Genomic DNA, 121896 nt, shown 5'->3' with positions numbered 1-121896 from the left:
GCTGTGCTTCCTCTGCAAAGGATTTATTCCCATACCTGCTGTAACCATGTGGAGACCCCGGACAGGCAGGGCTGCTGAGAGCTGGTGTGGCCTGGAGGAATCCTTTCTTCAGGCATTCTGGCAGGGATGAACTGGTTAAAAATCTCTACACTGGTTTTGTATGGATTGGTACATGGAGGCCCAGAGCACTCTTCTGGCTCGCTCGCCCCATAACGTGTACCATCTTCTCCCCTCCATACTCCTATCTGTCCCCTCTCATTGGTCTAGTTCATGGGCTTCCATGATGATTTCACAAAGTAAGAGGCTCCATCTGTCTCTGTCTTGCTCTGTTTTCGTTTCACGTTCTCTCCTCCTCCACTCCCCAACACCCACACCCCTCCCAGGCCGTATGTCATCTTGAGACAAGACACCAACTGGTTCTGCTAAGGTTCTACCCCAACCCACCAACCACTGTGCCCAGTGGAATGGAGTATTCTGATGGGCCTAGGGCATGCCCAACCCCATGAGAAGTACAGCAGCATACCATGATGGACAGTCTCACTGATTCCATGTGCATTTGGGGGTGAGGGAAGCAGTCCCCAAAAGAAAGTGTTCTACCACACACAAGTAAGAAACAGACTCCACCTCAACTATTGGAACCACTGTAAGAATCAAGATTTGCTGTTTTAGGTGATTTTCTCTGATCTCAGTTTTCTGATTCAGTTGACACCCATAAAGCCAGTTGAAATAAGTCCCATCCTCATCCAAAGCACGTTGTTCAAACTCATTCGCGTGCACCTCGGCTTCAAAATGTAGACGTGGTGCTGAGCCACGGTGCAGTGAAGCTGGCCTGTACTGCAAGGAAATGGAAGCATCAACACGGGGAAGATTCTCTTCCCTTGGAATTTGGCTGACGTGGTATATTAGCCATTTCTGGTGCAAACGTTATCAAATAAAGATTTACTGGGCACCTCTTACATACCAGGCATTATGGGGGCATATTGGTGAATTTTTAAAAATATTTCCTGCCTTTAGAACATTCACAGCTTTCAGGGGAACACAGAAAAGCAAATAGCTAACTACAACACAGAGTGATTAATGCTATGGGGATGGTATAATGAAGTGTTACAGGAGCAAAGGGGAAGAGGTGATTCATTTTTCTGGGGATGGAGGGAATGAGCAGTAATCAGGGAAGTGGGGAGAAAGGGATGTCAGTTGAGGTTTTCCCAGGGGGAGGTGACCTCTGACCTGAAGAATGAGAGGGAGTGTGATAGCTTAGAAGGGGGAGAACACCATTTTAGGCAGAGGAAACAATGACAGGAGGGAGAGGGAAATCAATCGGACATCTCTTTAATAGTTGCTGGCCAAGTTCCCATGGCTAGCGCAAGGGATAGAATTGAAGCAATTATTGAGAAAACTGTCTCAATCTTTCCTTTTCTCGAGGCTGCAGAAATTTGGCATTGTCGCATTTTTGTAAGAAAAAGAGCCTTGATTCCAGAGACCACACAATGTTAAGTGATGGAAGAATTATTTTTTCAAGAGCATAGAGAAAAACCAGAGCACCTGAATTCAACTGGGAAAAACCAGACTTCCTAAGGAAGGAAAACAAAACCCTTTCTTCTCTGTCTCTCTGTCCCCCTCCTCTTCCCTCTTCCTTTTTCTTTGGTGGGGAGGGCGGTGGGTGGGGGAGGGCTTTACTTCAAAGAGCAAATCCTTTGAGCAAAAACCATGTGTTCGCAGCATTTGATGCCTTGTGAGAGCTTAATAGATAGTTGTAGTAGGATGACGGTAATTATTCAAATAATTTTTCAAGACTTTCCTAACATCAAAATTAAAATAAAGTGCAACTCCAGGAACTGATTCCCACGCCCTCCCCTCCCTTATCCCATCTCCCCAAATGCCTGGGTAGCTTGTTAGCATTCAACACATCCTTTGAAGATTAAATAGCATTAAATTTTTGCCTTGCAAGAGAAGAGATTATGAATTTATGTGAAAACAAGTCTTTGGGAGAAATGTATGCAGAAATCTAAACAGGGATGCAATTTTGGCTTAAAGTCCACAAAATGCATCACAAATGAGCGGAAACTGACCGAACAGACCACAGTTCAAGATTCAGCGCCACCATTTATTAACTGCGTAACTCTGGACACACGTCTTAATCTCTCTAGACCTCAGTTTTAAAGGGGGAATAATGGCAGTATCTACAGCATAGAGTTATTCTGAGCACAAAAGGGGATAATTCATGCAAAAATGCTTTCCACAGTGCCTGGTACATAGGGTTATCTTGAAATCAACAGAGCAATGAATTACAAAATATTGCCTCCACAGTTCCTATTAACCACAGAAGTAGATATTATATCAAGATTGTAATCTGTTTGTCCCTGTATTGAAGTGTTTTATTAACAAGATTTGCAGACTGTCCTTAGGACATTAATCTGTGTTGGATATCACCAGAGGACCTAGGGATGATCTTTAGTGCTGTTTACCCTCCCTGAAAAGCTTTCTGCTTGAGAAAAGCATTGAATTCTCTTCTTTGAAAACCACGGTCATTTGGCACTATATGAGTTTGGTTGAGGAGGAGGGGGAGATCTTAATGTGATAGTCACATTGAACTCCAAAGGCCATGACACAAAGCCCCTGTCCCATGGCAGAACATCCTCCTGTTCTCTGAAAATACATTTCAGAAACACCATGTCATTCTATTAAGTCTTGCAGTTTGCTAGTGTTTAACGTTTAAGCTTGAGCTACATATTCTTTTTAAAAAACAGGGATAGCATACATAAGCTTCTAACTGAAGGGTAGTGTGGGTAGCAGACAAATTGTCCATAGCTCAAAAGTGAGTATGAACATTCTCTTTATGTTACACATAAGAAGTAGGAACATAATTCAGTGCTGCATGTCTTTAGCCCAATAAACAAACAAACAAACAAACAAATAAATAAATAAATAATATATTTGCTTGTTGGACTCTTGACTTGGAATTGGTCTCTTACAAAGGAGCTAAAATATCAATTTGTGTGGAAACAGAAGTCATGACAAAATTTTCACTTGGCTGCGTTGTAAATTAGACCTTTCTATACCTCTCTTTTATAGTTAACTGCTTCAAACATTATAATTCATCTTATTTAATATGCAAGGACAAAAGTATGACTGATTACAGATACCAAATTGAAAATAAATAGGTGGAAGACAGTGCTTAGGGTTATCCACTTTGTGGACAGACTTTCCCATGACTTTTTTCACAAAACTGTCATTTAAATTCATTTTTAGCTGGATTCGTACACCAAAGGGATGTGTCGACTGTTTGTGATTTATTGAAACAGCTGAACTGTTGCAAGATATAGCTCCTTGTGGTCATCTATCGTTCCGAATGATGATTAAGTATAAAAGGAAGATACAATTTAGAAAAAGAGCTACATGAAGTTGGGATAACAGGAATGGCCCACACTGTGGTTGTATTCATAATAAAATCTGAGAAAAAAAGATTTAATGGGAAAATCACAATAGATATGTTAGATTTTGCAAAATCAAACAAGCATGACTTTGCGGAATGGGTAAAAACCACGATTCCTATTCATAATTAAATACTGGTTTCTTAGGTCAATTTTTCAAGTGACATTATAATGGTCATTGGTTGTGAATGCAATGACTTCTCACCTTTCTGTAACACATGTGAGGTTGAGAGAATTTTTTAATGGAGAAAAAAGCTCAGTTCAGAAAAAGTCAACCAAAAGTGGGGCCTTTTGAGTCTAGAAGCAGTTCTCTTTTTTTTTAAAGATTATATTTATTTATTTGAGAGAGAGAGAGAGAGAGAGAGAGCGTAGGCACGAGTGGGGGAGGGGCAGAGGGAGAAAGAGACTCCCCCCTTCCCCCTCACCACTAAGCGCAGAGCTCTAGGCCTGGCTCCATCCCATAACCCTGAGATCGTGACCTGAGCGGAAGGCAGACGCTTAACCAACTAAGCAACGCAGGCGCCCCACATGATTAGTATCTTAAAATCAATTAATTTAAAGAGAATTATAGCTCTTATTTCTGCTACAGTGCTTACATGTAGTCTTGTCTGGGAGCAGGGTGACATAAGACATTTCCAAAGGTAGCTGTTGTCTTGAAAGTAAGACAGTACTGTGCTATTTGTTTTATAATCTTATTTTTATTCTCAGGCTAAGGAGACATAAGGACATATTGACACACTTAGAGGTCTATGGGAATTAATGTGCATAGATGAGCCCACTTACGCATTTGTAAAAATGAACATGTGTGTACGCGTGTTTGTGCCCATGTATTATTAGCCTAATAGCTAATTCTGGAATTCTGGGACCTGGTGGCTTAAATTTGAATCCTACTTACTTGCTTGTAACCTTGACAAGTAACTTAATCTCAGTCTTGCTATGTCTCAGTTTCTTACCTGAAAAAGAAAAAAGTACGGGTATGTTCATACAGATTAAATGAGTTTATACCCAAAGTACTGAGAATGGTGTCTCTACATGTCCTAAGTCCCTAATAAATGTTCATTATTTTTATTATCATGAAGACCTATATTTTAAGCAAAATTATTACTGGTGATTTACTTTGTTCAAAACATACACTCATGCCCTGTCTCTCTGGTGACCAATAGTTCATCAGAATGCTAGCACAGACCAAAATCTCAACTTTTGGAAATCCTTGCAAAAGAAAGCTGAGTGGCCTGTGGACAAGGCCTGGTAGCTACCTAAACAGAAATCCATACCAGGCTTTGAACCACAAATTGTATTTTGTAGAACATCATTGACCCTACCATGGTGAAGTACATTTCATGAAAAAAGGGTCATGGACAAATATGTTTGAGAACGCTGTGTTCAACTCTACATATCAGGTTTCTTCATTGCGGGATGTCTCAGAACCTTTAATAAACTAATGGCGCATCCTGAGTCTCCAGGTGACTACAGAATGCAATTTCTCAACCTATTTTCATACAGAATCATTGTTTTTGTCTTTTTTTTAAAGGAAAGCCTATAAAACCATGAGGAAGATTAGGAATTCCTTAAAACACAGCTTGGAAAATGCTTCTTTAAGTAATTTTTCTCAAATTCAGGTATTTTAGGCTGGTAAAGAACGCAAAGTACTCAACAAAATGTTCTATTGATGACGGGGAAGGTTCTGTGGAATCTCCCACTGGAAGGTCTTGGGGTTGGGGTTGTCATTGTTGATAATGAGTTAATAATGGCTTGTCAGTGATTTAAAAAGAACATCTCCCAAACCCTAGAGATTGCTGTGGAACACAGAACAACATATACCATGAACACTAGACTCAAGTGTGATGTTTTGTACATTTGTACAAAGAATCCATTTGTACAATTTGGAGATGATGAGAATTTCTTTTTTATGGGTTAAAACAAAATTGTTAACTGCAGAGCAGAAGTTGGGTCAGACAGATATACTGCTCTCAAGAATGTGCTGATGATGATTTGTATTTTATGGTAGCTGCAGAGTTTGAGCTGCTTGTTAATGAGATCAAGCACCATTACATATATTACTGGCATCCTCAAAAGCTGCAGATCTACTTTGAAATATCTTTCTGCTACATTTGTTCAAACCATTGTCTTTCTGTTAAAAGAATTCACCTGCACATTAAATTTTCTCTATAATATACTACTGATGGCTTAAAGAAATATTTCTGTGTATCTCTTTGTCTGAATTTGGAAGCTATTTATTTTCTTTGGGTTCCATTTCTTCTGAAAACTAGTTGTTGACAAATACGACTGTCACAATGATTGTAGGACTGAATTACCCTGTTGATTTCCTAATTCGTTGCTTGAATTGTAATGACTCAAAATAAAAGCAGTCTCTCTAAAATATTTTGTCATCTTACATGGTTTGAAAGATAAATGGTCTTAAACAAAATAGTTGCTGAAATTCTTTGCGAGGATGGAAGTGTTAGCATCAAGGTCTATATCAAGAGAATGTAGGTGGCAGGGATTGCTCTTTTGGGGGTAGGTTTTTCTAATCCAAGCACGGGAATTCTGTAGAGTCAAGTCTAAAGTAAAGAAAAGAAGATGAAAGGAGATGGATTTCCAAGTCAAAAAGAGAGCTGGAATGTGTATTAAAAAGAGTACAGGGTTTAAATCTAGATCTGAAGCCTTGGGTAAATCAGGTAGCTGATCATGGGTCAATTTCCCTATTTATGAAATGAAAGGAAAGAACATCAGTAATCTGGAAAATACAAAACTTTTCTTTGGAAAGTTGGTATGGAAGGAGAGGAAAATAAGGAAAAATATGGAGTTTAGCAACTTACTATAGAATTCTTTCCATGTGTTAAGCATGGGGGAAAAGTCATGCTATTAGGCCTCATGATTATGTATTCTTTGGTTACTGTTTCACACGTAGATTAGCAATGGCTTTGCTTTGGGGATCACAGCATTTCCAAACTCGACTCAATTTTCTGCCTAGAATTTTCTATGTTGCTGTTGTATGCCTAGAATGTTTTTCCCCCCTCTTCTCATTTGAAAGCCTTTCACTTACTATGCCTATAAGCTATGATATTAAGGTTCAATGCCAGCAAAGTTTCAGGGAAAAGAGTGAGAAAATTATTTAAAAGGACTACTTTTTGATAATGGCAGTGTTTTGACAGTTTTTGACAGGCAATTTGGAATAATGCAACCTCCTGGATTACAGCCAACCTCTGAAATGGGCTGTAATTTAGAATGATGGCAGCTTCTATGACCTTTATAGTGGAGAGTCACTGGAATTAAAAAAAAAAAAATCTCCAAACAGTTTAGGTTCATATTTGAAAAATCTGGCTTAAATGTTGTGACATCTAGCCATTTTATTTAATGAAAAGATTTTCTTCTCTTATGCAGAGCTCCAAATACTGATCCTAAAGCTGGGGAAAGATTTTTCTGCCTTTTGCCTTTTTGTGTGTGGTAAAACTCTTCTTCTCAGATTCCACTCTCAACCAGATCGTGAACATTCTAATGAGCTGGTTGTGGGCACGTGTGCCCCTTTCCCCACAGCCTGAAATCAGATTCACACAGGCATGGGTAATTGTATGATGCTGTCATCCTATAGTGAAGGAAGTCCTGGGCTCTTCCAGCTTCCAGCTTCTGCATTTAACAAAAAATGTGTTGTCTCGGGTTCTAAGTCTGGTCCTCAAGGCCCCTTTGAAAAATAGATTCTGTTACTTCCTTAATTCCAAGAGTTAAATGCTTTTTAAAGAGTTGTATAAGTTAAATATGAGCTGGGTGTGCAGTGTCGGATTTGTAACAGAACCGCAATTCTCCAAACATACCAATATATTCCAAAATTGCCAGTTGCAGGCCATAAAATATTTACATTACGGAGTAAATAATGTATGTTTAGTAAGAAATGATGAAATATTTACAGTTTTTCTAAAGATACTGCATGGGTTTTTTCCTCTACCACAGCCATTTTTCTTGAAGCAGGCAAAATAGGCAACTTTCGGAGCTCTGAGAACCACATGGAAGCATCTAAGAAGGAAGAGAAAAAGTCTCTGCAAGGAAAAACAGCTGATCCCAGATATCAAGATACATATTTCATATGGTTAAAGGTCTAGGGAGTCATTAACAAACAATTTGGGTATTTTTACCATGAAACTGAGGAGTTGCTGGGCCCAGTTCACGTGACACCATCTTTTGCCAGAGCCATTGTGCAGGAGTATCCTGAACCTCAGAGGATGGTATGACCTTCCAAGCTTCCAAACAAATACATTTTTAAAACCTCTCCCGTACACTCATTGACCCTGAGCAAGATCCAGAAAACCCAATCACAGTGTTATAAATCCTCACTCCATGTGCTTGAGAAAGAACCTAAAGACGCCCTTCACAGGAGTTTTCAACAGAAAACAGAGCGTCTCACAAAGAGAATTTTTCAGGCCTCTGCCCACCCTGAGAAATTCTGATAGGATCACCCTCGGGCAGGTAGATCAAAAATCTTTATTTTTGAAAAGCTTCCCAGGTAATTCTGATGACCATCTGGGTTTGGGAACTGCAGTAGAAAGCATATTGGCCCCCGAAAATATCCACATCCTCATTCCTGGGACCTGTGGGTAGTTAAATTAAGATTCGTGAGATGGGGAGATTATCCTAGGTTATATGACAGGCTGTAAATGTAATCACAAGTCTCGTTTTAAGAGGGAGTCAGAAGGAGATTTGACAACAGAAAAAGGCAAAGTGAGAATGGAAGCGAGATGGTAGGCTGCTGGCTTTGAAGATGGAGGGAGGGGCCAGGAGCCAAGGAATGTAGGTGGGCCCCGGCAGTGAGAAAAAGCAGGGAAAGATCCTCTCCTAGAGCCTCCAGAAGGAACCAGCCCTGCTGACCTCTTTTTTTATTTTTTTTTTAGATATTTATTTAAGATTTTATTTATTTGAGAGGGAGAGAACACATAAGAGAGAGCATGAGCAAGGGGAGGGGCAGAGGGAGAAGCAGACTCCCCACTGAGCAGGGAGCCCAACGTGGGGCTCGATCCCAGGACCCTGAGATCATGACCTGAGCCCAAGGCAGATGCTGAACTGACTGAGCCACCCAGGCGCCCCTGCTGACATCTTCCTAGCCCAGCGAAACAGATTTTGGACATTTGACCTTCAGAATTGTAAAATAATAAATTTGTGTTGTTTTGAGACACTATTTACAGTCATTTTTCCAGTAGCAGTAGGAAACTAGTACATGAACCATTGTTCTAAACCCCCTCAATTTTAGGATTTAACCCGTTTCCCAGCATAAATGCAGCCTCGCGTCCAGAAAACACCACCACTCCCCTTCCCATCTGTCGTGGGCACTTCCCTCAGAGTCATATGCCCTTGAGGGCGCCATAGCTACCCCAAAAGAGAAAAGGCATCAGTGTGGGACTGTGGCCAAGAACTGCATCCCTCAAGTTTGGACATCAAGCCACAAGAATTCATCATACCCCGCCTGCGTACTCAGCGTTCTGTAGCTCCTGTGGGCACTTCAGAGGACCGGGAGAGATCACTCCCTACTCTCGTGCTGAGTACACACATTGCAGAGTGATTGTGAACACTTAGGTTGCATTTTTCCAGGAATGTCAGCACTGAGGCTTCCCTGGCTACAAAGGCTATTGTCTCATTTTGGGATAAGAGAAATGCGTCATTGCCGTTTAGGGGAAGAAGATGATATCAAAGCATGGGCTTCCCAGTTTTATATACTCCAATTAGAAGACCTGGAAATCAAGTCATTTTTCCATAGATTTAGGCTCTCCATTAGCTGAGGGACACATTAACAAATTGTCTATTCAGCACTGGAAATGTAGCTCTATTTTCCAAGGAGTGGGGAGAATCTCTATATTTCATCAGTATTTGCTCCTATCAGAACTCCTCCCAGTGAAAGGGAAAAAAAAGATGGCAGCTGCATGGAGCTGGGATAGCATCTTGTTTCTATGACAACAGTGTCTGCAAGGCTCTCAAGTTCCATCTGGTATTTTCAGGCCTAACAGCCAGGTAGCATCTAAATGCCTAATGGGAAAAAAAAAAGTATCGATAGAGATTCTTCAGATCAGGCACAAATGAATACAGCAACACCATGTCCTTTCTGAGAAAAACAGCGAATTACTTCACCAGCAACAGGGCATTGTGAAGACAAACCACTTAGTCCGTGGAACACGCTCACCTCTATATTAGGGACTAAGCAAGCACAACGTGCACATAAAATAAAGTGCTATTGGGGCAGACGGGAACTTTTTCCTAAAGGCAATCTAATGAGGCTCGCATGGGATGATTCTCTCCTTCCCCTCAGGCTCTCTTCCCTGTCCTGCTCTGTGGAGCTGTGTGCTTTAGGTAATATGGATGCAGCAGCTCTTACCTGCCTCACTGACCTTCCCTTCAGATTTTATCCTTGTTGATTACTCTTCCCTGGTAGCTCTGCAGAATTTATGAGAAGCTGAATTTCCCCCTCCATGGGCACTCGCTCACAGAAAAGCATGCTCTTAAAACAGCACAACATGACACAGCCGGTTTTTACCTTCCCCTACCCTCATATTGAACATAATCTAGTGAAAGCACCTCCTTTTTCTTTCTTTATAGTACCATCATTAAAAAGACAACATTTTTGCAAAGTCATAATTTATCTGAAATATGATACAACATGGCTCTGTAGCTAGGTTGTCATGCAATACCTGGGACGCTTATACTAAAAAATTACTCATTGTTTATCTGACATTCAAATTTAACCGGGCATCCTGTATTTTTATTTGCTAAATCTGGCAACCCTATTTATAGGCAGGAATACAGGCCTTTGCAATTCACCTGATCACTTAAGCTTTGATACAGTATATCACAATGTTAGCACATTAAACTGAGTATTGGTTTCCAGCATTTCCTGGTTATTACATCAAACATTTAAATGTTCCTTGTTTACACCGAAAAGTTTATTTACACCAAAGTTTTGCAGACATTCATTTTTCTCCTTTATTTATTCAATGCGGAGTTCCTGGGCATGGGAACTAGCCTGGCACCATTCCGGGAGCTGGGAATTGATGGTGCACAAAACAAACGGGTGCTTCCTCGTGAAGCCAACATTCTATTGTGGCTCCTGGCTTTCCTTTCAGGACGTTTACTCCCATTGCATACCAGGTACTCTGATATACAAAGACCCATCACATGCGGCTCCGTCTCCAAAAGCAGATAAACTATATTAGATTCGTTGTCCCTTGCTCATCTTAAAATTTCCCCCAGCCTCATCAAGTCAATCCCAAGTGGTTCCATGAGCATTCAGTTACAGAAGAAATTGAAACTGTCATTTTTCACTTCCTTTGTCCCTCAGTATCCCAGATTGGGAGACAGTTGACCCTGGAAGAGGGGAATATTACCTAGTGCCACCCTACCATCCATTTCTAAAATCCTCTCTCGTCCTCCCTGGGATCCACCCACTCGAAGGTCCTTGCTCTGCCCTTTTCCTCTCCTGAGCCCCCACAGGAGATTCAGACAGATGAGTGGCATGTGCATTCTTCCTCTGTCTTCCTCACTCCTTCTTTGTGTACTTCCTCAACTCTTTCCTCCTTTTAACTATTTCATCCATTTGATACTGGTCACTACTAAACCAGAAAGGAAAATTAAAGATTTGTCGTATTCTAGAAACTTCTTGAGATATGGACCTAGCGTAATTTTTTTTTTTTCTATATGAGTCAGATTCTTTTCCCTGCATCTCACATTTTGACTGTGATGCCCTTGGCTTTATTTTATGAGGAGTCTGGGTAGGGTATTATATACACTCAGGTATGATATTTAAAATGTATAACCACCATGGTAGACAAAATAACGGCCCCCAAAGATATTTGCATCCTAATCCCTGAAACCTGTGAGTATGTCGCCTTATGTGGCAAAAGGGACTTTCAAGATGTGATCAAGTTAAGGATCTTGAGGTGGTGAGAGCATCTTGACTTATAAGCATCCTTATAAGAGAGTGGCAAGAATGTCAGAGAAGGAGAGATTTTAGGGGACTACCGTGCTGGCTTAAAGATGGAGGAAGGGGCAGGAGCCAAGGGATGCAGATAACTTCTATAAGCCGGAAAAGGCAAGGAAACAAATTAGCCTCTAGAGCTTCCAGAAGGACCGTGGATCCTTTGATTTTTGCCCAGTAAAACCCATTTTGGACCTATAACCTCCAGAGCTGTAAGACAACAAATTTGTATTGTTTTAAGCCCCTAAAGTTGTGGTGATTTGTTATAGCATCAAGAAGACAATACACAGATAGACCCCGGCACTGCGAAATCAGAACTGATCCTGAGCAGGCTCCTTGAGGCTCTTTGTTAAGCTGAGTGTTACCTCTTTGTTGCCAGGCTGTAGGAGATCTGGATGGTCATGGAATTGGGACTGCCCGGTGGTGGGAGTTGGCCGTGGAAGGCTGGGGTGGTGGTTATTTACCAACCACTATGGGAGTATTTCAATATTTTTACAGTCACAATGGATGTACTAATGGATTTCTGCTCGCACACACTTATGCACAACTGAATCTGATGGATGTAGAGTGGATTCTGGCATGACTCTTGAATTTTTCTTCCTTAAGGCCCTGATATTAACCCTTAAAGTGCCCAAGGCGATGATTCTAATAGAATTCTATACTCATTTCTATGTGTCCTACACTGGGATTTTCCAGGGTGTGGATTGGGATGACTCCTTCTTGCTCAGGAGCTTTTAAAAAATGAAATTCTTAGTTGTTTGTTTGATTGTTTTCCCAACTTACTCTCTGAACTTTCCATCTCTAAGTATTGAGAGGGTTCCCCCCCCCGCTTTCATCTCTCTTATTTCCTCCTTTCTTTAACCCTGCCTCTCCTCTCCCCGTTTGAAAACAAGTGAAATCAGGGGAAAAGAGAGTCAGTGACTTGCTCAAAGTCATCTAGCTAGGTATCAGTCACCCTGAGCATTGGACCTGCGTCAACACCCCATCCAGTGATGTGAAGTCACACCTCCACAAGGGAACAGTGCTTGAGGGTCACCCTGTTATTCTTAAATTGCATTCAGTCTCCTACAGATCTGCCTATGGCCTCCGCCTGCATTCTGAATACAATCTGAACTGCTTCCGTTTCTTTCAGGGTCCTGCATGATGCAGCCCTGACCTCTTAACCAACCTGGTTTGTGCAGTGATCCCACTGGGCCTCTCCATTCTCAGACACCAGTTCTGTCCTGACATAAGGGCTTCGTGAGAGCAGGAATGTGTTGTCCATACTGTCCCTAGCAGGTGCCTGCCCCGCAGTTATAGTTTACACTTACACTTACTCTGTGTGCCTTGAGTTAATGAATGTGTGTACTTTGTTGCTTGTTGCCCTGTAGGCTCCATGCATGCAGAAAGCTCATTCGTCTTGTTCACCGTTGTAGCAGAGCCCAGTACACAGTAGTTCTGCAATGAACACTTTGTGGATCATGTTTGCGGTCATTTCTCATGGCCACACCCTAAAGTCATCTCACCACTCTCAAGGCACGGAATTCCTGGGTTATCTTGTGAACCACCGACACAGGCCGCCAACCAGATGCAGGGGGCTGAATAAAAGGAAACACAAGGTGTCTGATCATTTATGTAAAATATCATAGCTGGCACTTAAAGGAAGTGGAAACTAGCTTTCTGACCTCTGCAGTAATCAGCTTACAACGTGAAGCAGGAGATTTGAATCCCCCTATCTACTTCTAGATGAGAATATTATGTCTCATTTACAGTTACAGCCTTCTGGACTGAAATATCATATTTTATGAGTAATAGCATCTGTAAGTAAGATAAAAGACATCACAAAAGAAAATGAAAGCATTTAAAATACAACAATTACCGAAATAAAATCATCTTTAGGACATTCTTCTGACAAGTTCTCTTAGGGTTTATTAATTTCTTCTAAGAATATCACCATGAATCTTTTTTACGAGTGTTTGGATCCTGTGTGCACAATCTTTGCATTTATTCACTTGAGGCACAATAGAGTGCAGGATCTCAGCCTTTTCCTGCTTTTCTCTGTGTTAACATCTTGAAAAAGGAAATTGTAAAGGTAGATTATCAAAAGGTTTAAGAAACCTATTCATGTACATGTTTCATAAGTAGAATAATGAGATAGAGCAGGAATGGAATTACAAGACCATCAAGTTTCAAATGATGATGTATATTACAACTTTAGTAATTCTAACATTTGCAATATTTCCTTACTTGTTTTCAGATATTTAAATTTCTTTCACTCTGTATGCATTCCCTTTAATTCTATTCCACAACTGCTTACTATTACCCATGAAATAATCAGCTTATTTCTGTTTAAAACGTTTCTTACTGAGCTCTTTTATTTCAATGCTAATTAATTGTTTCCTTTAACCATCTTACAAAGTTTCCATATTCTTATGAGCCATGTAAACTATGATAAAACATTTTGAACTGTCTATGGCATCGTGAAGGGAAAATAATGGCAGTGTCTGACTTTTATAAGGTAATACTATTCTACAAAGGCCACTAAGTCATTTCAAACATTGGAAGCATAAAGTAATTTCATCCTGATAAATGAGCAGTTTAGCAAATTGTTTTAAGAAGAAAAAGGATTTGGGCGCCTGGGTGGCTCAGTTGGTTGAGCGACTGCCTTCGGCCCAGGTCATGATCCTGGAGTCCTGGGATCGAGTCCCGCATCGGGCTCCCTGCTCAGCGGGGAGTCTGCTTCTCCCTCCAACCCTCCCCCCTCTCATGCTCTCTATCTCTCATTCTCTCTCTCTCGAATAAATAAATAAAATCTTTAAAAAAAAAAAGAAGAAAAAGGATTTATGACTCATCTACCTATATGTATATATGAGCATTACATTTTTTCAAACTTTCCAAAGAGTCACTGTGAATAATTCATAGAAAGTAATAGAAATATTAAAATGTATCCCAAATTTCCAAATAGTCACTATGACTAATTCCCTGAAATTAATAGAAATCTTCATAGAAATTGTAATAACAGAATGTGTTAATTGTTGGCTTAAATTTGAACATATTCAACAACTAGAGTCATTTATTTGCTGAATAACCATGTACTTATTAGGAAGGCAAAGACAATGTTAATGATGAAAACAAATAACTGGTAAGAAAAAAAAAAAGCCTTAAATTTCTCTTTTAATTCTTTCTGTGTAATCCCAAACTACTTAAATTTATTGTCATGAAAACTACAACTTGATACAACCAGATTTTAAGGCCCTTGTTTATTCATCTTTGTAAGTGAAAATTCTTATTTGCCTTACATACAGTGTCCACCCAATAAATATTTATTAAATAAACAAATAAATTATACAAAGTGAAGAAGAGTGGTTTCCAGGTTCTGTTTTGTTTTTGTTTTCTGGAGCTGACAGGCTAACCTCCTGGGTCAGGGCACCTGGGGCAGCCTTCCTGGACCCTGTGCTGGGCTCCTGACTCTGACAGGGTGAAAATCCAAGTTCACCAGTTTCACTACAGCTTTTTAATTCCAAAGAGTTTGCTGTTTCATGACTCCTAATGTGCTATTGGAATTTCTTCATGCAATACATTTCACAACCAAAACAAGTTTGATTTTCTCAATCAATAATTAAGAACTGACAGTTTACTTTCATTTCTATTATAGAAGTGTAAGACTGAAAATAAAATTGATACTTTTAAGTATTTATGCTTATATATATGACTGTATCATATATATGTGTGTATTTATATATATATGCATATGTATGTATGCATGTGTGTTTTCTCTATATATACCTATATTTATCTACCTCTCTTTTTTTCTCTTTATCTGTCCATCTATCTATCTATCTATCTATCTATCTATCTATCTATCTATCTATCTATCTAATCTCTTTAATGGGGAAGGGCTCCTGTAGTAGGTGAATTGCCCCAGGCCATCTCTGAACCCTAGCTGTTACAGCCTTTCTTCAAACTCTTGCTAGAAAGTTCAATACAGAAAAAAGATAAAAGAGGAGTTCTTTTAACTGAAGTAGTTGAAAGCCACTGGTGAACAAAAAAGATCTTTCATTGGAGCAGAAGGAATTAAGAAGGAGTTCTAAACCTAGCTCTGACGTTAATTGCCTGTGCCATGTTGGGGAAATCCATCAACCTCCATGGCCTCCGTGCTAACATCTATAAAATAAAAGGATTGTGCAAGATGTTTTCTAAAGTCTAAAATAAACACTAAACACTAAAATACATTGATTGTAATAGAAATAAATCAACCACTTAAGTTTTTTTAAAAAATCATAACCAGTTCCTGTAACTTAACTTTTAAGGTCTGTTATATGCACTGAATTTGTGTCCCCCCAAAAATACATTAAAATCCTAAATCTCTGGTAGCTCAGAATGTGACTTTATTTGGAAATTGGGTTATCAGAGACGTTAATTATTTAAGATGAGGTCAAAATTACCGGCCAGGACCAGCAGCTAGGAAGACGTAAAGACCAGATTGTCCCTCAGAGGGCCCAGAAGGAACCAACCCTGCCAACATCTTAATTTCAGACTTCTGGCCTCCAGAACTGTGAGAGAATAAACTTTTGTTGTTCTAAATCACTGAGCTGTGATATTTTTGTTACAGCAGCTCTAGGAAACTAATATAAATGTTAGGAATTGAATATAATACTTTGTATACAAATTTCATTTTTAGTTTTACATGTTAGATATAGAGCTGGTTAAATAAGCATTTACAATGCATGATCCATTCTCTATTATTTTTCCTTAAATCACATTTGATTTTAATTGGTTAAACATAGATTGTGTTACTAATCCAAATTCTGGAAGTCAAAAAATGTCTTCTGAAAAGATATTAACTTGTTAATGATAAACATTTTTTTTTTTTTTAAGGAAATGTATCTGCTTTGAAATGAAACACAGCTGCTGAAACAGTCTTATTTTCTCCAGCCTCTAGTTTTTGGAGGCAGGAAATGAAGTAGTTAAGGATCTGCTTTAAGATTGTATCAGGGTTTAAATCCTGATTCTGCTGCCATAGGTGACCATGGACAAGTTACTTAGTTCTCTCTGCCTCACTTCTCCAACTGTAATGTGGAAAAAAGTAAAAGCATTGAACTTACAAGTTTACTGGGTTGGTTAAGAGAATTAAGATGTGTCAAGGTCTCAGATGGTGGATGGCATGTAGTTAGTTATTAATACATGTTAGCTATTATTCTCTTCCTTTCTAGTGCTTCAAACCCACTGCCACAAATTGACTACAGGAGCAACTCTGACGGACCTCTCACCTGCTGGAAAACATGACATGGTCCCCCATCACATACATGAAATTGTTAAAGACCGTCTAGATGTTGGCTTCATCTAACTTTCTGCTTTTTTTATCCCTTACTCGCTATCTATTGAAGTCACACCCTCCTTGAAAAGGTAGCTCATATTCTATCCCCTACTGGTAAGTCTCCCTGATCACCTACGTCAGACTTACTCTTTCTGCCTCTGCCATATTCCGCTAGCACAAGGGTGAAGCTCTCATATACAGTCTGCTTAGGAGTATTTGTGCATGCTACATCCCATTTGATAGATGATGACCTCCAGGAGGACAGGGCTTGTATCTTTCAATTTTGTATCCTCCCTAGTACCTAGCAGAGATATCTTTATACTTAGTAGATACTCAATAAATGGTTGTTAAACTTGGTTGAACCTACGTTTTGTTTTTCTTTTTGGCAGATGCCCTAAGAAAAACATAAAATAAACGAATTACTTGTCTTCTTTTCATTGCAATATATATGCCCTGGGCTAGTGGGTATTTGCAAGTCTGGTTTAGAACCTAGGAAATTCATCAATCTAAGACTGGAGAGGAAATGCATTTTAAATCACAAGAGCAATATAGCCTTATGTAAGGCCTTCTAGCAAAGCAATTATCAATGGCTCAATAACCCAGGTGCTGGAGTTATTATGAACAAAAGTCTGAGGTTGAGAGACAATGAGTGATCTTAACTTTTATATTCCATAGGTATGCAATTCAATGAAACATGCACAGATGGAAAGTTTAGATCTGAGAATCATATGTGGGTATCATAATGCAAATAATTGGCCTTCTTTCTGAAGAACATCTGTTGAAACATCTGAAAGCAGTTGTTTATACTGATGCCAAAATGCTGAAAAATATAATAATTCTCCAATGAGGTTAGAAATATCCGGGGGAAGAAAAATAGTTTTTATGTAGTTCTGTTTTTATTAAATCCTTTTGTTGCTTCTCTAATATGGCACATAGGAGATGCTCAATAATATTTGTTGAATGACTGTTGAATGAATAGCAGAGACTCATTAAACAGTTGTTGAATGAATCATTTTTTCAGACTTATAAGGTACCATTTTCCAAAAGTGGTATGCCCTAGTTTTACCATGCCGTATACCATTTTTATTTGGCATAAATTGAAGTAATGCTACTCTTGCTCTGAATATTAGAGAATGTAATCAGCATGTATATCTATAAGAATAAATATCTTACTGAAGAAAATATATGAATATAGCTAGTATATGATAATAATATTTTAATATCCTAACATGTTACTTTTGCTCATTATTATAAAACACTTAAAATTTGGGGCGCCTGGGTGGCTCAGTTGATTAAGCATCTGCCTTCAGCTCAGGTCATGATCCTGGGGTCCTGGAATGGAGCCCCACTGCGGGCTCCCTGCTCAGAGGGGAGCCCCCGCTCCTGCTCCCTCTCAAATAAAACAAAATCTAAAACAAAACAACCACTTAAAATTTGAATTGTGGGGTGCCTGGGTGGCTCAGTTGGTTGGGCGACTGCCTTCGGCTCAAGTCATGATCCTGGAGTCCCGGGATCGAGTCCTGCATTGGGCTCCCTGCTCGGCAGGGAGTCTGCTTCTCCCTCTGACCCTCTTCCCTCTCGTGCTCTCTATCTCTCATTCTCTTTCTCAAATAAATAAATAAAATCTTTAAAAAAAATTTGAATTGTGAGCTTGCAAAATCATGTTCATTTCAACAAATAAAAGAAAAGGAAAAACCCTGCTAATGTCTATAGTGGCGGTGCCTCTAAGAAGAATTGAACTTGGGATTTAAAAGCACCAAAATATTCTGTGATATGAAGACTGCAGAAGATGAAGAAGCCATTTCTCCCCATAACCCCATTCCAGAATTTCCAGCAGTTCTCTCTCGCATACGCCTGTGTGAGTGAGGCGGCTGGGCTCCCGAAAGGCTGCCTGAATTCCACTCTGCCAAGTTTCCAGTACAGAAAGAACATGTTAAATAATAAATGTGAGTTTCAGTGTAACTAATAAAATTGGAATGTTAAAGAGCAGCATGCTTTTGAAAAGAGCCTCCTTGTGAGGATGCCCCCTGTGCAAGTCCACGGGAAATAATTCTGAAGGGAGTGATATTAATTAGTAATATAATTTATCTTCTGGAAGCCCTTTCCTTTTGATAGCGCCGTGGCACAGTTCATAAGCTTCCAAACAAATGCTCAAAGAAAATGGTTCACACCACAATTTCAGTTTTGTTTTCCATCCTCGAACGGAAAAAAGAGTCAAATTTATTTCAGTATATCTAAGTTTTACACATGCATCACATGATGGAGGATTATGACGATATAAAAGTATATTCATGAAGAGTTTCCAATGAAATGGTAAAATGCTTATGATGTAATCAAAGGAAGACAGAGCAGTATCCAAAATTAAATTCATGGCCTCTGATCTCAGATTTCTTGGTTTCAGCTCTAGCTCTGCCGTATACAAGGTATATGTATACAAGGTATGCAGCCTTGGCAAGATACTTAACTTTCCTGCTCTCAGTTTTCTCATCTAACACTATAAAGGTAATAGTAAAAATCATTGTGTTTGGAATAGTGCCCAGCAGATACTTAATAAATAATATTAATCAAATTATTATTATCCACAATATTGTCAAGCTTATAAAAGAAAAATGCAAGGTGAGAAGGATTAGCGGGAAGAAGGAGCCAAAATGTTATTAATACTTGCTTCTGAATGGTATGTTTATGGGTAATTCTTTTCTACAGCATTACACTTTTCTGTATGTGTTGTTTTGTAATACAGTTTAAATACAGTTTAAAAATTAAGTTTTATGCATACATGGCTTGATGGAAATTGAGGTGGAAATTTGGAATAGGTTAAAACTTACAGCCCAATATACTACAGCATTAATGAAATATTAATTAAGACTCATACAGATGATGTGACAGACAGAAATCACATTTACTTTCCTTCAATTCTAATACAATCTAACTAAAAATTATCTTTAGGGGCACCTGAGTGGCTCAGACGGTTAAGCGTCTGCCTTCGGCTCAGGTCATGATTCCAGGGTCCTGGGATCGAGCCCCACGTCGGGATTCCTGCTCAGTGGGGAGCCTGCTTCTCCCTCTCCCTCTGTCTGCCACTCTCTCTCTGTCAAATAAATAAATAAAATCTAAAAAAAAAAAAAATTATTTTTTAAAGTTTAGCCAATGTCAATTCTACATTCAGAAAAAAAGTCAAATGTTTATTATAATCTTACAATTTTGGCCTACTAAAACTAAAAATGCTTGATTTTTTAATTTAAAAATCCCGTGCAAAAGTCCCAAAGGTGCCTTTCACGTTTAAGCTTTATTAATTAGCAACCGCTTTGGTCTCTGACACACATTGTGCAGATATTGAAGTGTTAATATTACTGAAGCTTGATTACAGAAGGCCATGATTAATTTTAAAGCAGACTAAAAAGATATGCCCTGATTACAAAGGAATGATTAAGGCGGAATGTCAGGCATTGCACATTTATAGCAGTCTCTGCCGCAGTCAAAGGAGAAGACGTTGCAGTTTATATTTAGAATCATGAGTGCTTAGTTCTTTAGGATGCGGGGTGTTTGCGCCTCAGGGAAAGATCACCACAAGTCCAAGTAAGGCCTTAAGACCTTTGGGGCCTTGCGGCCAAAGCAAAGCCCCTGAACGCAGACTGGGCGCAACGAGACGCCGTAGTTCAGTCCCCACCAGGCGAGGCCACCCAGAGGCGCCTGCCACAGCCGGCGGGGAGATCTCCTGCCCACGGTATTGTTGGCAAGTACGCATTTTGCTGTGGGACAGAGCATTATGAGAACCTTCTCCCCAAAAATAGAGCAGGTGGAGAGGAAAAGGCCAGCCACACACTGGGGTGCTGCCCAGGCCGGCGCCGACGCCACGGCTCGCGGCCTCCATTTTTATTTGCCACCAGCCCAGAAGGGAACCCCGAGAGGGCCTGGGTCCTCGAATGAGGGGAGCTGCGTTCAGCCAGGGAACCAAAGCAGAGTTTTTGTCCCAGGCAGAGAGAGGGTGCGAGGGGGATAAACGGTTGTCTGGTTGTCTGTTGTTAGGGAAGCGGGGAAACCAAGGCCGGGAGCCGGGCTGGCGGCCCATCCGGGGCTGGCCCCGAGCAGTCCTCCGTCCTCCCTGTGCTTTCCAGGGGCCTCGGACTCCGCTAGCAGATACTGAAGGGCGTCAGCGGATCCGCAGGAGCCCGGGCCTGAGATGAGTTTAGAGTCCTTGTTTCAGCACATCATCTTCTCGGAGCATCAGGCCGAGGAGAGTCGCCGCGTGATCCGAGGAGGTGGGTGCTTCTGTCGCCTTCTGCAGCCTCGGTCTCCTCGAGGTGGGGGCTTAGGGCGAAGGGCAGCCCCCAAGGCGTGGTCAGAGCAGGGAGGGGCTCTGCTGTCCAGGTGCACAGACGTGGGGACTTTAGAAAGATAGAGATGTTTAAGGATTTCGTTTGTATTCCAGTAAGGTCGGAGATAAACAGATGTCGTGAAGATATGAAGAAAGCAACCGAGGAGCTGAATGAAGAGAAAACCAAGTTGGAATCTAAGGTAGCTTGACGCCTAGAGCATGCTCATTCTCTCATTCTCACTTGAAAAAAAAAAAAAAATCTATTTGAACTTGGCTTTTTGAAGGTATTTTACTATTGTAAATAGTTGTCCTTCAAGTAGGAGGCACACTGCCGGGCTGGTTAGTGCAGTGCCATATTGCTGGGTAATATTTCAAACTCCAAATCCAGGGACACTCGTTCTAATAGGCACTTGTCCTAAAGAAACCAGTTTAAGTAATAGTGAATTGATTGTCCATGTTGTGGGATGGTTAACTTTTTAAAAGAGCCTGATGTCACTGGAAAAAATAATTGTTCAATAAGTAGTTGGTGCAGGGTATACGTTTTGAATAGTAAATAATTCAAGGAAGTGTGCTGCCTGATGTAACAATTGGAATGTAACTTTCCAGCCAGTCTCTGCCTTTCGTTTTTTTTTTTTTCAATTCTCTCCCACATTTTGGACATTTCTTTCATCCCAAAGTAGAATTTTTTCACTAGCATCTTTCTTTCCTGCATCATTTGAAAAGTTATGTTATTTTAAGTAGCAGCAAGGAAATCCAATGGCTTCTTGAAGGAGGATTTTGGACACAAGGTAGAATTCTGGAAAGGCAGAAGTAAGTAATAGGAGAAAAGCATTTGGGGCAGAGAGGGGATATGAACAAAAGGGAAATATGCCCAAGGCATATTGGGAGAGAAATCTAGTCAGAGAAGAGAGCTGATTTCTGGGAATAGGAGGAAACCATTCCAGGCTTTTGATCAGGGAGTGGTGTGATAAAAGTGGTTTTAGGAAGATTTCTCTGAGCCCTGGGAGGAAGGGATCTAAGAACATTATCCAAGTATGCCCTAATGAAGGCCTTGCCTAAGGAGGGAGGGGGGGACGGGGGACGACAGTCATTCAAAAATATTTGTTCAACACCTAGAGATAAACTAAGCAAGCTGTGTGCAATGGGAAATCTGTTTGAGGATGTCTGCTTAAAAAAATGTCTATTTTAACTTCCTAGTGTGAGGAATTTCTAGTTTTCTTTGTGAACAAAAGTAATCATAGATCTCTTCTCTACCTGGTGAGTTTCTGCTCTTCTTTCAAGTCTTACTCAAATGTCACCTGTGAAGCCCACCCTTGGACAGCTTGGAGAATTTTTTTTTTTTTATAGTTCGGGGTACCATGTTACAATTAAACAAGAGTACTTACTTGGATTTGTGTTTGTATCCCTCACTGTTTTGGGGGCAACACATCTGGAATTTTTTTCTTAACCATCTTTTGTTTCCACAGGTTGTAGCCCTTGCCTAGCACCTAGTTTACTTTGGTGTTTGAATGAATTAAAGTGTACTAATAGTAAGATAATAGGGAGAGTGCTGTCTTTTAAGATAGAATTTTGGACTGTTACTCAATGAGACCCTAGGTCCTGTTTTGCTTGTGAGTAGCAGATAAAGTAGCTGCTAACACTATAAGCTGATGGGAAGGGCAGAGCATTAAGAACGTCATGATGTAGCTTTTTTTTCTTTAAAAAGAATTGAGATACTTTAAGGATTGGTAACTGGAAGCTAATAGAAGTAATAGGCAAAACATACAATTAGGTAATGCTTAGCTGACACTTACTGTATGCTGGGCACTATTCTAAATAGCTTCACCCATATTAAGTCCTTTAACCCTGCCAGGAATCCTGTGATGAGGCACCATTATGAATCTCCCTTTATGGGTGAGGAAACACAGAGGTTAAATGACTTGCCCATGATATATAATTAAAAACAATTAGGCTACCATAATGAAAGTAACAATTGAGTAATGACAGCATATTTTATTAAAACATTTCTTGAGCTCGTCTTAGATTTTTTTCTTCAAGAAATCCACATATAATAATGTATCTGAAGCTTTTGCAGTTAGTTTAGGGCAGTTTTTAAAAGGTCACTTATGTAAGTTTTTATACAAAATGTATTTTTCCCAGATTGGTGAAGATATTGACCTGACAGATAACAAATGTTAAAAAAAAACTTGTTCTTTATATGTCTTCTTTGACAAAAAATAGGTTTACTCTTTGTACTGTTTTCTTTTTTAGCAGCCTGTTTTGTTGGAAGTGGAAGTGTAATTTGTTACTAAATACACATACATAAAAAATGTTGACTCAAATATTTATACTTGAGAAAAGACAGAGCAAGTCCTTAACATTGTTTAGAAACATCTGCTGAAATTACTAATTAATATAGGCTCTTAAATGTGCATTGTTTTTTGATCAGCTCATATACATGGGTAATAGTATGATTGTATCTTACTAATAAAATTAACATCAAGTTCACAGTTCATACAATACTAATTTGTCATTGAAATAATTTGATTTATAATATAGTCAAAATGGTGTGTGTGTGTGTGTGTGTGTGTGTGTGTGTGTGTATGGATAAAGATTTTAAAAGGGGGACCGCAATTATAATGTAAATGACTAATGGGAAGAACTGAAGAAGTAATCATAAATTGATTTCTTGTGTCTTTCATTCTCAGAGTTAATTATATGTCTGCCAATAACAATGAAAATATATTTACTTGAATATTTGACTTGGCATTTATTGACCAATTTATCAAGTGGAAGCAGCATCGGGAGAAACTAGAACATAATTTGAATAGGCCAGTGCTTGAGCTATTTGTACAGTGATACATTCAGACAATATTTGGGGCATTTATTTTGGAAGTCGCTTGTGGTAAAAAAATGTTTTTAGGAAGTACAGTACTCATTTTTTTTCTGTTCTGTAAAACCCAGGTAGCATGTAATTAGAACTTGAATGATAGCATTTGCCTTTCAGGGCTCGATGAGTCCTTTAAAATATATGGTTACAAAAGTCTCAGATTATATAGTATGAGTACTTTGTGCATTGGAGAGCTACAGTATGGCTGGGTAGGTTTGGTAATATGAAAACAGAAAGACAAGAACATGCCCTGGATTTGCATTTTAATGCTTACCAAAATACCCAAAGCTTCTGATAGTCAAGGAAAGACTTTATAGTATTGATGACAGAGCAAATCCAAAATTAAGAACTCACAGAACATTTGTAGTTTCTTCTAAGCATCTAAAAGTTTTTTTTCTTTTCTGCTTTAAAAATAGTATATAGTTAAAATTTGGGCATTTAATCCGTAAAAACATATAAAACCTAACATAATATCATACTGTCTCAAAAGAAAGTAAATGGAAGAAAGCTATTTTGTATAATTTTTCTTCTCCCAATTTTACCTTATTATGTAAACATTATAACAATAATAAAATATGGCATGAATTTTTTAAAAAAATTCATCATACTGAAATAAACAAGTAACTTAAGGTGGCTTCTTTTACTTCAAAATGTGCACATTCCTTTTTTTTTTTTTTTTAGTTGAAAAAAACCCTCCCAGTTAGGAACCCTCCTAGTTAGGAACCCTCCCAGACCAGCAGACAAAGTCATATGTGTTGTACTCTATTACCTAATTAGGGAAAGAACAAAATCACAAATTGTTATCATGTATAATATTGAAATGGAGTTTTGTTATGGAGATTTTTCTTTTTGTAAAAGTTGCACCAACAAAAATTTATATCCATCTTTAATTTTATTAATTAAAAGTTAAAGTTACTTAAAAACATAAATAAAAGGACATTATTAATTCACTCTAACATTGTTTAAATAGCAGTACATGTGAATTATTTAATCCCAATTTTAGAAAATAACATGGAAATTCTGTTTATCACAATTTAACACATTCCTATATATAGGTTAATTAATTGTGACCAGGACACTTTTGGGGGTAGTTACACTTAGTTGCTTGCACTGTCTCTGACTTTTCCACATGAAAGTCTTTTAAGCAAAATCCCTCCTATCCTAAACATGTAGAGCTGATTTTTAAAAAATTGTGTAGAATTTTGGTATATTGTCTCTTTTACATTCACTTTGGTCATATGTACACTTCCATAGCCAATCATATTATTGAGTCTGGAGTCCATTCTACAGAGGACTTTTCTTTTATTTATTTTTTAAGATTTTATTTATTTATTTGACAGAGAGAGACATAGCAAGAGAGGGAACACAAGCGGGGAGCGGGAGAGGGAGAAGCAGGCTTCCTGCTGAGCAAGGAGCCCCATGTGGGGCTTGATCCCAGGACCCCGGGATCATGACCTGAGCCAAAGGCAGACACCTAACAGCTGAGCCACCCAGGCGCCCCAGAGGACTTTTCTTTTATACTCAAAGTACTTCCTAGAAGTTTGGTGGATGTTTTCTTCACTCCCCAATGCTACTTCCAAAACATTTTTCTCCCTCCTTATGGTAGCTCATGCTATGTTCTGCCATCTTTTCCCTGCTTCTCTTTTCTGTTATCCTACTAATTCACTGGGTACTCTCCCTTGCTCTTAAAATTGGTACCTGGTCCCAGATCCCACTGTTCTCTTACTTCATCTGGACCTTGAGTCCATTTCTGTCTTTCTCCACTATTACTTGCCTGTGTGTTCATTTCCCTCTTTATTCTTAGATTTCATCGTTGGCCATTCCACTCTTCCTCCTGACTCCTCTCTCCTTTTTTTTTCCCTTCCCTGGCAAGACTCCAACTCCAGGTGAACAAATTACCTGCTACAATGTCAGCACTCAGGCAATTCCAGGGGAGATTGGATCCGGTATTCACGAATGTGAGCCTCAGCTTCAACTGAGACTTCTACATTGCCTGGAAACACTACTACATTCCTTACTCTCTGTAATGACTATTTCAACCTTCACTCTTCTACATTTTATCCTCTCTTCTGAACTACTTAACTCTCAGGAGGTAATTTTGCCTTTTGTTTCAGAGAAAATAGAAAACATCCACCAGGAAATTTTTTATTTTCCCACCTGCCGATCTTCAAACCTGCCTGTGTGAAGACCCATCTCCCCTTTCTTCCTGTTATCTTGAATGAGATGCCCTTCCTCCTGAAGAAGGATAGTTCTAGCTATGCTTCATATCCCATCATCTCCTGTATCATCATTATCATTATCATCATCAATGTTATGCATGTTAGTGGGAAGGGGCCTATAGAGAGAGGTTGAAGACAAAGACTAGAGAGAAAATATAATCAAGAGTTAAAAGTCCCTGAGGAGGTGGAAGGAGGATGGGTGGGGTCCAGAGCCTAAGGTAAGAACTAGCCTTTGACAGGAGGAGAGATACCTCTTCTGTTGTAAAAACTGAGAGTAGGGGGCACCTGGGTGGCTGAGTCAGTTAAGCGTCTGCCTTTGGCTCAGGTCATGATCCCAGGGTCCTGGGATCCAGCCCTGCATTGGGCTCCCTGCTCGGCAGGGAGTCTGCTTGTCCCTCTCCTTCTGCCCCTCCCCCTGCTTATGCTCTCTCCCTTGATCTCCCAAATAAATAAATAAAATCTTAAAAAAAAACCAAAACCTTAAAAGTAATAGGTAGTATTGAGCAAATCATTACTATATATCAGGCTGTATGCTAAGCATTTTACAAACCTTAGCTCAATTAACTCTTGCAAGAGCCCTGTGAGATTGGTAGAATTACTCCCCCATTATTCATTTGAGAAAATTGAGACTCAGAGAAATTAAGTACCTTGCACGAAGTCACATTAAGTGGCAAGTAATAGATGGAAGATTTGAACGTATATGGGGTTAACTAGAGAGTCTCACTCTTTTTTTTTAAGATTTTATTTATTTATTTGAGAGAGAGAGAGAACACGAGCAGGGAGAGGGACAGTGGGAGAAGCAGACTCCCTACTGAGCAGAGAGCTTGACTCCGGGCTGGATCCCAGGACCCTGAGATCATGACCTGAGCTGACAGCAGACACTTAACCGACTGAGCCACCCAGGCGCCCCGAGAGCCCTCACTCTTCACTGCTGCAGCGTAGTGTAAGGAACAGGATAAGGAAGGGATGAGGGTACAGGAAAGTTTGGAGACAGTGACAGGAAACGAAAGGCATGGTTCACTAAAAGCCACCTAGCTTTGTTAGTTCAACAATTTTTTTTTTTTAAGATTTTATTTATTTATTTGACAGAGAGAGATCACAAGCAGGGGGAGTGGGAGAGGGAGAAGCAGGCTTCCCGCGGACTGGGGAGCCTGACGCGGGGCTCCATCCCAGGACCCTGGGACCATGACCTGAGCCGAAGGCAGACGCTTAACGACTGAGCCACCCAGGCATCCCAGTTCAACAATTTTGATGAGTATGTGTCTTATGTGCTTAATGAAATTATTAATAAGAATGTTTTATTTCTTTGTTCCTCTGCTTTTACAGTTGGGTGGTCTTATGCAAGCAAGGTAACACCGTGAGTTTACGGAAGCTTCCCTGTAATCATAGGGGCTACTCATTGGTACAGATCTATTTTAGTCAGGTAGCAGGTTAGCCGCTGAGGGTTGAGACCAGTCAGAAGTACCACCCCTTCCTTAGAAGGCTCTATCAGTTTAGGGTGCTTTTGGTTGCAAATAATAGAAATTCAGTTCAAAATGACTTAAACGTATTAAGAAACAATTGACTTATATGTTTGAAAACCCAACCTTTGATTCAACAGTTATATCAGTTGGAATTGCATCAGGTTGCTTATAACAAAAATGTAACCATAGTGGCTTTACCAAATAAGGGGTTATTTTTTTCTATGTAACAGAAAGTCTGGAGGTAGGAAATCCACAGCCATTTATTTAAAATTGCTCAAGGAGATCGTGAAAGACCCCCAGTACATTCTTTCTATTCCACTATCCTTAGCTTGTGGCTTTCATCCTTATAGTCACAGTACTGCTCCATCTGAGGGCATCATATTTGAATTCCAGCTGGAAGAAGAGGAGAGCATGAAAATCAAAAGACTTCCCATGTGGCTTTATCATTGTTTTGGTGGAAGGGAAGTCCTCTCTAAGGACTTAATCCTGCATCTTAAGGATTAGAATTTTTCACATGGTCAACCTTGGAAAATGGAGCCTGGGAACTTTTTAACTGGTTGCATTACTGCTCTGAATAAAATTGGGATTTTATTAATAAAGAAGAATGGCCGAATGCCGGTTGACCTTGAGTTCCCCTAAAAGTAAGTAACAACTCCCCAAAAAGTAAGTAACAACAACTGCTTTCTCCTTCTAAATCAGGGAGAGAGAGAGAAGGAAGTTTGTAGAAGCTTTCTCTGAAAAGCAAGGAAATTATCCTCATCGGATACCTTCTTCCATCTCATATCCACAAATTTTAACATGTGACTATCCCTGAACCAATAACTGTGGTCAAAGGTAGTAAATTCTTCCAAATTCAGTGAGCTGTCTAGGGATGGTACAAGTTTCCAAAAACTAATAGTTAACCAAAGAAAGGAGGAATACATGTTTGGGAGGCAACCACAGTGTCTACAACAAATATTTTAGTGGTTAATCCAGAATGACCATGTAGAGAGTCCCTGTCATTGGTTGAAGTATGTAAGGTTAATTATGTTTATCATTTAATCTTAGTATGATTTATCATATATGAAAGAATATAATGCAAGTTTTCCCTTGTAAGTTACCCCTCAGTCAACCAAGAGTTGTTTTATGTTAGAGTCCTTAAGAGCCTTTATGTTATTACATGCACTTAAAATTCCTTTATTTTGAACAAGAGCTTGATGATAGTTTGAGATGCTTGAAGGAATCACCTGATTGAATTGATTTTTAAAAAGTAGACAAAGACATTTAACAGATTGCTAAATCTGGGAGTATGACCTCAGAATTCTAAGTGGTAAATGTCATTGTGAAAAAGCCACTTAATAATAACCCCCCCAAAAAATCCACAAATCTCTAAAACATAGTATTGTGATAAAAAAGTAACCTATAGAAGGTACATAAGTATATACCATTTAAAAACACACAAAACATCTATGAGGGATTATAAATATATAGTGAACTATAATGACATGCATGGAATGATAAGTAGCAACATCAAGTAGTGATTATCCCTGATAGGGGGTGGAAGATAAATATAATCAGGGAAGGGTATACAGGTCACTTTAGCTATACACATAATGTTTAATTTCTTAAGCTGGGGGTGGGAACATAGCTGTTATGTGACTTTTAAAAATAAAGATACATTTTGAAAGTTACAAAGCAGTGTTTTTCAGTCTATGCAAAAAGTTAGGCAGCCATCACTAATTACAGACCATCTTCATCACCCCAGAAAGAAACCCTATGCCCATAGCAGTTCCCCTCCATCCCCCTCAAACTCCACCAGCCCAAAGTCACCACTAACCTACTTCTGTCTCCAGACATTGCATTTAAGTGGAATTTTATGATGGCCTTTTCTGACTGGCTTCTCTCACTGAGCATGTTTTCAAGTTTCATCCATATTGTAGCATGTATCACTACTTCATTCCTTTCTATGGCTGAATAATATTCCATTGTACAGATATACCTAATTTGTTTATGCATTCAACAGTTAATAGACATTGGGCTGTTTCCACATTTTAGCTATTATGAATAATGTCACTGTGAATATTTATCTACAAGTTTTTGTATGAGCATACATTTTCAATTCTCCTGGGTATTTCATCCAGGAGTGGAATTTCTGGGGCATATGGTACGGATAGGTTTAACTCTTTGAGGAAAATGCCAGACTGCGTAGCAGCCACATCATCGTACCTGTCACCAGCAGTATCCCAGGGCTCCAATTTCTCTATAGCCTCACTAACACTAGTTATTTTCTGTTATTTTAATTTGTTTTGCTTTTGTGTTATAGCCATTTTAGTGGGTGTGAGACAGTATTTGGTTTATACTTTGGTTTTGGTTTATATTTCAAGTTCCTTAATGACATTAATGCTGAACATCTTTTCAGGTGCTTATTGGCCATTTGGCACATCTATTCTTAAGATGAGCTGTTAGATTAATGGTCGTGTCCATGGTTCCACTTCTTTTATTGGGGAGCACTGGTCTCTGAGAAGTAGTGATCGCTCTTCATATTGATAGAACTGAAATGATTACATTTCTAAATGAAGTAAAAAATATTATATATAGTATCTATTGAACTCCTTTTTCTCAACTTTGTTTTCATGATCTTAAGAAAATCCAAAGAATATTTCATGTTAATAGCAGTTTAGAGCAAACTCTCTAACAGTATGCCAGATAGCCTTTCTATTTACAAGTGCTTATAAATCACAAAAGTTGCACACTTCCTGGCTTGGGTCCACAAAGTGGAAAATCTGCTGCACTGTTTCTTATTGTATAAAATCTACGCCAGTGTGCCTATTTCTTCTCTTCTCTTCTCTTTTTTCTCTCTTTCCTTTTGTTTTCTCTTTAAAGAGCTACTCTAATTGTTTAGCCTGAAATGTTAGAAATGTTCTCAACAGAAAAAAAAAAAAAAGGCTTCCTTTCCAGGAACTGAGAGAAGGGTTCTCTAATTATTTTTTTAAGACTTATTATTTTTATTTATTTATTATTATTTATTATTTATTTTTTTAAAGATTTTATTTATTTATTCATGAGAGACAGAGAGAGAGAGGCAGAGGGAGCAGGGAGCCCGATGCAGGACTCAGTCCCAGGACTCTGGGATCATGACCTGAGCTGAAGGCAGATGCTTAACCATCTGAGCCACCCAGGCACCCAGGGTTCTCTAATTAAAGAACAGAAACTTTGTGGCTTAGTGTGCAGAAAGCATGAGATTACATTTAGTTTGCTAACCTCCTAAGACTATACAGCACAAGATTGCCCTTTCAAAAGTTTGCCTTTTGATTTCTTTTTTTTTAAATTTTTTATTGTTATGTTAATCACCATACATTACATCATTAGTTCTTGATGTAGTGTTCCATGATTCATTGTTTGTGCATAACACCCAGTGCTCCATGCAGAATGTGCCCTCTTTAATACCCATCACCAGACTAACCCATCCCCCCACCCTCCTCCCCTCTAGAACCCTGTTTGTTTTTCAGAGTCCATCGTCTCTCATGGTTCGTCTCCCCCTCTGACTTACTCCCCTTCATCCTTCCCCTCCTGCTATCTTCTTCTTTTTCTTTTTTCTTAACATATGTTGCATTATTTGTTTCAGAAGTACAGATCTGTGATTCAACAGTCTTGCACAATTCACAGCGCTCACCATAGCACATACCCTCCCCAATGTCTATCACCCAGCCAACCCATCCCTTCCACCCCCCACCACTCCAGCAACTCTCAGTTTCCTGAGATTAAGAATTCCTCATATCAGTGAGGTCATATGATACATGTCTTTCTCTGATTGATTTATTTCACTCAGCATAAGACCCTCCAGTTCCATCCACGTCGTTGCAAATGGCAAGATCTCATTCCTTTGGATGGCTGCATAATATTCCATTGTGTATATATACCACTTCTTTACCCATTCATCTGTCGATGGACATCTTGGCTCTTTCCACAGTTTGGCTATTGTGGACATTGCTGCTGAAAACATTGGGGTGCACGTACCCCTTCAAGTCCCTACGTTTGTATCTTTGTGGTAAATACCCAGTAGTGCAATTGCTGGATCGTATGGTAGCTCTATTTTCAACTGTTTGAGTAAGCTGCGTACTGTTTTCCAGAGGGGTTGCACCAGCTTGCATTCCCACCAACAGTGTAGGAGGGTTCCCCTTTCTCCGCATCCCTGCCAACATCTGTCATTTCCCAACTTGTTAATTTTAGCCATTCTGACTGGTGTGAGGTGGTATCTCATTGAGGTTTTGATTTCGATTTCCCTGATGCCGAGCGATGTTGAGCACTTTTTCATGTGTCTGTTGGCCATTTGGACGTCTTCTTTGGAAAAATGTCTGTTCATGTCTTCTGCCCATTTCTTGATTGGATTATTTGTTCTTTGGGTGTTGAGTTTGATAAGTTCTTTATAGATTTTGGATACTAGCCCTTTATCTGATATGTCATTTGCAAATATTTTCTCCCATTCTGTCGGTTGTCTTTTGGTTTTGTGGACTGTTTCTTTTGCTGTGCAAAAGCTTTTTATCTTCATGAAATCCCAATAGTTCATTTTTGCCCTCGCTTCCCTTGCCTTTGGCGATGTTTCTAGGAAGAAGTTGCTGCAGCTGAGGTCGAAGAGGTTGCTGCCTGTGTTCTCCTTTAGGAATTTGATGGACTCCTGTCTCACGTTTAGGTCTTTCAACCATTTGGAGTCTATTTTGGTGTGTGGTGTAAGGAAATGGTCCAGTTTCATTCTTCTGCATGTGGCTGTCCAGTTTTCCCAACACCATTTGTTGAAGAGACTGTCTTTTTGCCATTGGACATTCTTTCCTGCTTTGTCGAAGATTAGTTGACCATAGAGTTGAGGGTCCATTTCTGGGCTCTCGATTCTGTTCCATTGATCTATGTGTCTGTTTTTGTGCCAGTACCATACTGTCTTGATGATGACAGCTTTGTAATAGAGCTGGAAGTCCGGAATTATGATGCCGCCAGCTTTGCTTTTCTTTTTCAAGATTCCTCTGGCTATTCGGGGGTCTCTTCTGGTTCCATACAAATTTTAGGATTATTTGTTCCATTTCTTTGAAAAAAGTGGATGGTATTTTGATGGGGATTGCATTGAATGTGTAGATTGCTCTAGGTAGCATTGACATCTTCACAATGTTGGTTCTCCCAATCCATGAGCATGGAATGTTTTTCCATTTCTTTGTGTCTTCTTCAATTTCTTTCCTGAGTATTTTATAGTTTTCTGAGTACAGATCCTTTGCCTCTTTGGTTAAATTTATTCCGAAGTATCTTATGGTTTTGGGTGCAATTGTGAATGGGATCGACTCCTTGATTTGTCTCTCTTCTGTCTTGTTGTTGGTGTATAGGAATGCCACTGATTTCTGTGCATTGATTTTATATCCTGCTACTTTACTGAATTCCTGTATGAGTTCTGGCAGTTCTGGGGTGGAGTCTTTTGGGTTTTCCACATACGGTATCATATCATCTGCAAAGAGTGAGAGTTTGACTTCCTCCGTGCCAATTTGGATGCCCTTGATTTCTTTTTGTTGTCTTGATTGCTGTGGCTAGGACTTCTAATACTATGTTGAATAGCGGTGGTGATAGTGGACATCCCTGCCACGTTCCTGACCTTAGGGGAAAAGCTCTCAGCTTTTCCCCATTGAGAATGATATTCGCTGTAGGTTTTTCATAGATGGCTTTTATGATGTTGAGGTATGTACCCTCTATCCCTATACTCTGAAGAGTTTTGATCAAGAAAGGATGCTGTACTTTGTCAAATGCTTTTTCTGCATCTATTGAGAGGATCATATGATTCTTGTTCTTTCTTTTGTTAATGTATTGTATCACATTGATTGATTTGCGGATGTTGAACCAGCCTTGCAACCCAGGGATAAATCCCACATGGTCATGGTGAATAATCCTTTTAATGTACTATTGGATCCTATTTGCTAGTATTTTGGTGAGAATTTTTGCATCCATGTTCATCAAGGATATTGGTCTGTAATTCTCCTTTTTGATGGGGTCTTTGTCTGGTTTGGGGATCAAGGTAATGGTGGCCTCCTAAAATGAGTTTGGAAGTTTTCCTTCCATTTTATTTTTTGGAACAGTTTCAGGAGAATAGGTATTAATTCTTCTTGAAATGTCTGATAGAATTCCCCTGGGAAGCCATCTGGCCCTGGGCTTTTGTTTGTTGGGAGATTTTTGATGACTGCTTCAATTTCCTTAGTTGTTATAGGTCTCTTCAGGTGTTCTGTTTCTTCCTTGTTCAATTTTGGTAGTTGATACATGTCTAGGAATGCACCCATTTCTTCCAGGTTATCTAATTTGCTGGCATAGAGTTACTCATAATATGTTCTTATAATTGTTTGTATTTCTCTGGTGTTGGTTGTGATCTCTCCTCTTTCATTCATGATTTTGTTGATTTGGGCCATTTCTCTTTTCTTTTTGATCACTCTGGCCAGGGGTTTATCAATCTCGTTAATTCTTTCAAAGAACCAGCTTCTAGTTCCGTTGATCTGTTCTAGTGTTCTTTTGGTTTCTGTTTTATTGATTTCTGCTCTGATCTTTATTATTTCTCTTCTCCTGCTGGGTTTAGGCTTTATTTGCTGTTCTTTCTCCAGCTCCTTTATGTGTAGGGTTTGGTTGTGTATTTGAGACCTTTCTTGTTTCTTGAGAAAGGCTTGTATTGCTATATACTTTCCTCCCAGGACTGCCTTCGCTGTATCCCAAAGATTTTGAACAGTTGTTTTCATTTTCATTGGTTTCCATGAATTTTTTTAATTCTTCTTTAATTTCCTGGTTGACCCATTCATTCTTTAGTAGGATGCTCTTTAGCCTCCATGTATCTGAGTTCTTTCTGACTACCCTCTTGTGATTGAGTTCTAGTTTCAAAGCATTGTGGTCTGAAAATATGCAGGGAATAATCCCAATCTTTTGGTACTGGTTGAGACCTGATTTGTGACCTAGGATGTGATCTATTCTGGAGAATGTTCCATGGGCACTAGAGAAGAATGTGTATTCCGTTGCTTTGGGATGGAATGTTCTGAATACGTCTGTGAAGTCCATTTGGTCCAGTGTGTCATTTAAAGTCTTTATTTCCTCGTTGATCTTTTGCTTAGATGATCTGTCCATTTCAGTCAGGGGGGTGTTAAAGTCCCCTACTATTATTGTATTGTTGTCCATGTGTTTCTTCGCTTTTGTTATTAATTGCCTTATATAATTGGCTGCTCCCATGTTCGGGGCATAGATATTTACAATTGTTAGATCTTCTTGTTGGATAGACCCTTTAAGTAGGATATAGTGTCCTTCCTCATCTCTTATGACAGTCTTTGTTTTAAAATCTAATTTGTCTGATAGAAGGATTGCCACCCCAGCTTTCTTTCAGAGTCCACTAGCATGGTAAATTGTTTTCCACCCGCTCACTTTCAATGTGGGGGTGTCTTTGGGTCTCAAATGAGTCTCTTGCAGACAGCATATTGATGGGTCTTGTTTTTTAATCCAATATGATAGCCTGTGTCTTTTGATTAGGGCATTTAGCCCATTTACATTCAGGGTAACTCTTGAAAGGTATGAATTTAGTGCCATTGTATTGCCTGTATGGTGACTGTTACTGTATATTGTCTCTGTTCCTTTCTGATCTATGCTGCTTTTAGGCTCTCTCTTTGCTTAGAGGACCCCTTTCAATATTTCTTGGAGGGCTGGTTTCGTGTTTGCAAATTCCTTTAGTTTTTGTTTGTCCTGGAAGCTTTTTATCTCTTCTTCAATTTTCAATGAGAGCCTAGCTGGATAGAGTATTCTTGGCTGCGTATTTTTCTCGTTTAGTGCTCTGAAGATATCATGCCAGTCCTTTCTGGCCTGCCAGGTCTCTGTGGATAGGTCTGTTGCCAATCTAATATTTTTACCATTGTAGGTTACATATCTCTTCTCCCGAGCTGCTTTCAGGATTTTCTCTTTGTCTCTGAGACTCGTAAGTTTTACTAATATATTAGATGTCGGGGTGTTGACCTATTTTCATTGATTTTGAGAGGGGTTCTCTGTGCCTCCTGGATTTTGATGCCTGTTTCCTTCCTCATATTAGGGAAGTTCTCTGCTATTATTTGCTCCAATATACCTTCTGCCCCTCTCTTTCTTCTTCTTCTGGGATCCCAATTATTCTACTGTTGTTTCGTCTAATCGTATCGCTTATCTCTCGAATTCTGCCATCATGATCCTGTAGTTGTTTCTCTCTCTTTTTCTCAGCTTCTTTATTTTCCATCATTTGGTCTTCTATATCGCTGATTCTCTCTTCTGCCTCATTTATCCTACCAGTTAGTGCCCCCATTTTTTATTGCGTCTCAATAGCCTTTTTGATTTCGACTTGGTTAGATTTTAGTTCTTTTATTTCTCCAGAAAGGGTTTCTCTAATAACTTCCACGCTTTTTTCAAGCCCAGCTCGTATCTTTAAAGTCATGATTCTGAACTCTAGGTCCGACATCGTACTAATGTCCGTATTGAGTAGGTCCCTGGCTGACGGTACTATCTCTTGTTCTTTTTGCTGAGGAGATTTTTTTCATCTTGTCATTTTGTCCAGAGGAGAACAGATGAATGAGAGAACAAAATGCTAACAGGTTAACAACGTCCCCAGCAAATATACTCTATACAAATCAGAAAAGACCTGAAACCAGGGGAAAAGAAAGGGAAAGAAAGTAAAGAGAAAAGAAAGAAAAGAAAAGAAAGAAAAAGATAAATACCAAAATAGAACAATACGAAAAAAACCGAATATGATCAAATATGATCAGGCTAGTGCATAGATCAGTGCCACACACTAGATTTTGGGCATATTTTGGTCTGTTAGATAAAAGTGCCTCCTAAAATTTTAAAGGAAGAAAGACTTATATATGTACAACATAAGGGTTGATACAATGAAGGGTTGGAAGATGACTGTAAAGATGAAAATTATAAAAGATTTTATAAAAGGAATTGATACGATAAAAAGTTTGAAAAAAGAAAGAAGATTTAAAAAAAAAAAAGAAAGAAAAAATAAAAAAGGGAGAGAATGTGATCAGGCAGGAGACTAGAACAAAGCCATACACTAGTGATTTAGGGTATATTTTGATCTGTTAGAAGAAACTGTATCTCAAAATTTTAAAGAGAGAACAACTTATATATATATATATATATGCCAAAAATAAGGGTAACTACTATGAAGGGATAAAATATGACTCTAAAAATGAAAAATAAAAAATGTTTTTTTTTAAAAAAGGGATTGAGAAGATGTTGGTTGAAAAAGGGAAAAAGAAAAATTTTAAAAAAACCGTTTAAAAAAATTAACTTTGAAAAACGAATGAATCATGGTAAAAAAAATCCATGAATTCTATGTGCAGTATTCCCCTAGTGCTGGATTTCTCCCGTTCTCCTTGATCGGTAAACTTGGTCTTGGCTTGCTGGCTGTTCGTGCTGATCTTCTGGGGGAGGGGCCTGTTGCCGTGGTTGCCAAATGTCTTTGCCGGAGGCGGAATTGCCCCGCCCTTGTTGGTCTGGGCTAAGCAAGCTGCTCGGGTTTGCTCTCAGGAGCTTTTGTTCCGTGCAAGCTCTCGCTGGAGCTTTGGAGGACCAGGGTGAAAATGGTGGCCTCCCAATCTCCGCCCGGAGGAGCTGAGAATTCGGGGCCCCGCTCCTCAGTGCGCCCCCAGAGAAAAGCAGTCACTCCCGTCTCCCTGGTGTCCGGCTGCACTGCGTGCTAACCCGGCCTGTGACCCAGCGTTTGTATCTCTGGCACCCGACCCCGTGTGGAGTCTCCAAACCCAGCAGATCCCTGCAGTGCGCTCCCACGCCGCTCCTCCCGGGGGAGGAAGGGGAGTCTCCCCGGATCTGCCGCTTGTTGGGTCCCTGCTGCAGGAGCAGTGGCCCGACTGGGCCGCGGATCACAGTTTATGGCAACCCCGAGCTGAGAGCCCGCGCCTCGGCTCCATCTCTGCAGCCGGCTCCCCCGCTCCGAAAACAGGGAGCTCTGCTGCACTCAGGCACCCCCGGTCTTTCTGTGACCCCGAGGGTCCTGAGTCCACACTGTACCGCGAGGTTTCCACTCCCCGCTTAGCCACTGCAGCGACGTCCTTCAGCGGAGCCGGCTTCGAAAAGTTCCGATTTTGTGCTCTGCGGCTCTATCACTTGCCAGAAGCAGCCGGTGGAGGCCCCCTCTCCCGCAGTCTATCCTCCCAAATATCGCCTCGGGTTCATTTCTCTGCACATCCTACCTTCCAGTAAGTGGTCGCTTCTCTGTTCAGAGAGTTGTTGCTACTCTCTTCTTCCGTCTGCTGTTGAGTTCGTAGGTGTTCAGAATGGTTTGATCCCCATTCAGCTGAATTCCTGAAATCCAGGTCTCCTACTCCTCCGCCATCTTGCTCCGCCCCCTGCCTTTTGTGATTTCTTAGAATGTCAATTAACTGTGTTCCTCATTTCTAAATATCTCCAATCACACATTGGATAATTATTCATTCAACAAACATTCATTAAGCAACTTCTACATTGCACTGTGAATAATTGAAAATAAATTACATAATGACTTTCTACCTTAATTTGAGAGTTGGCATCAAACAGCTTCAAGTGTATAAACTTAACTGTAAACTCAAAATTCTCAATGTTCTCCTTTCTAAAAAAAAGTTTGTAATATCTTTTGATGTTTTCTCTGCAGTTCTGTAAAGAAAAACTTTTCATATTTGTCACAAGTAATTAAAGCATAAAAATAGATGAGGGCACCAGATGTCCTTAGAGTACAGTACTGGGCATTTTTGTGGGGGTGGGCTATTTTTCTAAGGGTGTTTGCCTTTGCAGTGGGTTCTGTTGTTCTTGAATATGCCAACTATTCTTTGACTTTGGGGCTTTTGCACTTGCTGTCTCCTCTGCCTGAAATGCTTCTTCCCTCAGCTAGGGGTGTTTTGTGTACGCTCGTTTCTTTTAGGTCTCTTTCCGCAGGGTGGCCAGCCATTCCACTGGAATGTGAGCCTTTACGTCAAGACGTGCAAATCTTGGTGGTTGGTTACCTGACGTTGCAGTTGCCACTTGAGAGCTATGGTTTTTAAAGAGTGATCTGCAACCATAGGCATCCCCAAGACTCTTTCAGGAGGTCTGTGAACTATTTTCTTAATGATGCAAAGGCATTATTCACTATTTTCACTGTGCTTGCCTGCACATTGATGTTAGTAGAGGCGATGATGAGTAAAACTTTTGGTGCCTTAGCACAAGTCAAGGCAGTAGCATCCAGCTGTACTGGTAGTCATTGCATTCTTCACTGCCATAAACTTAGAGTAAAAAACAAAACCCACCAGTTTCACCAAATGCCTTGGTTGTTTTGAAGTTGACCATTATGTATATGAGTTTTTAATACTGCATGTGATGAAATGGGAAGTTCACATAAAGTACTTCTGTGTTCCAAAGTACAATGATTGTCTCAAGGGAGAGTACTTATGTGATTGAGTTACAAAATGAGCTAGCTCTTTTTTTTTTTTTCCAGGAACACCATTTTTACTTGAACAACTGACAGGCTGTAGTTATTTAAACTTGAGTACTTGGCAAAATTTTCATCAAAAATGAAGTTGACCCTGATATTTAAAGGCAAACAACTGATAGTAGTAGTAATATTTTGCCAATAATAATATTCAACCTTTCAAACAAAAGTTAGAATTTTGGAAGACTCATATCTGTCACTATAAACTTGACAGTATTTTTCCCAATACTTAAAGATTTTTCTGATGAATTTGTTGATGATATTAATGAATGTTATTTTTTAGTATTATATTGTGAAATGTATTAACGTTTGGAGGATCTGAATAGTTCAGTGAAGCAATAGTTCCCAAATGACCAGCACATAATGTTACGAAACCACGCCTGGATAAAAGATCCTCTGAAAGCACCATAGACCAATAGGTTTTATTGTAACAGAAGGTGAAAAGTTCACTGAAATAGTTTCAGATTCCACATTGCAACTAACCTTTAAGGAACTATCACTGGTTTAGTTTGGGTGCAGTATCAAGCATACCCACAGTCATTTGAAAAGGGTATTAAAATATATTGTGTGAGGCCAGATTTTCTGCATATACTTCAACCAAAAAACGTATTGAAAAAGATTGAGTAAAGAAGCAGATGTGAGAATCCAGTTGTCTTCTATTAAGCCAGGCATTAAAAAGATTTGCAAAAAAATGTAAATGCAACTCTTCTATTTTTTGTGGGGGTGGAGTACTACTTTTTCATAAATATATATTTTTAAACATGCAATAAATTTACTGTTATTCTTAATGAATTAAATGTTTCTTAAAATTTCTGTTTTAATATTTGATACAGAAAATATTGATAGGTCTAGCTTACAAAAACAATCAAAAATGTCTTCAATAATTTTTTAAGACTGTAAAGTCCTAAAGATGGAAAAGTCATGAGACCAAAAAGTTTAGTAATGGCTCCTGGAGAAGATCGTCCCTGACCTCCAGTATATAAAAAAGTATCACCCCTTCCCATTCCTTTCTATTCACGATCCTTTATTTTGTAACATGTACTGCCTCTTGACATATTTTGTATCTATCTGTTATTACTTGTCTCCCCCCAATGTAATGTAAGCTCCCCAAGAAATACAAATTTGTCTAGTTTGTTCACTACTGTTATTCCCATTATCTAGAACAGTGCTTGAATTGTAGTGGGTGTTAAATAAATAATATTGAGTGAATAAATTAAAACTTTTCTCATAGGATTCTGTTTTCTGTTCTCCTGTGAATTCTGCTTGTTTCATCTGATGGCTTTCTTATGTAATGGTGTGTTTTCTTATGAGCTTTAAATTTTTCTATTGTGAACTTACCTTTAGTGGGGCTTGTGTTTCCTTGGGGTACCACATATTCCCTTAATAAAAAAGATGTCCCTATGGAGCAGTTTCACCCCTGCTGCCAGGGCCTTACAAATTTCACTTGTTCAGAACCAGTTTTTATGTTAATTTCTGAGCTTAGGATTTCTGCAGTACATGAATGAGAGATAGAGAAATCTCATATCCATGAACCGTTCAAGCTTGGGGTTGGAGCTTCTTGGGGATGACTCCTTCCACTCGTGGCTCAATGGTGGCAGCTCATTTATATGCTGCTTCTCTAAACCAATGAATGGAGTTTTGTTATTCCTCTTGCACAGCTGGCATAGACACTTCTCAATTCCTGACTTTATCCAGTGAGCCCAGTTCCAGCTCCCTCTGGTCTTGACTTTTGGTCTGATGTGGGCATTTAAAACCCTAGCCCCTAACACCTGTACCCAATCTCAAGGACATCGCTTGGGCTTAAAATCTAGCACGCCATTTTTACCCTGAGTTACCTCTTTGTTTTTGGCATGACAATTTCCCATTCTTACTTTCAGGTTGGCTATGTAAATGATATCTTATTTTAAAGGTAGTTCTATTTTATATAGCATTTCTCTGTATTTGAGTAGAAAGTGGGTCCTTCCCACATTTGCTTAGACTGCCATGTTAAACAGAATTCTTAACTTTTAATTTTTTAACTTTAAAATTTTTTAATGCTTCAACTTCCTCATTCTTGGGTTCTTATTTCTTTTTTATCTTTTGGTCAATCTGTATAATTGTTCAAGTAAATTTTCAGGGAAAATATGTGCATGATGGATTTTCTAAGCCATTAAGATCTTAAATTTCTTTCTGTTGTTTTCACACTTGAATGAAAAGTTGTCTGTATACAGAATTCTTGGCTCACACCTGTTTTTAAAAAATTATGTAGATCTAACACTACTGATTTTTTAAAAATTTTTATTAAATTCCAGTTAGTTAACATATAGTGTAATATTAGCTTCAGGTATACAGTTTAGTGATTCAGTACTTATATACAGCACCCAGTGATTGTCACAATAAGTGGCACTACTGATTTTTGAACTTTATTAATGCAGAAGAGAAATATTGAAATCAGCCTGGTTTTTATTTTTTATTTTTAAAGATTTTATTTATTTATTTGAGATAGAGCACGCACGTGTGCACACAAGCGGGGGTTGGGGAGAGGTGGGAGAGGCAGATGGAGAGGGAGAAGCAGACTCCCCAACTGAACAGGGAGCCCGATGTGGGGCTTGATCCCAGGACCCTGGGATCATGACCTGAGCCAAAGGAAGATGCTTCACTGACTGAGCCACCCAGGTACCCCTCAGTCTGCTTTTTAAAAATCCTTTTTAGGTAGCCTGTTTTCATTTTTCTTCCCTGGTTGGTTGTGCAGATTTTTTCATTCTTATAATTACAGATCTGTTCACAGATGTACCTATTAGTTTTGTTTAGACCATGGGTGAGCCTCCCATTCTAACCTCAACTATTACTTGTGGTTTATTTTCTGAGTACCCCTATTCCTTATAAGAGTAGATCTTTGTTCTTTGTTCTCTGAACCCGTGATTTTCTCAGCAGCCTTGGAGAACTCTTTATACTTTGCATTACTGATTCCATCTTTTGCATTGTTGGTGCTGTTATTTAATACTCTGTAAATTTAAAAGCTGTGTTGGGCTCTTATTTTTCTTTTTTATATTTCTTTCATTTCCTGTCTTCCTTTTTAGCTCAGCTTTTTTTTTTTTTTTTTATCTTACTCTTTATGTCCTGACTTGCTCTTGTTTTTTGGGGGACATACCTTTGCACTCTTTTGACGACATCACATAATTGATAAGCAAAATTTATCTCTTTGCACCCTGTAGCTGTAATATATTACAGAGATTTATAGTACTCTTTCTCCGTAAGCTTTTGGGTAATTATTTTTTTTTATCTTCCATTGCAGTATTTTTGGGGGGGTGGGGTTTATGCTGTTGTTATGTGAGAACTGTCCAAACTTACAGCTTGCCAACAGATACAGTATATACATTGTTCTTTGTCCCATTCTTGTTTGCTCAGCTTCTTAAAGAATGAACTGTCTTCCTAAAGCTAAAGCTGTTGGTTGACAAGTTGATGTGAATATCCCCCATCCGGTTTCTTGTAGTATACTTGACGGAGGTATGATCTTTTCATGCTCATGTGCCAAGTTTTCTTATTATGAGGAGGAAAACTATGTTTTAAAGAATCTGTGACATTTTATAGTTCTTCCATTAAAAGCAGTACATGAAAAATCACTACCTGCAGTATTCCATTGTTTTATATCCTGACAGAATAGGAACATGTAGTGATAGCTAAGATAAAGTACTGCCTCCTGAATTGTCAAATAGCATAGAAGTCACCTTATTTCAAAGTATCTCCCAACTGAGTCAGATTAAGAAGTATCATTACAAATGTTCTTGGCCTATCAGTATTTGTGCATTACTGCTCTTTCCCTAATCATATTAGTATGTAGCTGCATCAGCAGTTCTTTAGAAGTGGAAGTTTTATTTGAGGAAAAGGGGAAGAGTGATTTTGGAGTATGGGGTTACTTTGAGAAGGTTAGATTTAGGTTGGCTATGGAACCCGTAACACCAGACGGATTCAAAAAAGGTGAATGGAAGAGGTCAAAAGCAAACTGGCTACTTGCAGCTGTGCCTGTGATCTTGATGTTGCTGAGAAGAACATCTCATAGAGCCTTTGGTACTTACGTGGTCTTCTGAATTGTTATTGCCTGAATTAATATCTCAAGATAACTTGAAGGTTGCCTACTTCAGCTTCTTTGATTCAGTCTAGTTTCATGGCTTTAAATATAGTCCAGTTTTTGCTGGTTAAAATTCTAATTAATTCCTCCCAAGAGAAGACAGAAGAGGAAAGAATGGGAGATATGTGACTTCCACTTTAGGAAAACGGATTAGGTTGTTCCTCCAAAATGGTCGTCTTCTCTCTATTATGAGCTCCTCTTCCTCTCCATCTTTATTAGGAGCACTTGCTTATGCTGTTACTGGAAGAGTAGGTTATATTCTCGGGAAATATAAGGGCCTCCTATCATTATTTTTGATGAACATGTAGCAGACATTTTTTTTCTGAATTGAACTAGCTTTGTTTTAATTCTTCATAAAAGTAGTATGTGTTTATTGCAAATTATTCCAAAAATAGAAATAGGTCAAATACAGAGTGAAAACTATCCATAGTTCCACTGTATAGTTAATATTTTCATAGTTCTTCTTTCAGATTTATTTAAGTGAATGTATTTTTTTCTGAAATGATTTGCTTTTTTTCCATTTACTGTATCCCACATATCTCAGTAAATATATATCTAAATAAGCAGTTTTTAATGATTGCATAGTATTCCACTCAATGGCTATATGATATTTTAGTTAACTACTTTCCTACTGATAAATATTTACTATTACTATTAATAAATTACTATGATTAATATCACTGTGATGACAATCTTGCACATGCATCTTGGTGCACTTAATTTTTTTAGGATAAAGTCCTGGGAACCAAATTGCTCTATCAACAGTTATATACTATTAAGGCTTTTGATAATTTCCAAATTGTCCTCCAGAAAAGTTGGTCGTTTATTTTCCCATAATTTCACTACTCATATAATTGAAATTATCAATTCTTTGGGCAAATATAAGAAAAAGTGGCATCTTTTTATAGTTTTAATTTGAACTTTCTGTTTACTTATATTTTTATTTTTTTCACTGATCGCTAATATTTACTATGTGTTTTACCTATTCATATCCTTTCCTTGCCTTTTTCTTATTGACATCTAGCTTTTTATATGTTACAGATATTACCCTTTCTTTGTCATTTGTTGCAAATTTTATTATTTGTAGGTTGGCTTTTTATGACATATTTTATCTAGTCAAAGTTTAGAATGTGTTGCTAGAATTTTAATCTTTTTGTTTATTTGTTTGTTCCTGAAATCAATCTCAGGCTTGGGAAAGCCTATTCCACTCCAAGGTTTTAAACAGTATGTTTTTCCAGTACTTTTCCAGTGTGTTTTTTTCTTAAATATCTTAAATAAAGATGACTCTTCCTCCATTTTTGCCTGGATAGATGTCATATGATCTCCATTGACCAAAAGCACCATCTTTATGATACAGTAATACATATATATTTGTTTCTAGATAGTCTATACGCTTCTATTAATCTGTTTTGGCACCAGTATCATATTTACTTAATTATATTAGCTACTAAATACCTTTGACTCTCTGGCACGACAGTTTCTTTTTTAGAATTTTCCTGATTCTTTTCAGGTTTTTTGTTATTCTAGATAAATTTAAAATCATTTTGTCAAATTCTAACAAATAAAACTATTGGGGTTTTAATTAAGACTGTACAACATTCATGTGATGATTTGGGAGGAATTGGTGTATTTCCATCTCTGAATCTTTACATTCAAGGACAAAGCATATCTTTCTATTTATTGAATCTCTTCTGTTCTTCAGTAGAGGGTTTTTTTCATATAGGTCTCAGATATTTTTTAAGCTTATTTGTGTTTTCTTTATTTGGTTGCTGGTATGAATGAGATCTTTTCCATGCTTTCTTTCTATTTATTTTTGGTAACTGGAAGAGATACTTAGTTTTTGATATTTATTTGTTACTAACCTTTTTACTGATTTTTTTTTATTTCTAACAGTTTTTCAGTAGATTTATTTGGATTTATTAGGTATGTAACAATAGCATTTGCCTAAACAAATGAAAGAAAGTTGTGTACTAGCTTTTTTTTTGATAATTGTATCTCTTATTCCTTTTTCTTGCCGTATTGCATTAATAAAAACTTCCAGAACAAACTTAAATAGCAGTGGTCTTATCTGGCATCCTAATAACCTCCAATGAAAAGATGAGAGATGAGCAAAGACTTGACTGAGGTAAAGGAATGAACCAGAAGGAATCTGGGAAAAGAGATTCTCAGGCAGAGAGAACAGCCAGTACAAAGGTTATAGGAGGGAGTGCACCTGGTATGTCTGAGGAATAACAAAGAGGCCAGTGTGGCTGGAGAAAGTAAATGAAGAGGAGAGTAGTAGAAGATAAGGTTGGACAGTGAATAAGGGAGTGCAGATCGTGAAAAGTCTTACTGGACAAAAGTCCATTGTAGGGATTAATATTTCCTGATATTGAAGCTTCCTACATTAGGATTCCTGTGTCATAGTGAGTTTTCCTTTAAGTACTACATCTGGGTGTTATACACAACTGATAAATTGTTGAACATTACATCTAAGACTAATGATGTACTATATGTTGGCTAATTGAATTTAAATTAAAAAACAGAAACAAATTTATAAAAAATAGATCTTTTTCTTTTACAAAACCTTAATATCCGTTGTTGATACAATATTCACTGATGTATTCTAGCATTTAAAATGTCTTTTATTATAGTCATAACACATTCTTTCCCCCAATTGCTATGAGCTTAAAATGTGAAATCTGTATAACTGTCTTATGTAAAGTCGCCTTACACTGTGGGGTAGATCATTTAATCAGCAAAATGTCAGTTCCTAAAGTCTGAGAATATTTTAAACAACAGCAACCACAACAAAGGGTAGCTTTGTACTGTGCTTACTTGGACCTAAGCATTAATTTAGAATTCTCAGTCATTTTCAATTTTCAAGTTCTTCTGGTAGAAAAATACCTAAAGGCACCCAGGCAGCAAGAGTAGTGAAGAGTCACAAATCATGGCTATGCTGAAAACTGACCTAGTTGACCAGATAAGTCAGCTCACTGGGAAAACTATAAGCTCTGTTGAAAAATCAAATATCCCAAGAGGAATAAAACAGGGAAAGAAAAAGATCTTTATTGCTGAGGGAAGCAGAATTAACCAGAGTGTTGGCACTGCTATAAATTAAAATTTTCCAAAACAGCAATATTTTCTGACAAAGCTTGGCTATTTGATTCTAGAATATAACTTTAAGGCTGCATGCGAATAATTTCTCTTCATTTGTAGTCAGAGGAAGAAGAGAGATGAGAAAGGGAAATTTGTATTACTGCTACTAGGAACCTTCTACCCTTTTCTTTTTGTTGTTATAGCCCCTTGATATTCCTGGGTAACTTAGGATATAGAGTTAGTAGTCTCTAAGGTGTTGATTTATGAAAGATGTCCAAGCTACCATGGATATAAGATAGTGCCTCAACTCAAACCTGATTGGGAAAGATATGTTCAAAAATATTTTGGGAGGTGGTTCAAGATGGCAGCATAGGAATATCTGAACTCATTTCCCACGTACACACCAAATCTACAGCTACATTTGGAAAAATTCCCTATGAAAAAGACCTGAAAACTAGCTGAAAATTTCCTCCACAACAAAGGATAACATACAGGGCCACACTGAGATGGGTGGGAGAGGCAGAGACGTAGTCTCAGCAGAACCCACTTCCTACCTTGGCACAGCAACCCATAATCAGGAGGGAGCTCACAAATATGGAGCCTCTCCCGGAGATCTCAGCATACCAGCATCAGGCACACCAGCCCTTGGGACTTAACAGGGGAGAAATGAACCCTCAAAACATTTGGCTTTGAAAATCAATGGTGCTTATTACATCCAGGAGATCCAAAGTGCTGTAGGGAACTAAGGCTCTGCTCTTAAAAGGCTCATAGGTAGACTCATTTGCCACAGAACTAGTGCAAAAGCAGCAGTTTGAAAAGCACCTAGGACTATATATTTGTGAAGGAGAAATTTATTTCCTAATTATAAAAGCATCTGTCAGAGGGACAGAGGCCTACTGGGATTCTCTCTAGAGATGGAGGCACAGATGGGTGCCATTTTTGCGCTCTTCCTCCACCTTGTGCCATTTTACTGACTTGCTAGCACCATTTTTGCACTCTCCCTTTATCTTGCTGGCACTGGCTGGCACATGCACACAGTCACAGCACTCTCCAGGAGAGCTGCCCTGCTAATGCCAGGGGATGTGCCCCACTCTCCTGCTGCCTTCTTAAAACTGGTGGACATACACACACACACACAAAGCTGATTTAAAAATGGGTAGAGGATCTGAATAAATATTTTTCCAAAGAAGACATACAGATGGCCAACAGGCACATGGAAATATGCTCAACATTACTAATCGTCAGGGAAATGCAAATCAATACCACAATGAGATATTATCTCATATCTGTTAAGATGGTTATAATCAAAAAAACAAGAAATAACAAGTGTTGGCAAGAATGTGGTAAAAAGGGAACCCTCTTGCCCTGTTGGTAGGAATGTAAATGGTGCAACTACTATGGAAAATAGTATGGAGGTTCCTCAAAAAATTAAAAACAGAACTACCATATGATCCAGCAATTCCACTTCTGGGTATTTATCCAAAGAAAATGGGAACACGAATTCAAAAAGGTATGTGTACCCCTAGGTTCATTGCAACACTATTTATGATAGCCAAGATATGGAAACAACCTAAGTATCCATCAGTGGGTGAATGGATAAAGAAGTTGTGGGTAAATACATAACGGAATACCACTCAGCCATAAAAAAAGAATAAAATCTTGCCATTTGCAACAACATGGATGGACTTTGAGGGTATTATGCTAAATGAAATAAATCAGAGAAAGACAAATACCATATAATTTCACTTATTTGTGGAATCTAAAAAAACAAAACATACTAACAAACAAAGAAAAACCAAACTAATAGATACAAATAATAGATTGGTAGTTACCAGTGGGGAGGAGTTTGGGGGGGTGGGCAAAATGGGTGAAGAGGGTCAAGGGGTACAATCTTCCAGTTATAAAATAAATAAGTGCTTGGGTCATAATACATAGCAGGGTGCCCATAGTCAGTGATATTGAAAGTTGCTAAGAGAATAAATCTTAAAAAGTTCTCCTTACAAGAAAAAAAAAAGATTTTTATAATTTTGGTGACAAATGGTACCTTGACTTGCTGTGGTGATCATTTGTCAGTGTATATAAATATCAAATCATTTTGTTGTACACTGAAAACTAATATAATGTTATATGTCAATTATACCTTAGTTAAAATTATTTTTAAGTCTCAGTTTTACATTTCTTCTAGTGTCTTTCCAATTCTGATCCCCACCCATCATTTTTACAACAGAACAGCTGTTTCTGATGATAATTTATTCTGTGAAATGTTCTTGTCTTGTGATCATAGCAGTATGTTCAGGGTTGTATCTGGAATTATTTACCTAAATTTTACACATCAGTAGGTCTGGTTTTCGAACACAAGAGTGTGAATAATAGTTTAAGGAATTGGTTGTGATAAAAAGAACGAAAGGAATAATGAGAAACACATTCTGCAAATAGGTGGCCATGAAAAGCTATTTCAGTTTTTTTAAGAGTAACAACTTACACTTGGCAGAGAGCACCTAGGAAGATCCAAGAGTCTTTGTCCTTTCAGTTTCATTAAAATATGAAAGAACTCTATTAATAATAGACCCATGTAGCTTCTGCAACCCTAACTTACTGCCGTCTTCACCATGTGAATCATCATATTGTGGACATCTGCTCTTACTGACTTGAGCTTTCCCAAACTCCTGCCTCTTTTTCTATTATGCTTTTTCCTTTATTTGCCAATTCCATTTTATATTAAATGTTTTCATCACAGATCCTAAGTGAATTTAAAAATTAGTGTTACTGTAATTTTTCTGTAGTTATTGATTCTGGAACTTTTTAAGGTTGATTTTAAGAGGAAAATGAGGAAGTAAAAGATAAATACAGAATATAAGACAGAAAATGGGAATGGTGAGGAGAAGCAGACCAATAATAATAAAAACAACAACAACAAAGAAGCAGAAAAGACCTCAAAATGATAATTCCCATAGAAGTTTAGGGGAAGAGGAAGTTTATAGATATACCTTTCTTATAAAGTTTTTGAATAGTTCTCTACTTTTCATTTGGGGTATATAGATTTCATTTTTCAGATTATGGTAAAATATTCCAATTAAATGACAACTTGTCTAAGAGCTCTCTTTAATTTTTTTCTTTTTTAGGAAAGAGAACAGTGGTAATTTTAGGTCTTAGTTGGTGATAGCTGGAATGGGACATCTTAATTTTTTATTTCTTACCATAAGGTTTTTCTGAACCTGAATAATAAATTTAGTTATGACTTATTTAAAAACTTTTTAGCCTGATAATTACTATTTTCTTCATTTCTGGGTTTCGTCATAGGTCTTTCACAACAGATCAGTGGTGGAAACAATTAGAATTCAGGAATTTTGATTGATACGTGACATACCTTATTGGATTAAACCAAAATTAATCCAGCCCAATATTTGGTCCCAAAGCAATTTTGCAGGCATTCATGGTTACTGTCCAGAATAACAACTCTGAGAGTTAGGTATATACTGCAAGCAACCTTCTCTCATTAAGTTCTAGTAATTTTTCTGTTTCTCAAACTTACATACTTTCATCTTCTGCTTTTATCAGAGACTAAAGTCCCTTTTAGTTCCAGAAATATCTCTATTACTTTGAAATAGTTCTATTCCTAATTTAGGAGAAAATAAGTCAGAAGAACTGGATTTTAGTCCTGCGTTTGTCTATACTTAATTATTTTACCTCTGTTAACGAATTTCACTTCTTTGGAACTCATTTTATTCTCATTTATATGATAAACACTAAATAGCTGTGAAGTATTTTCTTATTCTAAATAAATGTGATAGAATTCATGGTCATACCCTTGTTTGCTGTTGTTACTATTTTCTATATGATTTCATAGATCTGGCCATATTTCTAATTTCTGTCTTCTTAGTAAAATAACTAACTGCCCCATTCTTCCTTCCCTCAACTTTAAAAGTATTTTCTGAGTTTCTTTGGTCATGAAAATTGTATCTCTTTCATCGTTCTGTATTGATGTCTTTCTTAAGATAGAGCTGATGAGAACAGCACCAAGTACTGAAGGTGGGAGCAGATGTGCCATGATATTATATATATGCAAGACCATATTTTCTGTTTTATTTCCATTACTTTTTTTCTGTTACTTTTTTCATGCCAATATTTCCAGGACTTTTTAGCCATATCGTTTCAAAATATCTTTCAGGCCAACCCTTTGCCTCTGGACTAGACTATTCTTAAGCTCTTTACTATTCAATATCTTCTGGGACAGAGATTTCACACCCTGTCTCTCACCTTCAGGAAGTTCTTATGGCTAACATAAATCTTGCTTTCTGCAATTTAAATTGAATTTATTTCCTTTTTCTTTTCACTGTGGAGATGAGAACAGCCCCAAACTAAAAGTGATGCTTTCTTATGAGGGCCAGTACTGAATATAGAGGAAAGATTATTCCCAGTCTGGCATCAATTTTAGCTTTTATATATTAAAGCTTCCTGACTTTCATTTCAATATTCTAATGGTCTCAGGAGATGCTATTCTTTATGGCCCAAATGAAATAATAGTTACATATCCAATATTAATGTTTATTATGTCTTATGCTAACTAGAACCAAATGAAGTACTAACATAAGAAATGAGTTCTGGGATGGGGTAGCTGGGTGATAGACATTGGGGAGGGTATGTGCTATGGTGAGCGCTGTGAATTGTGTAAGACTGTTGAATCGCAGACCTGTACCCCTAAAACAAATGATACACTATATGTTAAAAAAAAAAAAGGGAAGAAGAAGATAGCAGGAAGGAAAGAATGAAGAGGGGAAATCGGAGTGGCAGATGAACCATGAGAGACTATGGACTCTGAGAAACAAACTGAGGGTTCTAGAGGGAAGAGGGGTGGGGGATGGGTTAGCCTGGTGATGGGTATTGAAGAGGGCACGTTCTGCATGGAGCACTGGATGTTATACGCAAACAATGAATCATGGAACACTACATCAAAAACTAATGATGTATGATGATTAACATAATAATAAAAAATAAAAAAAGCATTTGAGGACTTTAGCAGATTTGTGTTTTTCTTAATATAACTATAGTCATGGGACGGGGTTTTTGCCTATGGTTTGTAGATTTTATCTCATTTTATTAGTCGTACTGTATGCATGTTTAATTCATCCATATCTTCCTTATAAGTGATGAGAATAGAAACTTGTTCTTTAACACAGGCTGTCTTGAAGCAGAGTTTAATATGTGTAGTCAAAAAGCCTTTGATACCTAAGCTAAGAAATGTGTTAGGTACTGTAAAGAAAAAACACATTTTCTGCCATTGAGGGGCCTATAGTCTTATTGGGGGAAAATATTATAAAACTTGTGATGATAGAACACTTATAAAATAATATATGATAGTACATATAAAATAACATGTTTAATGTGAATTTTATTTTTCATTTAAGGTTAATACAGAAAATATCTTATACTATGCAGATCTGTTCTGTTAGCTAAGAAGGCACCCTAAAATGTTTAACTAATTGTTTCATTCTGATTTCTGTTTTTTTTTTTTCACTTTAAAGGTTCAGCAGTTTTCTGAAAAAGCCTTCCTCTTACAGCTTTGGAAAATTCATGAAAATGCCTTAGAAAGACAGTGTAGTGAAATTACAAACCAGAGGAATATGCTTCTCCAAACCTTTGTAAGCCTACAGCCACTTAGAAATATCTATTTCACTAACTGTATTGAAATGTATTTAGATATACTTAGGTGTACTGTTAGAAAATTATCTGTATGCATATTGGCAGATAATCCTGTTCAGTTATGGAAAAGTATTAAGTGCTATTTAAAACCAGGTGGTAGAGTAATATAGCTAGAAAGAATTCTATTGGCAGGGATGCAATATAGAAATTATTTGCAATTGTAATAAGCATAAAAAAACCCAGTGAAACTGATTTGAATTGCTCAGGCTTTGAGACCTTGGTTTTAATGCTTTTGAAAGACAGAGAGGTTCACACTCAAGGCATATTTATGGATCTTGGTGAAGAGATAGATTTTGTTTATCTTTTTATCTTAAGTCAGAACCAACAAACTTAGTAGTTTTAAATGACCGGGCCAGTTTAGGAATATGACTTATAATTAATTGAATTTCAAAGAAAATACATTTAAAAATACTAAAAATACTTATCTGAAGTCAGAACCAACAGGCTTTGTGCTTATACATGACATGTCTAGTTTCTCAATGTAGTTCACTATTAGTTGACATTTCTTAGAAAAAATAGAAAAATACAGTAATATTTAGGTTCCGTCATTGCGCAGAGTTTTTGGAAATTCTTTCTTCTTCAGGTTGATGTTTCATAAAATTTGAATTATTTTGTAGAACTGAATTGGAAATAAATATATAATTTTACCTCCTTTGTCCATATTTTAAAAGATTTCCTAGGATTTCCTTATTTGTTTGTTTTTTCTATAGCAGTAATTCCTTTGAGTGTATATTTTCATTTTCACATTTAATTATTTTACCCAATTTTATATTGCAATGACAAAATGGCACCCATATATGGCTATAAGTTAATACATAAGTAAACACAGATATAATCACAAGTAGTAGAATTTCTATCCCAATAATACCCCCAAAACATTAAGGATAAAACTTTCATGTGGAAATAGTTGGTTATTAGTATGTAATAGCTTCACTTTTTTATTAATATTGCTGGAGGAATAAAGCATTTTTGTGATAACACCAGGAAGTATAATTTTATATTTTTGTTGTTAATAATTCCAAATGATTGCATTTTAAATCATTAAAGAAAAATATTATTACAATTAACATCTATATTTGATCTTTTGTTTGTTTTCCAGGGGGCTACAAAGAAAAGAATGACAGAGGAGGAAGAAAAATTTATTAAGGAAATTACAGACTTCAATAATGAGTATGAAGTAACAAAGAAAAGAAAGCTTTTGATAAAAGAAAATGTCAAGATTGAAATATCTGACTTAGAAAACCAGGCGAACATTTTGAAGAGGGGTATGAGTATATAGTGCTACCTCATTTATCTGTCATTAATGAAAATAACTTATTTTGAACCAGTGAATTTTCCAGAAATTTAACTTTTTCATAAGTAAATTGGTTATTGCATACTATTCTTTTACATTTATCTTAATTATCCTAATGGAAATGTATCTTTTATTGTGAGCAGTTTCAAGTTCTTTAGAAGTAGGTGTGACCTGAGCATTTAGTCATTCATTCAATAAACAAATATCTGTTACTCTCTGTTATGTGATAGGCATTGTTCTGGGTCATGGGGATATAAAACTAAAAAGTGGAGGAATCCAATATGTAAGCAGATATTTATCGTATGATGTGATAGAAGCTCTAATAAGGGCAGGACTGGTATGATGATCCTCATTTTACCATCATTTTACCATCAATACAATTTAAACTGGGAAACAAGGTTACACAGTGGGGTGGGGAGAATTTCATTTCAGGAAACCTAGCATGCAGGTTATTGCAATCTGTGGTAAGATCCTGAACTAAAGACATTGCCAAAGAGAAGAGAGGGTAAATTAAAGAGGTGTTTAGGAATGATGATAGGATTTTCACATTTATCACTGATTAATGTGAACAAAAATAGAGAAAGTTAGGGATGAATTCCAGTTTCCATATGTCAGAAATTGGGTGGAATATGGTACCAGGAGGAAGAGCAGAGGTAGAGAAGCCTGTTGGAACTGTAGCCTATTCTGGACAAAATGATTGAGTTTTGTTTCAGGCATTTTTAGTTGGAGATGTCTATGGAATATACAGGGGAGGATGCCCAGGTGGCAGGGGAAGATTTGGTTGTGAAGCTGGTAAGAGAGATCAGAGCCAGAGCATTAGGTTTGGGACTGAATCCAGAGGAGTTGGTGACATCATTCAGAGAAAACATACAGAGGGAACATAGATGAGGAGCGAAGACCAAAGCCGGAAACTGGGAAAGCATTACATTTAAGGAAAGAAAGAAAAAGAATGGAACAGAGTAGTCAAAGAAGGCAAGAGAAGAACCAACAGAGAGTAATATTTTAGAAACCGAAAGCAAAATATGTATTCCCTCAAATTAGTGGAAAACAAAATAGGATATTAATTTGATAATCAGAAGATGTCAAGCGCAGTAGCACAGAGTAGAGCAGTAGTAATAGATTGGAGTCAATGGGAGTTGAAGTAGAGAATGAAAATATAAACGATATTAAATGGAAAATTAGTTTTTAATGGAAGCCTTTCTAAGATGTACTGTTACTTTGATGCCTTTAGTAAATGGAGAATAATAAACACATTTAACTTTTTTATTGACTTGGAGCTATCAGTATGAATAATTTATTGTTTTGCTTTGCATATGACAACTATTTTAAGTAATATTCATCAGGCTTATACTGTATAACAACCACCATCCTAAAGATTTCATTGCTAATATGTTGATTTCATTTAAATCTTAATTTTACCATTTGATAGTTGTGTGATTTGGGGCAAGGTGCTAAACTTTTCTTTGGCTCAGTTTCCCCATCTGTAAAGATGGGGCCTAGTGGTCATGACCTTAACAAAGGTTGTTGTGAGGATTCAATGAAATAATACTGAAGCACATAGAATGCTGCCTGCCACATAATCAAACCCTCAAAAAATGTGAGGATTATACTTTTTAGTCTCATTCTATAGATGAAGGAAATAAGGTTCTCAGAGATAAATTACTTTGGGTAGAGAGTGTAGGACAGAGGAACACATCTGGAAAGCTTTAAAAAATATTAAATGCTTGAGTCTCATTCAAGACCTATTGAAACAGAATCTGTGGGAGAGGATAGGGAACATAACTTTTTAAAAATCCCTTAGGTGACATTGATGTGTACTTCAATAACAAGTTAGAATACAAAGTTAAATAGGTACATACTTTAAAACTAACTTCTGCAAAAAGTCATGGATATCACCACTTCTATCCAACATAGTATTAGAAATTTAGCCAAATCAATTAGGCAAGAAGAAGAAATAAAAGGCATCTACATTGGAACGAAAAAAGTAAAATTGTCTCTGTGCCCAGATGATAATGCTCTTATATATAGAACACCTAAGGATACACAAAAAACTGCTGGGACTAATAAATAAATACAGCAAAGTTGCAGTATATAAAATCAACACACAAAAATAAGTTGCATTTCTATGTATGAGCAATAAGTGATCCAAAAAGGAAAAAAAATTAAATTCCATTTATAATAGTATTAAAAAGAATAAAATACTTAAGAATAAATTTAGCCAAGGAGGTAAAAGACTTGTACATTGAAAACCATATAAAACATTGCTTAAAGAAATTAAAGAAGACCCAAATAAGTGGAAAGACATCCCATGTTCATGGATTGGAAAAATTGGTATTGTTAAAATGACATTATTACCCAAAATGATGTATAGATTCAATGTAATCTCTATCAAAATCCTAACAGGATTTTTTTCATGAATTGAAAAACCCATCCTAAAATTCATATAGGATCCCAAAGGATCCCAAAGAGCCAAAACTATTTTGGAAAAGAAGAACAAAGTTGGAGGACTCAACATTTCCTGATTTCAAAACATACTAAAATGCCACAGTAATCAAAATTGTATGGTACTAGAATAAGGACAGACATATAGAAAATCAGGATAAAATAGAGAGCTCAAATATAAACCCTCGTGTATGTGGTCAAATGATTTTTTTATAAGAGTGCCAAGACTATTCAATGGGAAAGGGTAGTCTTTTCAACATATAGAGCTGGGAAGACTGGATACCACACTTACCTTACACAATATATAAAAATTAGCTAAGTCTTAAACTTAAGTAAAACAACAAAACTCTTAGAAGAAATCGTACAGGAAACACTTAATCATATTGGATTTGGAGATGATTTCTTGGATATCAAAAACACAGGCAACAAAAGAAAAAATAGATAAATTGTATTTCATTAAAATTAAGATCTTTTGTATATCAGAGGACACTATCAAGAGAGTAAAAACACAACTCACAGAGAGAATGAGTTGTGTTTTTTATGGAAGAAAATATTTGCAAATCATATCTTCGATAAAGGATTAATATCCAGAGTATTTTTTTAAGTAGTTTCTGTACCCAATTTAGGGCTTGAACTCATAACCCCAAGATCAAGAGTCATATGCTCTACTGACTGAGCCAGCCAGGTGCTTCTAATGTCCAGAATATAGAAGAACTACAACTCAACACCAAAAAAATAAACAACTCAATTAAAAAATGGGTAAAGGACTTGAGTAAACATTTCTTCAAAGATATGGCCAATAAGCACATGAAAAGGTGCTCCATATCCACTAGTCTTTAGAGAAATGGAAATCAAAACCACAAAGAGATACTACTTAACACCCATTAGAATGGCTATTATCAAAAAATACAGTCTCCACAGCATGATATTCACAATGTTCAGGATGCAATTCAAAATTACTTGACTTCTGAAGAATCAGTGAAATGTGACCTAGTGTCAAAAGAAAACCATGGGATGCCAAACCTACAGTGATCTAGACATTGGAATTATGAAATACTTTATAGCAGCTATTATTGAGCTATGCTCAGTGAGTTAAGGAAGATGCACTTGCAATAGATGAAAAGATAGGTAATTTCAGTGGAGAAATAGAAAATGTAAAATAAAAAACATATTAGAACTGAAAAATACATTATCTGAAATAAAAATGTCACTGAATAAGCTTAATAACAGAATGGACCTGATAGGAGGTCCAGTGAACATGAAGTGATAGGAAATCCAGTGAACATGAAGATAGATCGATAGAAATTGTCCAATCTGAAAAAGATGAGAAATTAAAATAAAATGAAACAAGAAATTAGAAACTTAGGAACCTGTAGGACAATTTTAAAAGGTCTAACATTCAAGTAATTGGAGTCTCTGAAGGAGAGGAAAGAGAATTGGCAGAAAATATATTTGAAGAAATCATGGCAGAAAATTTCTTAAATTTTCTAAAAGACATTAATTTGCAGATTCAAGAAGTTCAGCAAACCCAAATAGGGTAAATTCAAAGAAATCCATGCCTAGCCACTTAGTAGTCACACTTAAAAAGTCAAAGAGAAAGAGAAAATCTTGAAAACAGGAAACAGTAACTCTAATGACTATGTACCTGTAACTAGAAATGATAAAGTCAAGAAGACAGCGCAATAACATCTTGGAAGTGTTGAAAGAAAATTTTCCCTATCCAGTGAAAATATCCTTCAAAAATGAAGTTAAAAAAAGACATTTTCAGATAAATAAAAATTAGGGGAATCCATTGCCATCATGCCTGAAAGACAAGAAATGCTAAAGGAAGTCCTCCAAGTAGAGGCAAAAATAATACTGGAGAGAAACTTGGATCATATTTAATGAATTAAAATAAACAGAAATGGCAAATATATGGATAATTATAAATACCTATTTTTTCTCTTAGCTTTAAAAGACACATGTAATTGTTTAAAGCAAAAATAATATATTGTCTTGTAGAATTTATAGTGTATACAGAGGCAATTTGTATACATGCATACCATATGCATATATGACAGCTATCACATAAAGGGCTGGAAAAGAGTACTGGTAAATGGATCTATACAGTTCTATATAACTCTCAGAAAACCAGGAATAGAAGGGAACTTTCTCAACCAGATAAAGAACTTGTTTGAAAAGCCTACAGCTCATATTACACTTAATGGTGAAATATCGAATACCAATATCATTCGAAATGGTGACATATTAAATACTTTCCCTGCAAAGATTGAGAATAAGGCAATGATGCTTATTCTTATCACTTCCATTCAGTACAGCTCTGGATGTCCTAGCCATTTTAACCTTTTCAATGAGACAAAAAAATTTGCCTCTATTTACAGATTACATGATTGTTTACTTAGAAAATTATAAGGAATTTACAAAACAGTTACTAAAATTAATAAGTCAATATGGTAAGGTTATAGGATATAAGGTATATATTTAAAAATCAGTTGAGGGGCACCTGGGTGGCTCAGTCGGTTAAGTGTCTGATTCTTGTTTTCAGCTCAGGTCATGACCTCAGGACTGCCCAGTGTGGAGCATGATTAAGATTCTCTCTTTCCCTCTCCTATACCCCTCCCCTCCCACTATCTCTCTCTAAAGAAAAAAAGAAAATCAGTTGAATTCTTATATACTAACAGCAAACAATAGAAAATGGAATAAAAATGCCATTTAAACAGCATCAAAAAACAGAAACAAATTTAACAAAAGACATGAGGGACTTCTACACTATAAACTATAGAGCATTGCTGAGAAATATTAAGGAAGACCTAAATAAATAGATCCATCATGTTCATGGATTAGAAAACTCAATTTTGTTAATAGGTCAGGTCTCTTCAAATTTATCATAGTTTCAACAGAATCTCAGTAAAAATCTCATTAAGTTTTAGTAAGCCTTGACAAGCTGATTCTAATACTTATATGGAAATGTAAATCACTTAGAACAGTCAAAATTTTTTAAAAGACCAAAATTTAGGGATTTATACTCCCTGATTTCAAATTTTGTTGAAAAGCTATAGTAATCAAGACAGTGTGTCACTGGCTTAAAAATAGGTGTATAGGTACCACTGGAATGAAAGAGTCCATAAGGTCAGTTGATTGTCAACAAAGGTAACAGGGTAATTCAGTGGGGAAAGGAAAGTCTTTTCAGTAAATACTGCTGGAACAATTGGACTTCCATTGCAAAACAATGATTCTTAAATCTTACTTCACACCATATTAAACATTAACTCAGAATGGACATACACCTAAACATAAAAGCTAACATCATGAAACTCTTAGAAGAAAACATAATAGGAAATCTTTGCCATCTTGGGATAGGCAATGATTTCTTAGATGGGACACAGAAACATGAACCATAAAAGAAAGAAAAAAAATACATTGGATTTCAAATAAATTAAGAAAAAAACACTATTAAGAAAATCAAAAGACAAACCACAGACTTGGAGAAAATATTTGAAATATGTATATCTGCCAGTGTACTATTATCTAGAATATAATGAACTCTTACAACTTAATAATAAGAAGGCAAAAAACTGATTCTAAAAGGGGAAAAAGATTTGAACTTCACAAAAGGGCATATACTAATGACCAATGAACATATGAAAAGATATTCAATATCTTTAGTCATCACGAAAATACAAATTAAAACCACAATGTAATATCACTGTACATGCATTCAATTAAAATTAAAAAGACTGGTCATATGAAGTGTTGGCAAGAATGTGGAGCATCTGAAATGCATATGGTACTGATGGGAATGTAAAATAAATGGTACAACCACTTTGGAAATTGTTTTGCAGTTTCTTAAAACATTAAACATACATTTACCATATGACCCAGCCATTCTACAACTAGATACACCAGAGAAGTGAAATTTAGGTACACACTAAGTTTTTAGTGACTTTATTCACAGTAGCCAAAAACTGAACATAACTTTTAAATGTCCAGTAAGAGGTAAATGGATAAACGAAATTGGTGTATTCCATGCAGTGGAATACTCAGAGATAAAAAAATAACAGATCTGCTCACAGACAACATGGTGCCTGAAAGAAGCTAGACACAAAAGAACACATACTACATACAGTGCAAACTGTATGGGACATCAATGATTTGGTACCTGAAAGAAGCCAGACACAAAAGAACACATACTACATACAATGCAAACTGTATGGGACAACAAGCAGGCAAGTGACAACAAGCCGATCGGTGTGGTTGCCTGGGTCAGAATGAATAAATTGCAAAGGGGCAGAGGAAGCTTTTGGGACTGATAGAAATACACAGTTTCTTGATTGTGGTGGTGCTTTCACGAGTGTATGTGAGAGCCAAAACTCATAGATTTGTATGCTATTAAGTGGATGGATATACTTCATGTAAATTATTCCTCCAAAAAAGTGATAAAGAAAAAATCCTTGATACCACACATACTGTAGGAGCCCTTTATTTTGTATCCTTTCTTCCAGAAATATGGATTTATTTTAATAGATTTGCTTCCATACTACCTGGTGCTGTTGGTCTTTGTACTTTCACAAAGCCCATCTCTACATATATCATAACATTTTTATATGAAACTTTAAACTCTGTAATGGCAGGACTTTGTTTTTTTTTAATGCTCTTTCTCCAAAAGTATGAAAGAGATAATTATGAATCGATGACTGCTTCAATAGGAGAAGTATAAAATGAGGTGAAAACATATAATAAGGGAACTTAACCTGGACTAGGAATGAAGGAAATTCTCCCCGAACAAGTGACTTTCAGACTGAGATCTGAAGGGTGATAGGAATTAGCCAAATGGCAGATCTGAGTGTAAATGTCAGAAAATTGAGTATATAAGTCAAGAGCTCCGAGGAAGATTTGGGCTGGAACAGTTAAATTTGGGAGTCACCCAGGAAAAATGTATTGAAGGAAAATAATAAAACCCTGAGGAACACCAGGATTTTCAAAGCAAGAAGAAAAAGGCCAGTGAAGAGTGTAAAAGCTGGCGGGACACATTACTGTGTGAAAGGGGAATCACCTCAGGGAGAGAGCATTTGAGGGAGTGATCAGCCCATGTTAAATGCTGCCAAATTGTCAACCATGAAGACTAAGAAGCAGCCAAGGGTGGTCACTTGTGATCTTTAGGGAAAGCAACAGATGGAAGTAGGAAAAAAGGAAGGGCAGAGGGCAGGTTGTAATGGGTTGAGCAGTGAGAGCAGAGGAAATGGTGATCATAAGCGCCCACAAGCCCTTTAAGCGAAGTTTCTCTGGATGAGACAGTCCAGTAACCCAGGGGGATGTGAAGTCAGGGGAGGGCTTTTAGTGGTTTATGTGTTGTCCTTTTTTCATTTCTGTTTTTTGAGACAGGAGATATTTGAACATATTAAATAATAATTGACCAAAGCCCATGGAGAAGTAGAGTTGAAAACTCAAGAGAGAAGTAAAGTTCCCAGAGAAGATGGGAAATGGTGCACAGGTGGAGGGACTGGTGGTGATTTCAGAAGAAAACAAAACAAAATAAAAATAAAATCAGGAAACAACCTACATGACCATCAATAGGGGCCTCTAATTATCTGAGTATATATCTCTCTATACTTTTGTGACTATATAAGCCTCGTAAAATCTACTAATGAAACTACTAGGTCAGAGGAAAATATTAAGAGACTTAATGCCAAATTAGACTCCTTAAAGCACTGAATTAATTAATTTTCCTACCAACTCTATAGGAGAGTGCCTGTTTTCTTTTATTATTATTCTATACCATTACCAATCTGGGTATTATCACTGGCTTTAATCTTTACCAATCTGACAAGCAAAAATATTATTTTTATTGTTGGTTTAAGTCACATTTCTTTGATTTTGCATGATGTTGAATTTACTTCTCTGAATTTATTGATCACTTAAATTTCTTTTTATTTTCCTGTGAACAATCTGTTCATATTCTGTTCATCTTTCTACATTTTTGTTCTTACTGATTTATATTAGTTCTTTGTAAATTAAGGAAGTTAGCTACTTATGTAGTGTCTTGCATAATTGTGTCCTAATTTATTGTTTACCTTTTGAAAAATTAGGAGATGAATCTTAAAGGATGAATTGGAATTTGTTGTGGGGATAAAGAAAGGAAAGATATTTTAGGTAGAAGAGGCAATATTAGCAGTATTGTGGGAGTTTGTAGCCATATAGTGAGTACTATGCAATGTCATTTTAAATATGCTTTACTTATGAAGGATAGAGTTTTCTTATTATCTCATTGGGAAGCTTGTTTTACTTAGTGATGTTACATTATTTTGAATTCTCTCTAGGTAGTCTAACCATCAATTAACTAATTCTTTTGTACCTCGTTGTTTCTTAATGAATCCTGGTCAGTTTATTAAAAACAGTATCTAGATGGCCAAAGGAAGCCTGCTGTGACTTCAAATTGACCATATGAATCGCTTCAAAGCCTTTTGGCTAAGATTAAGTATAGTATCTGTTCTTATCAGTTTAAAATTGACCATGTGCTGCTTAAATTTTTACTACACACACAAAAAAAGTTAATAATTGCTGACATATTCAAGGCAAAGCCTAAGTGGTTAAAATATGGCTTTTATTTGTCTATTTGTTTCTAGAAATGAAGTCAATGGAACATGATAGTGGCCAGTTAAGTGAACTTCAAAAACAAAAGAGTGAATTAGTACAAGAATTACTTACTGTGCAGAGAAAACTTAAAGGTATTATCTCTATGAGCTAGTTTATTTTGCTGATGAATATAATTACGTACACATAACGGTCGTATTATTATTTCAAATTGCACTAACCTATTGGGATACAGTGTTATTATTGGTATAAAGAAAAAATAGGTAAAACACTAAAATAAACAGTGTTAGATCTGGTAGTTTTAATGTCATAAATTTTGTCGAGATCTTTTTTATGCCTTTAATTGCTATATTAAAGTAGAAAAATAAGAATCATGAGTGCATACATTTTACATAAAGCACCAAAAATTAGAATACTGCTCTTATGAATGAATAAAGTTAACTCTTATGATTTTTTTGAAGATTGTAAGCATTTTCTTAATTGTTTAGTTTTTGAAGATAAAAAGAATGAAGCCATTTGTACTACCAAATACCTAGAGGCAGAAAAAGTAAAAATCAGTGAAAAGCCTCAAAATGATGCTGAATGCTTAAGGTAAGAATTCCCTATTATATTTTGGTGTAAAATCTGCTAATTTTTCAAGTTGTCAAAGATATTTCAGCATAAAGCTAAATGTGTAGGTTTTTTTTTAAGTTCCAGATAAAGATGTTAATTCCTTTTATTTGTATTGTGAAGTATGCTAATGAGAAAACGCTTCACTGTCTAAAAAGTGCTACATGTAAGTTTCACAGTGCATCGGGTTGATAATATTGAAATCAATTTTTTCTTTTACCTCATGGACTCAGTGTTATTCACATCCAAATAGATTAAGACAAAGTATTGGTTCCACAACTATCTTTTCTGTTATTCCTAACTTTTTTTTAAGATAGATTTTTCTTTTTTCTCTCTTCCTTCCTTCCTTCCTTTTTCTTTCTTTCTTTCTTTCTTTCTTTCTTTCTTTCTTTCTTTCTTTCTTTCTTTCTTTCTTTTCTTTTTCTTTCTTTGGGAGAGAAAGAGCACACAGAGGGAGAGAGGGAGGGAGAAGCAGACTGCCCGCTGAGTAGGGAGCCCGATGTGGGGCTGGATCCCAGGACTCTGGGATCGTGACCTGACCCGAAGACAGACATTTAACCGACTGAGCCACCCATGCACCCCTTAACTTTTTTTTAATGGTTGAAATTATTTTTTATTGTTTCAGATTTCAGGGAAAAAAAATCACAACCTACTATTTTACTTGAAATTTATTACTATTTGTTTTATGCTGAAAGAATGAAATGTATTTTCTGTATGGGAAATTGAGCTGCTTTTTATGTATTTGGATAATGAAAGAATGGCTGGTGTTTGAAACCACATAGTCATACACCCAAGGAGAAAATCTTCAGTTTGTTAATTTTACTATTGTTTATTAATAATTCAATGTTATATTTGCTGGCTTAATTTCAAAGAAGTTCATCTACTTTCTGGGCTAAATATAAGGAAAGAAACCTCATTACTGAATCTATGAGAAGCAAATGAAGTCTTCTTTTACATAAATCATATAGAAATATGCCCACTAGAGCTGAACAAATGCTTCATATTAGCAGTGTATTGCCTTAGGCCATAATTTTAGTAGATTGTGAGAAAATACTTGCAATTTAATTTTATGTTAAGTTTTATAAGCATGAAATATCAATCTCTTGGGTGATATGTGTGATGCAGAATGAGTTTCTGTAATGACAATCTGCTCATTGAATTTTTTACACTTTTAAAAATGATAATGCCCACTGGTATCATCATGGTTAGTAGTATAAGGGCTTCTGATGTGAACTCCAGTTTTGTGGGTTTATCACTCAGTCATAAAAATTTGCCCTGGGTTAAAATTAAACACACAAAGTCTGTTAGAGAGTTTTTTCCTTCACAGATGGTGACAGAAGAAATCTTAATAGAAAGAAACGTTTGTCTATATACATTGTCCTTTTTTTGAATTTTAGGAGTTATCAAATGAAATGCCAATATTTACCAGTTCCCACTTTAAATTTTTTGATATGTGTAGTTTAGTTTGCTTACTGGTATGTTCCATAAAAGTAATTTCAAGTATAAAGAACCAAGTCAAAGTACCAAATATAAAGATTTTTGGAAATAGGGCCATAGCCTTATAATTGGTGCAATAACAAGAAGCTAATAATGGCAAGAAACGACATGACATTTATTCAATATCCTGAAGGGCAAAATTAAGTTGGTTTTATCCCTAAATTTTGGAATATTATTTTCCATCTGTGTGTTCAAATGTATACTAAATTCTGTTGCCTTTTTCTTAAATTTTCAGGATTAACTGCTATTGGTATAGATGCCATTTTTATAGCAGGGTTTCTGAAACTTGGCACTATTGACATTTTGGCCCAGGTCATTCTTGGTTGCAAGAGGGGAGTCTTACGCAATTTAAGACATTTAGCAGCATCTCTGGCCTCTAAACACTAGATGCCAGTAGCACCTCCCACCCCCAGCTTTGACAACCAAAAATGTCTCCAGACATTGCCAAATGTCCCCTGGCCAGAGAGGGGTGGGCAAAACTCTACCCAGTTGAGAACCAGTTTTTTTATTGTTATGTTAATCACCATATATTACATCATTAGTTTTTGATGTAGTGTTCCATAATTCATTGTTTGTTCATAACACCCAGTGCTCCATGCAGAATGTGCCCTCTTTAATACCCATCACCAGGCTAACCCATCCCCCTTGCCTCCTCCCCTCTAGAACCCTCAGTTTGTTTTTCAGAGTCCATCATCTCTCATGGTTCGTCTCCCCCTCTGACTTACTCCCCTTCATTCTTCCTCTCCTGTTACCTTCTTCTTTTTCTTTTTTCTTAAAATATGTTGCATTATTTGTTTCAGAAGTACAGATCTGTGATTCAACAATCTTGCACAATTCACAGCACTCACCGTAGCACATAGCCTCCCCAATGTCTATCACCCAGCCAACCCATCCCTCCCACCCCCAACCACTCCAGTAACACTCAGTTTGTTTCCTGAGATTAAGAATTCCTCATATCAGTGAGGTCATATGATACATGTCTTACTCTGATTGACTTATTTCACTCAGCATAAGACCCTCCAGTTCCATCCACGTCGTTGCAAATGGCAAGATCTCATTCCTTTTGATGGCTGCATAATATTCCATTGTGTATATATACTATATCTTCTTTATCCATTCATCTGTCGATGGACATCTTGGCTCTTTCCACAGTTTGGCTATTGTGGACATTGCTGCTATAAACATTGGGGTGCACGTACCCCTTCGGGTCCCTACATTTGTATCTTTGTGATAAATTCCCAGTAGTGCAATTGCTGGATCGAATGGTAGCTCTAATTTCAACTGTTTCAGGAACCTCCATACTGTTTTCCAGAGTGGTTGCACCAGCTTGCATTCCCACCAACAGTGTAGGAGGGTTCCCCTTTCTCCGCATCCCCGCCAACATCTGTCGTTCCCTGACTTGTTAATTTTAGCCATTCTGACGGGTGTGAGGTGGTATCTCATTGAGGTTTTGATTTGGATTTCCCTGATGCCGAGTGATGTTGAACACTTTTTCATGTGTCTGTTGGCCATTTGGACGTCTTCTTTGGAAAAATGTCTGTTCATGTCTTCTGCCCATTTCTTGATTGGATTATTTGTTCTTTGGGTGTTGAGTTTGATAAGTTCTTTATAGATTGTGGATACTAGCCCTTTATCTGATATGTCATTTGTAAATATTTTCTCCCATTCTGTGGGTTGTCTTTTGGTTTTGTGGACTGTTTCTTTTGCTGTGCAAAAGCTTTTTATCTTGATGAAATCCCAATTGTTCATTTTTGCCCTGGCTTCCCGTGTCTTTGGCGATGTTTCTAGGAAGAAGGTGCTGCGGCTGAGGTCGAAGAGGTTGCTACCTGTGTTCTCCTTTAGGATTTTGATGGACTCCTGTCTCACGTTTAGGTCTTTCAACCATTTGGAGTCTATTTTTGTGTGTGGTGTAAGGAAATGGTCCAGTTTCATTCTTCTGCATGTGGCTGTCCAATTTTCCCAACACCATTTGTTGAAGAGACTGTCTTTTTGCCATTGGACATTCTTTCCTGCTTTGTCAAAGATAAGTTGACCATAAAGTTGAGGGTCCATTTCTGGGCTGTCGATTCTGTTCCATTGATCTATGTGTCTGTTTTTGTGCCAGTACCATACTGTCTTGATGATGACAGCTTTGTAATAGAGCTGGAAGTCCGGAATTGTGATGCCGCCAGCTTTGCTTTTCTTTTTCAAGATTCCTCTGGCTATTCGGGGTCTCTTCTGGTTCCATACAAATTTTAGGATTATTTGTTCCATTTCTTTGAAAAAAGTGGATGGTATTTTGATGGGGATTGCATTGAATGTGTAGATTGCTCTAGGTAGCATTGACATCTTCACAATGTTGGTTCTCCCAATCCATGAGCATGGAACGTTTTTCCATTTCTTTGTGTCTTCTTCAATTTCTTTCATGAGTATTTTATAGTTTTCTGAGGACAGATCCTTTGCCTCTTTGGTTAAATTTATTCCTAGGTATCTAATGGTTTTGGGTGCAATTGTAATGGGATCGACTCCTTGATTTGTCTCTCTTCTGTCTTGTTGGTGTATAGGAATGCCACTGATTTCTGTGCATTGATTTTATAGCCTGCTACTTGACTGAATTCCTGTATGAGTTCTAGCAGTTTTGGGGTGGAGTCTTTTGGGTTTTCCACATACAGTATCATATCATCTGCAAAGAGTGAGAGTTTGACTTCCTCTTTGCCGATTTGGATGCCTTTGATTTTTGTTGTCTGATTGCTGTGGCTAGGACTTCTAATACTATGTTGAATAGCAGTGGTGAGAGTGGACATCCCTGCCGCGTTCCTGACCTTAGGGGAAAAGCTCTCAGCCTTTCCCCATTGAGAATGATATTCGCTGTAGGTTTTTCATAGATGGCTTTTATGATATTGAGGTATGTACCCTCTATCCCTACACTCTGAAGAGTTTTGATCAAGAAAGGATGCTGTACTTTTTCAATGCTTTTTCTGCATCTATTGAGAGGATCATATGATTCTTGTTCTTTCTCTTGTTAATGTATTGTATCACGTTGATTGATTTGCGGATGTTGAACCAGCCTTGCAGCCCCGGGATAAATCCCACTTGGTCGTGGTGAATAATTCTTTTAATATACTGTTGGATCGTGTTGGCTAGTATTTTGGTGAGAATTTTTGCATCCATGTTCATCAAGGATATTGGTCTGTAATTCTCCTTTTTGATGGGGTCTTTGTCTGGTTTGGGGATCAAGGTAATGGTGGTCTCCTAAAATGGAAGTTTTCCTTCCATTTCTATTTTTTGGAACAGTTTCAGGAGAATAGGTATTAATTCTTCTTTAAATGTCTGATAGAATTCCCCTGGGAAGCCATCTGGCCCTGGGCTTTTGTTTGTTGGGAGATTTTTGATGACTGCTTCAATTTCCTTAGTGGTTATAGGTCTGTTCAGGTTTTCTATTTCTTCTTGGTTCAGTTTTTGTAGTTGATACATGTCTAAGAATGCACCCATTTCTTCCAGGTTATCTAATTTGCTGGCATAGAGTTGCTCATAATATGTTCTTATAATTGTTTGTATTTCTCTGGTGTTGGTTGTGATCTCTCCTCTTTCATTCATGATTTTGTTGATTTGGGTCACTTCTCTTTTCTTTTTGATCAGTCTGGCCAGGAGTTTATCAATCTTGTTAATTCTTTCAAAGAACCAGCTCCTAGTTTCGTTGATCTGTTCTACTGTTCTTTTGGTTTCTAGTTCATTGATTTCTGCTCTGATCTTTATTATTTCTCTTCTCCTGCTGGGTTTAGGCTTTATTTGCTGTTCTTTCTCCAACTCCTTTAGGTGTAGGGTTAGGTTGTGTATTTGAGACCTTTCTTGTTTCTTGAGAAAGGCTTGTATTGCTATATACTTTCCTCTCAGGACTGCCTTTGCTGTATCCCAAAGATATTGAACAGTTGTGTTTTCATATTTATTGGTTTCCATGAATTTTTTTAATTCTTTAATTTCCTGGTTGACCCATTCATTCTTTAGGAGGATGCTCTTTAGCCTCCATATACTTGAGATCTTTCCGACTTTCCCTCTTGTGATTGAGTTCTAGTTTCAAAGCATTGTGGTCTGAAAATATGCAGGGAATGATCCCAATCTTTTGGTACCAGTTGAGACCTAATTTGTGACCTAGGATGTGATCAATTCTGGAGAATGTTCCATGGGCACTAGAGAAGAATGTGTATTCCATTGCTTTGGGATGGAATGTTCTGAATATGTCTGTGAAGTCCATTTGGTCCAGTGTGTCATTTAAAGTCTTTATTTCCTTGCTGATCTTTTGCTTAGATGATCTGTCCATTTCAGTCAGGGGGGTGTTAAAGTCCCCCACTATTACTGTATTTTTGTCAATGTGTTTCTTTGCTTTAGTTATTAATTGCCTTCTATAATTGGCTGCTCCCATGTTCGGGGCATAGATATTTACAATTGTTAGATCTTCTTGTTGGATAGACCCTTTAAGTAGGATATAGTGTCCTTCCTCATCTCTTATTACAGTCTTTGTTTTAAAATCTAGTCTGTCTGATATAAGGATTGCCATCCCAGCTTTCTTTTGGTGTCCATTAGCATGGTAAATGGTTTTCCACCCCTCACTTTCAATGTGGGGGTGTCTTTGGGTCTAAAATGAGTCTCTTGCAGACAGCATATTGATGGGTCTTGTTTTTTAATCCAATATGATAGCCTGTGTCTTTTGATTGGGGCATTTAGCCCATTTACATTCAGGGTAACTATTGAAAGGTATGAATTTAGTGCCATTGTATTGCCTGTAAGGTGACTGTTAACTGTATGTTGTCTGTGTTCCTTTCTGATCTTTGCTGCTTTTAGGCTCTCTCTTTGCTTAGAGGACCCCTTTCAATATTTCTTGGAGGGCTGGTTTCGTGTTTGCCAATTCCTTTAGTTTTTGTTTGTTCTGGAAGCTTTTTATCTCTCTTTCTATTTTCAATGACAGCCTAGCTGGATATAGTATTCTTGGCTGCATATTTTTCTCGTTTAGTGCTCTGAAGATATCTTGCCAGTCCTTTCTGGCCTACCAGGTCTCTGTGGATAGGTCTGTTGCCAATCTAATGTTTCTACCATTGTAGGTTACATATCTCTTCTCCCGAGCTGCTTTCAGGATTTTCTCTTTGTCTCTGAGACTTGTAAGTTTTACTATTAGATGTCGGGGTGTTGACCTATTATTATTGATTTTGAGAGGGGTTCTCTGTGCCTCCTGGATTTTGATGCCTGTTTCCTTCCTCACATTAGGGAAGTTCTCTGCTATTATTTGCTCCAGTATACCTTCTGCCCCTCTCTCTCTTTCTTCTTCTGGGATCCCAATTATTCTAATGTTGTTTCGTCTTATCGTATCACTTATCTCTCAAATTCTGCCCTCGTGATCCTGTAGTTGTTTCTCTCTCTTTTTCTCAGCCTCTTTATTTTCCATCATTTGGTCTTCTATATCACTGATTCTCTCTTCTGCCTCATTTATCCTAGCAGTTAGTGCCCCCATTTTTGATTGCACCTCATCAATAGCCTTTTTGATTTCGACTTGGTTAGATTTTAGTTCTTTTATTTCTCCAGAAAGGGTTTCTCTAATAACTTCCACGCTTTTTTCAAGCCCAGCTAGTATCTTTAAAGTCATGATTCTGAACTCTAGGTCCGACATCGTACTAATGTCCGTATTGTGTAGGTCCCTGGCAGACAGTACTACCTCTTGTTCTTTTTGCTGAGGTGATTTTTTTCGTCTTGTCATTTTGTCCAGAGGAGAATAGATGAATGAGAGAACCAAATGCTAACAGTTTTACAACGTCCCCAGCAAATATACTGTATACAAATCAGAAAAGACCTGAAACCAGGGGAAAAGAAAGGGAAAGAAAGAAAAAAGAAAGAGAAAAAAAAGAAGAAAAAAGATAAAAACAAAAACAGAACAAATAAAAAAAACAGAATATGATCAAATATGATCAGGCTAGTGCATAGATCAGTGCCACACAGTAGATTTTGGGCGTATTTTGGTGTGTTAGAAAAAAGTGCCTCCTGGGCGCCTGGATGGCTCAGTTGGTTGAGCGACTGCCTTCGGCTCGGGTCATGATCCTGGAGTCCCGGGATCGAGTCCCGCATCGGGCTCCCTGCTCGGCAGGGAGTCTGCTTCTCCCTCTGACCCTCTTCCCTCTCGTGCTTTCTATTTCTCATTCTCTCTCTCTCTCAAATAAATAAATAAAATCTTTAAAAAAAAAAAAGTGCCTCCTAAAATTTTAAAGGAAGAAAGACATATATGTACAAAATAAGGGTTGATACAATAAAGGGATGGAAGATGACTGTAAAGATGAAAATTATAAAAGATTTTATAAAAGGACTTGATAAGATAAGAAGTTGTTTGAAAAAAGAAAGAAGATTTAAGAAAAAAAAAGGAAAAAGGGAGAGAATGTGATCAGGCAGGAGACTAGAACAAAGCCATACACTAGTGATTTAGGGTATATTTTGATCTGTTAGAAGAAAGTGTATCTCAAAATTTTAAAGAGAGAACAACTTATATATATATATATGCCAAAAATAAGGGTAACTACTATGAAGGGATAAAATATGACTCTAAAAATGAAAAATAAAAAATGTTTTTTTTTAAAAGGGATTAATAAGATGTTGGTTGAAAAAGGGAAAAAGAAAAATAAAAAAAACAGTTAACAAAAATTAACTTTGATGAACTAATGAATCATGGTAAAAAAAAAAAAAGCCATGAATTCTATGTGCAGTATTCCCCTAGCGCTGGAGTTCTCCCGTTCTCCTTGATCGGTAAACTTGGTCTTGGCTTGCTGGCTGTTCGTGCTGATCTTCTGGGGGAGGGGCCTGTTGCCGTGGTTGCCAAATGTCTTTGCCGGAGGCGGAATTGCCCCGCCCTTGTTGGTCTGGGCTAAGGAAGCTGCTCGGGTTTGATCTCAGGAGCTTTTGTTCCGTGCAAGCTCTCGCTGGAGCTTTGGAGGACCAGGGTGAAAATTGTGGCCTCCCAATCTCCACCTGGAGGAGCCGAGAACTCGGGGCCCTGCTCCTCAGTGCGCCCCCAGAGAAAAGCAGTCACTCCCGTCTCCCCCGTCTCCGGCCGCACTCCGTGCTCACCCAGCCTGTGACCGAGCGTTTCTATCTCTGGCACCCAACCCCATGTGGAGTCTCCAAACCCAGCAGATCCCTGCGCTGCGTTCCCGCGCCGCTCCTCCCGGGGGGAGGAAGGGGAGTCTCCCTGGCTCTGCCGCTTGTTGGGTCCCTGCTGGAGGAGCAGTGGCCCGACTGGGCCGCGGATCACAGTTTATGGCCACCCCAAGCTGAGAGCCCGCGCTTAGGCTCCGTCTCTGCAGCCGGCTTCCCTGCTCCGATACCTGGGAGCTCTGCCGCACTCAGGCACCCCCGGTCTTTCTGTGACCCTGAGGGTCCCAGGACCACACTGTCCCGCGAGGGTTCCACCCCCCGTTTAGCCACTGGAGCGACGTCCCTCTGCGGAGCCGACTTCTAAAAGGTCCGATTTTGTGCTCCGCGGCTCTAGCACTTGCCAGAAGCGGCCGTCGGAGGCCCCTCCCCCGCCGTCTATCCTCCCGAATATCGCCTTGGATTCACTTCTCTGCTCGTCCTACCTTCCAGTAAGTGGCCGCTTCTCTGTTCAGAGAGTTGTTGCTACTCTCCTCTTCGATCTCCTATTGAGTTTGTAGGTGTTCCGAATGGTTTGATCCCTATTCAGCTGAATTCCTGAGACCAGAGGAAATCTAGGTCTCCTACTCCTCTGCCATCTTGCTCCCTGTCAAGAACCAGTTTTATTTTAAGGTTATTATAACTGTACTTCTACTTTTATTAAACTTTAACCAGTTAAGAAAGCAATTACAAAAAAATTAATATTAGTTGATTTCTATGAGTTTATTGTTTCTACTTTCAGTAATTAGAAAATTTTACACATATTTTATACTGTCTATATTATTGGAATTCTTTCATAATGATTATGGTTTTCTTTTTTAAATTAATCTGCCATGTTCAGATTATTTGTTGGACTCTATCTTGATGCCATCCTTTAGTGTAGAGAACCAGTACTTACATTCACAGTGGTTTAATGGTCTCTGCTTTAGGTAATCATTTCCTCTTTATAAATACCAAGATGCTTACTTATTTAAAAGATTCTATTTTGAAGATTTTGGGATCATTAAGTAAACATATTAAGGTAGCTAACTTGTAGAATATTGCTATGATTAACACTTATGTCAAAGGTTGGGTTAATTCATAAGAAGCTCCCAGGAGGTTGTATAACTCTGACTGATCTAGTTTTTTCATATAGTTCAGGGAGGATAGAAATGATAAACCTTGGGTTCTTAAGAGGCAGCAAGCATAGAGGTTAAGATTACAAACCCCTTAAAATCCCAGCTCTGCTATTTACTAGGTTACTAACCTTGTACCAGCAATTTAACTTGTCTATCCTCAGTCTCCACAGCTATAAAATGAGTTTCATAATAGCATCTACCTCACAAGATTATAGTGATAATTAAATGACATAATATATATAAAGCCCTTAGAACAGTGCTTGGAACATAGTAAATGCTCTAAAATTAGATATAATTATAAATATATGATTACTTATGATTGAATTTTTATTTCATATTATCCATGAGGATTTCATGACTTTCACCTTCTTTATCATTTTTCTTCCACCTGTCTTTTTTTTAATTTAAATTCAATTAGTTAATATATAATGTATTATTAGTTTCCTAGGTAGAGTTCAGTGATTCATCAGTCTTATATAATACCCAGTGCTCATTATATCACATGCCCTCCTTAATGTCCATCACCCAGTTACCCCATTCCCCCCACCCTTCTCTCCTCCAGCAACCCTCAGTTTGTTTCCTATGATTAAGAGTATCTTATGGTTTGTCTCCCTTTCTGCTTTCGTCTTGTTTTATTTTTCCCTCACTCCCGCATGATCTTGTTTTGTTTCTTAAATTCCACATATGAATGAGATCATATGATAATTATCTTTCTCTGATTGACTTGTTTCGCTCAGCATCATACCCTCTAGTTCCATCCATGTCATTGCAAACGGCAAGATTTCATTTTTTTGATAGCTGAGTACTGCTCCATTGTATGTATATATATATATACCACATCTTCTTTATCCATTCGTCTGTTGTTGGGCATCTGGGGTCTTTACCTAGCTTGGCTGTTGTGAACATTTCTGCTATAAACATTGGGGTGCATGTGCCCTTTTGGATCACTACATTTTTATCTTTGGGGTAAATACCTAGTAGTGCAATTGCTGAGTCATAGGGTAGCTCTATTTTCAACCCTTTGAGGAACCTCCATTCTGTTTTCCAGAGTGGCTGCACCAGCTTGCATTCTCCATCAACAGTGTAAGAGGGTTCCCCTTTCTCCGCACGCTCGCCAACATCTGTCATTTCCTGACTTGTTAATTTTAGCCATTCTGACTGGTGTGAGGTAGTATCTCATTGTGCTTTCGACTTGTATTTCTCTGATGCCAAGTGATGTTGAACATTTTTTCATGTGTCTGTTGGCCATTTGTATGTCTTCTTTGGAGAAATGTCTGTTCGGGTCTTCTGCTCATTTCTTGATTGGACTATTTGTTCTTTCGGTATTGAGTTTGATAAGTTCTTTATATATTTTGGATACTAGCCCTTTATCTGATAAGACATTTGCAAATATCTTCTCCCATTCTGTTGGTCATCATTTGGTTTTGTTGACTATTTCCTTTGCTGTGCAAAAGCTTTTTATCTTGATTAAGTCCCAATAGTTCATTTTTGCCCTTGCCTCTGGAGACATGTCTAGCCAGAGGTTGCTGCAGCTGAGGTCAAAGAGGTTGCTGCCTGTGTCCTCTTCTAGGATTTTTATGGATTCCTGTCTCATATTTAGGTCTTTCATCCATTTTGATTCTATTTTTGTGTATGGTATAAGGAAATGGTCCAATTTCATTCTTCTGCAGGTGTCCCAATTTTCCCAATACCATTTGTTGAAAAGATTTGTCTTTTTTCCATTGGATATTCTTTCCTGCTCTGTCGAAGATTAGTTGACTATAGAGTTGAGGGTCCATTTCTGGGTTGTCTGTTCTGTTCCATTGATCTGTGTCTCTGTTTTGTGCCAGTACCATACTGTCTTGATTATTACAGCTTTGTAATAGATCTTGAAGTCTGGGATTGTGATGCCACCAGCTTTGGTTTTCTTTTTCAACATTCCTTTGACTATTCAGAGTTTTTTCTGGTTCCATACAAATTTTAGGATTATTTGTTCCAGCTCTGTGAAAAAGGTTGATGGTATTTTGATAGAGATTATATTGAATGTATAGATTGCCCTAGGTATCATAGACATTTTCACAATTTTGTTCTTCCAATCCATGAACATGGAATGTTTTTCCATTTCTTTGTGTCTTCCTCAGTTTCTTTCATGAGTGTTCTATACTTTTCTGAGTACAGATCCTTTGCCTCTTTGGTTAGGTTTATTCCTAGTTATCTTATGGTTTTTGGTGCAATTACAAATGGGATTGAGTCCTTAATTTCTCTTTTTTCTGTCTCATTGTTAGTGTATAGAAATGCAACTGATTTCTGTGCATTGATTTTATATCCTGAGACTTTGCTGAATTCCTATATGAGTTCTAGCAATTTAGAGTGTAGTCTTTTGGGTTTTCCACATAGAGTATCATGTCATCTGCGAAGAGTGAGAGTTTGAATTCTTCTTTGCTGATTCGGATGCCCTTTATTTTTGTTGTTGTTGTTGTTGTTGTTGTTGTCTGATTCCTGAGACTAGGACTGCTAGTACTATGTTGAAAAACAGTGGTGATAGTGGATATCTCTGCCATGTTCCTGACTTTAGGGGAAAGCTCTGTTTTTCCCCATTGAGAATGATATTCGCTGTGGGCTTTCCATAGATGGCTTTTATGATATTGAGGTATATTCCCTCTATCCCTATACTGTGAAGAGTTTTAATCAAGAATCGGGATGCTGTACTTTGTCAAATGCTTTTTCTGCATCTATTGAGAGAATCACATGGTTCTTGTCCTTTCTTTTTTTAATGTAGTGTATCACATTGATTGATTTGCTGATGTTGAACCACCCTGCAGCCCAGGAATAAATCCTACTTGGACATGGTGGATCATATTGGCTAGTATCTTGGTGAGAAGTTTTGTGTCTGTGTTCATCAGGGATATTGGTCTGTAATTCTCCTTTTTGGCAGGGTCTTTTTCTGGTTTGGGGATCAAGGTAATGCTGGCTTCATAGAAAGAGCTTGGAAGTTTTCCTTCTATTTTTTGAAACAGCTTCAGAAGAATAGGTATTACTTCTTCTTTAAATGTTTGGTAGAATTCCTCTAGGAAGCCTTCTGGCCGTGGACTCTTGTTTATTGGGAGATTTTTGATTACTGCTTCAATTTCCTTGCTGATTATAAGTCTGTTCAGGTTTTCTATTTCTTCCTATTTCAGTTTTGGTAATTTATATATCTCTAGGAATGCATCCATTTCTTCCAGATTGCCTAATTTGTTGACATGTAGTTATGCATATGTTCTTATAATTGTTTGTATTTCTTCAATGTTGGTTGTGATCTCTCTTCTTTCATTCATGATTGTCTGGTTCCTTTCTCTTTTCTTTTTGATAAGTCTGCCCAGGGTTTAATGATCTTATTAATTTTCTTTCAAAGAACCAGCTCCTAGTTTCATTGATCTGTTCCACTATTCTTTTGGTTTCTATTTCATTGACTTCTGCTCTAATCTTTATTAATTCTCTTCTCATGCTGGATTTAGGCTTTATTTGCTGGTCTTTTTCCAGCTCCTTTAGGTGTAAAGTTAGGTTGTATATATGAGACCTTTCTTTTTTCTTGAGAAAGGCTTGTAGTGCTATATACTTCCCTCTTAGGACCACCTTTGCTACAACCCAAAGATTTTGAACAGTTGTGTTTATTTTCATTTGTTTCCATGAATTTTTTAATTCTTCTTTAATTTCCTAGTTGACCCATTCATTCTTCAGTAGCTTTCTCTTTAACCTCCATGTATTTGAGTTCCTTCTAACTTTCCTCTTGTGATTGAGTTCAAGTTTCAAAGCATTGTGGTCTGAAAATGTGCAGGGAATGATTCCAGACTTTTGGTACCAGTTGAGACCTGATTTGTGACCCAGTATGTGTTATAATCTGGAGAATGTTCCATGTGACCTCGAGAAGAATGTGTATTCTGTTGCTTTACGATAGAATGTTCTGAATATATCTGTGAAGTCCATCTGGTCCAGTGTGTCATTCAAAGCCTTTGTTTCCTTGTTGATCTTCTGCTTAGATGATCTGTCCATTGCAGTGAGTGGGTTGTTAAAGTCCCCTACTATTATTGTATTATTATCAATGTGTTTAATTTTGTTCTTAAATGGTTTATATAATTGGCTGCTCCCATGTTAGGGGCATAAATATTTACTGTGGTTAGATACTCTTGTTGGATTATGATATAATCCCTTTAGTTATGATATAGTGTCCTTTCTCATCTCTTATTACCGTCTTTGGTTTGAAATCTAATCCCAACTTTCTTTTGATGTCCATGAGCATGATAAATGGTTTTCTACCCCCCTCACTTCAATCTGGAGGTATCTTTGGGTCTAAAATGAGTCTCTTGCAGACAGCATATCGATGGATCTTGCTTTTTTATCCAATCTGATACCCTGTGTCTTTTAATTGGGGCATTTAGCCCATTTACATTCGGAGTAACTGTTGAAAGATATAAATTTAGTGCCATTATATTACCTATAAAGTCACTGTTTCTGTATATTGTCTCTGTTCCTTTCTGGTCTGTGTTACTTTTGGGCTCTCTCTTTGCTTAAAGGATTCCCTTTAATATTGCAGGGCTGGTTTAGTGATCACAAATTCTTTCAGTTTCTATTTGTCCTGGAAGTTTTTAATCTTTCCTTCTATTTTGAATGACGGCCTAATTGGATAAATTATTCTTGGCTGCATATTTTTCTCATTTAGCACCCTGAATATAGTGCTTACTGGCCTCCCAGGTCTCTGTGGATAGGTCTGCTGCCAGTCTAATGTTTCTACCCTTGTAGGTTACGGACCTCTTGTCCCAAGCTGCTTTCAGGATTTTCTCTTTGTCTCTGAGATTTGCAAGTTTCACTATTATATGTCAAGATGTTGACTTATTTTTATTGATTTTGAGTGGGGTTCTCTCTGCCTCCTGGACTTGAACGCCTGTTTCCTTCCCCAGATTAGGGAAGTTCTTTGCTATAATTTATTCCAGTATACCTTCTGCCCCCCCTTCTTCTAGGATCCCAATTATTCTAATATTGTTTCACTTTATGGTATCACTTATCTCTCGAATTCTCCCCTCGTAATCCAGTAGTTGTTTATTTCTCTTTTTCTCAGCTTATTTATTCTCCATCATTTGTCTTCTGTATCACCAATGCTCTCTTCTGCCTCATTTATTCTAGCAGTTAGAGCCTCCATTTTTGATTGCATCCCATTAATAGCCTTTTTTATTTCAACTTGATTAGATTTTAGTTCTTTTATTTCTCCAGAAAGGGATTCTCTAGTGTCTTATATGCTTTTTTCAAGGCCAGCTAGTATCTTTATAATCATTATTCTGAACTCTAGTTCTGACATCTTACTTATATCTATACTGATTAGATTCCTGGCCATCAGTACTGCCTCTTGTTCTCTTTTATGAAGTGAGTTTTTCTCTCTTGTTACTCTGCCCAGAGAAGAATAGTTGAATGAGAGAACAAAATACTAAAATGGCAACAATGACCCCAGAGAAATATACACTAAACAAATCAGAAGAGACCTTAAACTTAAAAAAAAAAAAAGAATATAATCAGACAGGTGAACAGAACAGAGCAATACACTGGATCCTGTGTGTATTTAGGTCTGTTTGTTAGAAAACTAGATCCCAAAATTGTAAAGAAAAAAAAACTTATATATGTACAAAAATAAAATTAAATACAATAAAAGGATAGAATGTAACTATAAAAATGAAAATTAAAAAAAGACTTGCAGAAAGTGGTTGCTTATCTATTTGTAGAATTGCAGCAATTCTTTTCTTAGATCTCTAGTTGAGTTTGTAGGTGTTCAGAATGATTGGATAGCTATCTAGCTGAATTCCTGGGACCAGACAAAACTAGGGTCTCCTACTTCTTCACCATCTTGGGCTCCTTCCACCTGTCTTTTAAATGCATTGGATCCCTAAAGGTTAATCACTGAATCTTCTTTCTTTATACTCTTTATGGGCTACCTCATAAGCTCTAATGGTTTTAGTTATCACATATAGATAATTTCCAAATATTTGTCCTAAATCCCTCTTTCCTAAGCTCCAGTCCTGAATTCCCAATAGTTTAATATAAAGATAGATCTGAAGTGATGTTGCCCTGATTAAATAAGCAAAAAAGCAAAAACAAAAATCTTATCCGAGGCTCACAGGTCTTGGCTAGGCCAAACCACCCTGAACACACCCAATCTCATCTAATCTCAGAAGCTAAGCAGGGTCGGGCCTGGTTAGTTAGTACTTGGGTGGGAGAATTCAAAGGTCTTCATAATCTGTGCCCTTCCACTATCTCCCTGCATTTTTATCACATACCCTAAACTACTAGTGCATCAGAATACTATTTATAGAATTCTAAATATGCCACAGGACCTCATACCTCTATCTTTCTTTCTTCTCCATGACCTAAAATCTAACTTAGTCCTTAAGGCCCAGCTCACATGTCATTTTTTATGGGTTTTGCTCAAATCTAAAAGGTAGCAGGCATCTTTGATGTATTTACAGAACTCATCATTCTCACCCCACCCGAATCCATTACCAAGTTTTACTGCTTTTGCCCGCAAAATATTTCCTGAATCCTTCCAATTCTCTCTCCCCATTGCTAACATCCTAGTTCTAGCCACCACCCTCTCTCACCTGGATCACAGTAACAATCTGTCTTCTTCTCCCCATTCCTCCACTTTTGCACCAGCCAATCCATTGTAAATTGAATCATATCATCAAAATCATTCAATGGCTTCATAACACACATAATAAAACTTAACGTCCTTAGTATGGCCCTGTCACAATATGGCCTCTGACCACCTCCCTTGATGTTATTTTTACCTGAGGGCCCCTCTTCACTCTGCTCCCTCAAGCACTCCAAGCTTTTTTCCACTTACAGGCCTCTTTCTCTGCCTTTCCTTCTCTTCAAATAATCTGTTAGCCCCTCTGTCTGCCTGTCTCCTACCTACATGGGTCATACCCTATCCTTTAGATCTCAATTGAAATGTTTCCCCAGAGAAGCCCTCCCTTACCCTGTGATCTAAATTTATTTTTATTTTTTTATTAACACTCTATATTTTTCCCTTTATAGCACAGATTCTATTTTGTACTTAAGTGTTTTATTTTGTTAGTGTCTGTCTCTGCCATGTGCTCAACAAGAGGAGAGATCCTGTCTACTTGGTTTACCATTGTATATTCATGGTCTAAGACATTGTTACAGAGCTTGGCATATAGTAGGTATTAAATAAATAAATGAATAAATGAATGTAATAAATCATGAAAGCTTTCCTCTACTGTTCCTTTCTCTGTGTTCATAAGAGAGTATGTTTATAATTCTATTATATCATTAGTCATATTCCATGATAGTTATTTGTGTCAATCGATCCCACTCAGCTGGGAATTCCCCCTACTTCTTGCTCATTTTTCTATCAGTCTCACATCTAGCACAGTCAAGGGCACATGGTGTTCAATAAATATTTGTTCCAGTGATTGAGTCTACATATAATTTTATTTTGACTACAAAGAAGATACAAGTCCTTCACATATGTTCAATGTTATTTGCAAAGATGTGGTATATTCTCACCACTGGGATAGCCCAATGGAATTCTTTTTCCACTCCTGATTTTTTATTCCATGTGGAAAAAGCTTTATAGGTATAATCCTCCCAGCCTTTCCCCCAAGACCCTCCTTTCTTTTTGGAAGGTGGGGAGGAGTGACCCAATCTGACTGGTGAGTTTGGAAGGGTAAACTGGAGCCCAACCCCTTTTCTTTCCCTATTTCTTTAGAAGCTGGCCTGCTTCAGAGAGTGTATGTTCCTCTCTGCTCCTCTATCCCTTAAGTTTTAAAGTGCTAGGAATCCATAAGAGAAAGCTTGTTGCATCCAATTGTGCCCGTAATGTGTGCATTAAGTTAGTCTAATTCTGGGGTTTAATATTAGTAAGCCCTTTGCTTGTAGATATAAGCCACATTGTCCAGTATCTGCTATATTCGTAGTAAATGTGGTATCTTCTGCTTTCCTTTTATTTCTCAACTGGGCAGGAAAAAAGACGGTTATATATTGGGCCCTTTCAAACTCCCAACACCTATTATTTTTGTATTATTGCCCAACACCAAGGTCACCAAAATACAGCTATTGATCATGACTTTTTATTTGCTCCAAATAGTGACATACCAGACAACTTGAAACATTTCAGTCATTTTCCTTACCCATGAAACTTCTTTCTAGAATGCTTTTACATTTTTTATAACCAGTATTTGTGCCTGTTTAATACAACAGGAAGTTTATTTCAGAAATAAAGCTGCAAAGTCAACAGCATGGGATTTTCCTTCTGAACATTTGAAGATAGTGTGGTTTTGTGAAGAGATATTTGCAATGGAAACTGCACAAAAGTTAATACTCACCTCCTACTGAGAGACTCTAAATGCATTTATATGAAGTAGTAAATCAGTGCTGTTGCCTTTTCAGTGAAAAAGTCAGTTAAGTTGGTTGTAGAGATCACACTGATGGTCCTTTGATTTATAGGAACGCATAAATACATGATGGTATTGAAACACTCCCAACCTCTCTAAAAGATACACAGATAAATATGTGTATTTACACACATTTACATTTTTTATTTTACCAAATGTATATAGGTGTTTTTAAATTATGAGACTAGGCTATGTTGACTGAATCCAAAATTCAAACACTATGAAAATGTAAAACATCAAAGTCTCCTCTCTTATTACCTTATTCCAGAAACCCCATGTAACCATTGTTAAAAGTTTGACATGTATCTTTTCAGAGTTTATATATCTGTGTGTGTGTGTGAGCACACATACGAGCTGTGTGTGTGTTTAGCATAGAATGGGATCAGACTTACTGGTCTGTAATTTGCTTTTTACTTAGCAAAATATTATAGACATTTCCCATGTTCGTTTGTGCTGATCAACTTCCTTCCCTTTTAATGCCGATGTAGGGAAATACCGTATTGATGTAGCCTTTTTCCCACTGATGGATATATGAGTTTCTAAATTTTCATAATTGAAAACATTTTATACATGTATCTTTAAATATTTGTGGGAGTGTTTCATAACATTATTTAGAACAAGCATTATTTAGTAGAGTAATAAGAATTGTTATCCCGGCTGCACTGAGGAAATAATGCCCAGGTACTTTGCAGTACTCTGTACTATCAACAAGAATGAACTCAAACTGGGTAAGTGTAATAAGATCTCAGCATTAAAGTTTCTGGAATATACTAGTCAAATGATATACCTGTAGCCAATCCATGCCATCTCTCTCTTTTTTTTAACATTTATAAAATATGAAAATCTCCATTTAATTCCAGGATTATTCTTAGCTATGTATTTTGTTGAATATTTCTGTTGACTCTGCATCTTTTCGAGTAAAACTTCATCATTTATTCACTAACAGAAGAGTCTCTATAGCATTGCTTATGTAGCCGTCAAGCTAATAGAGATCTCCTGTTTTGTGAATTCTTGGCACATACTATAGTTATTAAAACTTCTAAGTAAATACAAGGGAAATTTTGATGACAGAATCAACTGATTATTTTAAACATTATATTCTGATGTAAATGTGACTATTTGTAAATGTCCCTAAACTTTGAAATAATTTTGTTTATTGTAGAAGCCATGTGTAATGTTAAATTAATCATTTTCAGAAATCACTCATGTCTTTAATAGAAAACATTTTTTTTCCATTTTCATATGTTTACCTTTACAAACTACTCTTTTTGGTATGGGGGAGTAGGAAGATTAGAGGAAATATGTAGTTAAAGAAGATGCCTAATTCAGCTCACCCAGGATTTGAAATAATGGAATTGCTGGCAGGGCCCATCCCTCTTTTACCTCCTTCTAAGCAGGAAACACTAGCAAAAAGTAGAAAGAACTACTTATTAAACCTCTGGTGTGATTAAGGAAACCAAAAAGGATAAAATTAATACACTTAACATATAAGATTTAAAATTCCATGTGTCAAAGAAGTTCAGCATCATGGAATGATAAATGGGGAGAAATTTATAGTAGTTATGACAAACAAGGATAACAGCTTGTCAAATAATCAACTGATGAAAAATCAGTCAGAAGACACTAAAATCAATAGTGTCCATTCATGTATTTACCCACCAAACATGCATTGAATGCATATTTTGTATCTTACGTTATACAAGTTAGTAAAGATACCAAGACGAATAAGTCAAATGGTAAATCAGTTATACTGTTTATCTATTAAATGCAAATTAAAACCACTGAATATCATTTTTCTATCAAATTTTGAAAGACATTCTTAAATGGCCATATCAAAATTGGCAAGGGTGTGGTACAGAGATAATTCATACAAAGCTGAGGCAGTATACATTGCATATATTTCAAAGGCAATTTGATGTGCATAAATCACTGTAAGCATCTTAAAAATGTTTATGCCATTTAACCTAAAAATTACACTTACAAGCTCTATCGAAGGAAAATAATTCTAAGTACAGAGGAAACTTGATGCACAAAGGTGTTCATAGAAATGTTATTTATGGTAGAAAAAAATAGGAACAACTTAATTTCTATAACATACATGAATGATTAAGTTAATTCTGGGGTAGCCACTTGGATTACATATTTCTCTTATATAGTATTAATAGGCATATGTAATTAACAGAGGAAAATATAAGTGATAACATTAAGCAAAAGAAAAAAACTAGGAAGTAAAATTACATAATCACGATTATATGGAAACAAAAGACTATGATGAAATATACCTAAATGTCAATATCATTTGAGTTTGTGTACTAGAACTTTGGGTGAAATTTTTCCTTCTTTCCACTGAAATAGTATTTGTGTACAGCTCTGTAGCTAAAATGAGTATTCTTTAGTAAGTTCTTTTAATAAAATATACCTAAATTTAATTATCATTTGAGTCTGTGTACTAGGACTTTAGGTGAAATTTTTCCTTTTCTTTCTACTTAAATAGTACTTGTGTACAGTGCTGTAGCTAAAAAGTGTTCTTTCAGTAAAGGCTTTCTATAGCATTTAGAAGTAACTGGAAAAGATTGGAATGTGGCAGGAAATCATAAAAATACACGGGACATAAGTTTTGCAAGACTAACTAGCAGTATTGGCCCATCCTCATCATTATTTGATGATTCAGAGAAAGGTGACAATAACCAATGCAAACTGCTCTGAGTTACTGTGCAGTAGGTGAAGGAAGTCCTTCTTGACTCCTGTGGGCAATCAGTCTGTGCACTGAAGCATGATATCTGCTTACCATTATATAGCTTTGGCTAGCTGCAAATGTATTAATATTCATACCAGTATTATCTAGCCTCTTTTAAAGCTAGCAACAGCAAATTTTTTTTAAGTGCAGATCTAAATTCTACAGCTTGATTATATGCTGGATAGTGAAATACTTCCTATAATTCGCTCTAAATGCCCTCCTTAATTTCAGTAGTCTCTCATTCTCACGGTTAGCTCACTGAAAGGGAAAGTGGTCAACCGCCCAGTTCTGATGGCATGAAAAATGTTACAGAACCTGCACTTCATTTAAAATGAAAAGGAGGAGGAGCAAGAATGGATGGTATGGTGGAAGAAAGATCGCTACCACTTTATTCAAAAAGATAAATATATTCAAATGAAGCCTGAAGTACATTGTATAGCTCTCCATAGTACATTGTCATTCTCCATTTAACTTTCTACTTACTCTTTAAAAATATTCATTACAAGGCTTTTTATGCTTGTGTAAACATCTAATGCTCAAAATTAATAACTTGTTCTATTTTTCCTACTTGAGCATTCCTTCAGAATTCTTATTTACTATTAAATTCATAAAAGTTCAGAACACAATGAAGTTCACATATACAGGGTATTATTTCCTCTTCCATCCCTACAGTTATTATGTTTTTCTTCCCTAATTATGTGTAAGTTGTAAAGTGTAATAATATAATGAGCACCTGTGAACTAAACTAGACTTAAAACCAGTAACTTGCATTAGCCATGGGCTCCTCCTTTATTCCATACCCTTCCTTCCAGATGTAATTGCTGTCCTACATTGTGTTTCATTTTCTTGTGTATGTGTGACACTGCATTTAGTCCATTTCCCTATATGTAATTTTCTTTGTTACATTGTGATTTATTTAAATTTATGCCATATATTTATATATATGATCTGTCTGCATATTGGTTATTTTTGTTTATTTTTTAGTTTTGTAAAAATGGTATGATACTGTTTTGGATTGTTTCTAAGACTCATCCATGTTATTGAACGTAGATGTGTGAATATATCACAGTTTTTTTTTTCCTTTTAATGCACATTTGGATTGTTTCTAGTTTTCGTTTCCACAAACAATGCTCTTGTGATTATCCTGATACAACATGTGTAAGAGTTTAGGTTATATGCCTGGTAGAATTGGTGTGTAAAGGCATATGAATTTTGAACTTTACAAGGTAACAACAAACTATTTTCCAAAATGATTAAACCAGTTTCTATTTACTTTAGCAAATTATAAAAATTCCCATTGATCTCCATCTTCTTCAGTACTTTATTTTTAGACTTACTAAAACTCTTGCCAACCTCATGGATATAAGATGGTATTTTGTGGGCTAAATCTGTATTGCCCTGACTACCCATGAGATTGAGCTTCTTTCCATCTGTTTATAGATCGTGTGTTTCCTTTTCTGTAAAATGCCTCATAATTATTTTGCAACTGGGTTGTTTGGGTATTTGATTTTATTGATTTCTAGAAGTTTTTTATTTTTAGTTTTTTCATAATTCTGGATTTTGTTTGCTACACGTTAGAGATCTCTTCTCCCAATTTATGAAGCTTTTTGTTTTTGTTTTGTTTTTTGGAGTTCTTTATACTGTTATGCTTTAGTAGAGTTCCTACTTTTAATATGGTTGAAATTATCTGTCATTTCCTGTTATGGTTAGCATTTTTGTGCCTTAAGAACTCTTTACTTACCTAAGATCAGAAGGATATTGTTCTGTATTTTCTCTAATTATTTGTAAGGTTTGCCTTTCACATTTGTCTTTAGTTTATATGGCATTGATTTTGTTTATATGTACAACAAGATCTATTTTCATTTTTTTGCACATGGATAACCAGTTGTCCCAGCAACATTTATTGAATGGTGTCTTCTTCCTCTAGTGATCTACAATGTCACATCTTGTATTAAAAATAAAAATAATAATAATAGATCATGGATATAATTCATATTCTATTTTCTATTCTGTTTCATTGGTCAATTCGTTCATTACCACTCAGAACTACTAAATGCATACTATTCCATTTTAACTAGTTAATTACTGTTACTTTATAATGAGTCATGATACAAGGTGGGACACCCCCCTTTGTCTTTTTTTTGTCTTCTCAAGAGTATATTGTCTATACTTGGCCTTTTGCTTTTTACATACATTTCTGAATCAATTTATCATATCCATGAAAATCTGTTGTGATTTTGGTTACAGTTGCATTTATTATTGTAGTTACTTCTGAGAGACTTTATATCTTTATGAAACTGAGACTTCCCATCTATGAACTTAGGATATCTCCATTTGTCTTTTTAAATATCTTTCAATAAAACTTTATGATTTTCTGTTTATTGATCTTGCACATCTTTGATAAGTTTTAATTTTAGGTACTTTGTAGTTTTAGATGCTGTTGTAAACGGTGTGTTTATTTTAAATGACATGTTCTAATTGTTTATTGCTGGTGCATGAAAATATAACAGGTTTTTGTATGTTGACTTTATAGCCACTATCTTTGCTAAACTCTGTTTCTTAAAAGAATTATTATAGAGGATTTAAAGCACATACAAAGGTAAAAAAGAAAAATATAATGTATCATATGTACTTCATCATGCAACTTTAACAGTTATCAGTTTATGACCAATCTTGTTTCATCTGTATCTCTACTTGTTTTTCTCCTGTATTACTTGAAGCAAATCATATATATCATATAATTATTTTATTATGTCTCTTAAAAAATAAGAACTTTTAAAAAACATAACTAGAGTCCATTATTACACATAAAATAATTAACAGCAATTAACTGATACCATCAAATATCCAGTCAGTGTTCACATTTACAATTTATAGGTGTCATTTTTTTTGTCTGAATTAAGTTCAGATTAGGTCTATACATGATAATCAGCTGATAAGTCTTTTAAGTCTCTTTTATCTTGAATATCCCCCTCCTTTTTTTTTTAACTTGTAATTTATTTGTTGAGGAGATTAAATTTTTTATCCTGTAGAGTTTCCCTCGATTTGGATGTAGTTGATTATATTCCCATTGTAGGGTTAAACATGTTTGTTTGACTTATATATTTTTTGTAAATTGGTAATTGGTTCTAAAAACTTGATCAAATTTAGGTTGAATTTTTTTGGCAAAGCTATATCATAGATGGTGGTGTTTTTCCATCAGGAGGCCTAGTGCCTCTAGTTTTGGGGGTGTTAGTAGCCCTCAATGCTCAGTTCCTGGTGACTTTCCAATTATTTTTTATATTTTTTTCTGTGACCTAGACTAAATTATGCTTCAGAAGCAAACAACCCTAAGATGTCAGTGAATAATGAGTGTTTATTTCTTGCTCACACTACATGCATGTTCATTGGGAGTTAGCCACACTTGTCATCTTCATTCTGCAACCAAGTGTAAAGGAGTAGCCTCTATGGCATATAGTCATAGCCTTGTCAATATTTGGAATTCCTTATTTTTCATTTTAGCTATTCTGGTGGGTTTGTAATAACATTTCGTTGTGTTTTTCTTTTGTATTTCCTTGATAACTAATTAAGTTGAGCATCTTTTCCTATTTTTGTTAGCCATTGTATATCTTTTGATCTGGCAGAGGTTTGTGTGTTTGGGGAGGGTATGCCCATTTTCCACTGTGTTGTCTTTTTCTTACTGACTTGTAGTTCTTCGTGTATTATGGACATAATCTATTGTTTATTGTCTCTGCTGACTTATTTATGGTGGCTTGCCTTCTTGCGTGCTTGGTGATCTCATGATTGTGAGCTCATGGTTTCCTCTTGATCTGTGTGAAGCCTGTAGGTCTAAATATGTTAAACTTTCCTTCAGAGAGGATTTTCTTTTGCTTCTGCTAGCATACAGGGAATGCCACTGACCTAGAACCCCTTTCAGACTTTCCTTAAGGGTTGGAGCTCAACAGAGGTGCAAGTCTTCACCTTGTGGCTGGCCCAATTGGCTTACGTTTGTGAGATCAGTGTTGCTCCCTCAGGGCAGCCTCATCTGCCTTGCTGCCCTAGCTCTCTACCTCTCCAGCCACATTTCATGGCTTTCGCTTAAGTTTTTCTTTTTGGAAGGAATATTAGCCCTAATGCTAGAAATAGAAGACCATTTTTTCACTATTTTTTTACATTAAGTATAGACATAAAATACTTTTTTAAATTTATGAATATTCAAAGGATTAAAGACTTAATTGGAAGAAAGAAATATTGATGTTGCTTTCTCACTCTAAAATTAAAATATATTTTAATTGCATATGTGTACTATAAAGTTAATGTTTAATTTTAGTTCAAGAAGAAATCTCAGAGGTCATTTTTTCCTGTAATTAAAATTTTTCAGGTGAAGTTTAGAGAGGCTAAATGATTTAGCCAAAGTTTTTCAGCTTGTTAGTGGCTAAGACTAAAACAGAGCTCTTCAGACAGTACTATATTTTTCCCCACTAAACTATGTTGCTCTTTTAATTAATCTAAAATTGTCTTATTTATTTAGTCTGCCTTATTTTCTTTATGGAAGTTTTGTACTTCTTCAGAATTTTATACAGTCTTTATAGAAGTATAGAGAATTAAAATTTCTTTCCAAATTCTTTAGTGTTAAAATTCTGATGATAGAAGCTACAAATCTGCCACTATCCATATAATAAAAAAATTATTATAAAAGCTTATTGCTGAACTCATAGGGTGAATTTTTCCTTTAAAACAGACTTAAAAAAGAATTAGAACTTTATAAGGAAGATGACATACAAAGTGCTTGTGAAGCTCTCCAAACAGAAATAGAAGTTTTGGAGTTGGTAAGCCACCACTGATTCTTTAACTTCTGTTCAGCATTATTTTCCCTACTGGCAAGAATGGGTTTGTTGGGATACATATCACTGAACTAGTGGTTTGCCCTTCACATGGATTTTCACTAGATACAAAAAAATAAAACAGCAACAATGAACAAAACTAAGGTCAGGATATAAATCCCTGAAGTGTTTTGAGTTCCTGGAGAGTTAGGTGCTACATAAAGCAAATTATATTCAAAGAGAATATGTACAATTTCAAACTAAGTTAAAAAAAAAATCCAAACCTGACCTCCCAACATTCTCTTGACTGAAACAGTTATTAGAGGATTAATGCACTGAAGGAGTTTAACTATCATAATGCTTAAAAGCTTTTTGTTTTTGATAGGCATAAATTATACTTTTATTATGTTTGATCCTAAAACTTTCTTATTACAGATTTTTATGATCTCAAGAACTTTGGATTCAATTATTGGAAACTTATTTTCGGATTGTGTGGGAGCACTTTAAATTGCTTTTAACCTCTTACTTTGGTTGTTTATAAAATGAATGCAGTATTTGCCACGCTCCATTTTAATGGAAGACATATATAGCTAGCTTTAAAACATGTTAAAATGTAATTTTAATTTAGTACATTACATTTTGTTTCAGTTTATTTTCTGTAAACATTTCTTGTTTAAAATGTCCCAATTACTTATGTCAGGATTTATATTTTTTATAAAAACTTTCAAAGGTAAAATTTAAAAATGCCCAGTTATTGTGTTAAATTTACATGAACTTTATGGAATTCCTTCATTAGGAATTTAATTTTCCTCATGAATAACTACTATATTTTTCTTTTCAGACATTGGCACAGAAAGATCTTCAGGAAAACAAATAACTTGTGGAGAGTTGACCAAAGCTATCCAAGGTTTGATGAAAGTATCTTAGAATCAAATCTTTGTGATAGATACACGAACGATACCCATTACAACAGATTTTTGTGGAAAATGTGAAGTCCAGAATGTTCAAAGTTGTTATCTAGAATTGGTATATTAGCACTTTAAAAATGTCATTTTTTTCTCTTGTTACTTGCTGGAACTTTAAAGCTCCTTATGGTGTTTGATTTTGTTTCTAAAGGAAGAAGAAAGGACAGGTAGATACTGTGTTTTCCGGCTTCTTATCTCCCCTGACCCTTAAGCTGATCTGTACTTTCTGATGTTCATTTTTTGTTGCAGTTTACCTTGGGTCCAATCAAACCCTGGGAGAGAGAAATGATCAGATTATTGACCCAGTTTTGTCCCTGCCATTTTCACCAACAAAGATGTTCACTTCATTTTAATCCTTCTCTCATCAGTAAGATGTCTGTTGACAGAGGTCCTAGGAGGCCTTTCATCTGCAAAAGCCAGTTTTCTCTTCTTTTCTCTAGATGTGTCTGTGGAGTTAAGTCTGGGGCACCTGAGGTCTTCACCAGTCTTTGTGCCTGGCCGTTTTCTTCCTGATGCCAATGTTGGTAGAATGAAATGAGTCATCCACTTGGGGACGTACATAATCCCCTGAGGGGCCTCAGGATTCATTTTCACTGAAACATGGCAACTAAAACTCATGTTTGTATCAAACTTGGTATTTCCACCAAATTTGCAACATCATGTAGCTTTCTGTGGTTCGCCATACTGTCTAGGAAGATAGGTGTATTTTCACTAGTTTCTATAAAAGTGTATTGAAAATGTCCAACAAGGCCCTAAATTGTGGGTGTGAGGAAGGAAACAAAACTTGTTTGGGGATATATTTCAAAGTACTGAGTACAAAATGTTAGAATCATGTTTTATTTTGTGGTTAGAGTTGAATGAGTTTAACATCAACTATGAAATGTTTACATACATCTTCCCTCTACTGATAAGGTGGTCTAGTTTCAGAGCAAGGCTTATTTTGGTATAGCTTTCTATATGTGTTGTTTTACACTCTTATTTTGTAAAAATTAGTAAAGTTAAAACTCTCCTTTGAGATGTGTAGCAATTGCCATCTGTTTAAATAATTTGCATTTTCAGAAGTGATTTCTTATTTTGATTCCTTAAATATTTGATAGTAAATTACTTTTGCCTAAGAAGAAAAAAATTAATGGTACCAGGGAATTACATTCTATTTTATATGCAAATATAGAGTAGGAAATGGTTATTGGAATTAGTCATGACTTCAGTTCTGTCTTATTTTAGTCCATTTATCTAAATTCTAAGTCTCATGAATATCTACTTATTAAATGTGTATTATATTATTAATATGCAGTTTGAGTTTACACATAAAGCCTTTTTCAATTACCAGTAATTTTTGTTCGTTTTTGGTTTTGTAGCTAAATATTAATGTGAACTACAGATCTGCCGCATATTTGCATAACTGACATGCAATGACATGTATGCAGAATAAACTCTTTACAGATACAACTATCTTTTCATATGTATATCATATAGGATATCAGGATTAAATATTCAGTAATGGAATCAGGATTCATATGAACTGAATTTGAGAAAAAAATGGAAGATTTGGTATTTTCATTATTTTAAAATGCATATTTTAAAATTTTAATTTTCAAACAATCAAATATATGATTATTTTAGCACTACATGGTAGAGTGATATAAAGCACTACCCATGTGATACCAAGTCAAAATAACTGGGACTACTAGAATCAATGTAATCAAAGGAACAGGTTCACTGGACAAAGGAAATAAAACAATCAATAGAAATCACAGTGTACGAAACTAAAGTGCACTATCAATGTAATATATCAGCAGTAGATTTGGGCTGTTTTTAGTTTTTTTTAAGACCATATTCATAAACCTCTTAAGTGGGAAAAATAACTGAAATTTCTGGGTAAAATGTGTCTCATACTGACTATAATTATTTGGGAAGCAAGACTTTGGCTATACAGAAGGACAGTTTTTAAATGAATACTCATTCATTAAGCAAATAATTCACTAAATTTTCCTTATACTTAGTTATAGCCAAGGCTTAAACCAATCCAGAGTAAGAGTGCTCCAAGGTTCTGGGCACACCACCATATTTCTTTATTGTGACAGAAGTTCTTCCAGAAGCAACTTTCTAATTCTCAGCTCTCTGTTGGGGATAATATGAGGATGTATATAGGTAGTTTGCTGCGTATTTTTCCTGTTGATTAATGGCTTTATTTGGCTAGGGGAAAAACAGCAACACAGTTATACGATGTGGAGTGTGACCACTAGACTAGAAATTCCTTTCTTCCTTCCCTGGCTTGATTATTGAAATGGAAGGAAAAATCAAAGAAAAGGAAAAGCTTTAAGGTATATACAGTCAATAAGATTTCTATACTACTCATTGTTTTGTCAATAGTAGTGTTTTCTCTTGTAAAAGAAACAAAAATTGAGGAGTACTTTGTCTGCCTGTCTTTTTTCTCCTTGAACCCTGAAAAACCATGATGAGATTGTTAAAAGTCCAAGATAAGGTTGAAGTCATAGAATTATAATGAATTGAAATCTAGAAATGTCTTAAAAGAGAGGCAATTGGGATTGGTAATTTATTGTGGAGTGGAAATTATGCTGTGAAAAATCTACTGAGTCTCTCACCAGAAGGGTAGTTTAGCTGGCTGGCTGCAGATGGACTGATAGCTTGCATGGGACAAGCCCTGTTCTAAGTGTACACTGAGGACAAAGTCCCTTTCTATTTCATACCAATCAATCATACATAACTGTGTCACATTATTATGAATAAGTCATTTATTTGCAGTCCAGAAAACAGTAGCAGTTCAGTGACATGATTGGAAATAAATATGATATGATTTTTAATCCTGGGTGTACAAGGGTAAGGTGTTCTGTCATTCAAATATTTATTTATAGCATAACATTTGAAATTTGAAGTTGTTCGATGCTCTAAAAAATATTTTAATATTTGAAACAGATCTTTTTTAGGTCAACTTTTATGTTTCTTCTTGACTCCTCTTCTCTCCTTTGTCATCCTGAAAAACTGAAGTGAAGCAAATACATTTGCCTTTCAGAGTCTAGTTCAGAACATTTTCTGTCAAGGGAATGTTTTTTCAGGATGTGAACTAAAAAAATGAAAAATAGTTTTTGTCATTAGCCTGAAGCAGGGATTAAGTCTTGGAGTTTTGAGGCCCTTTTATCTTAAGACAACAGATTTTTTTTTTTTTAATGGAAGAGCAGGGTAGATGAAGTTATCTTTGAAAATGTTGGAGCTAAGAATGTACAGTTAGCTGCATTTATACTTTCTAAACATTACATTTTCCAGTTAAGTAAGTTTTTGCTTGGCCTGCTAATGATCTAACCATCATGCCTCAAGAAGCTTTAATTTTTTATTTATTTTACTGACATTTGGCCAAAAGACAATATTGAGACAACACTGACTAATATATAAAGGAAATAATGTAATCATTCTCCCTGTTCAATAAGGGAGTATGGGAATTTCATTTGTTTATTTGTTGTTGTTCACTAAACTGATGGTCACATTTATTAAACATGAGGAAACATTTTGCAGGGTAATGCTAGTTGTAAGAACATATTTACTTTGACTGGAGGAAAAAAAAGGAAGCATTACAAAGATAGCCATGACTGATGGTAAAATGCTCTCCTAGCTGCTGCTGTGAAAAGTATCAAGAGCAAAGCTGTCAGAACTGAAAGCCTATTTAAACAACTGCTTTTGATACATAGCACATTTATCTTTAAAAGACCTTTATGAAATTGACAGCACCAGAATTCAAATGTCTGGGAAAATAAAGAGTAAGTAAAAATGTGAAATTAATAACAATGACTGATATAAGTAGCTATGCAAACCAAGGCCCATAGAGGGGAGAGAAATGATTTTCTTTCTTTCTTACAACCAGAAAAGCTATACTACTCTATTAATTCTAAGTTAATTATTTTCATACTTGTAATAAATTGTCATCCTAATTAGTTGGTAAATAAAATCTTGTTAAAATAAAATCCTCTTAATCTACATTTAATAGACGCAAATACAATTACTAATGAATATTTCTGGATATGGCTTTGTGATTGCTGAGAGAAAGTATTTGCAAATTCAAATCACCATTAAATGGGGTGGTTGTTGATAGTTTTTGTGGACTTTAGAGAAGGAAACTTCTGGTTGGGAATGGGTGACATGGGAGTAATCCTAAGGTCAGTGTAATGTCAGCTTTAAACTCTGTTGTCAGTTAAAATTTGTAAAATATCAAGGTTATATTTATAAAAACAATTTACCCCCAATAAAATCAAAGCTCTTTATTGAGATTCTAGTTGGAGTCTGAGCATAGATCCCAGTGTTTACAGGAAGAACTGAGATTTTGATTGATGATCTGATTTGTGTGAGGTCACAGAGGGCAGTGCGTTCCTTTATTTACAATTTAATTGCTTGGGCTTCAGTTCCAACAACCTTAAAAATACATTGCTTTTGAAAATTTGCTTATAAAATCTTACACAACAGGTAAATATTAGAAGATAAGAGAAATTTGAGAATCATTTAAATCACCCTTTTGGTACCAGAAAACATTGATTAATCAGAATCAGTACATGTAAATCATTAACTAAGAATATCTTTTACTCTCCATGAGAAGGAAAGGGCAAATCAGTACAAAACAGACTCAAGTATTATTGAAAATTCACCTCTTGGGTATCTCTTGAAATTAATATCTATTCATCCCACTTTATTACACTTTCTACAGATGTATTTTTTTCGGTGTTACCCTGAAGGTCATTGATAATTTAAGGTGATAACCTAAGGGATGGCACCTTCTTAAAATATCAAATAATGAGAGTTATATTCATTTTTCAGTACTTGCTAAGGCAGGATTGTGAACTAATAGAAAACTTCCAGAAAGATCAACATATAAAAGAATCTCTGATTAACCTGAAATTAGTACTCTTGTTCATTTCTTTCTGTTCCCCTTCTATTCCATCCCCTTCCTTCCATCTATTCTTTCTTCCTTCCTTCCTTCCACCTATCCATCCATCCTGGCTACTTCTCAGAATTCATATCATGCCACTGTCCTTGAAAATTCCTCTCCAACCACACTGGTTTTCTGCTCTCTAAATAGACCAGACTCGCTCTGGCCTTGGGATCATTTCAGGAACTTTCTTCTGCTCCTCCTCCTGATCTCTGTATAGCTGTCTGCTCTGTCATTCAAGTGTCAACTGAAATGTCACCTCCTCAGAGAAGCCCTCCTTTAAACAGTTGCTCTAAAGTAGTCACTTGGTCACATTATCACACACTCAAGTTTAACGCTCTTCATACTACTTGTCATTTCTGATATCTTTCTTGTTTGTTTGGTTTTTTCCTTTTCTATTTCTAACCACTGGAAACACAGGTTCCATGAGAGCAGGGGTGTTGTTGGTCTTACATACCACTTTTTTTCTCAAAGCCTGAAACTGTGTTGGCATTTAGGAAGTGTTCAATAAATATATGTTAAAATATGGCTTGAATTAACTTGTTCATTTAACCCATATTTATTGAGAATTTAAATATAAATTGTTGATTTTCTAGTTAAAGAAACTGAGTTCATTTATTGTTGATTCTTTCTTGGTTGAATTACTCTATGCCCTCATTTTTTACTCTTTCTGAGACTCTGTTTACTTAGCTAAAAATTGGCAGTAATAATGTTTGCTAATTTCAGAACCTATCTTTGTAGAACAACCAATAAAAGCATTGAAAGGAAACTAGAAGAAAATAATGATCCCATATCCCTTCATGGAAAAAGTCTGTGGGTCTCTCAGTGTTTACTTATAGCTTTCTATTATCAAGCTGTTGATTGGCATGTAATGGCTTTGAATGCTTACTTTCCACCAGCTACTAGAATAGGAAGTGAAAATTGTAAGTTGCTTGCAAGCTATGACTGTGCATTAGAGTAGCTTAAAAGCATAATTTCTCTATGGTAATAGAAAAATTTGAAATGCATTTGCTTCTGACTATGATTTATTCGGTCTTTCTGGTCTGAAATACGAAGTTTAAGCAATCCTGTTTTTATTCAGCACCGTATTTAGAAAAATGTATGAGTGCCATCTGCTGGATTTCTTTGGTACCACCTTGGACAAGTTGAGATGAATACGAAGGAAGTTTGGGAATGACAAATCCTTATAAACAAGTGAGATTTCCTTCCTTTCTCTTTTCTTTCCTTCCTTTATTCCCTCCTTCCCCATCTATGTAGATATAACTTTTAAATTTCTATATATAATTTCTAATCGTTCCATATATAATTTTCAAATGACACCAATTTTCAAATTAATATCACATGTATCCAAGAGAAAATATAAAGTTAAAGGGCTGTAAAAGTGAAATTTTAGTACTATTACTGTTTCTACTTTTGCTAATGTTAAAAGAACCTAACTGGTTTAATCAAGACATTTTATTTATTTTTGAGTTAAAAAATACAAGACTTTTGCTCTGAGACCACATGAAAAGTTGGTATAAAATCATATTCTTGATTATACAACTTCTTAGTTTGTTAACCTTGATTATTTAGTGTTTGTCTTTAGTCTTCAAAGATTCACTCGTGAATTGTTGGTCCATCAAATGAAGTGAAGTCATTCTACTTAAGATCTTTGGCAATTTACCTGCCAAGCACCTTTAATCACCAGATACGTGTTTTCTTTAAAGCTTGACTTTAAACTTCCTATCTCCTTATCATTTATCATCTCCAGAATTCATGTTGTTTCATGAGTTAAGTGATTGAAATATTTTCTAGCACAATTCTGATGAAGGGAAATTGGGGTGAATCTCTGTTGACTCCAAGAATATCCTAATAGTTGGATATTTGACAGTATTTCATGTGTCCAATCCATCACCAAGTCTTGTTTCTACCTTCAAAATACATGCAGAATCTGGGAGCTCTTGCATCACAGCAAGGCTACCACCATGGCGTAGGCTCCCTGATACTTCCTGCCTTTCTTTTCTGCTTAATTTGTCTCTTAGCACTTACCCTACTGTTTTTCTTATTTATAAATTTTGTCACATTCACTATCTTTCAGACTAGAATATAAGTGTCATGAAATTGTCTCTTTCACTGCTATCTCCCAGTACATAGAACAGTGCCTGACACATAGTATGTATTTAAACAGCTTATTTCTTAAATGAATGACTGAGTGATTTTCCTCTTTCTCAAATAAAATATTTTATAAATTATTTAGTAGGGATATATCCTTGGTGTTTCTGTCAACTCTAAATTGTAATGTCCAAGTAAGTATAATCTCTGTCATTTACATGCATGCAGACTGACTATATAGCTCTACATTTTAAGGTGAAAAATGAGCACCTACTGAGCAAGAAATCATAGTTGTGATATGGGACCAAAGGTGACTAAAATGAGGTCCTTTTGGTTACAGAACTTGCACTTCTACCTGAGGATTATTAAGGGGTTGTGGTGAATGGCACAAAACAATTCAGACTCAGAGCTCCTAGATTTATTCTTCAGTGAAATAGGAGATGGGTTTCATTTTGTTGCATTTTGCTGATTTTTCTGAGGGGCATTGGTTAAACTTGGCAGTGGTTCTTGAGGAGTTTGGTGTTTTTCCTGATCTGTGAACACTTGACTTGTGTGTGTTTTGGTGTTAGAGTCCAAATTCAGAATTCCATTTTGATCTCTTACACTAGGTGCTTTACATAAACCAGCTCTAATCTTCACCACTATCTTAAAAGATGAGAAGATTGTTTTTTAGCCAAGAAACCAGAGACTGCAAGCCTAAGCAAATTACCAAGATAATGCAGTGACAGTTTCCAAGCAGATTTGAACCCAGGGCTACCTAAATTTAGTCCTCTCTAATAAATGCTATCTTTCCCGATTCAGAATACATAGGTACTAATTTGCCTGGGTTTAGAGATGCAACAAAGAGATTTTTTTTTTTCATAGATGTAGAGAGCAGTTAACTAGGTACCAGGGATGCTTAAACTGCCTCTTCTCCAGTGGTGGCCACAGCTTCCTCCTTCCCAGCAAGTGTGGAGGTAACTGGAATAAGAATATTCCTTCCTTTCAGATACTGCACCAGTGCTTCTTTCTCTGCCAAGTGTCTCCCCATACCATCAGGCAAGTTGAGGATGCCATCTGTCCCCCGCTGAACCCTTACTAAATGTGCATTATAGTATTATCCAGCAGTGATATAATTATTAGCCTCCTCTGGACTGTGAACTATATGAGGGCAAGAATTTTCATTTATCTTTGCATTTCGAACTCAAAGATCTTGCACATTGCACGTACCCAGTAAATGTGGAAGACTTCATGTATATGATTAACTTCCACTTCACATACTTAGTGGGCTAAGTTTTATAGATTGGCCTGGAACCTGATAATCTTCAGGAATCTTGGTGAGAGAAGGTGATTGCTAGGATTTAAACAACCTACTTCTCCTGAAACTAAAATTACACTATATGTTAACAACTGGGATTTAAATAAAAACTTGAAACAAACAAATAAATAAATAACCTAATATTAACTTTTGAACACTAGGTACCTATAATTATTTCTTTCTCAAATTCTTGTCCTGGTGATTCCTCCCCTACAAAAAAAAAAAAAAATTCAAATTTGCTCTCAGTACAACCAATTACCATTTGCTATTCACAGTTGCAACTTGATATTGTTAAAAGGGAAGTTGGGGATACTCACTACTATGGGAACATTTTAAAAGGAATTGAGTAAGCATATAGAAAAAATAGAAAAAAAAATATATATAGAAAATATATAGAAAAAATAGCTGATGACAGACTACCAGAATTAAAGAATTAATGTATACATACAAACCAGTGGAAGAAGTTCTTCTTAGGGAAGGACATTTGGTTAATCTATTCTGCAAGTGTAGAAAGCATCAGAGTTGGCCGAACTACAACAGTATTATGCAATGATGATGATGTGTGAAACAGACTACTTACACATGTTTAATTCAGTTCTGATTTCTGTTTTCATAAAACCTCATTAATTAAGCTTAACTGAGAATACACTTATCTGAAACTGAAAAATGGAGTCAGTTTTTGTTCTAACAAAAACAGGTGACAGTTTCATTTTTGCTGTGCAGGCTGTTGAGTGAAGGCTGACTAGCTGGCTTTAGAGAGTAAGATAAGACTAATGATGAGTTTACATACGTGGGCATGCCGGTTGTGTTAGTTTCCCATTGCTGCTGACAAATTACCACAAATTGAGTGGTTTAAAATAACACACATTTGTTATCTTACAGTTCTGGAGGTCAGAAGTGTGATATGGGTCTCACTGGACTGAAAGCAAGATGTCGTCAGCGCTGCATTTCTTTTGGAGGCTCTAGGGTAGAATCTATAGATTCTTGCCTCTTCTAGCTTCTGGGGCTGCTTACATTCTTTGGCATGTGGCCCCTTCCTCCATCTTCCTCCATCCAGCCCATCAAGCCAGGTTGTTCTCATGTTGAGTCTCCCTGGTCTCCCTCTTCTGCCCTCCTCTTCAACTTACAAGGACCTGGTAATTTTGAGGCCCACCTGGACAAACTAGGCTTATCTCCTCATTTCAAGGTCAGCTAATTAAAGATTTCACTCCATCTACAACCTTAGTTTCTCTTTGCCATGTAACTTACATATTCACAGGTTTTAGAGATTAGGATGTGGACCTCTTTGGAAGAGGGTATTACTCTCCCTAGCACACCAGTGAAATATTTGTGCTCTCTAAGACAGGCTAAGCTTTCTTCTCAATTGTACAGCGCATTTTGTGTTTGGTTTCCTAGTAAGTCCTTTTAAGTTGAATGAAAAATTTAGTATTAGTTAATGACATTTTGCTTTTTATGATTCTGTAGCCTATCTCCTGGCCTGCAATAAAGTGAAAACATAATGTAGTTGAGTGATTTCTCCCCCTCCCAGCAAAGTGGGTCCTGTAGTCCTGTAACAAAGATGTTTCGTGGGCAGTTCAAGCAGTTTTTTCTTTATCTCCTTCATCTTCTTCTCATCCTAAATGTTAACATCTTTGCCTTTCCTTTCTGAGTTTCTTCCAAACACATTTTTATGTTTTTTTTTTCCTCTTATTTTCCACTTCTACTCTTATTGCCCAGTCTTACCTTGTTTATCTTGTTTTACTGGGTTACTTTCACTCATGGATAATAAAAGAAGTTCGGTCCCCTTTTTTAGGTTTTAAAATGTGACCATTAGTCCCTCACTGAATCTCTCTTCTCTGGTAAAAATCTTCATTTGGAAGACTCCCCAGAGAGCATAAAACTTCAGAGTGACCTTTATAAACTAAAGCTAAAATATCCACCCTCAAAATATCCTTTGGGAAAACCACTTTGTTGGTTCAAATGTGTAGAATCTGTTTTTATTTAAAAAGAAAATATTGCAAAGTAATGATAAGGAACGAAGTGTGTGTGTCTCTGAAGGGTTTTCTGTCCTCTTGATTTCCCATGGCAGAAATCTGTCTAGTGACTTACCAGACATGTCTATAATAATCTTGAATGAACTTGTTCTTGTGTAGTATTCATAGAACTATTAAATATATTGTAACCATCTTCAATTTAATGGCTATTTCTTAAAGTTTTGCTCTGGTGGGTGCTTGTATGGGTCACACCCACACAAAGCAAGATGTGGTCCAAATCTGTAAAAAAAACTTAATTCAAGAACACTGTGTTGCCTTATGAAATCAGCTTTGGTTTTGTGTTCAGGATAAATATTTTTATTTGCTTTTAACTCACCCAATTTCAAAAGTGGTCATGCGGTAGCTTTAGAATCCCATTCTGGCTCTGCCCTTCCTATTTGGCCTTGGGCAAGTTACTTAATTCTTTTGGAATTCAGTTACCTAACTGGTAATAAAAGAGTAAAATAATATCCATTGTGTTGGGTTGTTGTAAAGATTCTATGAGAGAGAGTAGTATATAAAGGAACTAGCATAATCCTGACATTATGTATAAAAATCCTAGTCATTTTAATTGTTGTTGGGCAGAAGACAGTATGGAACAGATAGTGTACCTTAGCATGGTCTTAATGTTTTTAGTGTTGTTCTTTATATGCAAAGATGAACTTTCTGGTTCATATACTTGGATTTCTTGCTTTGAGTCCCCAGAATTTCCTGTGTTTGGCTTGTATCCCAGACCCATGACACACTTGGCTATGGGAGAGGTGCAGTCTGAAGTTGTGAAACAGATTGTCCTATGCAAACATAGTTTACATCTTTTGCCAAGTCTGAAACAACTGAACTGACCAGTCTAGCAGAACTTTTGGGGATGGTTCAATTTGCTTTTGTTGTTTTTATATTCTGAGATATAATTAATCTAGGAATATCATTTGTTGGATACTAAAGACTTTTCTAACTTCCAGTTGAAGGCAGCAGATTGAACACAAATTTTTACCTCTGCTTCTTTCCCCAAATTCTACTAATATGATAGTAAAATGATTTTTTTGAAAGCCTAAAGGACAAAGAGAAAATGATATAGAAGAGTTGATAGTAGTATGATTTTGGAAGCTGGAAGTAGATGGATGATTGGGAGATGACATAGCAAACTTGAGAAAGTGGATCCCAAACTGGCAGAAAAAAAGACGAAAACCACCTTGATTTGCCCCTAAAGAATTCTCAAAACACTTGGAAACTGGCAATACTGTGTACCGCTGGAAGTAGCAGTGAAGGTGGGATTGAAAACAAAGGGATTGGTCAGATGTGTGTTTAAGAAACACTGAGATCCTCAGGCCCTAGTCCCCATTCAGGCTAAGAATAACACCCTCCCAGCTCTGGCATAAGATTTTAGGCTTATTTTCTGGGAACTATAAAACAGAAGGTCTCAGGACAGAGAGAACTGGGCACTGTTGAGGATAGAGTACAATTACTGAAAACAGAGGGATTAAGAAAAGCTTACATTCTAAATGTTGTAAGCCCAACACTTTAAACTAGGCCTTGATTTGGGCAATGAAATTTATATCCTCTAGGCCAGCCAGTATTCTCAGTGTATGGTCCCAGGACCAGCAGCATCAGTATCATCTAGGAACTTGTTAGAAATGCAAATTGTAGGGCTCTATCTCAGAAACTGTGTAGGTGGGGCCCAGCAATCTGTGTTGTAACAAGATGTCTCAGTGATTCTGATGTACGCTCAAGTTTGAGAACCATACCACTCCAGACAAAAGATTGGAATATCCTTCTCTGAGGAATTTCACAAGTTCAATAGGAAAGACTTAAGGAAAGAAATTTTTCAATGAAACAGTCCAGCCAGATGACCTTAGAATGAAACTCACAGTTGACAAGTGCCACCCATGTATCCAGAAATTTAATTTAATTTAATTTAATTTAATTTAATTTAATTTTTTGAGAGAGAGCAAGAGGGCGAGTGCAGGTGGAAAAGGAACAGAGGGACAGGGAGAGAGAATATTAAGCAAGCTCCATGCCCAGCACAGAGCCCAAAGCAAGGCTGGAGCTCACAACTCTGAAATCATGACCTAAGCTGAAATCAAGAGTCAGACACAACTGACTGAGCCACCCAGGTACCCCAAAGAAATTTTAAAACATTTTACAGTCTCATTCTTAAATAGAAGCAGTCAATATCCACAAGACATTCTTTTAACAAGAAGAGGGCCTATCCAAACAAATAGGGGAAAAGCAACTTGGAAGAGATTACTCAGGGAGATGAAAGCTTTTAAAAAGTACTTGATATCCTCAGAGAGATAGGAGAAGATATTTGCCATTATAAGATACAAAATAAATGAAATTTAAAATGTTAGCAGGAGGTTTTTTTTTTTAATGAAAGAGGGAAAAGATAAAGTTGAGGAAATCTCCCAGAAAGTAGAGCAAAAAAAAAAAAGGAGGAAAATAGGAAAGAAAGATAAGAGTCAAGAATCAGTTCATTTTGTTCAATATCTGAATAATAGGGGTTTGGAAAGAGAGCAGAAAAAAAAAAAAAATGGAAAATTTTCAAGAATTAAAGGACCTGAGTTTTTAGATGGAAAGAACCCATTAAGGGCGTAGTGGAATCATTCAACCTGCTGTCCAACTGACATCATCACAAAATTTCAGAATATGAAGGACAAAGATAAGATCCTGTGAAGTTGCAAAGTGAAAAATAGGTCACCTCTAAGGGATCAGGAGTCAGAATGCTTTGAACTTAACAGCAGTACTTGGATGACTGATCTAACAATTGGTTTACCGATTCAGAAAAGAGGTAGTGAGAATCTTAGAGATAACGGGGAAGATAAATCCCAGGATCATAGCCGTGCACCAGGCCTAGAGAGCAACCAGTCCAAATGAAAATACCTCCAGAGAGGTGTTCCCAAAGTGGAATTGCTGCAATACCTGATATGTTGGAAATACTGAGAGGAATTTTAAACAATTTGGATAGAGTTTTGGTCAGTGATAAGTACATAGAAAACTAAGCAAATAAACCACAAGAATATCATTAACTCCAGAGAAAACAAAAAGTTGTGCAAGGAAGTATAAGTAATACTAATCATAATACTAGATAGCTCAGCTGTGGGTATTTTGATAATCATATGAAACACTGACTATTGATCTAACCAAAAGTATAACACAATGTTGGAAGGATAGGAGTGGGAAGAAGTGTGTTTGTGATGGTGGCAGATGTTTTGTGAGAAAGAAGACTAAATTCATATCTTTCATGTGGGAAATCATTATATAGTGCCAAAACTGAAAAAATAAGCAACAGCAGCATGTTAGTGACATGAAGGCAAAATAAAAAATGAACAGCCAAAAGAGTTGAAATTATTACTTGAGAGCACACGTGATGAGAAGAAAAGGGGAGCAGGCATGGTGATATTGATAGTCTACATTAATACAAATGATTTTTGTAAAACTATATTTTGGAAAGTTTGCTTTGTTTATTGACCATAACTCTAAACATGACATGCAAAGTAGATCTTTATTTTAATATAAATCATAAGTACAGGGGTATGCTAGTAAACCAGCTCACTGAGGTATTGGGGTGGGAGGAGCCCTGATTTGTAATGTACTGTTGTAAAGGCTTCTACCATGGCTAATTTCAAGATAACAATAACTTAACAGTTGGCTCACAAAGTTCCTAAAATTTAATAATCGACTCATACAAGGCAGTATAATTCAGCTTATAATGACTTCAATAAAAGTACATGTTTTTGTTTTTGTTTTTAAAGGAAAAAATCCTCTCTGGCTTGCATAAAAGTATAGTGTTGATATGTGAAACACGTATTTTTCTTTGCAGTTGTTTTTTCTTTAAATTTAAATCATTTTTTGAGATGTAATTCATATGCAATAAAATGCACAGATTTTAAGTGGGTTTTGATAAGTTTTGACAGAGGTAAACACCCATGTAATCACTACCCAAAGCAAGGGATAGAACAATTTCATTTATAGTTATTGACTGGATGGAATCAGTAATTTTAATAATATTGGATATTGGGCATGGGGCCTTAATGGTGGGACTACAGAATTCAGGCTATGGTAATCCACCATGGGAATGTCTTTTATTTTTTTCCAGGCAAAAATTTAATAGCTGGCAAAAATTTGGGGCTACTAAATGGAGAATCAGTGAGATGATCAACCCTTTATTAATTAGGTTTTATATAATAAGTTTCTATCTTTGGAAGCTCTGTTTTAATGTACATTGGAGCAAATTAACTAATTTAACTGGGAATCCATAAGGTCTCATCTGTCAAACTTACTTTAATTTTCATTCATTTTTCACTATGTTAGAGCATCTGTACCCGATATGGGATATTTTAGGAAAATGGGTACTATGACTATAGGAAATTTAACAAGGCTACAGTTAAAGTGAGGCATACCTATTTTTCCCTTATATTATATTTAGTTACCTTCTTGAGATTATAGGGAGCATGATGCTTACATTTAGTGGGTTCTCCGGGTATAACTAAAATTTTGAGCACTAGTATTAAGGCTACGAACCTCTGTTAATTAGAGCATTTCAGCAAATGCTGAAGTTAATTTAGAACCTAGGATAGATATACAAAAGCCTATTGGTGCCTTATTAATGCTTTTGTTATATAAATTGTTTAGCATATAAATTTTGGATTTCCAATTAAAAAGAAAGGTGTGCCAGATAGAAGACTGTCTAAAGCAGAGCTATGTTAGGAAACAGAAAGGAGGTTTGGTGTGTATAGAAAAGTTGCAATATTAAAATTACACGAGACAAGTTGAGAAGATTTACTTCAATAGATGTGTAATTTGATCATGCAGAAAAGGTAGTGAAATCACGTCATCATAAGTTGGCAGTGCTCTAGTTCATAATGCATGCTGATTGAATATAGTACAGATTATGCAAATCTTCTGGTTATACATTAACAATAGGGATTGTTTCCTGGTGCATGTCAAGAAGAATGACATCATAATGGTTGGTTTAAGGATTGATTCTAATCGCTGAACATAGATATAATAAATGACTTCTGTAACTCTGCCTTGAATCTTTCTGTTCAGAATATGAACAAAAGACATAACCTTCTCTGAACAAAACTGGACAAATCATTCCTTTATTATGTACCATGATTCTTATGTACGACAGTTTGAGAGATGAAGAGGAGCCTTCAGATAGGGGCCCTAAGAGGCATGAAATATCTTGCATCTATGGGCTGCTGACAACAGGAATATGTTCCCCCATTTTTAAGAAAAGTTAAACTAAGCTGTCTAAAACTTAATTTCCTCCTTCACTTAATGCTATTTATTCCTTTGACCTGACACCTTATCTTGTGTTTTCTGCCTGTTACTTTTGTACACATTTTAATAGTTATTTATTGAATGCTGAGTTAGTGGGGACACTTTTACTTGTAAAAGATCAGATATCCAACGCAAACTAGCTCAAAAAGTGCGTTCTTGCTTAAGTAGTTAAGTCTTGGAATACATATTGGCCTTCCTTCTGCACAGCTGGACCCAAGGGCTTTAACAAAGTAATTAGACCAGTCTCTGTCTTCACCACTAGGTCCATTTTTCAGTCTTCTAGCTTCATCTTCAGGTAAACTCTGCCTACATGGTGTCAGAGATGGCTACTAGCAGCTTCAGGCTTTTACCATCAGTGTAGCTGTCCCCCATGGAAAGAGTGCTCCTCCTCTACTAGTTCTAGCAGGTCTCTGAACTGGCTCTCACTGGCCTGCATGGACAAGGTCCCTGTGCCTGGAAACACTCAGATTCTGACTGGCCAGGCCAGGCTGAGGGGTGGGGCAAGGAATGAGGTCAGCCGAATGCAAACCACTGGGAAAAGGGAACCATATTTCTCCAGAAGAAAGCGGAAGTGTTGTTACCACAAGGAGGAAGAATGAATGATGGGCATTACCAGCAAAAGTACTTTCTCTATTCCAAGCACTCTGAATGTCCACTTATTCTTAAAGATTTGGTTCAGGTGTCATTTATTTTTTAGATTTTTTATTGTTATGTTAATCACCATACATTACATCATTAGTTTTTGATGTAGTGTTCCATGATTCATTGTTGGTGCATAACACCCAGTGCTCCATGCAGAACGTGCCCTCTTTAATACCCATCACCAGGCTCACCCATCCTCCCACCCCCCTCCCCTGGTTCAAGTGTCATTTTATCTATAAAGCCTTTCTGGGCCCTTTGCAATATAGGCAGAAGTGATCAGTCCTTTAACTTTCATTTAACTTTTACATTTACCTATGTATGAAACATAATTTTGGCTCAGTTACAATTAATCATTTTGTCTTTCTTTTTCCTCCAGACTCTTTGAGGGCAGAGACCTTATTTTATTTTTGTTTGAATCCCGTTTATTCATTCATTTAGTCAGCAAATATTTATAGAGTACAACATACCAGACATGACACTAAATGCTAACAAAGCTTATTCTAATGGGAAAGAAAAAAATTACAAAGTATCTGTTAAATTTTGTGATACAAGTGTTAAGAGCATCATGGTAATAGACAGGGAGGGAATGAAGGAGTTAGCATGATGAAGAGTGATGTGGAGATGGGAGGTGACTGTTTCAGGAAGAGGGAAGGGCTGTACAAAGGTCTTGAGGTAAGAGATGATACCATGAGTATTCAAGAAGCAATCTCATACAGTATAGAAATAGCATAGGCCAGATCTTGGAATGCATTTGGCTGTTTCAGCTTCTTGGATTTTACTTTAAGGACAATAGACAAAGAGTTTCAAGGAGAAGAATATGACCATATTTACACTGAATCATTCTTTCCTACTACAGTATGGGTAAGAAATTGAAGAGGAACAAGACTGAAGGCAGGGAGATTGGAGACTGTTGTAGTAGGAGGAGGTAAAAATTGATAGCAGCTTGGACCAAAAATCACTGTAGAGAAGATTGGGAGAAGGAGACAGATTTGGGGAAAATTTAAGCCCTAGAATTAAAAGGACTTCATGATTGGTTGCATAGAACAAAGTAGAAAAAAGTGAAGACAAGAGGACTTAAACATGACTTCCAAGTTTCTAGCTGGGACACTAGATTGCATGGGAGTGCTGTTTATTGAGATAGTGTGTTGTGGGGCAGAAGCATGTGGAAGAGAGGTAAAGGAGAACTGATGAGTTCCGGTTTGATGCCGATGAATGTGAGGTATCTGTTTGATATCTAAGGGGAGAAACCCAGGGACAATGAGATACATGATCTGTCACTCAAGAGAGAGACCTGGGTTGGAAATAAAGATTTGTTGTGCACATATAAACAATAACTGAAGTCTTGGAGATGAATAAAATGACCTGAGGAGAGTGAGCAGACTTAGAAGAAGGCTTATGACAGACTCTGGAGGAACTACCAAAATTTAATGGGCGGAATGAGGAGGAACCAGCAAAGAACAGTGAGGATTTCCTAAAGAATTAGGAGCAGAAACAGGTGACTATGACATTGAGGAAGCGTAGGAACAGAACTTCAAAGAAGGAAGGACTGGACAACTGTTTCAAATGCTGTCAAGAAAGGTAGGGATTTAAACATGCTCATACTGCTTAGCACAGCACCTGGTTTCATTCATTAATTTATTTGTCAAATGTTTATTAAACCTCAATGATTGGGGCACCTGGGTGGTTCAGTCAGTTAAGCATCTGCCTTTGGCTCAGATCATAATCCTGGGGTCCTGGGATGGAGCCCCGAGTCAGGCTCCCTGCTCAGTGCAGGGTCCACTTCTCCCTTTCCCTCTGACTCTTTCCCCTGCTGGTGCTCTCACTCTCTCTGTCTCCGTCTCTCTCTCGCAAATGAATAAATAAAAAATCTTTTTAAAAAATTGATGATTATGCTAGGCTCAGTGCTAGGTACTAAAAATACAAGAGTGGGAAAACACTTTTAATAAGTGGTTAATAGATGTTTGTTGAATAAATGAGTCATCAGATGAACTGCTTTTGTTAAAAATTTAGATGAGTTTGCTTGAAGATGGGATAAAAATATATAAGGACACACATCATTGTAAGGCTAATACTCACCCAGCTTTCTACTTTTCCTAGTGGCTGAACAATCTCAGTGACAAAATATTGGTTTGGGCTTAATTAATCTGGGCCAGAGGAAGCTATCAATGTTAGGTAAAGGACTTCTTAGTAGAGCATACAGCAGTAATTAGAGTCTCTCACTTGAAAATCCTTATTTCCAAGTGTAGTTAACTGTCAGTTCTCACACTCTCTCGATTTCCTCATAGAAACTACCACTTTTTTCATCTAGGTTCACATAGAGCCCATGATTCTTTTTTAAAAGTGTCCATCTTACCTAATAACACCTGCAGAAATTGTTTATATCATTGAAGGCTGTCTGATGAAGCTGAGCAAGACAGTTCACTAAAATCTTTTCCTGTGGCAGAAGGTGCACAGGGAATATAGCAAATTACCTCAACATTTCTTCATTTCTTATCCAGGGTATGTTACTTCTCATCCAGGGAGCATGAGACAGAGACTACAAGGCTGATGACACCTGTCACACCTGTGTTCCACTGTCTGAGGACATTTTGTTCTCAAGGATGAGTCATAAGAATTTAAATTATTTTCTGATGCTTGTCATGCAAAATGGTATCGATCTTGTAGTGTGAGTTGGATTATATTAATTAAAACTCAATTTCCTGTAAAGTTTTAAATTTAGCTAGTTTGTTACGGAATGTGGGAGTAAGAAAGCAGTAGTTCTCCATGATTATTCTGTGAGGGAGAAGTCTGATGTAAGAAGTGTAGAGAAAAATGAAGCATTTAGCTTCCTAATGGACTTTAGTAGTACAGGCAACAAGGTAGTCTCCTAGCATCAACCGTTCACATGACAGGATTAATAACAATAGTTCTGTGCATTGGATGTCTGCTGTACATTGTGCCAAACACTTTAGAAGCATTCATCTATTTCTAACACTTAAAAAACACCCAACACACAGACGCACAGACACATGCACACACAAAACTAGGAAAATGAATTTGCAACAGGTGATAAGTGGAGTGTTAACATGAATAATGCAGAGAGAACCTCAAAAAATTAATAAAAAAAGAAAACTGGGCAAGGGATATCAATAATTAATAGAAAAAGATACAGAGGCCGCTATTCATACAAAAAGATGCTTAAGCTCATTTATAATTAAATGCAAACAAAAACAAGATAAATTTCTTTAGGAAATTGGCAAAAATTAAACAAAGGGATGATGCCAGTGTTGGTGAAATTAGGAGGAAAAAGCATACTCTTACATTACAATATCTTTGGAGACTCTATCAACATTTTAATTTCATGGTTTATAACCTAGAAGGTACTACTAGGTACCAGCGTGGGTTGTGTGATGTTTGTAAACAAGAATACAAGGTTGTTTGTAGTTTTGAAAAATTTGGAAATGACTTAAATATGGAATTAAGGGCATATTATGCAACTATTAAAAATTGAGGCATATTTATGTATTATCACCTTTGGAAAATGTCAATGATAGATTGTTAAGCAAAAAAGGCAATCTAGACAATACAGTATAATAACATTTTAAAAACCTGTAATGTGATACTTTGAAAGACAAGTAGAATTGATACACCCCAACAAATGTAATCAAGAAAGAGGAAACACAAGTTACTGATATCTGGAATACAAAGAGAACCCCACTACAAATTCTGTAGACATAAGAATGATGTGAATATTACAGACTTCTTTATGGCAATCAATATTTTGCAACATACAATAGACAAATTTCTTGAAATACATAAATTACCAAAACTTACATAATAATAGAGCATCCAAATAGCCCCATATCTATTAAATAAACTGAATTTGTCATCATAAACCTTCCTACAGAGAAAACTACAGCGCCAGATATCTTCATTAGTGAATTCTACCCAACACTGGAGGAAGAAATAAAACCAGTCCTCACAAATTCTTTCATAAGGTAGAATAGGAGACAATACTTCTTACTTCATTTTATGAGGTTAGAATAACCCTGAGACCTATCAATGATATTACAAGAAAAGTACATTATAGATCAATAACTTTCATGAACATAACACAAAAAATGTAACAGCCTGTTAATATACACAAAGGATAATTTATCATGGTGAAGTGGGGTTTATTCCACAAATACAAGGTTGATTTAACACTTGAAAACCAAGCCAATGGAATACACCACTTAACAGAATAAAGGAAAAAACTCACAATAGATGCAGAAAAAACATTTGGCAAAGTTCAGTACTCCATCATGATGAAACCTTGCAGCAAACCAGGATGACAGCCTCCTCTGTTTGGTAAAGGGCATTACAAAACAACCTACAGCTCACATCATACTTAATGGTGAAATGTTAAATCCTTTCCTGTGAGAGTGGCAACAGGGCAAGGATGCTTGCTTTCACCATTTGTATTCAACAGGGTAAGAGGTTCCTGCTGGTGCATTGAGGCAAGAAGAAGAAACAAAAGACATCTAAATTGGAAAAAAAGTTATAAAATACTCATTATTCACAGACAACATCAGTGAGTATTTGAAAAATTCTATGGAATCATCCCAAAGTATAGTAGAACTAACAAGTCAATTTAGCATGAATACAAGATACACAGGCAATATTCAAAAATTTTATTCTGTATACAAGCAATGAGAATTTAAAATTGAATTTCAAAAGATACTAAATGCATCAAAAAACATCAAATACTTTGGAATATACCTTACAGATATCTTACAAAAGATGTACAAGACATCTACATTGAAAAGTATGAAATGTTACTTAGAGAAATTACAGAATGCCTAAACAAGTGGAGAGATATGTTCATGGATTGGAAGGCTCATTAACATCTGGATGTCAGTTCTCTCCAAATAAGTCCATACACTCACTGAAATCCCTCTTAAAATATCAGAAGGATTTTGTGAAGAAATACACAACCTGATTCTAAAATTTACATAGAAATACAAAGGACCCAGAATATCCAAAACAAATCTTGAAAAAAAAAAAGCACTGTTGGTAAAATTACACTGCCCGATTTCAAGACTTACTTCTTAAAGCTTAGATCAAGACACTGTGGTATTGGCATAAAGATAAACATATAGATCAAGAGAACAGAATAAAGAGGCTAGAAATTGTTTTACATGTATATGATCAGTTGACTTTTTTGCCTTGGTACCAAGGCAATCCAGTGGGGCAAAGGAAATTCGTTTTAAACAAATATTGCTGGAAAAACTAGATATCCATATAGAAAAAAAATACACTTAAACCCCTCTCTCACTACATATACAAAACTTAATTTGAGATGGATTATAGACTGAAATGTAAAACCCAGAACCTGGAACCTTGTAGAAAGAAAACATAGGTGAATATTTTACCCACTTTGGGATAGGCAGAATTTTTTGGATAGGGCACAAAAGGTGCTAACCATTACAAAAAAAAAAAACTAAAAAACTAAGTTTTCATCAAAATTAAAAACTGTCATCAAGGGGCATCTGGGTGGCTCAGTTGTTAAGCGTCTGCATTTGGCTCTCAGGTCATGATCCCAGGGTTCTGGATCGAGCCCCACATCGGGCTCTCTGCTCGGCAGGGAGCCTGCTTCTCCCTCTCCCACTCGCCCTGCTTGTGTTCCCTCTCTCGCTGTCTCTCTCCCTGTCAAATAAATAAATAAAATCTTTTAAAAAAATTTCTGTCATCAAAAGGTGTTATTTAAAAAATAAAAAAAACAAGCTACAGACTGGGAAAGACACTTGAAGCTCAACTCTGACAGAACTTGTATCCAGAATATAAAAAGAATTCCTGTAAATTAATACTAAAAATGAACCAAGAAAAAAATGATAAGCTAGACTTTATTAAAATTACAAACTACTCTGTGAAAGACAATGTCAAGAGAATGAGAAGACAAGCCACAGACTGGGAGAAAATATTTGCAAAAGAAACATCTATTAAATATATAAAATATACAAAGGACTCTTAAATCTCAACAGTAAGAAAACAACCCAAATAAAAAATGAGTCAAAGACCTTAAAAGAAGAATACCTAAAAGAATATATACAGGTGGCAAGTAAGCATATAAAAAAAGTTGCTTCACAACATAGAAGAGTTAGTGTTTAAAATTTATTTAATGGAGAGAGAGGAGAGAGCGAGTGGTAGGAAAGGACAGAGGGAGAGGGAGAGAAGGTCTTAAGCAGACTCCACACTGAGCATGGAGCCTGACGCCGGGCTCTGTGCAGGGCTTGATCCCACAACCCTGAGATCAGGGCCCTGAGATCACAACCTGAGCGGAAGCCAAGAGTGGGATCCTCACCTGACTGCACCACCCAAGCGCCCCTAGAGGAGTTAGTGCTTAATGGGTACAGGGTCTTATTTGGGGGATATTAAAATCTGTGGATGGATGGGGGTGATGGCTGCACAACAGTGTGAATGTATTTAATGCGACTGAACTGTACTTAAAAATGGTTAGAATGGTAAATTTTATGTTATTTATACTTCACTACAATAAAAAAGCTCACTGAACACTGAAGACTTGTATATTTTATTGAATGTTAAATGTACCTCAATTTATTTATTTTATGATAGTTAATTTTATTTGTTAAGGGCTCATATTGCAAAGCATTGAACCAAGTGTAGCTTTGATTCTGTGATCCCAGATTCACATATTTAGGAAGATAAAAGCAAACTATGATCCATGTATATGGATGAAAAACTAAAGGCTCACAATTAATCACATTGTAGTTTTAAATTTCTACAGCCTAGAAGCCAAAAGTCACAGGTGTTTTTGGTCTTTCTAGATGTCCCACAAGGTAACTCCTGAGCTGAGTAACCTCATTACCCTTCAGCTTCTGGTTGATAACACTGGTTAATCCCTGAGCAGTCAGGATACACAGAAGGCTAAGGAAGATTTTGTTCTCGATGCCATGCATTCCCTTCACCATCGTTGACACTGGACGAATCCCGGATAGATTTTTCAACAAGGATTCAGTGAGATCAGCCACACTTAATCCAATAGCCTAGTTGGTATATCCTTTTAGCTTGATGACTTCATAGGCACTTTCAACCACCATCTTAGGCACTTCCAATTTTCACTGTCGTCTGTTCCCATTTCTGGATTCAGTTCCTGAGAGAAACACCTGCCACATTCACTCCACTCCACACAGCCACACTTGAGTTGCCATGTTCTCCCAAAATCCATCCACGGCAGCTGCTGGGATGAATGCCTAGTTTTTCAGCCATAAGATAGTGAAATCTAGCAGAATCCATATTATACCCACTTCCATTCACACGAAATATGCCTCAATTTAAAATATTTTTAAAAGAGAGAAAAAGTGCTGAATAAACAAAACGAATAAGCAAACCAAAACTAATGCCAAGACTGTAAATCGCTTGAAATAATTCAGTAAACTGAATATGCAAGTAAGGCTGAGAAATACTTTAATGGTTCTGGTATCATTTAGGTCTTTGGGGAAAACATTTTCCGGTTGGCCATTCCAGAGCTGTTGGCCCACAAGCACACTTGTACTCTGTATTTCAAAGTTGGATTCCTCAATACCCATGGCAGAAAACAGCCCTGGTAACTCCACAGTTCTTTACAAAGACCCACTTGTTTAAAAAAATGACTTGTCAAAAAATGAAAAGTAGGTGTGACAGGTAGAGCAACCTTTAGGATTGTGTTGTGAATTCTCAGAGTTTACTTGGAGACAGCTGAGGCCAGGTGGGGCACCATCCCCTTGTCTTCACTGGGCAGGCTCTGATTTTTAATATGGGACACACGAGCCTCTGGTTTTTAATATGGGACATGCGATGCGAAACCCAGTGAGTCTTAATGGCAATCTTCTTCAGATAATCTTTGTTATCTACATCATTCTTTCTGCCTGACCATTTGCTGGAGGCAAACATGAGGGCAGTTCAAATAACCTCTTTGTTCACAGCCTGCCTAATACCAACCAAGACAAACTGATTCATTCACTCAGACTCTGAGTCAGAAACTAACCCTATCTAGTGATCAGTCTGTCGTTGCAAGTAACTATAATTGTGGCATCAAGGTCTGTTTTGTTGCTGGTGGCCCTGAGCCAAAGATAATTATTTTATTTTTTCTACCTTTGGATTGCACTCCTCTATAGGCTGTTGTGCAAACTGGGGAAGTGTGGGTTATACTGATGTATTTCTGTCAGCTGAGTTTTTTTTTCTCCCTTGTAAATCTCCAGCACTGGGTTCTCATACAGCCTTCCTGGTCTCCTTTCTATTTGGAAAAACAAACAAACAAAAATCCCCAACTCACTGGACACTCTCCTGGCCACTAAGGGATATATCCCTGAGCCTGGGGGTTCTCTTCTGGATACCTCCTCTCTGTCAAGGCACTGACGCCTGACTGCATGTGAATAAGGCTGAGATTCTCCTTGTGATTCCTGTCAGAAAGTTCAAGTCCTGTTCATCCATTTCCTACTCCCACCAGGCTTCGTCCTTGGAGCCCAGAAAACAGCTTGAAATCAATGTAAATTATATAGACATAACTGCAGACATAATTCTAGAACTTCTTGACTCTGAGATAAGATCAAGGGCTTCCTTTATTTGGAAGACATTGTCTCTTAAGAATGCACATTTACTCCCTCAGCACCATCTGATTTCTTAATGTGAAGCCAGAGAAATTGTGGTTTGTGTTTGTTATGTTCTGGCACAAATTCAGAACTCAGTACCTGCTTGGTATTTCGGAAAGCATCTCTGTGCTGGTGAATTTAATATCATGGAACAACATTTTTCTAGTGGGCTATAAAATAATTCTGCAGTAATTCACATTTATTGAACAAAAATATGGTAAAAACTGAGTGCCTTGTAAGCACTAAATATGGGTGCTTAGGTTCTTATTTGATGGATCATTGGCAGACTCTCAAAATGTTCCTGTGGCTTTAGGTTTGAAACCTTTTTGTACGGACTTGGAATAGCCTACTGGGGTTGTCTTTCACTAGTCTGATACTCCCCTTTTTTTCTTTAATTTAATTGGTTTTGGTTTTTCCCCTTTAAAACAAAAGATACACATTTTGGGTTGTTTTTTTTTTTTTTTTTAAGATTTTATTGAATTATTTGACAGAGAGAGCACGCACCAGAGGGGAAAGGGGCAAAGGGAGGAGAAGCAGACTCCCCGCTGAGCAGGGAGCCTGATGTGGGGTTTGATCCCAGAACCCCGGGATCCTGACCTGAGCCAAAGGCAGGTGCTTAACCAACTGAGCCACCCAGGCACCCCTATATTTTAGTTTTTAAGTAAATTGGTGTAATGTCTGATTCCAGATAGAATTATACAGTTTCTTTATATAAGCTCCCAGATTATATTTTAGAAAATTGGTCAATAGCTGAGGCCATATTATCAGTTTACTGTACCTGTATTTTTAATGGTGTGAATCACTTCTTTCCCAAGACATTTTTGTAAGCTGTCCCCCTGTCTGGGTTGCTGTTGCCCTTTTCTGCACTGTCTCTAACTGTATCAGAAACAGTGCTCGTCAGTGCAACAGACCATGCGAGGAAGTATTCACTGTTGATTGACTCCCAAGAACTACAGTGGACATCACCAAGTCATGACCATTTCTAAGGGCTACTGGTCATGTTTCCCTGCCCTGAAGCCTAGGCCCTAGTGTCGACTGCCTGAGTAAGAACCTTTTTATAGTTGAGATCACATGAATATTCATATCCAGTTATAGACTTTATTATAATATTACTAAGTCTTTATTAAGGTCAGGTTAACTCGAAGTTGCAATTCCTAAGATGTACATACTATATCCTTGAATTTATCAGATAAAGCTTTAGATACTACATAGTCAAATCCAGATTTGGCTTGTCTCCTTGCATTCTGACACATGCATGCTGACACATGTATTTCCTGCATTTTGTTGACTCTGTGGGCAATGGCTTTCTGCTTGGTAATATGGATAACATTAGTATCAGGTTATGTTTCTTTACTTATTTTGGTGTTTGTTATGTGGTCTCACTGGCTGGGGATTTTAATTGGGTGCAGTTCAGTCAGAAATTAACTTGGGAGGATTTTATTGGTAATTCCACATTAGATTTTTGTCCTATATTTTCTAAGAAATTAAGAAAATTTTAATGGTGAAATAGATATACTGGTCTTTGCCATAAGCAACATAGTTCTTGATTCTTTTTTTGAAGGGATAATCTCTGAGCAATGTCAGATGTTGTGGCTCTAATAATCAATGGTATTACTCTAAGTGAGGCAGTAATGATGGAAGGCCTTACTCAAATACATGAGTTGATCCATAAACTGCCCAGGGACATCTATTTCTTTTATGTAAAGGAAAACCATCAAGGAAATCTTGGGACATATACTGATCAACGTCAAACTCATCAGTGTGTCCCAAAGTGTTGATTTTAAAGCAAAAGATCCATTTGAGTAACAGGATGGAGACCAGGAATATTGAGAATGAGTTAGTTAATTGTGCTTTTTCTTGTCCTGTTTCTTTTCAACAGAGTCTCACCTTTGTCTCCAGAAAATAAAAGATAAGCCAATTTTTCCATGTAGCTCTTTACCAGGTGAAAAGCAATTCTAACCCTGCCTCATTCTAAAATAGTGTCATAAGTAACACAGGAATTGAAAAGGAACAAAAATTCTAATAATTGATTAAAATGGTCTTTGATGTGTAAAATTTTTGTTAGTTTCTAATCCAATGGTATTTCTTTCATCCCTACTATCCTGTGATCAATCATAAACCAACACAGCCTTTCAGATTTCAGTAGATGAATACAAATTTTTGAGGGGCTTCCACTAATTATTTTCTATATTTAAAATAATCAGTAACAATGACTACCCTTACTCTTTTTGGGTGCTTACCCTACAGTCCTAGCCAATGAGATGTTGTCTTCATTTATCTTTTGAAGGGACTTACGCCTGTGGCTACACATAAGAATTTTAACCATTGACCTTTCACCCATTCATTAATTCTTTCAGCACTCTTGCTAAACTCTTCCTACTTCTCTTGCACTGTGCATGCTAGGTGCTGGGGGTAAAAAGAAGAGTAAAACAGGGTTCTGTCCTTGAAGAACTCACAGTGTAATGGGGAAGCTAAATTTGTGCACAACTTCAGTTTTTACCAATTAGGAGCTTACAACTGAAAGGTGGTGAGAACACATTATCTTTTTTTGAAAATTGGCTGGATTTGGTTTAATTCCCTGCCTTCCTCTACTGCCCTTTCCCCCCTATCACCACCACAAGGGAAAAAAAAATGAGAGTAAAATCTTTTGAAAAAGTCCCTCAATGGCAGCTGTGGAAAATGATATTGTTTGCTAGAGTAATAGAGAAGGAGAAAGAATGTTCCATTCTAGGTCCACACTTGATTTTGTAGAGTCAAAGGGAGATAACCAGTGAGAGCAATTAAAATTCATATTAAAGCAACCAGATGTTTTCATCCTGTTCTTAAATAATGGAAGCACATTTGCTTAGAATTAGTTATTTTATATTTTATTCTCATATTTCATAAACAAATATAAGTGCATAATGGACAGATAAACTGGATGACATGGACTAGAAACTCAAGCTTTTCATTTGTGAGAACTGATGGTTGGAAAGATAATCTGAATATTTAAAACAATTTAAAATCTAACTATTTCCATGTGTCATTCTTTATTTAAAACAAAGATAATGTCTGTGTAGAGTTTTAGTTTTGTGTAGTTATGATAGCAGAAGTTAAGGTAAGATAAGAGGACCCCATAGGCTATATAACATAATATTCTTTTTCAAGAAAAAGAAAAAAGAAAGAATCTTAGCAACAGTAGCTACGCAACACATTAAAGATGATTCTGAAGAAAAGAGACTAATTCATTGTTGTATGAAAAACTGTTTTATTCATTTGATACTTACCCTAACTAAAAGTCTAAGTTTAATCCTCCAGGTTAATGAAAGAGAAAAGGATTCCACTAGAATAAAATATCATTTTAAAAGATGTTTAGAAATATCCACATTTCTCTAGAGAATAATATCCTAAAGGTGTAATTTTCATATTTTCTTGAGATTAGGCTGCCTGAGTTCTTATATTTTTTTACACAAATAAGATGCAGATGTTATTTTTCATTTTCATGTATTAATAATAGTTTGCAATCAGTTGAATACACGATTCTCAGTTAAGAAGAAATATAGTATCAAAGTTATCCTGGTTATAGTTGATACTTCTTCTTAGAAAACCTGTGAAGCCTAATTTATTTTTATTTTAAGGTGAGAAATTTCATTACAATGATGGCCCCTTTAAAACAAATTTGCTTTGTTAAGCAGGTAGGATCACATTCCTTATAAACGTTTATCACTGTAAAAAGTACTAAAATCTTTACCAATATTGTGTTAAATTTTTTTAGGAATTTGAAGAAACTTATGTATCCCATATGTTTACTAATTCGTGTGGAACTTTCAAGAAAATGTATGGAGTTGGTTCCATAGGTGATACTTGTCTCCATTTTATGTGAGAAAAAAATCAGTTTTTAAGCATGTTGCCTGGGACCAATGACCTGTTGAAGATATCACGAATAGAACTGGGAGGTTGGTTCCCTGACCTGTAGGGTAGATCCCTCCGTTCATCAGAATACTTTGATTGGTTTCAGTATGCAAGCTTGGGGATAGTAGTTGTAAAGAGAAAACATTGGTCTGCATAATGGAAGGAGAAAAAGTTGGGGTTCCTAGGACAATTCAGGAGGGAGGGTGTAAAGAGATGAGGAAAGGGCAAAGAAGGGGCCAGAGAACTGGGAAGAAGCGGTGGCCTTCCTTGGGTTCCTTCAATCTTTAATTATTTCTACTAAGTTTCCAAAATGCTTAGTGTTACTTTTTTTTGTGAAAACAGAATTTTCCATAATCTTGATCTTCCCTGAGTACTCATTAACCCATATTCAATATTTAGGGATATGTTGCTACTTGCGAGCACTGCCCCTTAGTGCTGGGGACACAGTGATGGTGAGGCTCCCTCCTCGCCCTTGTGGAGGTTATGATCTACTACAAGGTCAGCAATCCATAGCCTGCAGGCCAAATATGGCTCACAAGCTAAGAATGATTTTTAAGTGATTGAAAAAAATCAAAAGAAGAGTAATATTTCATGACATGTGAAAATTATATGAAATTCACATTTCAGTGCCATTAATAAAGTTTCATTGTAACATAACTGGGCTCATTTGTTTATGGACTATTTATGGCTGATTTTGCACAAAAAGAGTTAAGTTACTTGTGACAGAGTGCATCTGGCCCAAAATGTCTAAAATATTTACTATCTCGCTCTTCACAAATAAAGTTTTCCAAACCTAGTATATAAAATTGATGTTAAATAAGAGATTATATTTAAGTATAGTATATTATAATGGAGAATACTTAGGATTATTATAGACCATATAGCTTGCCGAACAACTCAGACATAAAGAGTAATATTAGTTATCTGTACTAATCATACGGAGTCAGGACTATTTGCTTGTTACAGAACCCACCCTAAACCAGCCTATGCCAATATATATGTGTGTATATATATATATGTATATATATATATATATATAAACTGGTTTATTAACTAGGAAGACCAAGGAAAATTCTGGCTTTAAAAATGGCTGGCTTCAGCAGTTCAAGTGATATTATGACCAATTTATTTATCTCTTTTCTTCATGTTTTTGGCTCTGATATCTTTCTCTATGTTAGCATCATTTGAGGTAGACTCTTTGTGTTGTGACAAAAATGGCCATAAATAATTCTAGACGTCATGTACTTTCTGGTTGTGAGCCCCAAGAAAAGCGAGTACTTCAACATTTAAATAAAAACCCAGAGAGGATTCTGACTGGACTGGCTTGGGTCATGTGCCCATTCATAAATCTCAGAACAGTGGCTGTGCTGCATCACATGACATCCTCTCAATGATGGCGGATGCAGGGGATGCAGGTCCATGTGATCGACATCCCTACCAGTAGAAAGAACCTGCTGGGATAACGAAAATAAGAGATTCACACTATGAGCTGACATTTATAAATTTTTTTTGCAAATGTTTGAGATAGTAGGGAATATATAGCATTCCAATCATAGTGGTGGATATAATCTCATGAAAGTAAAATTGTATGAAAATATCTGAATACTTTATTACAGAAATTGCATACTGATTGCCTATGGGACTGTTTTGACTTTCTGAACTATTCTGTCTAGTCTACTGACCTGTAGTTTCTTTTCTTCTTTTTTAATTGAGCCAATAATTTTCATCTTTTCTTTTCTTTTTTTTTTAAAGATTTTATTTACCCATTCATGAGAGACAGAGGGAGAGCGAGAGAGAGGGAGAGAAGCAGAGGCAGAAGCAGAGGGAGAAGCAGGCTCCCACAGAGCAGGGAGCCCGATGCGGGACTCGATCCCAGGACCCTGGGATCACGACCCAAGCCGAAGGCAGACGCTTAACCATCTGAGCCACCCAGGCGCCCCATCTTTTCTTTTAAAAAAATCAATTTTGGCAAAACTAGATCTGCATTCTTGCATGAAGATAATTAGTTACCATATATATATATATATATAATAGAGCAGCAGCAACTATTCCCTTAGATGGAACATTTGGTCTCTAATTAGCCATAATCACCATCACTCTCTATTGCTTCTCTAATGTTAAAGCTGATTTCAGTTGCCACTTTTGTTTGTTTCTTCTAGAATAAAGAACGCTATATGCCTATCTCCACTGAATGTGGGGAAAAGATGCTTGATTTAGACTCAATGGAAAAGATCATCTTTCTTTGATGAAGTGAAGAGTAGTCTTCCATATATAACACACAAATAAAAGATGTCCCTATTGAAAAAACCCCAACTTAAGAGGTTGTGAAATATGAAATAAACCATCTGAAACAAATCATAACATTTATTACTGGTATATGGAAAAGATGAGAAATGAAAAACTTAACCTGAGACTAGGATTGAAATGTCAATGATTGTTTTTGAATTTGAATAAGATATCTGATGCTCCTATAAATGAGGTTATATATTAAGTGAAAAAAATTACCCAGACAACAAAAACTTTTATAAAGGATGGCAAGTTTATAAAAGAGCATCATAGAGTACAGCAGAAATTATGTGTTCTGCACAGAGACAAGCATTTGTAAATTGAAGTCTTACTGGAAGTACTGTTGACCAGAATATTGAAGTTATGTCTTAGCTCTTGCAGAAAAGTTGTATAAAAAAAGTTAAATTGGTTGCAGCATTTTTTACTGCAGATGATGAGAGCACAGATTTAAATAATATCACATCATCAGCTACACTGAATTGGTGATACTGACAAGAACGCTTATGTGTCAGAAGATGACAGGCTGTGATTGGACTCTGCAAATGACTGATCTTTGTCTGCAAGAAAATTTGCAAAATGCAGGGCAGTTGGTCAAAGTCAGTGTGATTCAGCTCTTACAATGGACAGTGTTAATGTGAAAACTTAAATTTAGGAAGGAAACATTCCCCAAGACATAGAATTTAGGTCTCTTGATTACAATCATTTCCTAGGAATTGCTTTGTGCCAAAGAATTTAAAATGCAACATACCATGAATGTGCCGTAATTAATACTGTGAACTGGATAATGTTACATAGCATAAAATCCAGATATCTGAGGGCTCCTTTATATAAATTGGATGGATCCTATTGTGGCCTGTTGCAGTACATGGACTTATGTGGCTGAGTGCTAATATTTTTGGATGCTTTTATGTCATTTGCCACTCTACTTAATCTCTAACAATGAAAAGTGGATCAAAGTCTTGGCCTTTTGATGCTAGAACCTATCAATTTTGAATAGTTCTCTTCAAAGACATTCACCACGTTCATCAGCTACACAAATGTATGATTCAATTTGCTCACTTGAAGTGAAATTGTGTCTTTAAGAAACTAATTTGGCAAGGTATAATCTGGCCCATTATCCTGCACTGAAATCACTCTCCTGAAATGAAAGTCATGGCTTGAACTATATTACCAAAGCTGTGGAGTTGAAAATGGAATTCCAAAAAGGTTCTCTGATTTTAAACTTTATGAAAATAAAGAAACATTGAAACATTAGAAAGTTTACCTTTGTAATTTGAGATTGATAGTATGAAAACAAGAGCTACAAACTGAAGCCACTGAACTGCAAAGCAATAACTAAAAGT

General features: G+C 36.7%; 1 protein-coding gene and 2 pseudogenes across 1 annotated transcript; 2 read left to right on the top strand and 1 right to left on the bottom strand.

Moving 5' to 3' along the window:
• The first annotated feature begins 20858 nt into the window (after nt 1-20858).
• CCDC172 (coiled-coil domain containing 172) lies at nt 20859-89421 on the top strand. Its single transcript, XM_028121722.2, has 8 exons — nt 20859-20937; nt 21108-21193; nt 51714-51830; nt 52991-53156; nt 62251-62352; nt 62707-62809; nt 88463-88550; nt 89386-89421. The coding sequence occupies exons 1-8, from the start codon at nt 20859-20861 to the stop codon at nt 89419-89421; spliced, it is 777 nt and encodes a 258-aa protein (XP_027977523.1).
• LOC114223107 (U2 spliceosomal RNA) lies at nt 62073-62210 on the top strand (annotated as a pseudogene).
• A 23127-nt stretch (nt 89422-112548) lies between the features above and the next one.
• LOC148162140 (L-lactate dehydrogenase B chain-like) lies at nt 112549-113060 on the bottom strand (annotated as a pseudogene).
• Nucleotides 113061-121896: the final 8836 nt, after the last annotated feature.

The sequence above is a fragment of the Eumetopias jubatus genome, unplaced genomic scaffold (genome assembly GCF_037043125.1).
Source record: "Eumetopias jubatus isolate StellerSeaLion01/CBP00866 unplaced genomic scaffold, mEumJub1_p1.0 scaffold_17, whole genome shotgun sequence".
NCBI classification, from domain to species: Eukaryota; Metazoa; Chordata; class Mammalia; order Carnivora; family Otariidae; genus Eumetopias; species Eumetopias jubatus.
Note: the sequence above shows the minus strand (reverse complement) of the source record. Positions and strands in the feature narration are given on the sequence as shown.

Excerpts from the sequence above, each read along its gene's own strand:
- CCDC172 (XM_028121722.2), top strand. The coding sequence starts at position 20,859 with ATGAGTTTAGAGTCCTTGTTTCAGCACATCATCTTCTCGGAGCATCAG. Across the intron at positions 21,194-51,713 it reads AAACCAAGTTGGAATCTAAG|GTTCAGCAGTTTTCTGAAAA; the intron begins GTAGCTTGACGC and ends TTCACTTTAAAG. Across the intron at positions 88,551-89,385 it reads AAATAGAAGTTTTGGAGTTG|ACATTGGCACAGAAAGATCT; the intron begins GTAAGCCACCAC and ends TTTTCTTTTCAG.